At 38.4% G+C, this 122,171-nt stretch overlaps 6 protein-coding genes across 22 annotated transcripts; 1 reads left to right on the plus strand and 5 right to left on the minus strand.

Annotated features, from left to right (window-relative positions):
- Nucleotides 1-1,895: 1,895 nt before the first annotated feature.
- On the minus strand, nucleotides 1,896-16,439 carry postnb (periostin, osteoblast specific factor b). Of its 9 annotated transcripts, none has more exons than XM_026292173.2 (23): nucleotides 16,272-16,439; nucleotides 15,638-15,736; nucleotides 12,543-12,607; nucleotides 12,131-12,288; nucleotides 11,807-11,971; nucleotides 11,560-11,706; nucleotides 11,081-11,222; nucleotides 10,002-10,214; nucleotides 9,739-9,873; nucleotides 9,004-9,152; nucleotides 8,714-8,850; nucleotides 8,388-8,518; nucleotides 8,143-8,273; nucleotides 7,729-7,831; nucleotides 7,547-7,614; nucleotides 7,258-7,303; nucleotides 7,124-7,150; nucleotides 6,348-6,656; nucleotides 5,842-5,913; nucleotides 4,335-4,349; nucleotides 4,183-4,242; nucleotides 4,039-4,072; nucleotides 1,896-2,061 (listed from the first exon to the last, which is right to left on the minus strand). In XM_026292173.2, exons 1-22 carry the CDS (start codon nucleotides 16,388-16,390, stop codon nucleotides 4,059-4,061), a joined length of 2,505 nt encoding a protein of 834 aa, XP_026147958.1. In that variant the 5' UTR covers nucleotides 16,391-16,439; the 3' UTR covers nucleotides 1,896-2,061; nucleotides 4,039-4,058. The 9 variants fall into 9 exon arrangements, with proteins under 9 accessions (XP_026147958.1, XP_026147956.1, XP_026147949.1 ...); XM_026292171.2 differs by having other exon boundaries at nucleotides 4,183-4,245; XM_026292164.2 differs by having other exon boundaries at nucleotides 4,335-4,352.
- Nucleotides 16,440-19,876: 3,437 nt separating this feature from the next.
- On the minus strand, nucleotides 19,877-28,307 carry trpc4b (transient receptor potential cation channel, subfamily C, member 4b). 2 transcript variants are annotated; one of them, XM_026312795.1, is made up of 11 exons: nucleotides 28,014-28,307; nucleotides 27,357-27,736; nucleotides 25,773-26,291; nucleotides 23,188-23,524; nucleotides 22,848-22,987; nucleotides 22,295-22,608; nucleotides 21,989-22,184; nucleotides 21,695-21,889; nucleotides 21,412-21,453; nucleotides 21,186-21,275; nucleotides 19,877-21,085 (listed from the first exon to the last, which is right to left on the minus strand). In XM_026312795.1, exons 2-11 carry the CDS (start codon nucleotides 27,732-27,734, stop codon nucleotides 20,552-20,554), a joined length of 2,745 nt encoding a protein of 914 aa, XP_026168580.1. In that variant the 5' UTR covers nucleotides 27,735-27,736; nucleotides 28,014-28,307; the 3' UTR covers nucleotides 19,877-20,551. The 2 variants fall into 2 exon arrangements, with proteins under 2 accessions (XP_026168580.1, XP_026168571.1); XM_026312786.1 differs by having other exon boundaries at nucleotides 27,357-27,739.
- Nucleotides 28,308-37,446: 9,139 nt separating this feature from the next.
- Nucleotides 37,447-84,404, plus strand: frem2b (FRAS1 related extracellular matrix 2b). Its single transcript, XM_026332159.1, has 24 exons — nucleotides 37,447-42,454; nucleotides 43,461-43,550; nucleotides 59,301-59,447; nucleotides 62,077-62,307; nucleotides 64,156-64,281; nucleotides 65,275-65,526; nucleotides 72,271-72,420; nucleotides 73,257-73,466; nucleotides 73,582-73,779; nucleotides 73,893-74,057; nucleotides 74,280-74,462; nucleotides 74,558-74,688; nucleotides 74,817-74,972; nucleotides 75,222-75,525; nucleotides 75,735-75,866; nucleotides 76,084-76,415; nucleotides 79,268-79,460; nucleotides 79,578-79,682; nucleotides 79,849-79,976; nucleotides 80,067-80,201; nucleotides 80,960-81,086; nucleotides 81,600-81,787; nucleotides 81,876-82,022; nucleotides 82,225-84,404. Exons 1-24 carry the CDS (start codon nucleotides 37,447-37,449, stop codon nucleotides 82,729-82,731), a joined length of 9,345 nt encoding a protein of 3,114 aa, XP_026187944.1. The 3' UTR covers nucleotides 82,732-84,404.
- A 411-nt stretch (nucleotides 84,405-84,815) lies between these two features.
- Nucleotides 84,816-101,888, minus strand: LOC113125281 (tripartite motif-containing protein 3-like). 5 transcript variants are annotated; one of them, XM_026298635.1, is made up of 15 exons: nucleotides 101,841-101,888; nucleotides 101,572-101,690; nucleotides 100,295-100,421; nucleotides 91,482-91,651; nucleotides 90,605-90,845; nucleotides 90,278-90,429; nucleotides 89,968-90,148; nucleotides 89,132-89,861; nucleotides 88,810-88,913; nucleotides 88,555-88,722; nucleotides 88,299-88,467; nucleotides 87,710-87,769; nucleotides 87,405-87,475; nucleotides 86,958-87,098; nucleotides 84,816-86,856 (listed from the first exon to the last, which is right to left on the minus strand). In XM_026298635.1, exons 4-15 carry the CDS (start codon nucleotides 91,613-91,615, stop codon nucleotides 86,704-86,706), a joined length of 2,304 nt encoding a protein of 767 aa, XP_026154420.1. In that variant the 5' UTR covers nucleotides 91,616-91,651; nucleotides 100,295-100,421; nucleotides 101,572-101,690; nucleotides 101,841-101,888; the 3' UTR covers nucleotides 84,816-86,703. The 5 variants fall into 5 exon arrangements, with proteins under 5 accessions (XP_026154420.1, XP_026154418.1, XP_026154423.1 ...); XM_026298633.1 differs by having other exon boundaries at nucleotides 100,295-100,425; XM_026298638.1 differs by lacking the exon at nucleotides 87,710-87,769 and having other exon boundaries at nucleotides 100,295-100,425.
- Nucleotides 101,889-102,599: 711 nt separating this feature from the next.
- On the minus strand, nucleotides 102,600-109,745 carry fhdc4 (FH2 domain containing 4). Its single transcript, XM_026293248.1, has 12 exons — nucleotides 109,472-109,745; nucleotides 108,451-108,905; nucleotides 107,483-107,544; nucleotides 106,689-106,791; nucleotides 106,473-106,558; nucleotides 106,290-106,390; nucleotides 106,114-106,184; nucleotides 105,926-106,033; nucleotides 105,749-105,819; nucleotides 105,552-105,669; nucleotides 105,295-105,459; nucleotides 102,600-105,209 (listed from the first exon to the last, which is right to left on the minus strand). The coding sequence occupies exons 2-12, from the start codon at nucleotides 108,829-108,831 to the stop codon at nucleotides 103,950-103,952; spliced, it is 2,526 nt and encodes an 841-aa protein (XP_026149033.1). The 5' UTR covers nucleotides 108,832-108,905; nucleotides 109,472-109,745; the 3' UTR covers nucleotides 102,600-103,949.
- Nucleotides 109,746-111,021: 1,276 nt separating this feature from the next.
- LOC113133806 (arfaptin-2-like) lies at nucleotides 111,022-116,489 on the minus strand. 4 transcript variants are annotated; one of them, XM_026312720.1, is made up of 10 exons: nucleotides 116,300-116,489; nucleotides 116,024-116,132; nucleotides 115,292-115,400; nucleotides 114,853-114,915; nucleotides 114,219-114,305; nucleotides 113,983-114,080; nucleotides 113,521-113,742; nucleotides 113,284-113,441; nucleotides 112,997-113,171; nucleotides 111,022-112,386 (listed from the first exon to the last, which is right to left on the minus strand). In XM_026312720.1, exons 2-10 carry the CDS (start codon nucleotides 116,120-116,122, stop codon nucleotides 112,231-112,233), a joined length of 1,167 nt encoding a protein of 388 aa, XP_026168505.1. In that variant the 5' UTR covers nucleotides 116,123-116,132; nucleotides 116,300-116,489; the 3' UTR covers nucleotides 111,022-112,230. The 4 variants fall into 4 exon arrangements, with proteins under 4 accessions (XP_026168505.1, XP_026168514.1, XP_026168520.1 ...); XM_026312729.1 differs by lacking the exon at nucleotides 114,853-114,915; XM_026312735.1 differs by lacking the exon at nucleotides 114,219-114,305.
- Nucleotides 116,490-122,171: the final 5,682 nt, after the last annotated feature.

Here is a 122,171-nt window from a genome sequence, read left to right on the forward strand (position 1 = left end):
TGTGTCTAGTGAAAGGTAGTCTCATTGTCTTAATAACAGACGGGGAAATCACTGCTGAGTGCAGCATGGAAAAACCAGAAACCACATGAAAAAGCAACATGGTCCTCCAGCAGATGTGTTCTCATCTCACCAACAACATTTTAAATCAATACAATTTTTTTAACTAAATGAAATTTGACTTGACATGACATACTGGCATACAGTATCTATACAGATGAGAATTTTTGATCCTGACACTGAATTGAGGACAATTGTAAGATTAGCCTAATTACACAGGACAAAACACAAAATCACCCTGGATGAACATGAACTTGAGATATGATGCCTTTCTTTCTTTCTTTATGCTGAAACACTGTAAATAACTGTGCAACATTAGAGTTAAATTGTGTTAAAACTTTTCAAGACCTCAGAAACTTTGAGCATACAGATTTAAATATAGTGGCAGGATACCAAAGTGTGCCCCTTAATATACTGCATGTTGTCATGAGATACATGACATAGTAAACTCTGTCAGATCCACATCTTTTAATCAGAGTTGTGCAATGTGACCTCACTGATTTGGTGAAAGGCAAGAACTCTTCACAATTATTTTGTGCAACAAGGTGCCAGGTTTGGGTCTTGTGGGCTATTCTTTCATCATATATGCAGCATATCGGTTGGTTTTGCTGTATAGTAACTAATACAGCAACATATTTCTGTAGTAGTTATTTCATTGATTTTCCACAGGCCACTGACTGGATAAGCAGACAAAATGCTTAATTTAAGATGTCATTTGAACTATTACTCAATAAAAATGAAAACACAGTGACCATATACACAATGACTTCACCACTGCTTGCAGCTGGCTGGCTGAGTGACTGATGTTGTTGAAAAATGCAAATTATTTCTTGTGAAATAACAGAGAAGCAGAAAGTTGAATCTTGCATTTTGCCATGTTTTTGTTTTTGTCTAAGCACTTGCTTGGATTTTGACTCAAGGGGCACAAACTGCAATAAAGTATGTTGTAACCAGATTACCATGGAACTGGGCCTGACCCATTCATTGTTTTTCATGTCACTGCTTAATAATACTTACTATTTAAAAAAATTATAATTAGTTATGTTATGGAACATGCATTTTTGCTTTGTTTTTGTATATTTCACACACTGTTTTATAGGAAGACATCTCTTTTCCATAACAAATTAAGAAAGAGAGTTCTTTAGTCACAGTGAATGCAGTTTATTTTATATTGTACATAATGACTTCTTGGAAGTTTCCAAAAGTGGACTGCCAAGTTCCCCTTAAACATACAGACAAATCAGTGAGCCTTCACTGAAAAGAAACCTTACTCTAATTTAAATTCAAAATGCACACATAAACATCGGAGTTGTAATTTTTGATACTGTGACTACTTTAGAGCCTAACAAGAGCCTTAGAAATGACTGCAAACCACTATCTCTTCAGATGCCTTTTTCAAAGTGGCATATTTACACCAAAGAAACCACTTTATTGGAACATATTTGTAATATAGAAAAAAAAAACCTGCAGTTGGATACACAATTCCAAATAATATACAAGCATAGAGAAAATTATGAAATGTTAAACAACTTCCAGCCAAAAAGATTAAAATAACATAACAGTCTGAAACCACATCAACATTTTTTTTTTTTTTTGCCTTTATCATGCAGGGATTTAAAGGTTTTCCCAAGGAGATCATAAAATCTCCTTGCTTCAGTGTTCAGCCCAATGAGAAGTTGAGAAGTTTAAATATTTTTATTGCTACCCTAATGGGTTGGATTTAAAAGATTTTATTGCTACCCTTGCTCCTTGTTTTTTTAAAGTCATGCCAAAATGTTCACTGGAACATTGTTTACGTAGAAAGAAGTGAAAGACTCAGACATACATTCAAAGCACCATTAAACTGTTTATGAGAAGAGTTTTATTTTTGTCAGTCATACCTATTACAGTAAACTTGAAATCACTGACATTTTTAACTGTATTCTCTGCAGTGAAACATCAGTTTCACCCACTGGATTCGGCGTGTCTCGTTCGTTCATGCTCAGGTCCTTCTCCTGTCAGCAACTGGTAAAAAAGACAAAAGGATGAATACATGTCAGCAAACCAACTCACATGAAGCTGATTATTATACAAGCACAGAATATGTGCTGTGTTGAAATTTGGCATCTAGGCTCTGATTTCATCTCCCCACAAGGAAACAACAAGCTTGCAGCAGCAGGGATTGGGGAGTGATGATTATAACTTCCTTCCTCTGGGAAGTGTATAAACTCAGAGCCTACAGGTGGAAGCTGTGGGGGGGGTAGGTCTCATGATATGCTACATGAACAGCGGCAGTATTAGCAACAAGAGTCAGCATAGCCTTCAGGTGAGCGCTGTAGAAGCAAGCCTGGCAGCAAGAAAGTGAACAGCTCATAGTTAGCGTAAAGACATAGCTGGGCATTTAAAAAATAAAGGATTATTTACATTCTAGCTAAGGGTTGGATGAAAAGATTGCAGCCATTCCCATGCCTGAATGGTAAATATGTAAAGAATGGAAACAGGGGGAAACAACTAGCGTGACTCTGTCAAAAGATTACAAAATCCAACTATCACTGCCCCATATTTGGTTTAGTTAAATAAAAATAACTGGTTTTACTGGGAGTTATGTTATGTACATGGCTGATAGCTCATCACTGGCTAATTATTGTGCCTTGTAAGAAATTTCCCAGCACATAACCCTCACAAAACATTTTACCCCTTATTTTTTTGTGCACATTCAATAAACAAGATACAGTGTGTCAAAGGATAAGGCATAGGTTTTTCTTAATTTTGGCTATTTTACACAAATCCCCATACACAGACTAAAACCAAATAGAATTTCCTGTACATGCTGAGATGTCCATGAATATAAAACTCTGTTTAGCTTATCTGGCTGTGCTGTTGACCTCTGTTGTTGTCCAAGAACTCCTTAAAATGCACCAGTGAGTCACATGGCTGCACATCTGTACATCTTTTAAAAAAAAAAACAAAAAAACAATCTACTGGCCCGAAAACATGTAAGTGTGTGAAACATCTGAACATTTTTTATGGCCCTAACCTGCAAGCATAAAGATCTTTTTTTTCAGAATGTGCACCACTGAGCACCTTCAGAAGAACGAATTTGGTACCATATTGTGTGTTGTGATCTGATATCCAGGTCTCTTTAATACCATGCTAAGAATAGTCATGACTTTGCAATGTCTGAAGCACTGGATGGTGGCAATTCCTCTCACTCAAGTTTTCTGGTTTGTTTCCACACTGCTGATCCTGCCCATATGGTCCCTCTCGGTCCAATAGACTTTATATTGATATGACATTACAAAATAAAATTCTATGAAAATTTCACAAATGTAAACCCTCTGTGAATTAAAAATTCATTCATTCGTTCAATTTAAAGAGTTGTAACTGACAACAGATGTTCTTATGGTCTATAGAGAAAATGTTTTTGGACCTATGGGGATTTTTCAGTTACAGTACCATGAGCGGCCACTGGGTAAAACTGGCTGAAAGGGTTAGTATCAGGACCATATCTAGCTCTTATACTACATCCATGGTCTGACAGCCGAAACAGTCAACTACTATATCCAATTTGTAGCCTCTTGATAATACAGTTATTGTCATTTTTAGGATTTGGAGCTTTTTTTTGAGAAGAGACATACCCCATCTAACATGCTTACTTGTGTATGTTTCAAATTTTTTGGACAACAAAGGTTTACAACACAGACAAATATGCTAAACCAGGTTACGGTCATTACATTTAGCACAAAAAATGATTGAATCTTTGTTTGGGATATTTGGAAAGTAACCAAAAAATTGAAAATCACTGAAAGTAACCCTTACTCAATGAGCTTTACTGATAAGAGTAGGCCTTTACCTTTGGACAGAGCCAGCCTAGCTGTTTTTCTTCTTTCTACTCTCTGTGCTAAAGCTAACTGGCCCTAACATCATGTTACAGTACAGGCATGAGTGGATTCAGTCTTCTCATCTGACTCTTATCAAGAAAGAGAATAGTTACTGACTTACTCAAGTGCAATGGCCATGGTTTAAGGTTTATAGGCTGTATGACATGGAGACAAGATGTTATTTGAACATAGCAGCTGACACAAGCTGAGTGCCTGAAATAACTCAGTGTGGAATTTTTTAGACTTATACTTTTTTTCACCTAACCTCTTTTCGGAGCAGATGATCTTCTCGGAGCAGATGATCCTTTTGGAGCAGCTCCTCCAACTGCTAAAGGCAAACAAACATTTAAGTCACATGTTATTTTTACACACAATTTTTTGTCATTAATAATGATATACAAACTGAAAACAACTTACGCGGGCTTTCGCCACCTTCTGAAAGAAAACAACAGCCAAAAGTGAAATTGGAATATTTTGTACAGAGTTGCAGTTTATGTTGGTGTAAGCAACTTTGCCTTAAAGTATATCTGGATACATACGGATTGTTTTAGGCTTAATATACCAATCATTACATTCACATTTAATCCAACTGGGTGTTTAATGAGCTACATTTTCTTGAGATGTACATAATATTTTAAGTATTAGGTTTATCGTCTTTTAGTATCTAATATTTTATTTCTGTATATTCATTTCCTGTTTTTTCCATTATAATTTCCATAATGTCTTTTTTATTATTTTTTTTCTAATGCCACTGGTAGCTGTAGTCACACAAACTAGGACAATAACTGCCACTGCTTGAAATAATGCGCCGTGCTGTAGATCGCTGTTGTTGTCCAAGAACTCTTTAAAACATATCAATGAATCACATTGATGCACTGAGTGATATGTTTTTAATTCCTGAAATGGCTGGAGTACAAAAAGCTCATACTCTAAGGGCTCAAAAACATGGATGTGTGTGAAACATCTGAACATCTTTTTATCAGAAGAATGAATTTGGCACCATCTTGTGATCTGGTATGCAGTTTCCCTTAATACACATAAGGTAAGAATAGTCATAACTTTTTACAGTGTCTGAAGCATGGCTGAATTATAGGAGTGGAATACCAGATTAAAAGATGGCACCCTTCTCCCCCACACCATCCAGTATCAGTGCCGTATCCTGCTCTTATAATACATCCATAGTCTGACATCTCAGAGTAAACTGGGCCAACACACAGTCTCTGGTTACTTGAAAAGGCAGTTATGGCCACTCTTAGGATCTGGAGCTCTTTTTTAAGCAAAGACATACCCTGTGCAGTTTGTAAAGAAATAACATGCTCAATTGTGTGTTTTTAATAGTTTTTGGACAACAACAAAGGTTTACAATATAGACAAATATGATAAACCAGGTTTCAGTCATGATGTTCATCGTTCTGTTTATGTTGTGGTTTTATTGGCGTTATGTGCTTTTACTTGTGTAATTTTTCTTGTTTTTTGTTTTGTTTTTTTGGGGTTTTTTTGTTATAGGAAGGGCCAAGATAAGTGTTTGTGACTTTTGCCTTCTCCTTAACATTGATTTCTTTTGTGAATGTTTCTTTTATTTGTGTTGTTATGTGTAAATAAATAAAATAAAGAAATAAATGTTAAGTACAACAAATTCTTGGGCCTTTTTTCTAAAGCCAACTGGACATTATATCATTTTTCAGTAGAGGCATGAGTGAAACTAGTCTTCTCATCTGACTCTTATCAAGAAAGATAACAGTCTATGGTTATTACCCAAAATGTTGAATCACTCACTCAAGCACATTTCACCTAAGCTCGTCTGGGAGCAGCTCTTCCTTTGAGAGGTGTATTTCCATCTATGAAGATGGTGGCAAGTAGCATATTATTTTTTGCCTGTATTTCTCCATTCATAAAAATATAAAATAAAACTTAGAAAACTCACTCTGGATCTTTCTGGTAAGATCAAGACCAACACTAGACACCCCTTCAAGGGAAATTTCTGTCAGGTCACCTCCTGAAAGAAAAGAACATCTGTGAAGTGAAGTTGTAATATTTTGTAGCGGGTTACATTTCACTGTGCTGTAATAAACCTTGCCTTAAAGTGTAATTTAGTTGGATACTGGTCCTTTTAGCTTTAATATACCAATCATAACATTCACATTTTAACCCAACCATTTGTTGGTGCAGTGGCTTTAGGTGTAAATAATATTTGATATTTTAGGTTTGATTAATCCCATTAGCATCCAGTATTTTATGTTTGTATATTTTGTGTTATTGCTTAAAATATTGTGACTTATCCTTAAATTTCTGTGTTTAAATCTGAATTTGTTTCACTCTTCCCAGCTGATGTTAGAGCACTGATGGCCTGACAACATCAGCTGTTACGAGTTCCTAAAATGATAAATGATTTAAACAGTCCACCTATTGGTCAAAGTGAGAAATATATACCTGGGACAATCCTGGTGACTTTGGTGATAGCGGGCTCACCCTCGATGACCCTGGTGACTTTGGTGATAGCGGGCTCACCCTCGATGACCCTGGTGACTTTGGTGATAGTGGGCTCACCCTCGATGACCCTGGTGACTTTGGTGATAGTGGGCTCACCCTCGATGACCCTGGTGACTTTGGTGATAGTGGGCTCACCCTCGATGACCCTGGTGACTTTGGTGATAGTGGGGTCACCCTCGATGACCCTGGTAACCTTGGTGACAGAGGGTTCCCTTTGGATAACTCTTGTCACTTTGGCCAGTTGAGGACCTATAAAAGAAGGCAGCTTTCACTATAATGCTATTTCACCTAGCACAGCATTGCCCTTTGATACAGAGAATTTCCCATTTGTATGCAGATATCATAACAAATGGACCTTTCACTGGATCAGAAAGGTTACTATGAGAAAAATGTGATTCATAATCATGTCTTTGCACTTGCAGTTTAGATCTGCTTTGTTGACTTCTGGTACAAGATTTAGGCAGCAATAGAAGTGACTGTCTTTTCTTCTCTGTTCAATGCTACTCCTGCTGTCAAAGCCTGCATGTATGTGTATGCAACTACATTAGCATGAAATTGTACGAATTAATGAAATGTGATTGATCAGTGCATGCTTTAACCCATGTCCTCGCAATTTTATGCATGAATCTATTGCGTTAACTAAATATTTAAGTCTGTCAGACTTTACAGATTAGGAATCACATCTTGATGATACTTTGTAATCATCATTACTGTACCTTCCACAACACGAGTGATGATCCTCTCTAATAACAACAGAAGATATGAAGCCATTAATGACAGTGAAGAATGCCTCTTAGGGGATTAAAAAATAATATTATTAAAATAAAATAAACAAAATTTAGCTACTTACTTATAAATGTAAGGGGAATTTCCGGATATTTGAATCCTGGAATATGCTGTGAAAAAAGGTAAAAATCTGTTAACAGAACAAAATGGTTTACAGCATGCCACATAAGAAAACATGTAATTAAATATTAAATAAATTGTGAAAAATGTGTAATAACAGCAAACTAAACAAATCGCGGAGTCCAGTCAAATAATACCCGTACTCAAAAGCAAAACCTTAATCACTTACTATATTCTCCCCTTTAAAACTTTGCAACTTTAATACCAAGAAATCAGTTTTTGATATATGGCACCTTAATTTGCATGTAAGTGATGAGCCTCCTTAATAGCATGAGGAGATCCTGGCTTCCAACGGGTATATCTGGAAGAATGCACAGTGCATTAACTGTAATCAGGTTTTTACAATAGTTATAAACACCGTGCAGAGAGGAGCTCTTGATAGACTGGTAACAATGTTGACTGGGTAAATGTGTACCTCCAGGATATAAGACTTGGTTGACAACATGAACAACTCCATTTGTGGTCATGATATCAGATTCAGGGACTTGGACAGAATTCACTTGCACTGTGTTGTTTGCCTGAGGGAAACAATTAAAATAATTACAGACAAGAAAAACCGTAAATGAACAGCTTGAATGAACCTGTAATTTACAATATGTGGAATGAACTCTGTTCTACAGCGACTAATGTTTATTAATTCATTTGATGTTTCAAAATTAATTGAGAATGATATTTTATCCGATGACAACATTAATGATTGTGCAAATTAAATAATAGGGATCACACATACAGGAGTTAAACACATTTAAACTTAAAGATAACTATTAAGCTGGAATTGATTACTTAATTAAAATAAATTATGTTCAGTCTGGTTGAATTGAAGACTTACAAATATCACTTTGAGGTTACTGCCCTGGACAGACTTCAGCAGGTTTGTCACTCCAGCCTCCAAACCACCACCAATGAAGGTACCATTACTTATGTGAAACAGAAGGATGGTTCTGAGAGCATTTATGTCACCTAAGATACAGCAAACACATAAATCATTTTTTTAAAATTATTATTTTGAGATTTTTAAGTGGCCACATATATCTTAAACCACATTAAAAGATAAAGGGAGTCAGGGAGACCTACTCTTCAACAAAGCCAAATCGCTGTCGCTCAAACCAGTGAAAGCCTTATCGCTTGGAGCAAACAGAGTATAGTCTCCCTCCTGTTTCAACAGGTCGGTCAAGCCAGCAGTTTCCATCAGAGACAAAAATATCCTGCAGCACAGAGAAGAAAACAGTAACCTTGCTGTTACAGAACACACTGTCAGCTGACGTTTTGAAACAACAGCACTTTTTCATTCCCAATGTGACATGTGGACTTAATGGAAAGATACGAAAAGATGTGGTTTGAGTATTATTGGTGCATTTGAATACCACAGTCCATTTAGAGTGATATTGCTCTGTACTTACTTGAACCCACCATTTTCTGTCAGAATCTCAAACATAGATTTTTCCGCTGGTTTCAACAGAGTCCTCATTAAATGAAGGGCCCCATTGCTTCCTTCCTTACTGCCCCTTACCAGACAGGAATTCTCAATGCACACAGCCTGCAGAAATATTCAACAAGTTTAAGGCAAGTGGAATATTACATCTCAAAGATATGAGGATTAATGGTCAAATGACAACTGTAATTGATGTAGTGTGTGTTAAGTAGCAGCCAACCACAATTTTTAGGCATAACTTCAAAGAACCGGACGCACTGTGCGATAGATGAAGACTCTTAGAAGTCTTCCTCCAAGTGTCTCCAGCCGTTGGCCATTGTACAGCTGCCCCAAGATATACTTATTCTTCAAGATGTGGTTCTTCAAGATAATCCTGACCAACCTCTGATCCTGGGACAACACTTCATCTTTGGAAGAAAGAAATGGCTTCATGTTTCCAAAAATAACTTATCTTGTGCATTCACACCTAATTTACTGATTTTTGCAACAGAAGTGTTATATTGTTAATATTCTCACAGCACTTTCGTACAAATTCACAGTGCTAATTGTAAGAAAATCAAATCTGCTATTAGTGAGTTAATTTACTGGACAGTTCTGTAGAAACGTCACGTACAGTATTTCATGTGGTGTTACATCCAGCTGTTCTTGCCTGTGCATTACTTACACCCATTTAAACCGTACAGTTCCAAAGGTGCAAGTATTCTGCAATTAAATGCACATTCCTGTCACAGAAACAAAACATCTGGTTGGAGTTCAGGAATGCTCTCTGGAGTAGTTGGTATTTGGTGCGTGTTTAGTGGCATGAAGCTTTTTCAAATCTGTAATTTATATGGACATATTGTATCTATTCTCTTATGAGTAAGGACACAAGTGGAAATAAACATACTTTTCTTTATTTCGGACTGTGACAGACTTCATCCAGGGTTCATATACAGCCACTTGCACAAAGGCAGACGGGGATGTGCATATTGCATTAAGCAATATAAGACTCACCACTGAAGGCAGTGTTGAGGGGAGCCAACAAAGTGTACTCAGCCCCTGGTGTCATCTCTGCAGTAAGGCCCAGCTCAGATACCATGTCACCAAAGGTTGACTGGGAACCTCCCAAGAGTTCCATCACCTGCTTAGCTTAAAGGGCACAGGAAATCCCCACACCATTATAATGCATTACACAGAAACATCAAAAACCTAGCACAAATTTATTTAGCAAAACAGGTATACTCAAATAAGAGGAAAAGATAAGCTGGGATTCTAACCTGAGTCTGGCATGAGTACTTGGTCAATAAGGTGGATAACACCGTTGGTGGTGACAATGTCCTTCTTGCGCACCATCTTGATGCCATTAACTGTTAAACTTTCGCCATCACAGCCGATCTCAATGTTATTGCCCTCCTGGGTCACATAAGAGCTGCCGGCTATGATAGCCTCAGAGCACTGGACTGAGTCCAGGAGGTGGAAATTCAGAAGAGCTGAAAAAACAGGACAAAGTTTTAAATTAATGTGCGCTTTATTGTAGGTAACATACAGGTAGATGTTTAACTGAATGCTGGGTAGATCAATTGGCTGGATGGGCTGTTTTATATTATGAGTATATATTGCCCCGGGTACCTGAAGACCCTTTGGATCCCTCGGGTCCTTGAGTGAGACAACATGCGCTTTCTCTGCAGCTCTGTTTAGCTTTGTGTGAAATGGTCTAATTTCATATCGCAGGGCATACTCTGGGCTAATAAAAAATTTTGAGCTGTTGCCAATTTAACCAGCTTGCTCAATGAAGCAGCTGTTTCTTTCCTGTCAGAGTTGATGCAACAACTCATGATAAAAGGTTCGACACTTTTTTTTGCTGTTTTCTCAGCAACTCAGTCACAATAAATGTATATAACACTTTAACTTGCGTGTGCAGATCTTGCTAGTCAATGTTAATCCTGAGCAACATGTACAGTGTAACTCAAAACCTTACAAATCTTTCAAATGATGTGTTGCTTTGTTTTACTTTCCACCCACAATTTCATGCATTACTTGAAACTAAAGTCTTATTTTTATTACAACTCTGTTATGTGATATTTGCCAAATGTGTGTAAGCTCCAGCTCCACTGTGGCTTCATCTGTTTTGAATTGGAAGAAATTTAAAAAAAAAAAAAAAAAGACAAAATATTCTAGCAAACATGCCGCCAGGGAACCACTGCATTTATTTTTCTTTACCGCTATCATTAAATATAAATATGGTCCTAGTTTGCTAGAAGTACAAACCCTCAGTCTCTTCTGTGGTGGTACAAATAGCATTGAGTGATCTTTGAGCATTGGAAAACAGTGACAGATCTATAAAAGGATGGCTTACCTTTGAGAACCTCCTTGTCACTCTGAAGTCTCTCCAACACATCACTGCCCAGACTCTCAAAGGCTTTGTTAGTAGGGGCAAAGAAAGTGTAATGTCCTGGCTGACCCAACTTCTCTAAAAGTCCAGTGTTTTGCATCACATCCTAAAAAGTGATTTTGTCAGCAGGATTATGTTTAGTGATACAATACAGCACAGTACAGTAGGAACATTTTCAGAAGATAGTTATGATAAGCCTGTGAAAATTTTGTTTAAAAATAAAATTATAAATGTAAATGCTGTATTTACTCCAGTATTCCATATATCTCTGTAAATAGCATGTGGCCATTACTGTTGTTACTACAGATGAAAAATATCCTTTTTGGATGACTCTGGCACATTTACTTTCCCATTTACTAAGGTGCACTATCCCTGTTGAGCGAAAAAGTAAAGCAAACAAACTGTTTGTCTTGTCTACCCTGAGTCCCTGTGTGTGTACTCACACTCAGAGTTGTCAGGTCATCTTCAGTCTCAATGAAATCCTGCATGGTGCGTCCAACAGCGCTGATGACACGATCAATGACATGCACAACACCATTGGTGGCAACTTGGTTACCATAGATAATCCTGGCACAGTTCACAGTCACCACCTGCACACGACATACACATCAATTTTATACTACTGAACAGATTTTTAGGACACCTGCAAGGGGAACACCATAATAATACAATAATAATGATCATACTTACCCCATTGGGGTAATGGTTAATAAGGAGACCAAGGTCATTGTACATGGAGGTGACTGTCATTCCATTCCTTAAATCTTTGGTCAAGAGGCGTTTGTTGACCATGTGATAATGCAGAGCATTGTACAGTTCAATGTTGACGTTGCTGATCAATGCATTCCTAACTGTCTGTTAGGTGAAAAAAAAAAATCAGTTCAATTCCATTTTATTTGTATAGCACCAAATCACAATAAAAACATATCTCTAGGTAGTGTGCATTACAAAGTGAGAAGTCAAAACATCATAGACAGAGAGGTTCTGCAGCTTCTTGTTCTATTCTTGACGTACCTCATCCAAGTTCTCCCAGGCATCATTACTGGGTGCAAAGAAGGTGAAGGATCCAGATCCCTCAATCTCGGCTCTCAGTTTAGAAATGTCAGCATATCTTTGTGTTGAGGTGGCTTTCACCAAACCCAAGGTGCCATACACATGATCAATTGGGGCCACTAAGAATGAAATTAGCAATAAGCGTTATTAGATATCAGTCTGTCTTTCTAAAAATATAAATAAGAAATCTTTGAAACATTTTGGGAATTGGAAAAAAAAGAACCCACATGTCTACAATCTGCTACAGATCCTCGTCTAGTTTATTTGGTCTGATTTCAAATATAGCACACAGCTGCTCAACAGTTGGAGGATATGACCTAATCTAACCTTTACACACTGAGTATAGTACATGGTACCACTTAACACACTGTACCTGCAGGGCAACCACGCATTCCCTCCAACTTCATGTACCCTGGGCAGCATTCATAAAGCACAGTCCTGTAGGGAAAACACAAACGTCTCAAACATACAGTAGCACATCCTTTGAAATACTGTTAGAATCTTTTAACAGAAATGAAAAGAAATATCTTGTTGCCTGCTGTATTTTAAGCAGAATCATCTTTTGGTGTTGTGTTATGTAATTAGTTTTCCCAGATGTTACTCATTATCTCCTTTATTACCCAAAAAGCCCTTGTGGTCCAGCAGCTCATGCCAAAACCTAATGGAAACGGTGCCTCATGGGTTATGCTACCATTACAGTAGTAGATTTATATTACAAAGACCTCCTCTTTGAAGCTAAATGATTAGTTTAGGCTCTTTTGGCATTTGGTTAACCTCAGAAACATCAAGAATCTGGCCCTGAAAAACTGCAATATAAGCAGAAATGTGTTTTAGGAAATTTTAACAAATAGGAGCTTTCAAATGTTTTGATGGCCTGTATGGAATGATTGATATAATCTGAAAACATGATTTGATTGTCACTATTTTTTCCACAGCATTTTTACCAGACCTTTATAATCCAGAGAATAATCCTGTTTAGATAACTGTGATACAAATGAGAAATGCCTGCATACTGGTAGGCATAAACATGTCCCCTGTTTACTTAAATGGTGCTGGACATCATACCCCGAGGAGGCTAGTAAAAGAACAGCTGGTATAAACATTCCTATGCCCCTTCTCTCAGCAGGTTTCAACATGTTGGCACTTTTGTATTGTTTTCAGTTCATGGAAAACCACACATTCAGAGATGTACATTTTACCTCAAATACCTGGCAGGCATTTGACAATAAAAAGGCATAAAGAGCAATGTAGATTTACCCATGTAACTTGGCCAGGGGTTTCATGTATTGTTATCAAACTCTAAGTAGGGAAACTTTTTCTTCACCAATTTTTCAGCTATTCATGATAGCTGAAAACATAGAGAAGATGGATGTATCTTATCGGAGGTGTGTTTAAGATAGTGACTGCTACCATGATTAAGGGCAAATTGAATGATATGATAAAATAGTCTTAAATACAACAATTATAATATTTACGCTTTACACTTCTAACACTTTATCAAAGCTCATTTACTTTTTGATTGAGAAAAGAAACCTATTTGCACATGGATTTGCACACAAGCATTTGTGCACATAAATATGACTGTTCAGAAGTGAAGGTAATTAACATGATACAAAGATTGAAAAAATAAAAATCTTTTGAAGGTAGCTATCGATCATTAGCAGTTAATGACTTAACTACAACATATTGGGTAAAGTGACAATAGGTAAAATAAAAACTTGACTGTGGGGGGTTGTTCATAGTTTTTATGCACTGCTGGTGTCTCAGACAGTGTACAGACCAAGGCTTCTGGGTGAAGCCTATTTGACAGCTGTACTTGAACCAGAGTTGAATGTAGCTGAAGAGTTTGGGATGAGATCATGAAATTCCCATTGGGGCATAGTCAGCAAAAGCTTTCCCACACAGAGGGATTGTGTCTGGCCATGAAGTTGGAAACTTCTGGCATGTTAGCATCTCTATACAAGAACCATTCCTCCAAGGACCAGATATCTTTGTCAAACATTATACCCTGGCTTTATTTAAACTTTGCTAGTGTGGTTGTGCTAAATTTTCTGGAAGCAGAAAAATCCTGATTTGTTGAATTAATGTCAAGGGGTGAAGACTATTAAACTACATGACTCTAGTTCCATTTAAAATATACATAAGGTCTGCTATGTGCCAAATCTAAATCAGCTCCACTGAAAGTTATGCTCCCTGAAACAGTGATTATGAAAAGAAGAATATGTTTTATTACTATGCAGGGAAACATCTGACGCATTTGTGGAAGAACAATGGGAAGGTCATGTGTGGCTGCGAAAGATAATATCTCTGTCATGATAACTTACATATATTTAGTACATAATATTTATTTACATTTATTATCTGATGAAGAGTATACAGTATGTATACATATGTATACTTGCAGGTTTATATAGTTAAATTGTTCCTGATCTAAGTTAAATTGCCCTTTAATGTTTTGCCCACCCTCTAAATCTAAGAACATTTGAATTAATATTGAATTATAAATAAACAAACAAACTATTTATCTTTAAATTAATAAACTGATATAAAATTCTACCTCCAGTGCAGCTTTACTTTAAATAAATGTTTATGTAACTTCAACTGGATTCACTAGTTATAAATTGTGATGTTAGGACAGCTTTTATTAGTATATTATAGCAGGTGTAAATCAGTAAGACAGTTTTACTGTGTGAATTTTTGGCCCTGTCCATTTCCCTTTGAAACAGATAACATTCTTTTGGAGTTACTAACATTATCATTGGCCAAATTCAGTAAGAAAGGTATAGTCATATTGATTCTTGACTACCAAAGCCTATTTACAATGAAGGCATAATGAATACATACAGGGAAAACGGTGTTTGTGTGTGCGTGCGTATGTGTATGTCTGTGTGTGTGTGTGTGTGCATGCGCATGTATTTGTGTGAGTGTGTGAGAGAGAATGGGGCAAGAGACTGGCATGGCCTTGACCCATGCTTAAACTAAAAAAGTGCTGAGAGATTTGGAAGAATAAGAGAAAAAGAGGTTTTCTAGAGTGATTCAGCTGAATGTTTTTCCATTCATGAATACAGTCAAACTTCTTCAGCCACATCATATCCTGGAATCAGTGGTTCACCACTGTGGCATCCAACGACGACCAGGCTTCCTAAGTTATGAAAAATGTAACTTACAGTTTATGAGACAGAGTGGAACAATCTTTAGAGTTCAATCAAAGAGTTTAGGGCTGTGTCCATCAATGTGCTATTCATTTTAAGCAGTAGTTTGACTCAAAGTAAGATAACAGATGTGTGTCTCTATGGAAACACAAGTCCTAGGGAAATCCTAAAAGAAAAAGCCGTAAAAGATTTTGAAGCAGGGACTGAAGAGAAATGCTAGGTTTTCAAAAACTTTTGGTCACAGGATTTGCTTGAAAAGTTCATTTGTAAGGAAGAGAAACAGCATCTCCGCATGGAAACATGAAACAACACTTACGCTTTCTTTCCACAGATGGCCCCTTGGTACCAATTACGACAAGTGCTAAAGTACTTCTTTTTTGTCCCCACGACTTGCTGGAGTGCGCAGACATTAGGTCTGGTGAGAGTTAAGAGTGAAACAGGGAATAACTATCAATCAGCAGGTAAAACATGAGTAAGACTCTATAGAAACTGAAATTATTCACATGTAAATTATTATCTGACAGACAGGCCGGCTGGGAAAGACATGGACCTGCCAACTGTGAATAATTATTTGTGAAGTATCATACTGCCTCTGGGACCAGACAGTCAACTATAAATAATGACATCTGTACCTGCAAGGTATCAAATTGATGTTCCAGATTTCAATTTTAATTCAAAATCTATAACCATGCAGCTTTATACTATTCAGTATTATACTATTATAATACTATTCAACAACATTATATGACATATATCAGTATCTTTGAGACAATTGTGCCTACATGACAATATAGTGTATTTCATTTAAAATTGAAGACACAAATGTACAGAAATGAGAAAATCCACTCATGGTTATACTATTGCATGCAAAATGAAATAACAGAATTCCAGAAGAATGGAAAAACAAAATAGCAAAATAGTCATAATTAAAATAATATATATAAGCTTACCCTTCCTTTCTTGCTCGAATGCGACTGTGGGTGACTATTTTGTCATAAGCTGAAGAATCAGCCTTGTCAAATGTAGAGAGCACAAAGAGTGCAAAGCCAGCTACAAAAAGGAGCTTCATCCTTGATTTCTTAGCTAGCCCTTCCAGATCCAGAGTAATGGGAGAAGAGGCAGGGTGGGAGTTTATATACCACAAGTCTCACCCTCCACTAAAGGAGAATGCTAACATTACAAGCATGCGCCGGCCATTCAGAACTTCTCAAAAATCACATTTTCATTCACAGACACACTTGGATTTTATCACATCATTTTGGACATTTTGATATTTATTCTTTTATATGTTAAATAATTTATAGAGGGTCTTTTTTTAAAAAGTGGTACCTTCCTCTTTTATGCAAATGTAGAGGTAGACATACTGTATTCTGACACATTTCACACAAAAATGATTTGTTATTTTAAAGCACTTGAGGCTTGTTTTAGGATTTGTCTAAACAAGTATGGAGGTACAACCCTAGAAGGAAGTGTTATGTAATTAAAAATGATTAAAAAACTAGAATACAAAAGAAGAAGAAAAAATTGAAAGAAAAAGAAAAAGAATTATCTAGTCACAGTAGTAAACAGTAGTCTAAGGATTTTAAGATTCAGTGTTATGTTTTAAGTAAAGTAAAAGAAGTAAGTATTTTTTTCCATACACTGCTACAAAAAAGTCCGACCTGTTTTAGAGTCCTGAAACAGTGTCACAACAGAGACACATATACAAAGCAGATGGGATCCTTATAGGATGCAGCTGTATCTAGTCTATAAAAACTGTCATTTATTTGGACCATAAACAAAGAAACATTACATAATCTCTGCTGTAAACCATGGTCAGAGCCCTGACTGTTTAAAGCTTTCAGAATGCAGTTTATGCCACCTAGTGGTGGTAAGGAGTCATAATATCGCTATTCCAATATAAAACATTGTCATATAATAATATCTGTATTTAAGAGGGGATACATTTTAAGGTAAATCATTATCTGAAAAACATAAAACATTTTATCAAGCCAAGAAAAAAAAACCAACCAACCAAAATAACCCAAACTGTGTCATTTCTAAATCTGAGTTTTGGAAATTCTGGTGGCACTTCTGCTGCTAAATCAGAAAATGTGTATGGTTATCTCTACTAAATCAACTTGGATAACTGTCATCCTACTTTTAGAAGCTTGTGAAATGTATTCTCAGTGGAGCCACATCAGCTTTTTAAAGTCACAATACCTGATCCGTATGTCAAACTCTCAAACCGGCAGTTTTTGGAATACAAGAACTAAAACCAGACACAGACATTTGTACATTCATGTTAACAATTCTTGCTTGGATACAATTTAAGACATTGTTTTTGAAAAATAATTATCTGTGAAAAGTCTTCAGCATGCATGATGTGAAATCCCATAAATGTTTATGGCCAGTATTAAGACACTCATCTAACAGATACTAAATAATGTGTTATAAAATCTATTGTAATTTCTCTAAACAATATTTTACAAATCACTACACTGTTCTACTAGTAATAATAACTAGTTTATAACATTAAAACACAAAATCATTTGGTTATACAATTTAAACAAATTGACTTATGTTAGGTCAAGCTGTTGTTAAACTTTAACACTGGGTGTTCTTACTCATGGCATACTCAAGTGGCATCACTTACACCATTCATTTTGCCACATGTTCAACCTTGCAGCTATTCAGATGTTCCCAATATGAGCCTGAAAATAGACTCTTTCAGGCTAGTTCAGTCAAGGTACTGTAAAAAAGAGGAAATCACAGACCCCAATACTGCATCACTGATCTGGGGCTGAAAATAAGCAGTGAAGCTGAAAGTAGATCAGCTTAAACAGAAAATGAATCATTTGGCAAATCACACATCAAAAGGTGCCACTTTGAATGCTGCAAGCCTCTTATGAACTTAATTAATCAAGCCCTTAGAAAAGTGCTTATGCATAACATCTACATAAATCCTACCCAGGCTTTTCGTCTTTTCTAAAATCCCAAAGACTGGAATACATTAACTTTACAATCTCAACATTCCAGTAAGCAGCCAATTTTGAAAAGACTTTGTACTTGCGTGCATGAAGAAATGGCACCAAACTCACTATAGTGATAATTAAATGCAGTGTAGTTTTTACACTTTGAATCAGAACAATCTCTGTCTGAGTCAGTCATGTTCACACAGACAGACACACAGACACAAACACTGTATGTTTCACAAAGAATGTATAATGTAAGCTTTAATTTAAAGTACTTTTTTTTTCCTTTTTGCATCTTACTAGAAAATTGCTTTTAAGCAGAAAAAAACTGTCACTGAGTGACTTTTTCAGATACAGTACAAAGATCAAACAGTCTATTGACTGGCTTTCTAAAGCTAGTGTGAAATGCTCTCAGCTGCTTGGGTAATAGGAACCAAAAGACTTCATCCGGCACCTCAGACTGCTTGAAGAATCACCCTAAGACGTGAAGTTTAATCTATTCAAATAAAAAATATGAATGACGAAATTTCAATTTCACAATACTGTATTAATCGACATGATAACTGCCAACTACTATTACATAGAAAGCTTATAGCAGTACCTCAAATAAGCCCAGTCAGTATTAGTGATTTCAGGTTAAAAGCAGTGAAAAGGTAGGGCTGTATGTGGTTCATCACATTTTGCATTGGGCTAAAGGTTTTTCACGTAACAAAGTTAGGCACCCAACCAACACAGTTAATACACCACAACACTGCACTAATCTTACACATCACTAGATGGCGCTTGATGCTTTATAAGTAGAAAAACATGAGGTCCAGATGGAACAATAAACTGATAGTTCATACAGTACCAAAGACAGATGCAGTGTAGATTGGATGGAGAGGCATCCATCCATTCATTATCTACTGATTATCCTGGAAAATCCAGGGTCATGGGGACTAAAGCCAGTCCCAGTGGACATTGGGTGATCTTGCCAGTCTATCAAAGGGCGACACATAGAGACATACAAACACTCACATTCACACCTGCATGTTTTTGGACTGTAAGGGGAAGCCAGAGAACCAGGAGAAAACCCACACAGACAAGGGAGAGCATGCAAACCCCCCACACACAGGCCCCAGGCTCAAACACTATTGAAACCCTGAACCTTCTGTGAGATAACAGTGCTAACAGGATGGAGAACGTGAATAACCAAATGACTTATCATTCTGCAAATAAGGGAGTGTATCTAGTGCACCATGAAGGTAATAAACTATTTACTGAAATCTTGTCTCCAGTAAACAGAAATTTCAGCAGTAAAATCAACAGAAAAATAGTTAATGACAATTGTCAGTTGTTCCCTTGCCCACTTTCTGCCTCAGTGTAAATAAGGAATGAGAATGAAAACAGAAATGTATAGGGGAGAACTAAAGAATGAGTTGTAAATCATAACAAAAAAACCTTTTTAAATTACCATAGCATTCAATTTTATTTAACCAGAGTAAATTTAATACATATCACAATTTACTAAACTGCATATTGTCAGAGGGCCCTTATGTCTTTGGGTTGCAAGGTATATAGCTGATGCAAGAATACATGAGGAGGCTGAAGAATAACAACAAATTCAGTAGCAGCAGTAAAACATTTCTTCTCACCTTAAAAACAGACTAGGGAAGTAACAGGGATAGAAGACAAGCTGTTGCGAAAATCTCAATTAGCAAGCTGTCAAACTGCTTGTTAATCAACTGGATAATGTGTTTAAAGTACATATTAATTCAGCTCAAACATTATATCAATTATCTTTAAATGATTACACCTTCCTATATGAATACTATATGAGTACTTCTAGCAAAAATAACTGGATACTGTCAACATATGAGGAGTACTGTTTTTTCATATATACAGACATCACTATTTTTGCATATCACAGTAGGGGCACAGGTCAAGTTGGAAGAGTAGAGGATAGGCAACGGCATATCAAGGCTCCTTGGAATTGCTCAAGATAAAATATGAAATACTAATCTGTTTTACAGTGCCCTGAGTGTCAAGTCAGCACTCACTCACTACAGTCAGTCCTCACTGATTTTTTTTTTTCGTATTCATCGGTCTGAATTGTAATATAATATGACTGTAGCTTTATATATGTGATGAGTGCATATGTAATTTACCAAAACTATTGTTTATTGTAGGACAGTTGGTTAAAGAAACTACAAACTATTGTAAAACTGGAAGATAAAGAAATAAAAATTCAAAATTGAACCCAAAAACATCTAAAAATGATTAATGTATCTCACAGATTAATTTTTATATTGTTGTGGCCCATTTATCACTTCCGTGACTTCTCTGCAAGAATTTTCCATCTCTTGAATGTCCTTCTCCACTTTCCGTAAGACTTCCACAATTATGTTCTCAGTTTGGTTTTGTTCACCAGAGTCTAATGTATCATCCTCTGACAATGAATATGCTTCATCACATTTCTGAGAAAGGCATCTGCTCTGTCTCTGGAGGGACCCAGCATCAGAGAAATCCTCTGATAACTCATTCTGAGTCTTTCCTGTACTGGATGGAACAACTAAGTTTTTGGCCAGCCTTCTGGAGCAAACAGAACTGGTAGTGTTGCCAGCTCTGCTCTTTAGAGTGGTGGTGATCTCATCAAGCATGTTCGGGTTCTTTTGAGGTTCAACAGCAGGGCATTTGGGAGCATATTTGAATGAGTTACCTGGGTAAGCCAAGGTGGAGCTTGCAACATTACCCACTAGTCCACCATGCGATTTACCCTTCATCCTTCCCAGGACTTCATAGCGGAAGCTAGAGATATCCTGCTTAAGTTCCTATTGATTATTAGAAACCACAGATAATATATCAAAGAAAACACAGTATTGTACAAATCTTGGTTATTTAAGGTTTCAGTGTTGAATAACTGTATATTACCTTGAAATTCTCTTCTGTCAGTCCTTCCTTCGTCTTGGCATCTCTGATCATTGCAGCCACGTACCGCTTCACAAGGTTCCTCAAAACCTCCTAAAAACACACATACCTTTTAAGGTAAAACTACAATTTATTAAAAATCAAAGTCTATTTATTTATATATTTTATTTGAGAATAAAACAACATAACCTTAAAAGATTGGAGTATATTATGGTAAATAAATTACTACCTGATACTCATTTCTTAACCTTACATTTTCAGCTGCACGTCTCTGCAAGTAAAGAAAAAGAAAGTTCAATAAACAAAGCAACATGATATTTCTGTTTGCAATTGTGGCATAAATTGTTCCTCCTTTACTTGCCCTTTCTCAATACGAGGTTCCATGATATATAGTCAATTGGTGAAGGGAACAGGTAATCTAATTTGCTCCCAACCACTTTGAGGCTGTAATACCAGGCAGACATTGCACTTGTGACAACATACAACAGCACAAATCTGTCCAAACTTCTTACCCCCAAGGTTTCAAATGTCTCAAGCCTTTTTATGCTTCTTCTCTGAAACAAATGTCTCTTTATCCATCCTATTAGATAATAAACTGACTTTGGACTGGGTATTATATTGAACGGAGATGGCAAAGTCCCTCCTTCTTCAAAATAGCTCATCCACAACTTTGTTCTTGCAAATTTCCACTCTATATCTGCATGATCCTGAAAAGAATAAACAAATGGTGATTTATCAGAACCTTTTGCAAAGGAATAAAAGACAAATTGGTGCAGTAAAACTTTGAAATAAAATGCACAACTCACAGCAATATGCTGGTAGGAGTTATTCATCATTGCAATTAGCATATTCAGAAGCACTACCAGGGAGATTATATTGTAGGTGCCAAACATGGTGGTACCCACAAACTCAGTGAATTCATGTTTTGGTTTCACATTTGTCACATGGAGGGAAATCAGGCCAAATATAGACCAAAATAATGACTGTAGCGTCTCGAACATCCTGAAAAGCAAACAACCATACATCACTTTATGTGTTGCTGAAAAACAAACATATTAATTATTAACAGTGCAGATTTGTCAGGGACAATTTATTTAAGAACTTCTACTTACGTTGAGAAAGCATTGTTTTGCTCTTTACACCGAATACCCTTACAATCATTTTCTCCATTGGTTTCATAATAAAAGTAGAGCTGGTTGAGGCCATTGGCAAAGGCTAGTAACACCAGGCAGTAGATGAAGAGGAACTTGAGGATGTCCAAGAGCATGCGACCCAGTGAGATCTGTAAAGGGCCCAGATGTGAATTGGCAGTGAAAAGGGAGATGAGGCGCAAGGAGCTGAAGATGTTGGCAATGGCAAACAATGCCTCTGCCACCAAAGTTGGGTGCCACATTTCCCAGCTCTCTCTGGCTTTGCACCCACTGTACTGTAAAAAGAGAATAAGGAGGTCAATCAACATTTATTTTATATATATATATATATATATATATATAGATAGATAGATATAGATATTGATATAGATATAGATCACCTCTGAAAATAGAAAAATAGAAATAAATCAATTTCATCCCTTTATTTTTTTTACTCATAAATACATGAATGTACTTGTATGGCATGTTATGTTTTTATGCAGTCAAATACATTGCATTGCAAAATATATAGTACCTTTGCATAGGCAACAATTTTCAGAGAAATAGTTGCAAGATACAGGGAGTTCATTATGAAGTCCATTAAGTTCCACCAGTCATCTATGTAGTCTTTCAAACCACTGTCCCACATCTGTTTGATCTCAGTCCATATAAAGCCTTGGAGACATGAACAAACACTGGAGGTCAACAGAGGTCACCAAAACACTAGTGTGTAGATAGTTGCATATATGCAGTCATGGTCACATGACCTCTATTTCAATTTACTCAAATGTGTGGGAGTAAAGATCTGTAAAGATATAAAACAGTGCATTATAATATTATAATAGCTGTCTATTGGTGAGTGGGCTCATCGTTACCAAGCACCCAGGGCAGTATCATCCATTCCACAGTGGTAGGTGTTGGGCCCTGAAAGTTTGGGTCTGCAGAGACTACATGCTGTGAGGCCAAGAGAAGCAGGATGAGAAAAGTCAGGTAGGAAGCAGTGTGACAGATGAACTTGATGAAAGGCTTGCGAATGAATAAGCCAAAACAGCTCTTTGGAGAGATCAAGTAGAAGATGGATAACAGTGGAAAGAGGAGTCCAATGAAAATACATGTGATGAGCTTTCCTGCCCAGTGACGCTTTCTCCAGCCTGGGAACTCATCATACCAACGAGACGCCAGAAGCTGCTGACAGTTAGGCTGAGCAACAAACTAAGAGAATGAGAGAGATAAAGAAAGATTATTAAATGAATCTAGACTTTTTAATTAATTTTTGTCTTTAAAATCCATTACAAAAATGACAACATTTCTGAATGGATTTCAAAAAATGTGTCATACGTCATTTGAGTATCTTATTGTGCACTATGATACATAGAATCACCTCACTATCCCATACTGCTTTGTTCATTTGCCTAATATAGACTCAGAATTTCAAGTGAGTGCTAGAGCAGACAACTGGAAAATGCCTGGACAAGAAAACCTTCCTTTACACAAATGTAACACATCGTTTTTCTCTGCAATCTCACACTTGCCAGGTTAAAATGCATAAAAATGCCAAGCTGCCTCCTGCTGTTAACACACAGCGAGGGCAACATTTAGGAATGGATAAAACATGCTTTGCCATTCTTCACCCCATTGTACAGAAAGTAAGAAGCATGCAATAGTTTCAAGTGGTCAAACATTACAAAAGTGTTCTCTAATCCCATATTATGAGGTCACTGTCAAATCTGTTTCCCATAAACATTTTCTCTGCCTTGTGAGATTTGATATAATCATCTGCTGGACATCTGTGGATGGTGATAGAAGTTAATTTCATTTTAACCAAATTATGGCCAAATGGATCCCAGTTATGGTACTATATAGCATTAAGTTGTGGGTGACGCAGTCATCTATCAGTGCAGAATTTGACATCTTTAGGTTTCCTATCCTGGCCTTGTAAGATGTTGACCATGTATAAACTGACTTGAGGCAAATGATGACATCTGGTGTGAACAGATTTAATCTGAGGTCATTTTAGGAAGGTAAACATTGCCCCTACCACATTTCTCTCTCTTTCAAAAAGAAGTGTTAATTCTGTCCTTAGGCACATTCATAGTGATGATGTACTGTTAGCAAATGAATGAGATTTAATCTGATTATTTGAATATAAATATATCTAAAATGATTCCACAGACTTTAGGTTATATGCTACTGTGAGCAGCAATTTTAGATAGATAACATAAACATTTGTTTGCCAGTGCAGTGTAACTAGGAACAGAGCAACCAGTGCAGCGCACCAGAGGCTGTCAGGGGCCCAGGTGGTGGTTTGAATCCACAGCAGGGTGTTAGATCAGTGTTGATAAAATTGACACTTCGGCCACTATCCATGTTTACCATGTTTTTTGCATGTGTTTCTGTGTGTGTGTGTGTGTGTGTGTATGTGCACATAGGTGTGCACTTATATTCGGGGGGCAAAAAAATTTTGAAGCAGGGCCAACCACAACTACAGTATGTTATACTTCTGACTATACAGTATATAATTATATAACACATATATTATAAATTATATAATATTGTGGAATTATAGGCTCTGTGATGGACTGGTGACCTGTCCAGCGTGTACCCCTGCCTTTCACCCAAAGAGAGCTGGGATAGGCTCCAGCAGATCCCTGGGACCCTAAATAGGAATAAGCAGGTATAGATAATGGATGAATCAATTAACGTATTATAGTTAATTGTAAAAGTGTATATGTTGAATGTATATTGTATTTAGGTAACAAAAAAAAAAAAAAAAAAAAATCCCAGACTTAGAACTTTCTTGTTGTGTCATGTGACTGTGTTACACAAACATCAAGTGTATACATTTACAGATATAATCCATTATAAACTTTATGTGTAGCACATCATTTCCTTTGTGTGCTATGCTGTTACTGCCGTTGTGTAATTAATTTGTAATAGTTGTATTTCTCATAAAATGACAGAAAGCTGGCACTGTATCAAGAATATTGATGCTCCAAAGAACATGTTAAAAGACAGTAAAAGGTTCCCTCCCTAATTAAAATATTATGAGTTTGTATTTCAGGGAAATGGCCATCACTTATTCCATCATTATACCCAATTACCCAATCATCATGGGACTGTCTGAGAGGGCTACTGTAATGCATTGCTAAAAGCCAGCCTGTCAATTACGTTTTAAACTCCCAAAGGACAACTCCACCCATCTCAGACCATTTACAGCTCATCTTGGCACTGTTCTTGTTATCTAGTCCTTGATGTTGCTAACTTATATTTATAGTATTCCTTGCGTTCCTTGTTCCACTGCTGTAAATACTGTAAAATCCTTGTCAGGTCTCAGTATATGTATATCTGTAGATGTATGTGTGTTACCAGGACAAATTCCAGAAGTTTTTTATTAACGTTTACATTACTGTTGTACAAGGACTAATGTGAGAAAGAGGATATCAATCAGTAAACAGCCTACCTCTTTCTGGCAATATTTAATAGCCAGTTTCAGTCGTGCCAGGTCGTTAGTATTCTCATCCAGCAGAGGATTGATGTCATCACGGTAGTTGAGGATTATTTCCAACTCTTTAGAGCTTCGGGTCTGGTCCAAGAGGTCCTTTGCAAATTGTTTACACACGTGGGACAACTCCTCATATTCTGACTTAAACTCATTCTCCACTGTGCTGAGCTCCTTCAGCTCCCAGCTGAGTTGAAAAGCTGTGAGGAAGGGATCCTCGCTGGACAGGGCGATGAGAGATGGGCTGGAAAGGGCCTTATAGATGTTAAGACGTGAGCGCGAGTGGCGCAGGCCATCCACATCTGAACTGGACATACACTCCACACAGTTGCAACGTACAGCATGTGGCTGAGGTATGGAAACACCTCGGTGCAAAAGCAGTTTGATGATCTCATAGTTGTTGGTGTGAGCTGCAAGGATGATTGGGGTGATGTCTGGGGTGAAGTCTGAAAACTGTTTGTCCAGCAGGATTGGTGGGACCTTTTGGGAAACCAAGAGAGGAACACCCAGTTAAATATAGAGAAAAGCAAATGAATCTGTAGTACACCATTATTTTACCAGACAAAAGAACACTGCTTTTAAACCCATCACAGAAACTGAAACAACTGGTTTGCATAGCTCTAATTTCATCTCTTGGGTCTCTGACCATCTTGTCTAACAGCAAGCACACAGTCTAATGGCTTGTGGTTCAGCGGGCCTCAAAATATCTTCCTGGTTGGAAGCAACTGCATGCTTTTCTCTTTGTTCATCTCTTCACAGAACACACCAAGTCCATAACAGGGAGACCCAGCAGTGTTGAAAAACAAATGTACAAAGATGTCAGGAAGTTGAATTCGTCCATGGCCTTTTATCAAACTGCCTGATACGCAGGCTGTTATAAAAGCTGTGGCAAAAATACCCACAGCATCACATCAAAGAGTGTCAGTGCTGGACATTTTAAACAAGATTTCTAAAATCAACATCGCTGTATCTGAAACTAAGAGATGGAAGAAAGTGCCTAACTATTAAGTTTCTGTATTTGTATCAGATGTAAACTGAAGAACAAAACCTCTCACTGCTAAAGTAATTCACTGTGACATTACAGTCCCTGTGTAAAAGCGTTACCAGAATCCTACATCTATTTTCAAAATTGGACATGCTTTTCATGGTTTCTAGTGCTGCAGGACAGTCAAGCAGAGCACTGTAGATCTGTAAACAGGGCACCAGTCTATCCCAGGATCACTATCATATGAAAAGGAGAACTGAACCAAGGTTAGAACCAAGAGGCAGAAATGTGACTGTATGAGTAGGAGGTAGAAAACTATCCAATAAAGGAAACCACTTTATAAGCCTCGTTGGAATTTGTACCTGCCAAAAAGCTCAAACTCAGTCATGTTCAGTGAGAAATGCTCCTGAAAAGTCTACACAGTTCGTAATTGTGTGGGCAGTGTGGTTCATATCCTGCTAAGACACTCAGAAATGAGATCAGAATGCCAAGTTGAACAAAAAAACAAAAAACAAAAAAAACACTGAAGTCATAACACTGTGAGAGGAAGCTTCATGTACCTGTTTTTCCCCACGTGGCTTCTTGTGGTTGAGCAGCAGCTCCACAGCCCCCACGACTTCTTTGCGGATGGCATGTAGCAGGGCATCACCCACATGCACATTATAGCTCAGCAGCAGGTCAATGATCTCCAGGTTCTCATTTTCAATGGCAATAAGGAGTGCTGTGCGTCCCAAGGGGTCGATGCAGTTGATGTTTATCCGGAAATAGATCTCAGCCTCTACCAGGGCTTGTTTCACACTGGCATAGTCCCCCTTCTCAACAGCTCCCAGGTAGGCCCTCTCCAGGGCAGAAAGCTCAGATTCGGCCCGCACGATCCTCAAAGCGATGCGGTCCCGGTATGAGGAGCTGTCCGTTTTCTTGTAATACAACTGTGACATTGCTGCTACAGTGTCCCAGTGACACCCCAGAATAAACGAAAAAAGACAAAACATCAGAAAATATCTGTTTTGTTTTGGGTTTTTGACTAAATGATGTTTTTTCTCAATGGTTTTGAATCACATAGCCTAATACTGTTCAAATGGATATATACACCGATGAAGATTAACATAACCTCTAACATCCAACATCATTACAGCAAATCGAAGTAGATGAGTCAATATTCCGATTGAACTGGACGCCTGAAATAACCATGCTTAAAGGAAAAACATCAACTTTACCGTCCTCCTGTTGCTTCTCAGCTGCTTCCCATTCACTTATGAACTACTCCGACAACCAGGGGCTGCGTCCATCTGGGAGGAAAGTTGCGTGGTCGGATCATCTTATCACCAAAGCCTCCAACTTCACAGCGTGTCATGCGATCCCCTGGTCACTACTTACGCCCTCTCGTCTTCAGGGGCATTTTGAGGACATGTTATTGACTTGGACCTTTCTCTGCAAAATACACGCGCCGGTACCGGAACAGGTGGGCTCAAGAAAAGAAATATCCTCTGGCGCACAAAGTGCGCACAAACTGCTCGCTCAAAACTCATCAGAAAACTCATCTTCAGCATTTACCGCGCCCCTTTACTCTTGCCACAAAACGACAGCAAAGCCCATAGTGTAGACAAGCGCTAGAGTATTTTCCCATAAAGGAAACCAGTTAACCACAGCGTGCAAATGTAACAACCCTCACTTCTCCTTAGCCGGAGCAATCATTGTCAGATCAATCACGTTAAAGTGCGGTTCTTCTCAAGAACAATGTTGGATTTTGAGTAGCCTACACAGTATTGAAGGTTCAATATGATAAGTATTAATTCAGGCTATTTATTCATTTATTTTGAGTTTAAGCTCATATTACTGCCTGTTCAACACCACTTGAACATGATGAAATAGGCCTATGGGATACTGCAAAATATAAAATGTTTAAAAATCATTTAACTCGTTGCAAATTAAGGGCAGCATCACTGTTCTTATGTGATAGTGGATGTGAAAACACTGAGTGCATTTTTACAACTTCAGGAATAGATGCATGAAGAAGCCTAAAGCAATTTAATCTAAAAAATGATGCATCACGTGACTGTCATCTTGTGACAGCACAGGCGCAGCAGTACTCTATTTGGTTGTGTTTTCTCTTTTTGCAGCGCGTTTCTGTGTATGGTTTGTGTTTTCTTTTGAGAGAGCGCTACTGTATTTGGTTGTAATTTCTTTTTGGAAGGCTTTGCTGTATTTGGATGTGTTTTCTCATTTTGCAGAGCGTTGAGCTCTCGGGGGTCACAGTAGTAGACACAGTAATTAGCATGTATTGAAACGTGTGTGTCTTTGTGTGATTTGTGGTGATACAGAGTCCTTGTATGATGTGATAACTTTCCCTTCCTCTCAGTGAACAGACTTTCTCAGCTAGATGACTTGAGGTCATTATCATCACTGCACACTCATCGCAAGACATCTGTAAGACAGTCTGGTGTTTTGTGAATTTACCAACACAATTACTCCAGCTCATCCAGCAGTACAGAGAGTGAATACACAAACTGACATCAGCAGGCATTTTCCTAAGCAGGCATCTGACGAACAGGTTAAAGGCATAACCCAGGTGACCCATGTAGACAGTGGGAGATCATGGCCCCAGGATTGAACAGATTTCAAACCCTGAGCCTTCATGCTATGAGGTTTGCTGCCTTTGTGGTGTGTGGATTAGTTTTAAAAAGGTACCTAAAATTAAGACATCAGTTACAGCCAGTATTTTTTCTTCTGAGGAGTTTTTTATTGAAAAATATTTATTACATTCATTCATTCCCCTGTGTTTACTGTAATATTTCATTTATAAAAATGCAATTTTCTTTAACTAAGAAAGTATAATGCCAAAAGATGGAACTTGTCACATTATTTTGAATAGAAACAGAGGAAAATAAAACTGACAGAATGTGTATTATTGGCAATCTCATTCACTGAAGATGGAAACCTAAGAATTAGAAAAAATCTTAGTGTGTGTGTGTTTTTATGTAGCAAAATATCCATTTTCTTTGAAGAATATACAGCTGAGTTAAGAACGAAACCACATTGAAGCCAAACTATTAACATACTCTAAAAACCATTCAAATGAATAGGCTTATTTATTGTGATTCAGTTGCATACCGAAGACTGAAATGATCAAAATGTCCATGAGTAACATTTGAAAAGGTTGTTACAATATGAGCAGATGCTGAAGGTTTCCTTTTTGTCCTCTGTGTGTTAGTGTTGGAGAGCACAGCTGAGGCAGCTGTGGAGTCATTTTCATTCAGCAGAGCTTTTTTTCTATTCATTCCAACTGAAATGAGACAGCCCTGATGTGGCCACCTTTGAAATATTTCCTGTTTATTTTTAGAGGCAAGAGTTTGCTGCTTGAATTGCCTGCCAGAACACTGTCCTGTCAATTTAAATTAAGGTCACCCAGTATGATCTGCTTATGTACAGTATTTTTATTTATGATGCCTTTCTCAGAAGGGAGATTGTGAGAGTCAACAGCAGAGTGCAGAGTGTGACCTCCAAACTGACTGACAGGTTTTTTATTACATGTACTAAACCTAGGCTATTCATGTTTTCTGATGCTGACACCAGTAATTAGCTTTTTATAATAAGACTGTAGCTGACTACTAATGAATTACTGAATTCACTTACCACAAGAGGGCAGACAGATTTCTGTCTCTGCCAAAATCCTAGAGAGACTCCACTGGTATGACCTTTTCTGCCTGTCGAACTTTGCTTTGCCCACACATGGGACTTGTGTCGCCCCCATAAACTACTTCCCTGTTAGGAAAAACATTCCCCAATAGGATTCCCATTCAGTAAATTACAGAAAAGCTGTTTGAGAAGCATATAAACGTCCTACAAAGGTTTATGTTTAGTGAGGGTTAGAAAATCTGGGCCAAATGCTTGTTAATAATGTTTGCACTTGCCAAAGACTCCTCTGACCCAGTTCTTGGCATGTTGATTACTGTTTCCAGTTTTGCAATAACTCACTTTTTTGTGCCAGCGTTTGGTGTTTATGTCTTTAATCTGCTTTTAATAAATAATAAAAACTGTAGTGCACTTACAAAAAAATGAGCGATTTATCAGTGGTAAAGTTTATATAAGGTTTGTTGCACCACCTGCAAGCAGTTAATGGAAATATTTACAGGAATATTAATTTATATTATTTGTAGAATTTTTACTGTAAGACATGTAACATATAATAGTAAGCAATGCTATCACTAAGATCAATGATAATTTTGCCAATTGTAATAAAATATGTTGAAATTATTAAGCTAGGGAATAGACTTTTTGCCGTCAAACATTCGCCATCTAGCATGATGCTGCCTGTCCATATATTTTAAATGGCTTTGTTCATACACTTTGGCAGAATCCAGTTCATTTATCTGCAGTCTTAAATAAATCAGAAATAGCTTGCATGCTTACAGGTTTAAATGGGACATATTTAATGGTGAAATCAATACATTTTTTTTACATGGTCGTTTTGGCTTCACAGGAGTCAGCCTTTGCTGTGCATGCTGGTGTAGAACTTTTATGGCATTGCAGTCCATCCTTTTGTTCATTAGATATAACATATATTGGCTGGGTTTTGACCTCATTTCTAAAAATAAACACTGATGCAATGGCCAAGCTGGCAGCAGAAACTGAGAATCATTAAGGTCTTGAACTAATTAGGCTTACCAGTCAATGGTGAGACAGCACAGAGACAGTTGGAGCTCACCTGACAAGTTAAACTGAACTAAACAAAAAAGGAGATTTTCTATTAACAGGTATGACATTATTGTTTAATAATGGTGACTGTGAGTACAACCAGGACATTAATACAATGTCACATATATATAACCGATAACCTAAACTTCATAGTCTTGCATATACATATATAACTGTAATAAATGTGATACGTTTTAAATCAGACTTACAATGTCTATAACTCTTGATTTCAATTATCATCTGTTTTACACTAGTACAGTAGTAAAATGTTCCATTTTCTTAACCTAAAGCATCATATAAATGAATCACGCTTAACAGACATGACATTACATGTTCATGCCTAATTCACTGCATTAAAATCTAATTCACCACATTGTACTAGTTTTTATCATTATACCGCTAACTTCATCTGGCTGTCATAATATGATATATCCATGATGCAAAATGATGTAGTATGCATTCAATATGTGACATTGCCATCTCCTGGTAGTGGCAGTGAAGTATATAGTACGTGATATGCACAGCTATTACAATTTCTCGGGTCTTGTGTGGTACATACAGTATGTGAATCGCTTGTTTTCTGTAAAATACAAAAAAGATATTGAACTGTCTCATTATAAAAATATATGAGAATAGACATGATTAGGACTTTCTCCAAACACTGCAGGGGTTTGTTATCCGTGTTTGTTTCCTGTGGCGAGATGATGACACATGGAGGTTATAGGTTCTGTTTATGTCTGTCTGCAGGGTATGTACTAATTTGAGTGAGATCAGGAACACCCCATCACCTGGCAAAAATGAGCAAGAGTTTGTGTGCTGGTGCTTATTAGAGCTGTCAGCAGGGGGAGATGTGTGTATCTATGCATGTGTGGTACTCATGTATTTGTACTCATGTGTTTGTGTGCAGTGCTTGGGGTTAGGGGGTTAAAAATCACTCTTAAGTGTTATAGCTAAAACTGACATTTATCAGAAAGCATAAAAACACCTTGTTACAACAGTTAATTGTAGCAGATGATGGCTGACTTTGACAACTCTGGACTAATGGAAAGATTAAGTGAATTACTGCTTGGCAGGAGAACATTTGCAACATTCCCCAGAATACTGGAACAATAGGTCCCCACACTGCTGCTGTCACTCTGTGGTAGTCAGTGTCATTATGTCAGAGCAAATCCAACAGAAAGCACTCGGTTGTTTTCCTATAAAATAAATCTTAATAATAACATAACAATGATGACAACAAAACACAATCCAAGAGAAAGTATTACTGTCCCCACATGTGCAGTGTATGCAGTTTTTTCATGAGCACCTAGTGAATGCAATCTGTTTCATCTAGTTTACATTGTTGCTGACTGTCTCCAAGTTTAGATCAAACAGAGCAGAGAGAGGATGCATTACTCTCACCAAGAACTGGGAACCGAAAAGGGTTGAGGAGGATAACATACAGTAAACTAAGAGAGAAATGACCAAACCACTCAAATTAAAAACTTTGTGTTTAATCGAAACATTTGGCAATTGGTATTATCATTTTAATTGACTAGAATGGAATGGTATTTATTGTACTATTTTAGTTTGCTGCTGCCGACATGGGTTTTCTGAAGTAATTTTCTTTCAGTGCAGGTATATACTACAGAATTTGGACTTCATTTTATAATTACATCTGATCTCATAATCAGTTTTGCTGCTGCTGATGTGACAGTGTGCAGGTGCCATACAGTGGCTCCCACCAGGTAAATTCTCTTTTCTATTTTTTTTGCAATATAAATGAGTTCAGCCCACAGGGTGGCCATACATGTTAAGTACCTCTCAGTGTTTAAACTCATCAGGAGAAGGAAGCCCTGCGGGGTATCTGGCAGCAATCCGATTAAATAAGGTAACCTTTGGCCTAAAGGTGAATACACCTCCACAGGAAGTCTACAATTTTGAGTTTTTAATAACATATGAAAGTCCAAAGTCAAAGGCACAGTTTTCAGTGACGGATGAGTGGATAATGCCTGCTGGTGTCCTTAACTGCTACTATATCAGTCAGGTTATTTAGAATATAATGAAGGCAGTTCTGCTAGTGCCCTGGTGCCTTTGCACAACTGACTTGCAATTCTTTAGAATTAAGGTAGTGTGTTTTATCCTTTGGCAATATTTAGTTTCCTTGATGTCATACACCATCAAGACACAAACATTTTAATAATAATGATTTAATGATAATCGTTTATTGGTTTTGTTAAACATTATATTGTAAAAGTTTGCTGTGTTTCAAAATTTACATGAAAAGGGTTTATGAAACTGACATTTCATAGTTTGGTATTCCAGTTCACTTATAAACAGGCTTCGGAAGAATCACCTAGATGGACTCCTTTAACTGGATGTCAAGATAATATGACAATGTTTTTGTCTCTCTCTCTCTCACACACACATATTATGTGATTTGTACTATTGTAAGAACTTGTTCTTCCACTTCTTTTGATTATCCTTGAATTTCATCTACAGTGTGTTGTCTCCTTTGTTTTCTGCAAAACATTTTGCAATGAACATATTTGTTAAGAGCATGCTGTAAATAAACCTTACTTGATTTGTTTTGTGAGCAGTATGATTGCTCTGGCCGTATGTTATAGTCTTAATATGCAGGTCCACATACACCTGGGGAATTGCGTGCAAAAATAAAGAATATGATTAAATTTGAATGGTTCCACCGCCTTTTTAGTTCTGTAGTATCCCAAGAGTAACATAAACTGGAGAAGATGGATTTGGCTGCCGGTTGGCTGTGTATTGTATTTCTATAGGTTACACAATTTACTTTTATAAGGGAGGGCTTCAGAGTAGCTGCTGCTACAACTGTAGCTTCAACCATCTAAACATTTGTCTGCCAAATAACTAAAATAGCTTTAATAAGATCAGTGAGGACAGGGCTGTATTGTCTCTAGGGAGTAAGCCTCACCAAAATAGTCCTGTTAAGACCACACAATTGTTAGAATGGAATAACTTTAGCGACACTGACGCAAATAGTGTCTTTCTAGTGAAAGGGGGACACAGCTGTCATAATGTAGGCCTAAAGACTGAGTCATTAGTAATAATATTAAAATTGATCAGATTGATTTTGTGCAGCTTTGCATAATAGAGGAAATTGATTGGAATTGATTTCAAATACTGTAGAAAAACACATTTTATTCAGTTGTGTCTGATGATAACAGTCAGATCTATTGTTGTTATTGATTGGTTCGTTTAATATAGACAGTCTGTTAGTCTTTTAGGGCTGTTTTAGTCACCCTAAAATGATCCAAAATGCTGAAATGCTGCGATAAGCCAAACTATAAACCATTCTGTTTATGTTAGTAAAGACAGAATAGAAATATACAAATATTAGTTTTGCTGCAGATTTGGGGTCAGATTGAAAACACAGACGGTTCATCCTACAGCAGCTCATTATCCAGATATCAGCTCAACTTGATGATGCCAGTTCTCAGTGCGCAAGGCACCTTACATGAGGTGTAGCTCGGTTACAAAAGCAGGGGTGTCACACCAGGGAATGTAAGCCTTCCTGTGTTGGGCCTGTTGGTTTGTGTAGTGAGGACAACATAGGAATTCAGCTGAGAGAAATTAAAAGTTATCTCTGCTGTAAACAGCAAACAACAGCAAAAACTATATACACTATATTTTTCACATTATGGATGCATCTAATGTAAATGTGTTTTATTGTTTTCTTCTAGGCAATATTTGGATGTCACCAGTGATATACACTGAGTTACTTGGTGCTAACAGTAAAAGAAAAACTAGATTATCTCCTGAACAAATAAACTTTCTTTGTTCACATGCAACAGTGAGAAAACTTTAAATAACCCAAAATCACCTGTTATTATTCTGATTAACATTTACACATAATATTCAAAACTTGGCTGAACTGGAATATTTCACTCTAAACGTCATCTGCACCATATGTATCTTTGCCCTGCAGTAAATCATCTGCATGTCAGGATTGGGATCTTCCCTTCTTCCATAGATGGACAGTTCTATCTCCTTACTAGAATTGGTCATTTACAATACATTTCATATAAATGTGATATGACAGAACATCACCAACTTTCCTTTTGCCTCTGAAATAAGCCCAAAGGTTTTGGGTGTGATCCAATTCCCTCTCTGACATTGCTGCTGTCAGAAAGCTCTATTTATCTTCTTTTTCATTTTCACTTGTAACCAGGAGCTGTCAAGACCTGGGGGCCTTGCCTTGCAGTTTGCTTAGCTATATTTATAATTGGACCCTGTCAACAGTGTCCAGTGCAACTCAACTGCATGGTTTGTTATGGCAGCTACTGTGTACTGATTTCAACACATGTCAGCTGTGAGACACTTTGCATGCCATTAATGTGCAACTATAGGTAGACGCATACACAGTGGTTGCACACACAAGCCTGTGGATGGAATGAAAATCATTTTAATAGGAGGCTGAGCACAGTTAAAGTCAAATTCTTCCAGCCAAAATAAAACTCAACAGATGCTATACATGAACAGGGGAATATAGGTATGTGAGTACATCTTATATATACAAAGGTCATGGAATAAATTAAACATGCAGCATAATCGTGTTTATGTACAATTTTGTTCAAGAAATCAGATTTTCCTTCCACCTCCTTTTTCCTTCCCTTCATTTTAGGTGAATATAAAGACACTATAAACACCACACAGGAGCATGGTAATGAGGCAGTATCCCCCTTTGTTTGTCTTCATCTCCCAACATTATGTGTCCCATAGACACACATTGTAATATCCACTTCTTTTAAAATATCTGCAATTCTAATCTTGATGCGCAGCTGTGCTTTGTACCAAAACAAAAGTACTTTAAATATAATTTACTCATTTTGAAAGGCCCCGCTGTGCTTCACAATGTTTGTGTGTATGTCCTCTTCATCAACATTGGTTCTCCAGATGAGTAGTATAGCCGGGGGGGGGGGGGACAGATCATGACTGTGCTTGTCTGCAGTCAGAAGATCTATGTGATGACATGAGTGGCATAGCAGGAAACAGGACAGTGTCACTGCATGACTGAACATTTGACTCCAAAGACTTAAAAGTGGATTGTGCGCTACGGTGAAATGTATTGAGAGGGATTACTGTATTTTGACCGCAGGCTATACACATGGCTGCAACTGTCACAGTCACATTAAAAAAGCTGTTATAGTGACTTCGTTGTTTCCTTTGTCAAACAATTCACCGCATGGAATAGTGGCGCTGAACAAACAAGACCGTCATGAATTTGACGCATGGCTTTTTCATGAAGGAAAATTTGCATCGCACGCGGTGGGTGATTTTCAGTGGCAATGATGGGCGTGCGTGCAGTCTTCAGTCTCCTCAGCGGCACAAACCACGAGAGGGAGACAACGCTTTTCTCCAGTCAGATTGCCAGTCCCTGTGCCACTCTCATACAGTTACACCTGTAGGCTGATTGTCTTCAATGTCAGAAATATTTCCGATTCACTGAAATTCTCTGTACAACAGCATCTAACAGGCAGCCAGTCTGCATTGGTCATGTTAAATTAAATACTTTTAACGCAACTTCAATTCCTAGTAGTACTGCAGTGTGTCACCTCACGCCTCAGGTCCAAACATCACTTTCGTCACTTTATTCGCTTTCTTTACAACCTGATAATATCCAACCCACGTGGCGTCGATTAGTCTGCCCAGAATGACGCAGGCTGCGTCCGATTAAAACCCGACAAACGCATTCCAGCGGAGATATTAACCAATCGACTGAGAGGAGGGCGTAACTCTCCTTACTCCAGTAAAGCAGGAGTATGAAGTTTAGGTTATCAGTGTGCAGCTGCTCTGGGAGAATGGTGCACCTCAGTGCCCACAGGCGCGTTATATTACCCAGCTCTGATTTTAAATTCTTGCAACTTTAACCACCGCACTTAGTTTCTAAGGGTGTATGCACAAAGTTCAACGCATCTCCTCAGCGCTTCCCCACTACAAATGGCTTGGATTATTCCTCCGCATCTGCACGGGGCTGGCGCTGCTTTGGTTCTGCTTGCGGCCATTCTGACAGGTGATGCAGTTGCGCAGGTTTTTGACAGCTATGGACTGTCATATGCCTTGAGGACCGAACTGTCAGAGGACACGATATTGGTTGCCAATAATGGGATCCGCGTGCCTTTCGGAAGATCCGTTTTCATTGATCCTATCAACGATTTGGTAATCCAAGTTCAGCCCGGTGATCGATGCAGTATAACAGTTCTGGACAATGATCCCTTGTCTCAAAGGCCTGGACACCTGTCTCCGAAAAAGTTTCCATGTGAATTTGGCCCCAACGACGTGAAGTATTCGCACTTTGGCTCTAGGAGTCCTCCGAGGGACAGAGTGAGATTACAACTCAGGTATGACACCCAAACGGATACTATTATAATACCTTTTATGATGGAGGTAGAAGTCGTTTTCACACAGCTAGAAGTGTTAACCAAAAATATGCCACTCACTGTTGAGAAGCTGCTCGGCACAAGTAACCCCATCGACAGAAAAACGTTAGAATTCACCTATGATAGAAGTGTACAACAATGTAAAATAGCCTCTTTGTCCAGTGGCAGCATGTTGCCCAGGTATGGAAAGCTCGTGGATGAGGACAGCCTTGGAACAGTGGACTGTGATGAATTTATTAAAATGAACATCCGTTATCAGCACACTTTTGGTTTGAAGTCACCAAACAGAGATTACATTCCAATGCTTGTGGAGTTACACGATAAAGAAGGCAATTTGCTCAAGCAAGAGTTTTTCCAAATTCTGGTCAGGATTAAAGAGGGAGAGGAGAACACAGCTCCTAAACCCAGCTTTGTAGCTATGATGATGATGGAAGTAGACCAGTTTGTAATGACTGCAATAACCATGGACATGCTGGCTGCAGAGGATGCTGAGTCTAATCCTGAAGAATTAATTTTCAACATCACATCCCCCTTGTCCTTTGAGGAGGGTTACATAGTAAGCACAGATGATAGGAATTTACCAATAACCTCATTTTACCAAGGAGACCTTAAAGACTTGAAAATCGCCTACAAACCCCCTGCTGTGGATTCAGACACTGAGAGGATTTTCCAGATTGAGTTTGAGGTTGTAGACACAGAGGGGGCTGTGTCAGACCCTTTTGCTTTCATGATCGTTGTTAAGCCTATGAACACACTGGCCCCTGTGGTGACTAGGAATACTGGCCAGTTACTGTATGAGGGTCAGTCCAGGCCTCTGTCTAGTTCACAGAATCTGGAAATCAGTGATGAGGACAATTTAGACAAAGTAAAAATCACAGTTATTGATGGGCTGAGACATGGAGAATTAACTGTTCTGGGCTCAAGGAAGAAATTTTTCACCCCGGCTGACCTGGACGCTGGAGTGGTCATTTATCAGCATGATGGCAGTGACACATACAGTGATAATATTATTTTCAGAATGACAGATGGCACAAATGAAGTAGAGTTTCTGTTCCCCGTCACTGTTGTGCCAACAGATGATGAGCCTCCCATAATCAATGCCAACACTGGTTTGGTTTTATTCAAAAACCAAATGATGCCAATCTCTTCACTTATGCTCAGTGCAGCTGACATCGACTCAGAGGATTCTACAATAAAATTCATGATACAACCTCCCTTTTCAACTATTGGGCAGGTGTTACTGCGTCAATCTGAGGCCCCAGAGGACCCATCAACCTGGAAGTTTAATACAAAGGATGAAATGTATGAGAAGGTAGTGACAGAATGGATGCAACAGGATATTACTGATGGCAAACTGTTTTACAAGCACACTGGACCTCACAGCACCAGTACAGTTATGGATCAGTTTGTGTTTAGAGTTCAAGATGACAATGACCCTCCAAACCAATCAGGTGAGAGCTCATTTGTTATCAAAATAATCCCTGTTGATGACCTCCCACCTGAACTGTATCCTGGCACAACTCTGCAAATGACTGTGCATGAGTATCAGCTTACATACTTCCGAAAAAAATTCCTTCGTTACACTGACCTAGACTCAGAGGATCGAGATCTCAAATACATAATTATCCAGCCACCGACGGACACAGATGAGAATAGCCCTGTTGTATTGGGAACTCTGGTATTAACTGAAAATCCAAACACTGAAGTCACAACATTCACACAGGCACAAATTAACCACCACAAAATATCTTACAAACCACCTGATCTTGAGATCGGGATTACCACTCATGTTGTGCAGTTTAGGTACACTGTGGAGGATGTTTCTGGAAATAGTGTAGATGGAGTTTTCACTATATTTTTAAAGCCTGTGGACAACAAGCCACCTCAAATAACCAACTCTGGGTTTACTGTGCTTGAACGTGGCACACATATCATTACAAGTGCTGAGCTGAACACCACAGACACAGACACAGACAGCAAACAGATAACCTTCACTATTACTCAGCCACCGCTGCATGGACAGATTCAGTTTACATTCACTGACATGACCAAAGGAGACACTTTCCATCTAGAGGATATTGGAAAGGGCAGAATTTCATACATCCATAATGGGGATGAATCAGCAGTTGATTCAGTACAGATAGATGTGAGTGATGGGGTTCACATTGTCCCAATTACTATAAAAATTAATGTGAAGCCAATTGATGATGAGACTCCAACTCTCAGTCTCCCGCCAGGCACAATTGGCTCCTATATAGATGTACTGGAAAATGGAGCCACAGAAATCACAAGTAATGTCATTCAGGGCAGAGATGAGGACACAGATGACCTCCGTTTAACCTTCATTGTTGAGAATCCACCATCATTAGGTGACATCCTGGTGAAAGGTGTCCCATCTGGTACATTCACCCAAGCTGATATCATTAATGGATTTGTGGTTTATGCTCATACCAGTGGGGAGATAGGCGTGACCACAAAGGAAGACATTTTCAGTCTCACTCTGACGGACATGTCAGATGAGTGGACTGTGGGAGGAAATAAGATAACAGGTGTCAGAGTGCATGTTACTATTCTTCCCCTGGACAGCCAGGCTCCAGAGGTCTTTGTGGGACCACAGTTCACTGTTGTTGAGGGAGAGAAGAACCTCATTGAAATTCGTCATATTAGTGCTGATGATGTTGACACCCCCAGTGATGACCTCCTTTGTACAATCATTGTACAGCCAACTTCAGGCTATGTGGAAAATATCTCCCCAGCCACAGGCTCAGAGAAATCCAGGTCTGGAACAGCTATTAGTGCTTTTACCATCAAGGACATCAGACAGAATCACATTCACTATGTTCAAAGCATTCACAAAGAAGTTGAGCCAGTGGAGGACAGGTTTACGTTTAGATGCTCGGATGGCATCAATTTCTCTGAAAGGCACTTTTTCCCTATCTCCATAATCCCCTCTAATGATGAAAAGCCTGAAATTTACATGAGAGAGTTTGTAGTTATGGAGGGCATGAACATAGTCATTGACACTCCTATTCTGAATGGTGCTGATGCAGATCTCCCCACTGATCAGCTCACGTTCATTATCACCAAACCCCCTAAGCACGGATTTATTCTCAATCAGCTTACTACTGGCACCATCTCAGTGTCTAACTTCACCTTGGATCAGATCAGGGAGGCATCCAGCATTGTGTATGAGCATGATGACTCAGAGACCACAGAGGACAGCTTTAATATTGTTCTCACAGATGGAAAGTTCAGTGTGGAGAAAACAGTAATGGTTATGGTTATACCTGTGGACGATGAAACCCCAAGGATGTCAATCAATGATGGCCTTGAAGTTGAGATAGGTGATGTGAAGGTTATAAACAGTAATGTTTTAAAAGCTACCGATGTGGACTCTGATGATAGCATGCTAACTTTTATTATACGCTATGGGCCTGGTCAAGGGTATCTACAGAGAACAACATCTTCTGGGTCACTGCAAAACATCACAGTTGGAATGAACTTTACACAGAATGAAATAGATCAGGGTTTGATTGTGTACATCCATAATGGGCAAGAGGGGATTCGAGATCTCATCAAATTTGATGTGACAGATGGCATCAACCCTTTGATTGATAGATACTTCTATGTAACAGTGGGTGGAATTGATATGGTTTTCCCAGATGTGATCAGCAAAGGTGTATCTCTTAAAGAGGGTGGCAGGGTTACTCTGACAACAGACCTGCTCAGTACTAGTGACCTTAACAGCCCAGACGAACACTTGGTTTTTACAATAACCCGAGCTCCAATGAGAGGACACCTGGAATGCACAGACACACCTGGGATGCCCATCTCATCCTTCACACAGCTCCAGCTGGCTGGCAACAAAATTTATTACATCCACACTGCTGATGATGAAGTGAAAATGGATAGCTTTGAATTTGAAGTGACTGATGGCTACAACCCTGTGTTCCGCACTTTCCGCATCTCCATCACTGATGTAGACAACAAAAAGCCTGTGGTGACAGTACACGGGCTGGTGGTTACTGAAGGTGAGAACAAACTGATTACACCTTTTGAGCTAACTGTGGAGGACCGAGACACCGTTGACCGTCTCTTGAAGTTCACAGTCACACAAATCCCAGTTCATGGTCTCCTGCTTTTTAACAACACAAGACCTGTCACATCCTTTACAAAGCAGGACCTGAATGAGAACCTGATCAGCTACAAGCATGATGGCACAGAGTGTGTAGAGGACAGCATCTCCTTCACTGTCACTGATGGTACGCACACAGACTTCTATGTTTTTCCTGACACAGTATTTGAGACGCGAAAGCCCCAATTAATGAAGATTACTGTCCTCGCGGTGGATAATGGGATACCTCAAATTGTGGTGAACAAGGGTGCCCCAACGTTGCGGCTCCTGGAGACTGGTCACCTGGGGTTTGTAATCACAAGTAAGACCCTTAAAGCAGAGGACAGAGACAGCATTCAAAATTCTGTGACCTTTAGGATTACTGCTGCCCCAGAACATGGCTACCTCATCAATCTTGGCAAAGGAAATGACACTATCACCACCTTCACCCAAGGTAAGAGAGCTGCGTTACAAACTGTTGTTCCATTTAAATTAATAAATGCACAGTAGAGACTCACACTAAACTCCTTTGAATTCTCAAAGGTGGTTGAACCTTAATTTCATTTTATATTCACTCATTTTGCTAAATATACCTGAGAAATCCTAAATTTCAACATGGTTATCACTCAATAGTTTTCCTATTTACAGTGACAAAATATGCCAGTGCCTCAGGCTGACCAGTGCTCACTTAAACAGAGCAAACAACAGTGACAAACAGTCTTTCACTTTATGAAAACACTAATAGTGATTTGTATAAATAATACAGTCAGACATGAGATAACATAGTAGTCTGCCTTACAGAAAACCATACAGTAGAAATCAGAAGGGTGTCTAAGTAAATTGTAAATATCAGGGTAGCAACGTTGGTATACATTCAATATCTATTCCCTATTCCCTGCAATTATTTACTGAGCCACTGTGAGATGCTTTCCCCACGAGCCTTGTTCAATGTTTCAAGACCTCTCACAAGAGTCAACAGATAGTAAATAAAGTCACTATCTCATGGACATTTGAAAATTGCGGCTATGCATTTTTATGTATTGGCACCTTAGAAGGGAAATGCTTCAACATCAAACATTAAGTATAGCATGAATTGTAAACTTCACAATCTTCTAGATCCAGGACTATAAAGAACCATGTCTAGCATCATGCTATCATGATGGCAAACAAACCACTGTGGTGGAGCCCCAACAGTTCTAATATTTATGTTCTGTGTCACTCTGGTGTCTAATAAATATACAGCCCTTGTTACCAGGCAGTTTTCCCCACAACACTATGCAACATGCACATTTCAACAGCTTCTGCCTTTTTCCTAATGCAAGGCTCAGTCATTATCCAGTATGCCAAACAGTCTGCCAGGAACAAATTTCCAATTTTCTACCATGTAAGCAAAATTAACTCATGTAAACCTTCATGAGTATGGCATAATAGAAATGTATCTAAATATATCTGTTTTTCAGCCGAAATTGATGACATGAACATCTGCTACGTCCTGAGGGATGGTGACAAGGCTACAAATGATGTCTTCTATTTCACCATTGAAGACAGTGGTAGGTTATTTTTTATTCCTTCTTGAAGCTATCATGTGTGGTAGGCATACCATTAAGTGTGAAATAAGTTTTTGTCATGCTGAGTTTGGACCCTGAAATATTACTTTCAGTTAAACTTAAAGAGATGAAGAAACTCAGAGTTTTCTTAAAAGGAAGAGTAAAATCTTGCAATTCATGTCTAATTTAGCAGAAGTGTAAAGTAAAAAGTGTGTGTGCATATAGGAGAGATTTCTACAACCATAACTTTATTTAGCGTTATAGATTATTAATGAAAAAAGTCAGGCATGCAGTGAAGAAGTAAAGACAAATATGCCATTTATAGATAAGCATTTAACTCTTCCATCCACTGTAAGTGTGTAATCAGGCACAGGCTAGGTAAATGGTTGAGATGATCATGCCGGTGCTGCCGATTAGCAGAAGCAGCCTGCTGGTGTGTCCTTTCTGCTACCCTTCAGCAGTGATGAGTGAGCACAATGGACCTCTCTAATAGGGGCCCTTTTTTCCCACAAGCACCTCAGTGGGCCCCAGTACACATTTTCTCATTTCTCAACTGGGGACTATTCTGTGGTTTCTGTTGAATAATAGACAGGCTGACATCACTGCCAACAGCTGCTAATGAGTGATGACTAAAATATTGTACAGGAGACAGTTTAGATGATACTGAAAGGTATTTCTTTAACCTGTGCTGCTGGCAAGTGTCCCAGCAAAGCTTTTTGAAAGAGGTTTACTCAGTCCTTTGATTATTGTCTCAACTGGGTTATATATCATGAGTCTCTCTGGATAGCTCTCTCTCGCCCTCTCTCTTTCTTTCTTTGTTTTCTCTTTCTAAATTGCTTGATGCTTGGTGGCATATTAGTAGTCCTAACTGATAGTTCCACAACTAGCAGAGATTCACTTTTTTCATTACTTTTGCATTACTGTTAGATTTATTCCGATAGTTTAGAAGTTATTTTGTTTTCAGTTGTAGCTTTGCTCAAAGAAAACAAACATAAAATTGCGATGGCCGGAAACATTGCATACAACATGTATCTCTAAAGTGTCATACTTGGGACATGGGAATTGTGCTTTATAGTGTCACCTAAATGGTTTGACAAATTGATGAAGAGTCCTGCTGGATGAACCATCCATAAGGACTCGACATATACTGCACTGCAGCATGTGAGGCAGTCAGTGAACATTTTTTAATAAGATTTAAGCTGTGCTGGTGGCTGCCCTAAATCCCCAGACAGAGCCTACAGCTCTTTGAACAGTTGTGTTGGGGAGGAGCTCAATGGTGTTCACTGGCACACAGCTGAAATCTGTCATGTTCAGCAGTGGAAAACATTCTCCTCCTCACTACAGCTTCATTTGGAACTTTACCAATGGCACTTGGCAATTTTTTTAGGGTTAAAAGTTAATTTCAGGATTGTGAAAGTGCACACAGTTTTAGGGATAGTCATGTGCTTGCTGATTAATATGTACAACTGAGTTTGTGAACATATGTGTTTTAGGGTGGTGGTCATGGTTTTTACAGTAAATATACACAGTAGAACTTTTTAATTGACTAAACAATTATTTGACTAATAATTTTAACATTAGTCAAGGGGTATTATCTGTTGTTCCTGCTACCAAGTAAGTATACTGGATCAGTACATTACACAGCCGATTGTTATAGAATTTCTCCAGGCTCCAATGTCAATGCAAATATAAAGTGACTTACAACCGATATTCATTACAGGGAAGGGTGCTAAATTTCTCTTCCATGTTCTTTCACAAAGGGATAATGGATGGAAAGTGTCAAACATTTTATAATGCTCTATCTAAATATTTATGGGCAACATCTGACCATAAAGTTGATGTAGTAGTTGAACCTGAGTTTTGCTGATGGATGGACTGTCCTGGTACAGGGCACAGGTTTGAACTATGTGTGGCTGATTTCTTTTTTGACTTTAACCGTAAATGGTCTATTGATCTTAAAATTAGATCTGTTGCATTTGACCTACTTTAGTCGATTGTTTGGTACAGCTGCACATGAATATAGACTGCTTTAATGACTTTTGATGATTTTTTTTAATTAAAGGTTTTTTTTTTTAATAACTACTAAAAGGGATGATAAACAGAAAATTGTTTTGCATAGGTGGAGAAATTATGGTTATGTAATTTAGACTTGAAGACAAGTTGGTGTATCAGTTAACTTGGCTACATGACAACAACAGATGGGTTCTTGCCACAAATAACAACATAGCAATTAGGCCACATCCAAAAATGTTTAAAAGAAAGATTCTGTGTGTGACTAAAATACTGCTACTATAACTCTGCTGTGGAAGAACAGACAATGCTGATTCTACAGCACATTATTTGCATTAGTCAATAACTTTATAATTACAGGTAATGCTCTGTCTCCAGTTTGGTTTTGACATCTAAAAGCTTCTACCATATGCCTTTACAACTAGATTTAAGGGGGTTTTTTTTACCAAAAAAGAGATGACAAGGTTTATTTTATCAGACCTGCTTGTATGACTTGCGATTTGACACTTTTGTCAAAGCTTTGAATGAGACAATAACACAGAGGACTGGAATTACACATATTAATTTGTGGGTGTCTGCTTACTGTTTTGGAGAGTCATACCTGGATAACAAAGTCACAAACAGAGGCATGGGCCAGAAACCAGTTTAATTACTGAGAAAGTGTCTTGACTTAGGGCAATAGAGGTCTGGTGCTGTCATTCTTAGTCAGTTAATTGTTGTGTTTTGACTCCAGTCCTTCCCTTGTCTCCAGAGGATTTGGGAGCATTCAGGTGAGCTTACCTGAACATCCACAAGCCCCAGCATTCCCATGCAGTTGTTTGTGGAGCTGAATTCCTGTGTACCTCCAGCCAGTCAGCATCAGTGCTGTGTCTACTGACAGACACACTGCTGTGGCCTTTGTCTTTCATTTCAGGCACTCACTACCATCTATTTATTCTTTCACTAGCCCACTAAGAGGCATCGTTCAGATCGTTCAGTTCATAATGTGCTACTTCTGAAGGTTAAACTTCACATCTATATCAAAAAGTCTTTGTGTTTTCCATTTTACTAGCAATACAAATGAGTTTAAAATGTAAAGTACATAGAGTACGTAAATGAATAATTCAGATTTGTAGTGGAGTAGGACAGCATTGTAGAACACAAATTAAATTCCTGACTTACATGGCAGCCCCTGAGACAAGGGAATGTTTCTCCTCTCCAGTTTCCATTTCTGGTTTGTGTAACAAGATAAATTCAGGCCAGTGCGAGTACCTCATCCTAGTAAATCATACCATTTCAGCCTTTGGTAATGTCTGCATGTACATGCATGTACAGTGACATGCTTGTGTCACTGAATCCATCTCCATTCTCTCCCCTACTCCCTAATCCCAGGTTAGGAGGGATTATCTTTCCCCCATGGCATGCTAGAGCACAACAAATATAAGGGAGCACATGAACTCAGTTGCATTCATGAGGTTAGTATAGATGCTGTATGTCCTGTAATAGCCCCATCACAGCACAGGTGATGACTGCAGTTTTGCTGTTTCTATCCTGTTATTAATGAAATTGTCTCCAAACACTGTTCTTGAGGGGTATAACATTTCTCTGTCCTTGGGCCCTGTGGTATGAATTATATACATAATGTATGCTGGAAGCTTCAGCAAATTACAGTTAAGTTTTAAAGAGAGTTTATGGTGTTGCTGTAGGTTTTCCTCACATTCCATCTGTCCTGTAGCTAATAAATATTAGGTAGATATTTTATTGTTTTGTAATAAAACACCTGGGAGTTGATTAAAAAGCTATTCCTGGGTAACAGCTGCTTCACTTTGAAGAAGAAGAAGCACCGAATTACAACAAGGATTTAGGCAAATTGTTTTAAATGGCAAATTATTTGCCTGTTTCTCTGGTCTCTTATGTTTTTTTTTTTTCTTACCAGTTGTCAATGCAGTAATTTTTGCATTGTTTATGGTAAATGGATGTGGCTTCTATGTCCCAGTCACACCGATGTGTCCTTGTGATCCCTTTCAACAAAAGAAGGGAAACCCTGCTTGATGATTCCTTTTCTCTGTCTTAATGTGTGGAGCCAAGGCTAACAAAGCAGGTAAGGTAAAGGTTAATCCCAAAAATACAGAAACCCCAGGTCCAGGCTTGTTCCCTGGATGATGATGTCATCATACCTGCCTTAGGATGTCAGTCTGGCAGAACTGAGGAGTTTTTTAGAAAATTTCTCTTTTGTGGAGAATGCATACAGGCTGAAGTTTATGTTATCAGTTGTGAAGACAATCCGCCCCAGAAATCTGGTGAATACATACAGTAATTACACATAACATTCTAGCACTAGCAATTGTAGTAGACAGTATCTTAAAATGTAGAAGAAAGTATTTGTAAAATGGAATTAAAAGCTGAAATGTTCAGCAAAAAGCCTTTCTACATCTATAATGAGAGCAAAATTAAAATTTCAGTGTGTTGTCTTTTGCTTTATTTATGGCAATACAGTAAAACAATTTGATGAGGCTGTGTTTTGACAAATCTGACATTCCCAAAAAACAGCAGGAAGTCTGAGAGTCAGTGGTGCTACAGTTGCTACTGTGACATCTGTCTTTTCACAGTAGCAGAGCTTTTGTTCAGTTTTGCAAAAATCACTCTGGATAATGTGTTTTTGGCCCCTGAATCCCAGCAGTGGGCCAGAGCGTTTTCTTTCAGCCTTACTGCACGATAAGCCTCTGACAGCTGGGCTAAGGCTGTAGAGTTACCAGCTGAGCCTTGGTTTCAAGATTTGAGCCTGATGCAGGCTACACCTCCTTTGTACACATTTTTTATGCACAAACATTTTCACACAAAGCATCAACCATCTCTCCATCTTGTGGGCCAGCTGCCTGATCCCATAATTAGAGATGAAGCTGGCACTGCTAATGTTGCCTCACGATGCAGCTTAATCGCTAACTGCTTTGTCTTTGATTTCAAGCTGTTGTTTCTTTTGATTAGAGCACTGCGACGTAAGGCATCAACTTCTCTCATTTTGATATTGTCAGTATTGCAGTATACCGATAAAATGTACACACCAGAGAGGAATGGAAAATGTTGCACAGTTTGAAGCAACCACTCTTGAGAAGACTTTCTTGCAATACACTCCATACTATGAACTTGGTATGAGTGTGTCTTGAGAGTAACAGGGCTCTCAACTCATAAAAGGTGTTGATGAAACCATTTGGGGATTCTGTGCTCCCTCTCGCCATCACCCACACCACCTGCTTTCCTCAATAAGTGGAGCCTGATAGACAGGATATGTGAAGTCATCTTGCTGAGAAATGGGAGGGAAGTGCAGTCAGAGGAGATGAAAGCTAGAAGTGCTCTGTTGGTCCCAGTGTTGTGAGGGCCAAGGCATCAAGCTTCTTCCTGTCGCCTGTAGCGATGGGATGAATGTGCTGATGTGCAGTTCACTCTCTAAACACAGCCTGTGTTGACAAGTTGTGAGGACTCAAATGTTGTAGGTGAGCGCTGCAGGTATGCGCCCTCATCTTCATATTCATAAGAAATTCATTCAAGAAATTGTTCTGATGCTTGCTATTACCTTCATTAAGTAAAAACTGTGTTGGCTTGAAGGTGAAATATGCATCTCTTTTCTCAACATTTCTAAAAATATATGACATTCTCAAGCTGTGTGGTTATTTAAGACAGAGAACATTCTTGTCTTTTGCTTCATGTACCACTCAAGCAACTACTGTACTGTTTCAATAGGTCACTTTAACAAGGGGCTTAAAGAAATGGCTTCCAGTTTCAGAGCTGTTTTCAAGTATCTAGTAATGGAAGTGAAAGCAAGACGTAGACTGTGTTAAAATCTAGAGAGCACAATACAAGTCATAGTTACCAGGTCATATGTACATAGCTGAGGCAGCAAATATCTAACTAAAGCAGTTTTTAGGTGAACTTTGTGTGGAATTTTTAGCTGCCTGAAAATAACTACACCATATCTGGGCTTATCTTGGTTTTCCAGGAAATGAGCTTAGAATGAAGAGTTACATATTAGCAAGCAAAAAGAAAGAAGGAAACAATGAGAGGCCACAGAGTGTCAGTCCAGACAACTGGGCAATCTGATACAGCGGTTACATTTAGTTTCTTAAATCCCTAAGTAATTGGCTGAAGCCTTTACAATCGCTACTAACTTGGAAAATTTGAAATGTTATCTTTGGCCAACGAGTTATATATAAGAACATTTTCCCTGCACATTATGCTTCATTGCAGGGAAGGAACATTTAGTGCTTTGGGTGCATGGTGAAACCTTTAGGGTAGTCAGGTAACAAATTTAATTTGCTTTTAGCTTAGCTTCTAAAGAGAGTTGATAATTTTAAAGGGCACTCAGTGTGCATGAGTTAAATGTCACAGAGCTGTAGGCAGCAATGCAGCTTCTGCACGCTCTCATGTTTATCCCCTTTGACATTTAGCTTTTGTACTTTAGTTCTAATAGTTTTCAGTGTCTGTGAAATAGCTTGTCACATCATATTACTTTATTCTATTCCTCAGGGGGGCAGGTGTTGTGCTTCCTGCATCAGGTTGTGCATCTTTGTGTGTTACCTTTGAAGACTACAATCTCTTTTTGAAACTCATTAATTTTATTTTTTGTTGTGATATTCTGACATTTTTGATCCAGTGTCTGGTAATTTTACAGTGCTTGTTGTGGAAATACCCCACAGTAGTTATCTCTACCTGTCTTTATCAGCAAGACTCAACTTGTGAGCACTGCTGCTCTCTAATGAAGCCAGTGCTGCGTTTGACTTGTTTTGGATTTTTATTTATCAGATGCAGCAGCTTATTGCTGTAACAAGATAGAAGAGATTACACTGATAAATAGCCTACACTGTATTGGATTGTTAGACCTTATATTGTAGCCTGTGTGAGTGTTAAGCCACATGACCTGAATTGATCTCAGTCCTTCAGTCTTTGCAGTCATTAATGTTATTGTCCCCAGAGGGAGATTTGTTTAGCAGCCAGGTAACTCTAGTAGTCAATTATCCCAGGGAATCCATACGAGCTGGAAGTACATGTTACAACTACAAGACAGTAACTAAATAAAATATTAATTTAGCAGTCCACGACAAGTTATCACTTTATTAATCCTTGTGTAGCAAGTTAGGTGTTACTGAGGGTGAGTTTTCTATCAGAAACTTTACATTTTCCACAAAAACATCCAGATGTTGTTTTTGCAAGGTTTCAGAGAACATATTGAGTGTTTGAGTGTCTATTGGATATATTGCAAGCATCCTTAGAAGTAATGTTCTATTAACATACTGTATCTGTGCATATTTTTTAACCTAAGGTTGGTTCCCCTGTGCAGACTAATCTTCAATCCCATATTACAAGGGTGAAACAATAACAACACTAAATCCATTTTCTTCACTCCTTTTATGAATGCAGGCTGGCATGCTTATCTTTAACATTCAGGTTTCACAGTTCTACATGAAGGCTACTCTTCAGCAATACACAAAGCATGAGTCTTTTAACACTTCTATAGGACCTACCATTTCAGCTTTTTAGGGAGCATTTTCCCCTCAGTAAAAGCCTTTCTGCATGTGAGGGTTTACAAGTAACAACTGTGAAATGCAGCTTAAACATGTTATATACGAGAACAGCTTCGACAGACACCCAGCTCTATTAGTATGGAGCTCGAGTCCGTGGGACTGGGATGGGGTTTTATATTCTATGGCCTCACACTGCTGGTTTCAGCAAACAGTCCACCATTATTCGGTCTGACAAGAGAGCAAACACTGTGCATTCAAGGGTCAAGAAAAAGCACGTCCCCCTCTCTTTGTCAAGTCTCTTTATCCTGCATCCCTATGTTGCTTTTTCTCTCAAATGTTCACACTTCCCTTGTGTCTCCCTGTTATTTCAGTACCTCTGTTTCCATTCAGTCACCTGCAGCAGTGGAGAGCCGAGGTACATTTAATACATGCATTTGTAACAATGTGTGCCTTTCAGCTTCTGGCATGGAGTCAAATCTTTCTCTCCATGAGCTCATCCCTTAAGTCAGGAAGTGTCTGATATGACTTGAAAATTTTTGTTTGTTTTCCAAGATAACCTCTGAAGGAATGTAGGAATACTTCTACAACTTTAACATTCAGAAAGGTGTTTTAAGTTCATATATAATACTTGCGTGATTGTAGATCTTTTTCAGATTTTACTTTTTGCTTCCCACATTATCCTTTTTTAGTGGGTCACAGAAGATTTGCTAAAACTACTTCACTAACTTGTGGCTGTCAGGATATTCCTACTCTATATTATTGATTGATTAATGAGTTAGAAACTCATTTTAAATCTACAATGACCTTTACATGTGAATGCCAAAAAAAAAAAGCCCCACAGCTGCTAATTCACCCTTTTGTTGTTATTTCCTCAGCTATTTAGAGTTCAGGCTTTTGCTCTCTAAAACCATATGGCTGACACGCATTAAGACACTCAAGGTTTCCTCCTGTTTAATAGACAGGAATGCCATTCAAGGGCAATCAAGGAATAATTTGTCTGACCTCACCTACACAAGCAAAACAATCAAAGCTCTTAGCAGCCACTTTATACTGCTTTTAGATTAGTTCTGAAACTCGAGGGTGTTGATTTATTTATTTCTTGCCCAAACAGTTATGCACTTTTTCAGGTGCTGTACACATCATCCTTTCAAATAAGGCCAGATAACAAAATATCTTTTACAGTCTAAGATGAATAGATGAGATGAATATTTGTTCTAAATCTTTCCAAATATCAATTGTATAAATAATCATATTTTTGCAGCTTTAAGAAAAAGAAGGAAATATTTTAGAATACATTGAGCCCACCTAAGTTTGAACAGTCTGTTATCCAGCTCTAATGATGTAGCCATGATGAGGGATAGGGCCTGACCTTGTGCTGTGCCAGTGGTTAGAAAACAGCAGCTGCAGTGGAGCCGATCTGCTGCAGAGATGTGCTCACATTGACTTTGAGACATGAAATATAGATCCCAGCAAATGTCCAAAGAGCACTGTATTGAGTTATTTTTCTGAATGTTATTGCTGATACTTTTATACTTTTTTTTAAACTTTTTTTTTTACAAATTCTAGCAAATTAATTAATTTTCAATGTTCCTCAATACGTGTCAAAACATTAAATATGCCTAGCCAATGTGCTATCGTTTTTGTGTATGTTCTCTGTAGCATATGACAAATGGCATCATTTGTGGCACTGGACTGTGAAACAAACCTCCAGGACAGTCACACTGAGCAGTATTTCCTCTGCCACATTTCTGTCCTGGGCCACAAATAAAGGAGCCCCATCTGAAAGAAGAGCTTTGAGAATTCCTTTCTGCTTGTCCACACAGGCAGGGACTCTTATGTGACCCTACAAGAAAGTCATGGAAGAGTTTCCACAACAACCTTGTGCAGAAATTTGGAATTAGAAACAGAAAGTGTGGTGATGGAGGCACATCTCACAGACATCTCATTTACATAATAAATACAGGTTAGGTAAATCTGTGGATGTTGGTTAAATGAAGCCTTTTCAAATATATGTCCTTATTCTCATGAGCTGTTCACTTTCTGTGCTCATCCAATCATCATTATTATGTTTTGACTCTGAAGAGTTTATTGACCTTAGTGACAGGTTTTGTTTTTATATGACTGAATAAAAAGAAAAACAATTCATTAATGTGTTTTTTTTTTTTTTGGTGAAAATATACTTCCATATATAATATTACTTAATCACAGCCAAAGACACGAGTCATTCCAGCTGTTTCATTCCAGATTTTGAAAAAGTTAAATGACCTCCAGAGTTGTTCAGTTCTTAATCTCAAAGAACTTTTCCTGCTGAGAGCAAAGCCTTACTTGCTTTAAGCCTTGCATGGCTCTCTGACCCAGCACTTTTGTTCAGGAGTGCCTTTAGCTTTTCTTTCAGGCCCCTCAAATGTCACCTCAGAGAGATGGCTGTGTCACAGTGGATAGAGAGAGAATGGACCCGGCACAGTGGCCAAATTTATAGCACACCAGTTCCCTGTTCACTATGCTGGTAGAGAGTTTAGGACCTGCAAAATCATAACAGTTCTAAATCGTTCAAGCCAAGGCGAACTCCCCTAGTTACTGCTGATACAAGGTGAATAGAGCATATCACTTTCTTTCTCTGCTTTGCCATATGTTGTCTATCCTACAGGATTATCATAGCTCATTTCCCTTTCCCTTTTCCCATTGAAAGAGGGAAAAAATACAGTATGCTGGTATGGTCTGGAACATTATGGAACATAAAGACAATTCATTTTATAGTCCAAATATAAGCTGTGTTGATGGAATGTGTTCACTAATACCATTTCTCCATGTGATTATCACGAAGGCAATTGTGCTGCCATAATAGAAGTTAGGAATAAAAGAGTCACTGAACAACATAACAACACATAGATTTTGCAAGGTTAATCACAGAAAATAGTGATATATTGAGAATTTTGTATATCTTCAACTGTAACACTTTAAGTCTGTTATGAGGTTGCAGTGTAAAAATCTGATCAGTTGTAAATAACATCAGGCCTGAAAAGCCATGTAACATCTATTACTGATAAGTGGTTTCAGGGCATATTAGATTAACAGTGGACCAGTGTCTAGGTTTGCAGAAAGAGGTTGAATAATAATAACAGAGCCAGTAAGTAGCTGGAGTCAAAGGACAAGTGTGAATCAAATAAATACATTGAAGGTGGAAAATAAATAAAGAACATGTTAGCTGGTACTCCTATAACAGTAACTAGGTTAAGTAGATTATTCAGTCACAACAGCTATTAGACAGTAAGAACATGCAGCATAATAACACAAGTCTACAATGATTTTGTTGTCATTCAACATTGTTTTAGGTTGGCCTGGTTTGATGTCCTCTTGAGTCTAGTAGTCATCTGGGTGCATCCAGGCTAGAACAGTCCTACCACACTGGTGTATTATCCTACAACTGCTTGCCATCTCCTCCATCAAAGAGAGAGTTCATCTCCAGGAGTTTTCAGAGAATCATGAAACCTAGCCTGTAGAGAAAACAAATTCATGATTAGTTTTATTGCAGCCTGGTCAGTATTAGGTGTGCTACACTGCTCAGGATCCAAAAGTTGGCTAGACAAACTAAGAGACTAACCCTTTGTTGTTTGCTTAAGAAAAATAATGAATTAGGGATGTTGTGTGAATTGCATTTAAAAAAGTCCTTCTTCAAATCTCCTTCATAAAACCTTGTGGCTCCCAGTGCAGATACAAAAACTCCCCAACCAACATTTTGTTTTTCATATTATTAAATTTTTGAATGCATGAATAAATTACTGTAAGTATGGTAAAATTAAAAGTTCATTTACACAAAAGCAAATGAGCAGACTGAAGCATTGTTTCCACTTTATAAATGGGTACCCCAATATGAAGCTATTTTTTTTTTTTTTTTTGCTGTTTTATAATATAGTATGTAGATAATTTACTAAGTTAACTGTCACGTTATAAACAGATGTTTTTTTTTTTATATTTGTCTAACAATAAAGTTTTAAAAAATGTAGAGTTAAAAGTTTATGGAAAGTTTGCCCTATTTACCTGATGAACTCAAATTGCCACTACAAAACTATCCTAAAACTATCCTAAGTCATCCTAAAACTGCTAGGCCTCCAGTCACCATAAAGAGTAGTGCTTATGATAGAAGGAGGTTGTACGTTTAGCATGGTTTGTTCTAATGCATTGATTATTAAATGAAATCATGGCTAAATAAGAAGCTCCTGTGACTCTGTCTTTCAGTGTAGCCTGTTTTAATCACATCTGAATGAATTTCTTGTGAATCACACACCTAACCCTGAGCTATAATCTCTGGCTTGTGCACAGTCATTTATCTGTCTCATTAGTATATTATGTGATATTTTAATTCCACAGTATATTACAGTTTGGAAATGGTTGGCACACAATATGCAGCATATGATCATTAAGTATTTTTAGATGGATTGTGTCTATTGAATAGGGTTCACAGGCTAGTCCCAATTTATCCTGCCTAATCAGTGTGGTGCTGGTTCTGTGGGCAGAGGGCTGCCTGTCTGTCTGCCTGACTGAATGAACAGGCGAGGATCCGTGGGGTATTGTGGCCTCACGATGCTCAATGGTGACCAAATATGGACTGTCTTCAGCATGTATGCAGGGAGGAGGCAGGGGCACTAACTTGGCACAGTCGGCCTCTCACATTCTTTGGCCTCTCTCAAAAGGTTTCTGTCTCTCATCGCACATCCACCATGTGAGTGGACAGAACTATGTGCTGGTGCAGCTACATGAGTAATAGGCCTACAAGAGTTTTTGTGACAAGGTTCCTGGACAAAGCTGGTTATGGTTAAGTGGCTGAAATTGTAGAGGTTGACATTTTGTTGACACTTATTTAGAAGGACCTACACTGAGTGCTTAGATGTTTATTAGAAGCCAACATGACAGAGTGCAGACAGGCAGTCAATTCAGTGAATGAATTGAGATGACTAGCACTGAAGGCAGGTCTCCTGTTAAGATATTATTTTTAATGAGAATATAAATATTCTGTAAAAACACTGTATACTCTTATATAAAGTCAGTGTACCTGTCATGAGCTACCCAAATATAAGAGATACAGATATTGTTCACTAAAGTCTGTCTCAGTGCTGTGAGTGCTGGTTAAAGATTAACTCTAGTGTTTTCCTTGGGGCCTCTTTGAAGTGGACTTACTCTAACCCTTACTTATCTTAATTAGAAAGAAATCTGGAGGAGTGAAATGGTCCTGTGGAAACGAGCACCTCCACTCCCCAGTTCCCTGAAGGCCATAGTGCAGCTTTACCAGGACTTAGAGGGCGCCTAAACTTGATATTTGCTCAAGCATCGTGTGATTGTATGCACTGCAGCATGAACTGTGAACAAAAATATTTTTTGAAGGTTTGAAAATGCACCTTTGGGTGGAATCATCCTCAGACCTTGGTGAATATGAATAAATAAAAAAAAAACACACACATAGAGCTGCTGTTTGTGAATACTGCTGGAGGCAAAGAGGTGTTTAATTCATATTCATGATTCATATTGAAAAGGAAAGCATCCTCTTTGAGGCTTAACTTGACATGCAAGTTGTTTCGTTAATGTCATGTAAATAATTGTGCAAAATGCATCAGCACTTGATGGTGTTATTGAAATGTATGAGGTACTTGGGAGAAATCCTACCGATATATTATTATGGATTGTCTCTGCTTGAGTATTGGATTATACAGTAAAGATCGGAAGCACATAATATATTGTTTTCATTTTCCTTGGAATTGCGCTTGAGAACAGATGTATCAGCTGTGTTTTTTGTGGAAGTATGAAATCAGATAAATAGCCAAGACCTTCTCTGTTTCCATTACCTCAGTGGAGGACAAGCTCCTTCACGACTCAGAGATCACATATACAATGTTTACGGGTGGCATACTTAACGTGCTGCTGGCCTTAATCCAAATGGAGTAGGGAGGTCCTGTCATACACAGGTCACCAGTCTCCAGAAGACTGATGTGGAACACACAAGAAGCAAATAGCCTACACTGTGGTAGACCTCAAGAATGTGTGACTTAAGAATTTTTTCATTTAAGACGTTGTCATACAAAACACATTTTGCTCCATTAGCAGATAATGTAATACGATAGTGAGTCAGCCTTTACATTATTTGCTTCTTCTTGCCGTAACGGTTGTTATAAAATGTGTTTTCTTTGCACAAATCATTTTAGGGTTTTGATTGAACTGTTTTTCTTGTCACTGGCTTTCTGAAAAGTGCAACAGAAAAGTTGTTTGTGAGTTTATTCTAACACTTGATGCCACATTAACTTGCCAAACAGCTTTTTTCTGCTTAACTCGTGATTTATTCAGTGGGTTTGCACATAAGCAAAATATCTAACACATGAAGTACCACATCGAGTACATCAGTAGTAGCAGTTTAGTTGAACTAAACAGAAAAACTGGTTTATGGACAGTGACATGATGGCTGAGCACACACACAAATGACTATCAACAATACAAACTAAAGAAGTTCTAAGTACCATCACGGTACTAGAGTCCTTTTTGATTATTTATTCTTTAAACATTAAACATTAAAAGAAATATTGAGCCTAATTAATTTTATAGCATGAGTTGCCAAGGCAACAATTCTGAGTCCTAAAAAAATCAGGACCATAATAACATTGCTGTACAAAACTATAGTGAAGTGTTGCATCTGAAGCCAAAGAATGCCTATTTTAAAATTCCATGTTAATGAGAATTTCATGTATATGTATGTATACAACTAAATGATTCAATTATTTTACTAATAAAATGAAAAGGGAAATCAGAGCAGATTTGAGTCTTAGCCTTTTGTCTCAATTAAAGTTCATTGTTGACATCACCGACTGTGACTGAAGTCTGCTCTCATCTGGATCTGGAAGTTAAAAGAACATCGACAGCTGTCTTTTCTTGTCCTCCTCCTCTTCATTTTTCTTTAATCTCATTAAAGTTAGTAACCATGACTACAGTGATGAATTAGGGAAAGGAAAAGCACAGCATCTCAATACATTCTGAGTCATCACAACTTCAAGTCCTCTGTGTGAAATAAAACTTTAAAATACCTGAATGTCTTTATTTTAGAGTAATACATTTTATTGAAATAACTCATTCAAATTAGTTGGTTTTGTGTAAAGCTGGGAGAAGAAATATTTGTGCTGCCCATTGTTTTATGTTTTATTACACTGATCTTGTACTTTTTCCTAGCTATAGTGCAATATTTTCAGAAAGCATCAATGTCAGTAACATTAACAAACATTTTTACTTTGGTTTGGAATTGTATGCACTATTACAGCAAAGAAAAACGGTCTGCACAGGTGCACATTTCACATGTGCACACATGCACAGACATAAACACCCATAGCTGCACCCATAGCTGTATCTGCACTTTCACACATCATAAAACACCCAGGGTGAATGTAGGTCTCTTGTGACACAGTGGAGTGCTTGGCTAGATGTGACAGACTGACTGACCATAACAACCAGGGTGGGCTGGGGTAGAGACGCTCATTTATGCCTAGCACAACACTCTGAACAATGCCCCTTCACCATCTTGGCAATTTCAGTTTTATTCCACCACTTTACTGCAAGATGTTTAGAGGCTCAGACATCTGGAACTCACCATCCTCGATCAGTAGCATCAGGCAGCAGCTTTCACTGGTGGACGCATTCTGGTTTTGTAAAGTTTTATTTAGATTACTAAGTGCTACAGAAATTACGCCATAAAAGTGTAGTGTTGTTTAGGTGTAAGTCGAGTTGTGTTTTTTTGCCTCTGTTTTGTCTATATGTGTTTGTTGCCTGTGCATGTGTCTCTGCTTTCAGCCTTTTTGGTCAAAGGATAGCAGAGACGCCCTGCAGGACTGTTGTGTTGGCCTTTGAATGCAACTTCAAAAAGCAGGATAAAATAACCTAGTTCAGACAGGAAACAGACACCTTTTTATCTTAATTAGAAATTAAGCTGTTAGATGGCACAAATCTTATTCGTTTTGCATAAGGGTTCTGCACCTCTCATACCACACACTGAGTTCTTAGAGTTAAAAAATCAAGTGGTAAGGTATCCATGAAATCATTCTAACATGGGATATAGAAAGTACCTCAGAATAAAATTGGTATGTTAATTTTTCAGTTTTGGATTAGATTATGTCCCAGTTCTACTATTTTGACTTTTATTTTTTGCTGTATTACAAATTCGGGGACCATTTTAAGTGTATTTAACTTTATTAATTTTTTGTTTGTTTGTTTTTTTCAGGAGGCAACAAATTGAAAAACCAGCAGTTTCGTCTGAACTGGGCTTGGATCTCTTTAGAGAAGGAACACTATGTGGTAGATGAAGAGCTCAAATTCCTGGAGGTGGTGCTGAAACGTCGGGGTTACCTGGGGGAGACTTCATTTGTCAGTAAGCATACACTTATAATAATAATTCCACCCAAGGTTACTGGAAAGCACTGAGAGCATGCGGCATTGGATATACTGAAATCATTTTTCTAAAATGTTTAGCTTTATCTACATCCAGATCTGTACTCAAAATAACACATTACTAATTTCAATATATAATTAATAAAAAAATAAAATTAATTAGTAAAATTAATTGGATACCGCAAAATAATAAAAATGTGCCACGAGATACATGGATCAGATTATTTTCATTAAGATAAGAACAGTAGGTCTAGATCACAAGAACATTACTTATTTCTGGATCCCAATCCTAAACTACTCACTTATTATTTTACTCTTTGACCAAATTTTACTGATCTCCTGATTCTTTCATTTCAGTTGTGAAAGCAGAATGCCAGAGGCTAACATTACTTATAGGCAGGCCCTGCACACAGACACAACTACATATACTCACACTTCTTAATGTAGTTTAGGGCTAGCCCAGACGCCCTTTAGGGTCAGATAGATCATGGCCTTTCACCTCGCTCTCCAGGCCAGTGTTTATGTTCCAGTCACACAATAGCACTGAACAATCCCCCAGGGACTGCATGAGAAAGGTCACTTGAAGTTTTTGCCAATGGAAAGGCGCCAAGAAAGTTACTCAGGGCAGTTTACTGGCTGGACCTAAAGGAACAATAACTGTTAACAGTGTTTATGAGTGGAAGGAAATGTTGCTACTAGAATAAAAGGCCTTTTTTAATGCCGCCATTTATTCTGTCCTTAGATGAGATGCCGATTTAAATGCCCTGATGTTACAGGTCAAATCCTACGGTATAATTTACTTTATTATCATCTATATCTTTGCATGCATCAGAGCATTGAAAAAATAAAACATCTCTGGTGATTTGCATATTTTGCTGAGTTTTATAGCACTTCAGTGAAGTAAAAACTATATACATGTTAAGACAGAAAATTATGTACTGTACTTTTGCTGCAGGGAGATAGAGCTGATAATATTTCATGGTAAGGTGTAAATAACATGGACACTATCACATTTTGTTGTTCATAGCGATAAGGAGCAAGATCAAAAGAAACAAAAAATGTAAAACTGACTGAAATGCCTGTTTGGTGACCTCAGTGATATCTTTGTAAAGCAAAATAAAACAACATAATTTATTTTGCATAAGGAACTTGGGCAGGCAATCACATAAATGTCCCTTGTTTTGATTTTCTGGAGCTCTGCTGTTGTTTTATTAATGGTTACATTATAAATTAAAGAAACACTACACTGAACTTTGGATGCACTCATTGTTCAGTACCTAAAGAAATTGCACCCTACATTTTCATAACAAGCAAAATTACTGTTGGGTGCTTTCAAGACCAGACCACAGTTTTCCACAGTGCAGTTTTCTTATGACTGAGACAGCACAAAGGGGAATGATAGTAGATAAGGAAGTATCATGTACTTTTCCACGCCGGTGATGGAGAGCACACAAAAGAAGGTGTAATTTGATTTTCTTTTCAAGTTTTGACAATGCCCCCAAAGTACTAATAGCAATAAAGTTTCGCTTTTTAAATGCATAAGTAGCGAAACCTTTTATGTTCCCAGTATGGTAAGTGAGTACGTGTTTACATCCTCAGGCAGTAATTCTTTGATCATACACCACTCTGTTCTATTATATCAAATTGCCTTGGAAGCATTTCTTATTTAATTTATAGCCAACAAAAATATATGTAAACTAAATCTAAATATTGTTCTCTGTTACATCAGTGTCTATTGTGCAGTATACCTGCCAAACCTTTTTGCATTTTTCTGACATATTTAGGCTGTAAGGTGAATATACTTAAATTACCAGAAAAGAACACAACTGCATGATAGACATTAATAATTAACTTTGCTTTTAGTTGGACGTGTTACCAAAAAATAATTACTCTGGACAGACAAGCAAACATCACACCAGTGCTTTCATTTATACAGTAGCTTATTGTTTTTGGTTTTACATTTCGGACAGCCAGCAGGATTTCTTTGGAGGTATGCAGCCATGTTGTTTCTGTTTACTGCCAGAGTTGTGCCCTTGTTTTGTGGTCAGTTAGCAAAAACAATGGAGAGGCTGTGTGACATTTCACCGGCGTCAGTGCTCCTGCTCAACAGGAATCCTGCCATTATCACAGCTATGTGTAACCCCCATCGAACAGCTCACATGCTGAAGGTCAGACAATGCAGGACAGCCTCTAACCACTTCTCTTGAGACCAGGCTGACAAGAGGGATAATTGGCTTGATTCCCTCCATGGCCCTTCAACACTGGGTGTGGAGAAACTGCACCAAGAGAATGGAGAGATTTTATAGGGTTAGACCAACTAGGGCATGCTGTCTTCCAGATTTTACAAAAGAACAGTTGTTTAACTATATATATATATATATATATATATATATATATATATATTATTGACAATATCTGTGACCACTCATAGACACATTAGTCAAATTACCAAATTAAATAAATGCATTTATTTAAATGTATGCAAATTATAATATTAAAAAACTGATCAAGGTGAAAAATTATCTGATTTGCCTGATGTATGAGACCTACATAGGTTTAGCAGATGTTACCTAATTATACTTTCCATTTTTCTCAATGTCATTTCTTAGGTATTGGCACAAAAGATGGCACTGCAGAAAAGGACAAAGACTTCCGGGGAAAATCTCAAAAACAGGTGCAGTTTAACCCAGGCCAGACCACGGCCACCTGGAAAGTCCGGATCCTGTCAGATAGCAAGTATGAAGTGTCAGAGACCTTCCAGGTTGTTCTGTCTGAGCCAGTGATGGCAGCCCTTGAATTCCCAGAGGTCACTACTGTGGAGATCTTGGATCCTGATGATGGTCAGTGCTGATTTCAGTTTCAAGGATTTAATATTAATTCAGCTGTTTGCGTTTAACTAATCTTGTGTAAAACTGGGACTGTGCAAGTTTTATTAAGTTGAAGTCAGTTCCCTCTGAAAACCTATATGCAAAAACAAAAACTCACAATGTACCTTACATTTAACATTTCCAGGTGGTGTTGCTTAACCTTGCAATACACTCAGCAGCTACAAATGGAGGTACAATGGAATCTAACACTAGAGCATTTTACAGTTGTGTGAAATATCATAGAGTGGTTGATGTCACATGACCTGAATAAAAGGAGAACCCATAATTTTTCACAGATGTTCACAAACATGCAGAAAGTAATTTATTAGAGAACACACAGATGAACGTATCAGCCTAAGTGACCAGCACAAACAAAGTAGCTACCACTTTGATTTGAACAACAGCTAACAAAGTACATGCCATTTCACTGTGGGTTACATCATAAAACATGAGAAAAAGGGAGTGGAGGGAAGGCATTTTTAGAAAATGTAGATAACACCATAGGTAGTATAAGAGTAGTAGATAAAGGGTTTTAAAAGGATATGGAGATAACCATGTTTGCATTCCTTGGATGTGAAATACTCATAAATATGGAAGAATTAGCAGAACAGTGAAGAGTGTTGAGTGTGATGGAGCTGAGATGGAGAACTGCACGCCATAAATATGGATAGTGCTTCTGCTCATCCCATAGGGCTTTACTGACTAAAAGAAAGCATTTGCTGTCAACAAATTATCCCAGTTAACATGTTTAGTTGTTTTGTCTCAATACACTGGCCTCTGGAGGGCAATCAGTAAAAGTGGAAGCTTTCCTTTGTCAAGATTTTAAAGTCTGTTTTTGTTTTCTTATACCTTGAACAGACATCGCCTTCCTTCAGTCATTTGTCCATTATCATTATACTGCTTATATTTTCGTGTCTTTTGGCCTCTCAAGGTCAGATCAACTTTGAAGGTTTATAAAAATGTTTTTGTATTTCATGAGAGCCCAGAGGCTGCCAGCATGAAACTCAGAACAATAAATTATTTTAGACTGACAGTGTTAGCAACAAGGAGTGATAAGGAAGTAAAGAGTGGCCACATTATGCTTTGCAATAATGTAGTTTGTATGGGAAAAGTTCATTTGACTTCCAACACCTTGTAAAGGTGGGCAACCATTTGTTCACTGAGAACAAAGCTACATGGCCTCTCTCTGAGCTCTGTGGATTTCATGGCTGAAATGCTGAAAGCTTATTCCCTTTGAGCACCATATAAAGCTCGGAGAAAGACAGAGAGATGGAGGGCTGCCAGCAAAAACTAAAAAAAACACAAATCGTTTATCATGTGTCTGTTTGCACACTGAATGAACAGAGCTTTTTATTCTACTGACAACTAACAGCAGAACTGTTAAATAACACTTTCTAAAAGATTCCTATTTTTCTATCTTACAGAAAACATTTTCACTCAAAGTTTTAATAAGCAGCACAGTGTCTGTGTGTTATGATGTGTAAGCCAAATCTGGCTTGGAATATTTTAGTAGATGCTGGATTTTGATAAAACATGATGAAAACACCATAAGTAGAGCTGTAATGAGAGCTGCAACTTGTCTCAGTGTACAAGCTGCAAAAATGTGTTTTGATGATGTGAATGATATTACATATCAACTGATAAATGGAAATGTCCAATCCCTCCATTCCATGAAGTTCACTTCATATTCGATTTATCATGTTGAATTTGCCAGTGAACCAATCATACACAAATAGACAAACAGTCTGTTAGGATTTAACATATTCGACTCAAATAACATGAATGCACTGTGTCACGTTGTTGTTGTTTTCTCACTTACAGAGTCAACAGTGTTCATACCCTCAGCTGTGTACAATATAGAGGAAGACATTGGTGAGCTGCTTATCCCTGTACGCAGGAGTGGGGATGTTAGTCAGGAGCTTATGGTTATCTGCTACACCCAGCAAGGTAACACAAGATGTCTTCGAATTTCAAGTTGTATTCTGTGTGTATATTTGGGAATTGCAATGATCAAAGTGACAATGAGCAACGTTTCTTGAGAAATTGTTTGTTAGACTTGACCCTCTTCTCCCTCTGCAAATGTGTGCATCACAAAGACCTGAAGGTTTTATGGAGGGTGTTAAACAAAAGGAAAACACCTATTCACATGCAATATGGAAAATACTTGCCCAATTAGGACTTTCTAATGTAAAGCTTTTTGATGAAATGATACAGTACAAACAGTATTAAATGGCCAAATGTGTCTAGTGTAGATGCTTATTGTATGTCTTAAATGACAAAGACTTGCACACAAGACTACAGTACAATAAAAAGAATAAAGAAAACTTTCATAGAAAAGTTTCAACAGTTCAAAAGCACACTTGCAGAGTGCAGCAGAGTTTGAATTTGAAATCACCTTGGGTGAAAAAATACATTTCATGATGTGATGCCTTACTACTATACTACAAAACTATTAACAAAGTGTTAATAGCAGACTGTAGTGTTAACAAACAACAGAGGCACACAGCTCCAACATGTGTATCATCATATTGTATATTTTGTTATTCATTGTGTAATGGCTAATTAAAAGAATATATTTGTTTGACTACAAGTTGTGTTGTTTCAGGGAAAAATACTTTTGTTGTATGTTTTAATATTAGTGTAGTGTTGAATATTTTGTTAGCTGTGGTGATCTTCTGTTTGTGCCTGTGTTGTTTTGTGAACATGAGGTGGAAAAGTGTTTAAACAGAAAAAAATCTAAACAGAAAAAAGTGAATTAAGAAATTAATTTCTCAGGATGGGATCTTATGGTAGTATTTCAGTGATGCATATAAATATTATTCATGACAAAACAAATTCAGATAATGGGAAATTGTATTTATTGATTTTTGCAGTGTACTGTATTGTGGCAGCTTGGATCATTAACCTTGCTCTCTGTTAATCTTTTTTCTAACTGCTCAGTTTCGGCCACAGGCACCATCCCTACCACGGTGCTGTCATACTCTGATTACATCTCCAGGCCTGAGGATCATCGCAGCATCTTGCGTTTTGACAAAGGCGAGGAGGAGAAGTCGTGCCGGGTCATGATCATTGATGATTCCCTGTATGAAGATGAGGAAAGCTTCAACGTGACCCTCAGCATGGCTATGGGCGGCCGTCTTGGTTCAGAGTTCCACACAGCCAGAATCACAATCATTCCTGATATGGATGATGGTAAGATGACATTTCACTGATCCTAAATGTGCAATTAAATGCAATACACTGTCAAGTAGCCTGTGCAGGTACAAGATGTTAGAGACCTTTGGAGTGTGTAAGAGATAAGGACTTTCAGAATAGCAGAACAATAATATGAAACTTAAACTAAATGAAGCATTTCTGATAAATGTAAACAGGGACGGAAGGTCAGCAGACAGGCAACAAATGTGCATATGAAAAGTGTTTTTGAATTTTTTTCTGTGTGGTTGCGCTATTATTTTGGAAAGAAGATGTTTGAGCATGTTAGACTTCTTCCTTTAGGGAAAGCTTTTATCTCATATCTGCAGGCTCAGACTGGAGGGCTGAGGCTCCCATATTTTCTTGACGCCTCTTTGTTCCCCAACACCTGACGTCCATTATTCAGATCCCTATCACTCTATCTCCAGAAGCACTGCTGTGAAATCAAGACTCTGTGATCGCAGGCAACACTGGACCTGAAACATCCAGCTGATTGCTGAACCCTCTTTTTTTCCATGAATCAAAATACATTTGAAGGCAGATAATTAGGATAATGATGCAATATTAAAGATTCCATTATCAAATTTCTTGGCTTAATTAATCAGAACATTATGACCATTAGGACATTTGTAATTTTTACATGTAATTTAAATAAGCAGGCTTTATTGAGATTGATTTTAATGTTCTCCCATTGTTCAAATGGCTTGAAATTAGTCTTCCTGTTGCACAAGACCCCTCCCTTTCATTACACTGTTCATGCTGCTGAACTTGAATTAAATTCAAATTGAATTAAATCCAATTTCAGTTGTAAAAATATCATAATTTCAGAACAACATATTGCTAATTCAGCTAATTATTGTCTAACTTTAAATTAAATACATGGTATATGGTCTATGACAATAGTCCTTCTGTTCTCTCTAAATCTCTGAACAAGACAGCTTCTGAATTAATGCATGAATTAATGAGAACCTCCAGTGTTTTAGCAACAGATAAATGTTCACTGTTTTATTCCCACTTCCAAAATATGTATTTAGACAGCCAGTAACTTTTAAAATCATGGCCAAATTCAGGGATATGGATGTGAATCATCTTTCCATGCATCTGTGGAAAAGAGGGCTTGTTTTTAAGGCTCCTGCAGAAGCACTTTTCAGAATAACAGGTTATTTTCTCATTCTATACCCTTGGGTCCCAAGGCAGACACACTTCAAGTGGATTTGTTTGACCTGCTTGAGAAAGGAGGAGGGTACATGCCTGAATGTTTTCACACTGTAGCAGCATCCAGTGTAATCTAGCCTGTTGACCTCCACTGCCCAGGAGCAGTGGAGGTGCCCAGACTGCCAAAACAGCTGCTTAGACACAGGTTTTTAATAGGTTGTACAAAAGCTCTTACAGCCTGCTTCACCTGTTCTTACAGCCTGTTTTACCTTTGCAGCTGTTACATTTCCAAACAGTGTCACAGTCTCTAACAGTGTATATATTATTTATATCTTTGTCACACATATCAAGAGACAGACAACTCAGTGATTGGACATGTCATTAGTTAATCTTTTAGAAAATGCTTCTCATGTTTAAAATGAAGGTCAAGGATACATGAAAAACAGGGAGGTTGACAAAGAGGTATTAGGAAATACTACACAGGATGAGATAAGCCACATTGAAGTTTGCTGTGAAAGTCTTAGAAGGACAAAAACAAATGGTTAATGGTTTAAAGAATTACTCCTTTAGTAAGGATGTTTCCTGCTACTGACAAATAGCATGTTCATATCTGTGCATTACTGCCTGTTCATAGACAAGCTCTATTTTATGATTGCCCCTGCTTTATAGGGAGTCAGCTTATCTCAGCTGTTATAAACAATGACTTTCCTGAAATATTCAATTATCGCAGCTAGAAAAGTCAATTTATTATAACATATACTGAGAAATGTTTTTGTTCTGCAGCTCTGAAATTTCCTGGAAAGCTTTTGCCTACATTCGATGTCCTTCGTGTATTATCACACAGAAACAGGGGAAAAGATCAGATCATTATAAAATTAACTCAGCTCAGACTGACAACCAGCATTAACAGTGTGTACTAAGGTTTGTTCCTGCTCCTGTACTTTTTTTATTTGCTACTAATTTTGTCTGGGTGTCTGAATGAGAAACTCTTCTTATGCATATTAGTTGTCAGAAAACTCAAGGTTTGCTCTATATAACATGTTTGTATGGGCCAAAATATAGGCCATTTTTGTGAAAACATCCTTTGTGTATTTTATTTCTACTCCGAAAGCTGGTAAATCATTCGGTATAGCTTGGAGAGAAACAATGCCTGGAGCTACATGTATTGTCCAACAAGTTAGCTCCTTTATAATAAATGACAAGATTGCCTGACAGATCGACAGCATGTATACACATATAAACACAAAGACACACACACACACAATGTGTAAAGCTGGCACAGAAACACCTCCAGAGTATAATTTGGATTAGGTGTTTGTGTCCACTGAATAAATGGAACATGACGAGTAGTGAGAATAAGGTGGTGACAAATCTTCACATCCTCCTGAAAGGGGTGAAAATGAAATAGCTTGAGCACTGATGGTGAAGTAAATAGCTATGAGTAACAGAGAACAAGACCAATCTCCTGTCTGGAATATTAGAAAGGCCGCAGGAGATTCATTCCCACTTTCAATTTACTAATTTTGAAATATTACATTTAATATAACTCAGGCGCTTTTCTGATTGTAACACCAGCTTATATAGAAAGGAGAAAAAGATACATCAGTCTTTCTCATTTTACTCATAGGACACGCTGCCCAGAGAGTCTGTACATGGCAGAGGTCTATATGCTGGGGCTTCCCAAGAGCGCTGGGCTGTGGGCTCAGACAGTTCTTAGAAACACACACTAATGATATCAGCAAAAATGCATGTCAGCAAGATAGCTTCTTTCCAAGCCAGCAAACCAGAGTAGCAGAATACGATGAAATTAGAAGCCACAGGGCACCAGTGTATGCACTCCCTGTTCCATGCAAACCACCTAAGGAAACCACACAAGCGAAGAATGAAATGGAGTGTGGATTGTCTGCCATGGGTTTGATTTTAAGATAATTGAGTATGTAAATTTTTTTAATGCATGTTTTGGTCTACATGTCCTCTGTTTACCCAACACAATAATAAAGATAGTAGGTGATGTGGAAAAAAAACATTTTTTTTGTATTGCTTAAATTTCCTGGAATTTCCATTTGAGAAAGGATGAGTTTAAAATGATGAGTTTATGACTTAATTCAAGTGCATAAAAATAAGCACACAATCAAAAAGCAACTGCTCTGATGCAAATCCAATATTGCCAAGGCAGTTTTGTGCACTGCTGATTATAACATTACAAACAATAATGTAATATACATAAGCCAAAATATTAAAGATATAGTTAGTTTGGAGTAATGCTGCATTAGAAGCTTTTACAAATTACAAATGTTTATTATCTCATATGTACATGTTACATGTACATATACATGTTATTGTCTAACATGATGTAGTTGTTACATGATGCATACAAACTAAGACACAAGCTATTAACAACATGTCACTTGTGGGTGTCACGTTCTAAGTTACTATACAATATTTGCCCACAGTCACAGAGATTCATGCAGCATCACTTCCCAGCTGTTGTGCTTTGAGCTTGTCCAGACCCTCCAATGAGCACAACTGTCATTAGGTTGTTGGCAATCACTGTCTGCTTGCTAAACCTTTGCCAAGCTTACTGCTAATGGTGACAGTTTACAATTTGTTATATTAGGGAAATAAACTATGATTACCTGTGTCTGCGAAACCTAAATCTTCGCACAGCACAGTATTAAAGCTGACAAACTGCCCAGCTATTCCATAGTTAAAAGCATGGACTGCTGCTATCATTAGCATACCTGCTATTTTCCAATCAGCAGACCATCTGCACATAAATGGCCACAATCTCACAGTTTCACTCTGGCTTTTGCCTGTGATGGTTTTAAGAAACTTGTTGTTTCTTGCTGAGTTAATTACTGTTTGATATTGACTCTGCATCCGGGAAAATGTTTTGGTGGTTAGGGCTGTAAGACATGAGGATGCTTGTAAGCAGGACTTTGGTCTTTATTTATAGTCTTGTGTCAGTTGCCTGTAAATTCTGTTCTGTTGCTGAAGGTATGATTATGAGCTGTTTTAAAGTTGAGCAGGTCCCATGCATGTGCAATATATCCTGGATGTGGAAAATCAAGGGGAGGACCCACAAACCCTGCCATTATGTCTCACCTGGCTTTCCATTCATTCTGGTATAAACACATGTCCAAAGTGCATAATTAACAGAGAGGTGCTGACTTTAATCAATAGCCTTAGGATACTCAATCGAGAGTCTGGTTTAAAAATTCAGATGTTTCTCACAGTTATCAACAGTTAACTGTGTAGATTATTCTCTACTGAATATGGAGCTGCTTTTGTATGCTTCTGCTGCTAGTGAGAGATTTGTCAAGCACACAGTGGGCAGAAGAGCATTTGCTAGGGCTCAACTGAATCTTACCATTAGAGAAGCCACTTAACGCTGTGGGAATGTCATGCAAAGTTCAAGTGAAATCAAGCAGTCAGTGGGAGTGTAACACTCCCCTTAGGGACCCCAGTGTCTCTTCTTTTATTTTATGTACACACAACAGTAGAGATATTTCTTTGGCTTTGTTATTGGGGCATATTTCATTATAAATTGACCAGCATAATGGTTGTTTGTAAGTTGCTCTTTTTCCTGATTTGCTTTGTATTTTTCACTTCACGGAAGGAAACCTTGTGGTTATTGTTTAATATCAATACTTCTATTATTTTAAATTTCAATGTCTATCAAAACATCAATGTGTTTTCTTAAAATCGTATTTATTTTACATTTCTATAGATTTTAAAATTATAGTTAGAGTTTATGTTAGGACAATACTAATTAATCAAATAATTATAAAAAAGTAACCTTATAAAACTGTTAATTTCTTTTTTTGAAAAATAAGATTTATACAGCTTAAAGAATTTCCATAAAATATAGGTCTAAATCTGCATCACCTTAACTTGCATACAGGTAACATTATATGTGCATTTTTTCACAGGAGGCTGCTGCTGCTTGGCTGATGGAGCCTAGGAGCCAGTGGTTTACCTGTCAGTTAATGGGCCGTAGCGCTTTGAAGCTCACTGTTTGTCTGCTGCACAAACCTTATCTGATTACTGGACTAGTACAACAGGGCCTGAGTTCCTGGCTGCCAACCTCAGGCTAGGAGATCTGATTACCCTTTCTATTGGGATCCAGAGCAGGCAGCCAAAACCATCTTTGTTTGGTTTCTCTGTGGGGAGAAATTCTGGCAGCTGCACGCCTCTTGATGCAGCACTTATTGTACTAGCTGTGCTCTCAGGACAGATTAAAACATAAAAGTTTTCTGTCCTTGACTCGCACTTAGGAGTAATATCATATTAACCACAGAAATGGCTGTTCTGAGAACTTAAATCTCAGGGCTTTGCCTAAAAAGTCTATTTTCCTTTTAGAACATGTTGTATCTTGCTGATATAGAGCTGTTGCTGCCAAAGCAGACTGCATCTGAGACTCAGATTACTAGGAAGAATAATTATATAGAGTGTAATAATAAACATTTTTCCTGATCAGTAATTTTGCCTAGCAGTACTGCTGACTGACATTTAATCTCTTTTTTTCCTGCACTATTTTGGTTTTATTAGATAACATAATCATCAAACAGTTACAACTGTACACATTTTGTTTTCTTCAATGCATTTAATGTTCCACGTCCTCGTTCTCTTTTTTGTCTCATATTCTGTAATGACAAACAGTGAAACACACCATTTTGTAGGTTGCCATGGAAACCACAACTCTCCCCATGGCCACCACCATTCGTCTAATTTATTCATTATTTAGTCACAGTTGCTCTTTAAAGCACAAGGTTTTTACTGCTCAGCAGCAGCTTGTTCCCACTAGTCATTAGTCAATATTATATTTGAGCAGTGATGATAGTGTGAAGATTTTAAGTAAACCTGGCTTCTTTGGTTTGGTTCCTGGCTATTTTTGCTTTTCTGTATTTTGCACAATTGAAGTCCATACAGTAAATAGTTTGTAATGATAGTTGCACTGACTGTGTTCCAGTCCTTCCAAAGGGAGCAAACACAGAGGACTAAGCCCTTAAACAACCATTTCACAATCAGCGTGACATATAGTATATTGTTGAGGGGAAACAGTCTCTGAAAGAGTTAAATAGAATAACAGTGGGTGAGTTTGGCTGCAGTGGAATCTGAGCTCATAGAAATACTAATTGCAGTCAGGCAGGCCTGGGCTGGCACATCGAGCTCTACATCCCCCAGACCTCCTGTCAGGCCTCCTGTCTGCCTCTCAGACCCATCACTCTTAAAGTAAACTCCACCAGGAAATTCAGCTCTGCCTCCAGGTTGCTTTTTGCCTTTTAGTACTTGTTACAGATGTATAAATCTCCCCAAAACATCATTCCAGGAAGTTCGAAAGTGTTGCTTAAGGACTACAATTACAGTGTTGACTACCTGCTGGTGTTTTGATGAACACATTCCCGCAATTTCTCCTGTAATCAGAGGTAATCTTACAGTGTACCCTAGCTATTACAGATTTAACTCAGCAATTACATCAGGCATTCAAGTATCCTGCTGTGAAACAGCAAAAAGATGATTGTGGATTACAGTCTCCTCTGTGCTTTTCTGCATCTCTTTCACTACTTGCTCTGTTGTTTTTCCTAGCTCCTGTCTTCTACTTTGACAACATAGACTACCATGTGGATGAGAGTGATGGCTTCGTGGAGGTGCAGGTGTGGAGGACAGGGACTGATCTTTCCAAAGGAGGAACTGTCACAGTACGCTCCAGAAAGACAGATCCTGTTTCAGCTGAGGGTATGTGTCCCTGCAAGGTGCATTTCTCTGACAGCTTTAGCTTGCTATTACTTGGAGAAATATAAACCACAGAAAGCAGTAGAGTTAAGTCGTTACCCTGTCATTCTTTGTTTTCTGAGCTCAAAAGTCCAAGAAAATGTTAATACTGGCTATGTTAGGTGAATTTCCTGAGAAATGTACTGTAAATATTGTTTTAAGTTAGGGGGGGAGAACTCGGGGCTTCTCTGTCTGTCCCTTGACTTTTAAATATTAGACCTACACAGTTTTGTGAAGATAAGGATGGCCAGAGTGAGGACAGAAATTTAGGAATGCATATTGATTTTTCTGCCTGTTGGTAAGTGCTTTAGACTGATACTGGCTGCAGTCTCTTGAAGCCTTTCCTGTACCCTTCATTATCTTCTGCCCTAGGCAGTCTTCTCTACCTTTCAGAGGTTCTTCATCAACCTCTGACTGTAAAAATAACTAGTGTCAAATCATATGAATCATGGTAGAAATGTAAGCCCATACTTTCGCACATAACTGGGTCATGAAAAAAATGCCTGTGGGCAAAAGGTGAGCTCTCTATACCTGAATTCCTCAAAGAATGAATAACCTGTTTGTGCTCACAGACATCTCCAGTTTCAGTTTTCCTTCAAATTCCAACAAACTTCCTCTCTTCATGAATATCAACCATTCTGTCAGCATGCAGGATCTATCCTCCAAATGAATTTTAAAGAAACATGAGAACTGCCATCAAATGAAGTGCTATAGTCCATTTATGTTATACAGTTTCCACTATATTCTATCAGCAATCTGTACTTTGAAATGTGCCTGACCTATATTGTGTTGATGAGCAGCTGGTGTGGACTATGTGGGGATCAGCCGGAATCTGGACTTTGCTCCAGGGGTCACCATGCAGACATTTCGTGTGACTATCCTGGATGACCTGGGCCAGCCGGTGCTGGAAGGGCCAGAGAATTTTGAACTGGTAATACGGATGCCCATGAATGGGATCCTTGGGGAGCCAAGCAAGACTACGATTCTCATCAATGACTCTGTTTCTGACCGTGAGTGTAAATTTTGGTTGTAATTAAAATGTAGCAAAATGGTTACAATGAATGATTTATGGTGTTTGTACTGTATTTCTGCCGTTGATTTATGGGTTTAATTATGTTGTTCTAGTGCCAAAGGTGCAGTTCCGTGATGCTGTGTATATCGCCAGTGAGAACTCAGGGCAAATCTCAGCTACTGTGTACCGCAGTGGTGATATAAGCTACAAGTCCACAGTACGCTGTTACAGCAGGCAGGGGACGGCCCAGGTCATGATGGACTTCATTGAGAGGCCTAACACAGATATTTCCATCATCACCTTTTTACCAGGTGTTGTAGTGCAACCTAGCACATGTCCTTTTGTGCTGTTTACTTTACTTGTTAAAATGATTTACACATATATTGGTGTCTACTTAATATCTTTTCCCTATGTGTTTTTTTAGGAGAGGTTGAAAAGCATTGTGTACTGGTGATAGTTGATGACACAGAACATGAGGACGAAGAAGAGCTCCGTCTTGTGTTGGGAAGTGCCAAGAGTGAATCCCCATTTGGAGCATCTATTGGAACCCAGAATGAGACGCTCATCAAAATAAAAGATGATGCAGACAGTAAGAATGATTTGTTTTCTTGTTATATTTTGTCCTTACAATGTTTTTAAAGCCACCAATGCAGCATTTTTATATTATTGTAACATTGTTTATGATATTACTACTGGTGTAGCAAATTCTGTAAGTTGTTGACTCAGGGGTTTTTATATACAGTATACCACAATGATACAGTAACAGTACACACACATGATTAAAACTACAGTATATGCCATTCTTTCCCAGAGGCGATTATTAGGTTTGGAGAGACCAAGTTCAGTGTGAATGAGCCAAAGGAAAGTGGCCAAGTCTCAGTGGTAAAGATCCCAGTGCTGCGTGCTGGAGATGCCTCCAAGGTCTCTGTTGTCCGAGTTCACACCAAGGATGGATCAGCTACATCTGGAGAGGACTACCACCCTATATCTGAAGGTAACCAATACTGCCAGAAACTTTTGTTAGGACAGTAACATTCATCTGCCATGAAAAATACTAAAAATATTTGTGAATTCTTCTTTTTTTGACAGAAATTGTGTTTAAAGAGGGTGACAGACAGCACAGTGTGGAGGTTGAGATTTTATATGATGGCATCAGAGAAATGAGGGAGGCATTCACTGTGCATCTGAAGCCTGATGAAAACATGGTGGCAGAAACAAAGGTGAAAATGAAGTCATATTAGCATTTAATTTAACTGTCAAACTACCTGGATCTATATCACATTACAACATATTAGCAATTTATTCTCCATTAACACCCTCTTAATTTCCTTTGCTTGTCACTCAACAGATGAGCAAAGCCATTATCTACATTGAGGAGACCAACAGCATGGCAGATGTTACCTTCCCCTCAGTACCCAGGGTGGTTTCTCTGCTACATTACGATGACATAGACAGGACCAAAGATGCTTTCCCTGTGGCTGGATACCCTGTCATTTGCGTCACCGTACGTCCCCACTAATAGACCAATAAATACTAACTGATAAACTTTTAGTTATACACTTTCCTCATGATCAATTTAGTAATGCTTTTAGTTTCTTAAGTGTAGATTCAGACAGGTAAATACTGTTAATGTGGTAACATTTAGCATCTCTGCACACTTCACTCATCAGCTGTATACAAAACTAACTTTGGCTGTTAACAGCGGTTTTGGTGACATTTTACTTATAAGCACATTTTATTTGATCTTTCATAGGCCTGCAACCCAAAGTATCCGGACTATGACAAAACAGGCTCCATTTGCATAAGCGAGAACATCAACAATACCCTAACTCGTTATCGCTGGCTTGTTAGTGCTCCCACTGGCCGTGATGGTGTCACCAGCCCTATGAGGGAAGTTGACTTTGACACCTTCTTCACCTCTTCCAAACTCATTACTTTGGACTCAGTTTACTTCCACGCTGGCTCCAGGGTCCAGTGTGCCGCAAGGGCTGTGAACTCTAATGGCGATGAGGGTCTGGAGCTCACTAGCCCCATAGTGTCCATCAGCATGGACAAGGGTCAGTACAACTCACTCCCTGACTTCAAATGTATAATCTCTCTCATGAAAATGGCTCGACATGATAAGCAGCTGCTGGCAGAGTTTTGTTCTCCCACCACAGTACTTGCTGTCCTTGCTCTGACAGAAAACTGAAAGATGAAAGAACTTTCTGTGGAGGATTTTTAGGGAAACAAATTGTTTGATGTTTTGTTTACGGCCTGTTTGCAGGAATGTGCCAACCTCGTGTTGCAGGCACAGTGGGGGCCGAGCCATTCTCTGCTAAGCTTCGGTACACTGGACCAGAAGACACAGACCACCCAAACCTCATCAAACTAACTGTCACCATGCCTCACGCTGATGGTAAGAACAGCAGATTAAAAGTTTGGAAGGACTTTCATCAGTAAAAATATCACTTACAGGGAGGTTGTTGTTTTGAATATGTTTCAAATTGTGGTTTCATATGTCACTTCTCAACCAAATTCCTTTAAAAAACTACTTCAGTTAGTTTGATTTTAATTATAAATCTAGTATTCCTACACTTCCACTTTGTAGCTGCTTCATGTGTGTCCTTCTTCAGGTATGTTGCCTGTTGTGTCTACCCGGCCCCTGTCTAATTTTGAGCTCACGCTGAGCCCTGATGGTACCCGTGTTGGCCACCATCGCTGCTCCAATTTGTTGGACTACATTGAAGTCAAGACTCATTATGGCTTTCTTAGTGAAGCCACCAAAAATCCAGACGTGATTGGTGAGACTGCACCTTACCAATACAGCACTTCCCTCAGGGGATCCAGCACCCTACGATTCTACAGAAACCTCAACTTGGAGTCTTGTTTGTGGGAATTTACTAATTATTATGACATGTCTGAGCTTCTCAGTGACTGTGGAGGAACCATTGGGACTGATGGACAGGTAAGCAACCCCACATTTGAGCTTCAGCTCACCTTTCACCCCTTTTGTTGTCTTTTCACATTAGGTGCAAGAAGTCAGTTCAATAAAGTGGTGGACCTCCTTGAGGATGCAAATGTGGCCTCAGTAGTTACCGGTCTGTTATATCATATAAAAAGTCTGGCTTATTTTCATTCCAAATTCAACTTAGGTTTCCAGTCATAATTAATTATTTACTGATATATTAAAATCCAGCTTGCCCACCTAAAGTGAATGACCTATAGAGAGATCATCAATTATTGTCTGGAGACCTGTGTTAACCTCTTTAGTACTGACTAATCCTGCACCCTGGGTCCTTTAGTTCCTACAGCAGGTTAATAACCAGCAGCCTCATAAAAATTCCTGTTTGTGTGATTTGCTATGTGCACAATGTGCTCTTTGCTTCACAAACTGTTAAAAGTGGAGGCGGATATGTTAAAACCCTCTCTCTCCTCCTGACAAACATGCCTTGAAGCCTTCAACATTTGCATTCACCTTGGAAACCGCTGTTAGTTCACTTGCAGTTAATTAAGGTAGAGTGTTGATAAAGGTACCGGTAGAGTGCACGAGGCACATCATGGTGAAAACCTCCGCTACACTTCTTACCGCGGATTATTGATTAAAGCCCCACAGCACTGGAAAATATCTTTAATGCTGGTGGTATATAAGAGTGTATATTGGATAGTCGTTAAAATGGGAGTGTCTCATTTTACATGGCTTCAGGTTTATTTAATAACAAAGGCATCACCCAAGTGATACCACTCTTTCTCAACAATGCAGAACCGTGTTGCCTGTAGCCACATGATGCAAACGTGAGTATGGCAGTAACAAACACGTCTTGGCAAGTAAAGCAGGCTTCTGCCAGTGATCCAAACTTTACTTCAGTCAGTGGTAATATCAGAAATGAGTGCATCCATAATGCACATGTTTTGCAGTGAATGGTGAGCATGTTGACTACTACCTTTTTCACTGATTAGTGGCCACATTGATAAGAGAAAATAACATATAAAAGAAAACAGCTGTAAGTTATGAACAAGATTCATGGTTTTTAGCCTCAGACTACCACTACTTGTACAGCTCTGTATGTAGATTTTGATGCTATGGTTACTGTTGAACAGAGACCATTTGTAGATGCATAGACTGAGGCGTTGTGGGTTTAGTTTTCAGGATCCATAAGACAGGATCAATAGAAAAAGACACAACCTTGGGTGCCCTCTGACCCGAGTAATACTCGGATTGGGCTGGCAGGCTGAGCAGATACAGCTCTGTGCACGTCGAGGCCAGAGTCATGTCACAGTTTAGGGCTTAGTGTCCAGCTTAACAGGACCACAGGAATCTATTATGGCCCAGCAGGTTGTGTCAAAGGCCATTCTGCAAATCATTTGCCTGAGTTGTCAGCGCCCAGAGGTGTCGGCACGTCTCCACATGAACACAGAGCCAGTGTAGGCACGTACCTTTCCCAGGTCAGAGGAAAGTGCAGATACCAGTGAGCACTCCCTCTGCAGACTTTCACCACTTGGAATTCTTTGACTAGTTAAGGACAACTCTGCTGAAGAGGGAAAATCTGAAGTGATTCAAAATGACCAACAGTTGAATCTAGCACATCACAATTTGTTATTTGAGCTTTAGGTATGAACTAAAACAGCAACACAGTATGGTTTGGATGGATTTGGTTTGTAGTTGAAATGTTTGAAATAGATTTAGGTGTAGAGATGAAAAATTCAGGACTTGTAGAGTCCATGAACATTATAGAAAATACATTAAATCTCATTGTAGACCATCAAGCAAATTTAGCTATTTTTGTATTCCAGCATAGAATCTACCTTTTTCTGTGTGCATCTCTCCACCCAAGTCTCTAATGAGTCCAGCCTCATTCCAGTCACTGAACCAGCTTTTTGCACCAGTTTGGCCAGCCACCCTTGAATCATTCTGCCTTATGCTGCCTCCCCATCAGACTGCAGCATTAAACAGCACACTTGCTATCATAGCTTGCAGATGTCAAAGGATCTAAGGTGCCTTAGGAGGAGACATGTCTCTGCCCTTTCCTATATAATATGTCTGTGTTCAGTAAGTAATAAGTTCCAACTTATTGTCCAGCTGTAGGCCTAGATATTTGTCGGCTGGCACCACTTCAATGTCCACACCACAGATGTTGACTAAATAAGGAGGGGACTGAGCCCTTTGAAAATCCACTACCATCACCTTGGTTTTAGAGGTGTTGAATGTGGCAGCACTCAAAAATGTACATGAAGTCTGCTGTGGACAGTGTGTTCAGGAATTGAGCCAAAACAGTCCCCTGTGGAGCCCCTGGGCTGTTTAAAACTCTAAGAGGGATGCAGTTCCTCAGCCTGACAAACTGTTGTCATTCTGTCAGATAATCTGTGATCCACAAAACAAAGGATGGGTGCACCCCCATACCTTTGAGCTTGTCTCTGAGGATGATTGGTTGGATGGTATTGAATGCACTTGAAAAATCAAAAAATATAATCCTCACATAACCTGCAACTTGCAACTGCAGGAGATCTATTGCGGGTTTAACCTCAAATCTTAGTAGGAGCAGAATCATCCTCTCCAGGACCTTCATAATAATGGATGTGAGAGGTACTTTAGGTACTTTAGGAACAATACAAGTTGTTTTCCACAGAGCCAGGACCCTCCCCAACTGTAGAAGCAGTATTCAGAACAGAATGTGCTTATATCTGCCATAATGGCAGAATATAGTTCATGTGCTTTATTCAGGATATGGTAATTTTTTTCGTAATATTGCTAAAACAAAATTAATCTGTGAAGAATTTTTTTTTTTTCGCTGTGACACAGTATGTTGGTTTTCACTACAGGTGCTGAATCTGGTCCAGTCATACGTGACCCTACGAGTCCCACTCCATGTATCTTATGTCTTCCACTCCCCTGTGGGAGCAGGAGGATGGCAGCACTTTGACTTACAGTCAGAGCTGAGGCTCACATTTGTGTACGACACTGCCATCTTATGGAGGGATGGTATCGGTAGCCCACCAGAGTCAGAACTACAAGGCAAGACTTGAACAGCTGTTTGCAATATAGAATTAAGGATTAGTCACTAATTGACATTTGTAAATTAATTTAATCTCCATACTAAAGCTGTCTGTCTGTTTGTGACTGTCCTTGCAGGTGCCCTTTACCCAACTAGCATGCGTATAAACGGCCAGGGACGGCTAGTAGTCAACTTCCGCACTGAGGCTCGATTTAGAGGCCTGTTTGTGTTTGCTCACCCAGGTACAGAAGTGATGTAGAGTTTAGAGATTTGATGTGGTCTATGATTCTGTTATATAGCATGTCATCATATTTAGTGTAATTAAAGAAAACATGTTGTTCTATCTGTTTTTAAGTGACGACTGAGCTTGCTGCTTGTACTAATTAAGCTGATGTATTTTTCCATCAGCTTCACCTCTCATCTCCATGGTCATGTGCCCGGACCACCCTGGTTTGACCTTTAACCTCAGTCTTGTGAGGAATGAGCCAACTTACAACCAGCCCATCCAGCAGTGGACTTTCATCTCAGATTTTGCTGTGAGGAAGCAGTTTGTTTTCCAGAGGGAGTTTTTATTTGTTTTTCCCTTCTTACATTTAGTTTTCACTGATCATAATCTCTCCTCTTAGGTGCGTGACTACTCTGGCACATACATTGTGAAGCTAGTCCCCTGTACATCTCCTCCCAGCCTGGAGTACACCATTCCTCCTGTTTGCAATCCCAGAGAACCTCTCACCTTCGACCTGGATATTCGTTTTCAGCAGGTAACTTACCTTGTATAAAGTTTATGCATTCTGTAGCATGTGGAAATTTAGTCATTAAAACCAGGATTCAGCAAGAAACTGAGGATAAGTCTAGTATAACTAGTATAGGCTAAAATAAGCAATAATATGTTAAAAAATTAAAACCAGTGTAAAAACAGTATAGATATATCCTCTAACATCACAGGTAAAATACATAATATTTTTAAGTCATATATTTTACAAGGGGTCACATCTGCTTATCTAACTATGGATCATTATTGAAATTTTTTGAAATATTTGAAAAAAGTGCCTATAAATCTTTCTGAAAGTTTCAGATGACACACTTTTTTATTCTTTACTCCTTCTCCTTCATTCATTGCTTCCTGTACGCCACATCTCTTACTGGTATTCATACGTACGCATAAAGTTACAACAACAATTTATTTGAGAGGACCTAATCAAGATTCAGGCAAATTCCCATCTAAGCTCAAAGAGCTCAAAGAGATGCCTTGAAAATTTTGATTTTGTCTAACACATGCAATTCCCCTACGTACTAAAAAATATATGAAATGAGGAAAGGCAAGAAGATTCTTACATTTGTGGAGCCATAATCTTGCTTTTTACTGCTTTACAAATATGTTGTTCTCCATAGGCAGAATGTGAATGAGAGAAGTAGAGCTATTTGCAAATGCAAACAACAGTCTGAATTGAGAACTGACTCCTCTAACATCTTTCTGAATATAGTTGGTGTGTGTTTTCTATGTTCTGTATGTTTCCAGGTTAGTGATCCAGTGGCTGCCGAGTTTAGTCTGAACACACAGATGATCTTACTCTCTAAACGGACACTCTGGCTCTCCGACGGCTCTATAGGCTTTGAACAGGGGAGTGACATTGCCTTCTCACAGGGTAAGTTAGTAATAGGCAGTCACATAAAAATGCGAAATGCCCTAGTTTTTTGATTAAAAAATTAAAGGAATGGATGGTTGGGAATGCATTTTATTGCTTAGTTGTCTACAATCAAAAGGAAACCCATATGAGATAGGGGTTTCTGTTGATTTATCCGAACTGCTCTCCATTATTTACTGACTCATCAGGACACAAATGAAAAGAAAATGATTTGTCATTTTCATCACCTTCATGCAATTCTCCAAAACAAGCCAATTAGGACAGCCTGAATTTTATTACTCTTCAAGCAGTCTTGAAGCTGTTTTCCAAGTGAGTGTAAAAAGCTGCTGTTGCTGAGAGTAAAAGTGTCTTAGTTTAATGCTGACCTCAATACTGTAGTCTGGACAAAATGTCACTGCATTAGTGGACATCTCAGTAGAACTTTCAGTTAAATATTTTACCATCAAGTTTATGGACCTGTGTGTGGTGTACCTGTGTTTTGCAAGGATGAAAACTGTATTTCTCTTCCCTCAGGTGACACAGTTTATGGCCGAGTGATGGTGGATCCAGTGCAGAATCTGGGTGACTCCTTTATTTGTAATATAGAAAAAGTGTTCCTGTGTACTGGAGCTGATGGATATGTTCCTAAATACAACCCCAGCAACTTTGAGTTTGGCTGTCTGGCTGATGCCCCATCACTGCTCTACAGATTCAAGATCCTTGTGAGTGAACAAAAGTATATTCCTTATATGTTCGCTCTGAGTCCATTCAAAACTAAATATTCTTTGATGTGTCATCCTCAAAATCCAGGACAAGGCCCAGCCAGAGACCCAGGCCCGGTCATTTGGCAACGTAGCTTTCAATGCTTTCCTGGCATTGGACGATCCTGATGCTTTAGCTCTAGTGAGACAACCTGGGTCAGATGGTTTCAGGATGGACTCCTCAGCTCTCTTTCAGGTCAGTACACAGGTTGAGTTCAAGAAACATTCCTGATCAGTGGGTCTGTGCTTTTAGCTAGGTAAAAAGTAAAAGTTAGTCAACTCCATTAACTACAATAACTGCCCTCAAAATACTGTTTGATCTGACATCATATTGTTTATTATTTGTCCTATACTGTACACTAAAGGTATAATTGGTATAAAACTATTGTTCCCTCCAGGTGTCTACAGGGAGAGAGTGGTACATTCATACTATTTACACTGTCCGTTCTCGGGAGAACGCTAACCGCGGCATCGGGAAGAGGAGTCTGGAATATCATGTAATGAGCCAGCACACAAATTTGCTTCCGAAGGGTCAACATCGCACCGGAAGATCGGCTAATGATGCGCCAGACATAGTCGAGGAGATTGGTGTGAGTAACAACCGTGGCACTAATATCTTGCACATCATGCTGGACCGCAGCAGTGAGCAGAGGACAAGCCCAGAGAGGGAGATCTTCACCAAAGGGATCATCCCCCATGAGCTCAACCAGAGAGACAACAGTGATGACAGGCTGGTGCTAATCATTGGTGTCCTTGTTGGGCTGCTCCTCACAGTTCTTATCATCATTGTGGTGTTGTTACTGATCCGGTCTAAGCGAGAGAAGAAAGATGTACCTAAGAACTCCGGCAGCACAGAGCCCATGATGACGCAAAGTCTCAGTAACAGTGACAGCTCAGAGGTTTAACACACAGTCAGAGTTTTGGTTAGATTTTTGCTTTGCAAGTGCCTCATATTTAGATGAAAAATTGAAGATTGCTTGTGAAACAATACAAATTACAAGAGCTTTGATTCTGTTCAGAATATCTACTTGAAGTACCTCCATGGCCAGGTGGTCTGGAAACCAACTAGAAAACAGGCATTGTTACTAGGTATTTCAAGATTCTTGTCAAGTAGTCAGCACTCGCTTATTGATTTGCTTTTGATGACACTTGATCCAAAAGTATACATTTCCAAAGGTGCTACAGGACATGCCTCTCAACTCGAATGGCATTTGATGTTTTACTGACTAGGAAAAAAGAAGATGGATATTTTGCAAATTGTAGTAGTCGTTCACAACAGGCTTTATACTGATGTTTTATGTGCTGCATTACGACACTGTCATATTTTGCTTACACTGGGTAAAACTGTCTGTTCTTTTAGAGATGGATTTGCCCTTAAATTGTGTGTGTGCCTAAGACATCACAGGAGTTTGACTGATCACAGTGTTTTACATTTTTCCTGTGTGATAAGTGATTCTTTTTTTTTTTTCATTTGAGTTTCATAGGCTCATGTTTTTGCATGCAATTATTTTTGTATTTCAAGATTGTTTGAAATTGTAAAAAAAAAAAAAAAAAAAAGTAAATGCTCATTTAAAAAGAAATGTGATAACTTGAATCTTATATAGTTCTACAAGCTTGGATTTTACAGTATATCCCCTGAAAAATGGTATTTATCAGGAGCTCATTATTAAAGTTAATCTTCCCCTAATATTTAGTTGCATTGTAGGGCCTTATAACTGACACAAAGCACTAAATCAACAAACATCAAGTTAAACTATTAAGAGTGTAGAACTGAAGCAATTTTAAAGACAGCTGGTCTGCAGTGTATAGTGTGGATCCAGAGCCAATATTTACAACAGGAATTATTTTCACTCTTGGCTCTTGGTAAGTGCTGACTACTGTAGTTTAATAGTGATAGCTAAAGCCCTCTAACAACATAGAAATGCGTTGACTGAGCAGTTTGATTTTTTTTAAACCTTGAAATATCATCTATTATTTCACTCAAAGGGAATTACATATTTTACCCTCAATCAGCATCTTTATTGTTAGAAATTCTCTCCCTGATTCATTAGTTTTAAATGTATTTATTTATTTTTATTGCATTGACATTTAGTTACAGTCCAAATTATATAATATCATTTTCTATCCTTTTTCAATTTTGATTTTAACCTGTTTCACTGTATGAGTTTTTGTTCTTGTATGTGATTTAAAGACGCAATCGACAGTTTTGTGCAATGTTTGCTTTAAAACACTGTGCACAGTTTTGTTTTGTAGATACAGGCACTGGATTGCCATAAAATCTGATTACCTCATAATACTGTATATCATATACACTAACTTCATAGGCACTCTTTTAGAAATGGTTTATTTGTGATTTTATTTTGAAACTGAAAACGATTCTATGCAACCTGTTAGATTATACATTCATGAAATGTTTACCACAAGTTTTTCAGTGCACAGTTTGCTTGCTAAATTAGGTTTGAAATTGGTTCTTGTATTCCACTCTAATGCATTGTGTGTGCTTTTTATGCACATGTAGTTATGTATATACATATGTTTCTTTGAGTCGTTTTGGGAATGGCTATTGTTAAAATGTACACTCCATGTGCTGTAAGTATTTGTAACATAGACCAAAAGCACAATGTGGTCTACAAATAAATAATTTTTCAAGAAAATAGTATGAAATGTTTCTGTTTTTGCTGAAAAGTACACGTCAAGTTGTTATTTGGCAGTGTGACAGGTACTGGTCCACAAACTTTGTCCTTATATAGTGCTCTTGCTAAAAATGTTCAAAGTGAAACCACTATCATCTAGAAATCTATTAATATCTGAGGTCTTTTTGGTCTAAAAAGCTCTGAGGTTTTACATTTAACAGATCATTCATATTCAAGTTTAATGTCCAATTCACAAGTGCAACTGCAACTGAAGCACACTCATACATATATATAAATATATGTACACACACACACACACACACATAAATAAATATGTATAACAGCTCAGTAAACCATGTGCTTTTATTACCAGTGCATATTCATAGAGAAAACATTTGTTTTGTTTTGGTATGTCACAAACAGCATAGGATAAAATGCTTCAGACGTACCTTAAAATGACGAGCCTTTGACTCTTGTCCAAAAGTCTGGGCTCCTGTTTGGCAACAAATCAAACAGTTCAGGTGCATGAAAAACAACAGCTTCCTGGTTGACTTGTATATCATATCATATAGCTCAGAAAATCCCAAGGGCAAATGTTGGTTTTTGGGTGTTCAGCACAGTGCTGTAGATAATTATGTCATTCCAGGAAGCTGCCTTGTTCCTGCACCTGGTCTCTCTTCTGCTGTGGCACCAGGCTTTCTTATGACATTATACAAAATGAACACTAGAGGGAGAAAGAGCAGCAACAGCTCTACTGGTACATGTTTGTCCTTGGATCTAACAGCATTTTAACAGCATTATAGGCAAGTGTATTCTAAAACATGGATAAGTTTGCTGGCAACTGTCATCTAATAAATTACCATTTATTATTTTTCTAACCGTTTCCTATGTGAAAGAAAAAAATAATGCATCGTAAAACAGAATTCACATTCCATCCCAATAATTGATATGATATTAAAACCACACTATGTTTGTACAAATAAACAGTTTTCTCACAAAGCATCCAGTGATTCCCTCAAATACTATGGCATTATCAAAAACGTTAAAAATATTTAAAGTTGATATGGTGATAGAATTTGGATGAATTTCCTGAGATATGTGTCTTCTGGTTTCTTCTGGTTTGAAAATGTTAGCACTTCAATGAATAAAGCTCTTTAATTATTAAAGGCAAAACAAACTTACTATGAGCTCATATTATTAGATATTCATTCAGAACCTAAAACTTTACAAAGATGGGTTTATAGCTTTGGAAAAGAGCTGCTCATGTGCACAAACTCCAATCTAAATTTTCCAGATGTGGAAAGATATTGAATTCTGCTTTAGGTGAAAGCTCAAAATCAAAACACAACAAAATAACAAAAGCACATGAATGTTGAAACATAATTCGTAAATGATGCACTAGTGTATAAAATAAAATAAATTAGCAATTTGTTTTCCCTTTAAAACAACAGATATTAACAAAAAACATTATTGTGCTGCTTACATTAGCAATAAATATGACACATCTTCTTTTAAGCATGTGCTGGGTATGTTTCGAAAGCACACTTTTAAACAGCTGCCATACACAAGTTTAAAATCCTGGAATTTCGTGCTGCTTTCTGATTAGCCAAAAGGCTGTGTGTATTTCAAAGTCATATAACATTCATAGTGAGCTAATATACACAATATACATTTATGTATATACAGTACATACAGCAAATCAATGCACGGATGGTGGTGAAATTTTTATGAGAAGATGCCATTGAATGAGAAATTTTACATTTCATTGTTAGAGAAGCATAGCACTGTTCATTTCACTGTAAGCATTAGCTAGTTTGTGGGTAAAGCAACAGATCAGTACACTGTGTTGTGGCCTAGGCATTAAGATAAATAAAACTTCATGCATTTAGACAAGTTATGGCTCATTAAATACTTCAATCTAGCTCCTACCCGGTCTCACATAAAGTACTGTGTAATAATACCATCACCACTGTATAACACACTGCCTTTGAACATTCTTTAAAACCAGTCCACAGCTTTCTGTCCATTACTTGTCTTGAATATGCTACATCAACCAACTTTAAAAACCACCTTCAATACACATCATACAGAGAGTAAACTCAGGTTAAGACAGTTAATTATATCCAGGAGATCACCTGATGTGCACATCAAAAGGCTGTATTGGAAAGGTCATTGCACCGTGTGGAATACATTAGTTGTGGCATTGTCAGTGCTTGCAGTCGTGAAGATGACTGTCTCAGGTCTCTACTGCAGGTAACGGTAGACCTTGAAACAATGGTTTCCAGAGTCTGCCACCGCCACATGACCATCAGATGTGAGGGCCAGGCCCTGTGGGCCATAAAGGGGGTCTGCTGATGTATTGATGTAGGACAGGAAGGACCCTGAGCAGTCAAAAACCTGGTTGGTAACACAGCACAGAGGGGCAGGATGGGTGTGAGAGTGATATAACTTCAGATTTAATCACTGCATTACATGAGATGTAGTTTTCTCAAGCTAACCTGGATCCGACTGTTCCCCCAGTCCGCAACAATGATATTTCCATTGGCATCCACAGCTACGCCTGTTGGAGCGTTGAACTGCCCATTCCCCTCTCCATGAGAACCAAATTTAAACAGGAACTCCCCATCTGCATTGTATACCTGCAGGAGAGATTAAACAGGAACTTGGGTGAATGACACTGCATTCACATGTTAAAAATATGTTAAGAAAAAAAGAATACAAAGCATATTGCTAAAATTATTCAAAGACAGCTTTAACACCTGTTTTCAATTGTGTTATTGTTTTATATGCACCTCAGAAAGACTAGCAAAATCACTGGGGAAGAAAAGAATGGCAGACTCCCTGTGCTTCATAGAAATTAAATTAAAGTTGATTAATAAACCATTATTCACAATGCAATGCATTACATAGGTATTAAGAAAATATGCACACATTTACAACCATACCTTAACTGAGTGGTTATGGAAGTCTGTTACCACAATTTCATTTTTGTTATTTACAGCCACAAAGTGAGGACCTGGAAGCAGCAGAGGAGACAGAAGAATGAAAGAAAGTTGCAACATCCAATGCTTTACAACAAATGAGAGGAAGCTCCACGTTATTTTTGGACAGACGAGACAAGAAAGAAGACAGACAGTGGTCACAGAGAGACTCTGAAAGTTAACATGGAATTTTACTTGACTAATACATCAACACGGAAAACAACAAATATTTATTTTATTGGTTCACACTCAGTGACTTTATTACTTACTGAAAACAGGGCCAGATTTACTAAGCTTTTGCTCCAGTGCAATGTTTGCACCACTTTTTTCTAAAAGAAAAGAAAAGGTCCAAGTGAGAAAGAAAGAACAAGTGAGTTTAAAATAAAATACTGCTGCCTGCAGCCATATCAGGGAGGGACTTTTGTAAAACAAACAAATAGTACTAACAGTCATTTTTGTTCAGTCAAACTATGGGGGAGTGGTAATGACAGACACACAATCATCATCTTTTACATGCAAAAGCGTGCATTATAAACATTTGCCACTGTACCATGATGATGTGTGTGTTTTGCATTAAAATTATCAATGTAAAAAGAATAATTAACTGTGCACTGATCTCCATCATTAAACAGCAGTTTTACATGCATACAGTGCATTAGTTACACTCATGCTGATTACTAAATACATTTGTAGAAATGAACATTCCTGTAAAGTATGAAACATAATTCAAATTTGTAAATCTGGCCCATCCACATGCCCTGACACACAAAGCATCATTTGACATGTATCTTAAAGCCTTCCCACACAGTAAGAGATAAATAAAACGATGACCCTGATGCTTGTGGTATCAAGCAGTACCTGCAAAATGTCTGTCTGATGTTCCTCTGGCTCCGAATTTTGTCACCAGCTTCCCATTTGATTGGAAGATAAAGACGCAGCAGGCCTTATTATCAACAGTGATGATATGACCATTCTTATCCACAGCTACACCTTTGGGTCCCATCAATCTACCGGCACCTATTTTATTCTGCAACAGTCAGAGGGATAGTTTTAAGATCAGTTGGTGGAATATTTGAATTTGTATAATTTTGTTTTCCTGGCTGAGAACATTTACCTTGAATTTGCCATCCGAGGAGAAGATGCTAATCCACCTGTTGTCATAGTCAGCTACGATGATGTCACCATTCATGTCCACTGTCACCCCTGTGGGGCGCTGCAGCTGCCCTGGTGAACGACCTCTGACCCCAAACCTCATCTTAAACTGACCATCATTTGAAAATACCTAGAAAAAAAGAGAAAACTGAATTATTCTACATCTTAAAACATCAGACAATTCATCAAATATTTACTGCCAGAAAGAGACACCGACCTGTATACACTGGTTGTTACTGTCTGCCACAACGATGCGTCCATTACTGGAGGTTGAGATGCCTTGCAGATTGGTGAATTCTCCTTTATCTCGCCCTCTTGTTCCTGTGAAAATCAACAAGGCTTAATGTTGCATCAAAGGTATGATGGTTAAATTCTGTTATACATGCATCTTTTAAAATATCTCCTTAATATATTAGTGTTTGAACAGTGTGGAGATAGAGGAAGCAGAGGGAACTACTTAGTGGTCACAGGTACTCTGATTACCCAGAAGTATCAGTGTGTGTATAATTAACAGCAGAGCTAGCAAGTTATTTACCCACCTACTCTGTAGATCAACTCATCCTCTATTGGGTTTTCCTTTTTCTTGGTAGTGCTGTACATGCTGGAGGGCCTGCGCACAGCCTTCTGTCGAACATGACCTCCTCCTCCACTTGGGGACTTCACTCTTCTCTTCACATCCTCTGGCGACTGCAAGACATCTGATGGTTTGACAGCACGCAAACGGAATGGACTCCCCCTCACAGGCTGTTCATATAGCAGTAAAGCGAAGGTGTATTCTCCCTCTGAGCGGATGGTATATCCAACCTCATACGTGCCATTTTTGTTGTCCACCACCTCAGCTTCAGTGTGCATGCCATCTACAGAGACAATCTCTGCTCTTAGAGCAGCATTACCAGTCTTCACCAGTTCACCATCCTTATCCTTAGTTGTGACTGTGACGGTGGTGTGCTGACCGACCAGTGCATGTCGCAGGCCTTCACCAGTGGCAACACTAGTATGGCCTACTGCCCCTGTTGTGATCAGGACTCCCAGGTTTTGGATGGAGCGCCTTAGTCCATCTGTCTCTACCTGGCATTCCAGATGTCCATTTTCATGGGGATGCTCAGGAAAGCTGTGTCGCGCCAGAGCACTGACCCGCTCACCCATCTGCTTCTGGACCAATAGGACCTCAGTGGCACTGCCATGGCTCAGCGCCTGCTCCGTGAAGTTGCAGCTACTTTGAATATTTTCTTTACCCTGAAGCAAAGAGGTCAGCTGGGTTTGAAGCACCTAATATTCAAGGGAGACAGAATCAGACACTCAGTGGTGCTTGTACTAAGAACATTACAGAAAATTTTCACTGTGTAGAAGAAAAACTAACTGAAAGCACTCTGACCTTTTGCTTTGTGCTACAGATGTTTTCCACCTCAGTAACCAGAGCAGTCTTGCGCTGGTGTAAGGCCTTCTCCAGCTCATCAAATGTGTTACTGATTTCAGTTACTGCCTCATTTTTCCGCTCTGTAAGCTGCTTAGAGATCTCATTCACAAGTTCAATGGCAGCAGTAAGCTGAGGTAGTCTGCCAATAGAAAACAATGAAAATCAACATTAAAAAAAAAACTGAAACCAGAAGTCTTTTTAGTACTTCTTAGATCTTAATGGATATAACTCATTATGGATGTATGGATTAAAGCACTGAATATTGTACCTGTTGCGCACAGTGTCCAGCTGATTTTTGAGTGCTGACTTATGCTGTTCCAGCACATCTCGCAGAGGAACTGTCACATGCTCCCTATGTTCTCCTTCTGTACATTCCAGACACATGGCTGTTTCACATGACTCACAGTAAAACTCCATCACCTGCAGGTGGCGCAGAGTAGCACAAGACAGCTGAGCATCATATTTCTGTGGGTAAACCTGCCATTTAATTCACTACATATTTCATAGATTAACCTTCTAAGTATGGTCATGACCTTGGTGGTTAACCTCTGAAGTCTAACCTCCTATAACAGCCCTAGCTTTTGCTTTAACTTACCTTGCCCTCATGGTTGGGGCATGAGAGGGGTGGACAGGGCGTAGCTGCACTGGCTGACTCAAGAACATTACAGGCCTCAGGTCGACTGCACTCTGGGTCTCGCTGTAACACTTCCATTAGGTTTGTGATGAAGAAGTTGTTCTGCAGGGCTGCCACACCCTTCTCTGGCAAGATAGAGGTCTGTCTGCATACTGGACAGGACAACGTCAATGACTGGGGTGGGATGTAGTTCTGAAGACATCTACAGAGACAAGATATAAAAGAAATGAATTAGAGGTCTGAAGTGGCAATTGTGGTAAATTTATGTGAAAATACAAAACATTTTTTAGAGTTGATCCAAGAACAGTAAAGGTTCTGGTGTTTACAGTTTCTGGCAGCCATAACAGAAAAAAAACTTCTATCATTTCTATAAGGGAGCAGAAAAACTGTGGAAATCAGTGCTTGCAGTCAACGATGCTGCCCGATGTCAGAGCAGTTGGTGCCTGACATCAGGAGAGAATGGCTGGCAGAAGTGCTGTGATATTGAGCCATTTATTTATATTTATAGCACCCCTGTAATGCATCTAAGTTAAAGAAGTTACTGCAGGCAAAAGAAATTCAAAAACATTAGGCTCTAAACTATTTAATATGTGTCTTCTTATACTCTTGACTTCTGAATTGAGATAATAATATTCTAAAATAAAATTCTAATGGTTTCATTTTTGAATTTATGGCCCTAATTAGATGTTTGTTATAATGTTGATCTCTTTCACCACCCATGGTTTTACTATTTATCCTTCAAAGGTCATATTAATCTCATTAGTCATTTGTAAAGCACTTTGAACTGCACCATATTAAACTGTACAAATAAAGTTTGATTGATTGATTCAGAGCTTACTTCTCACAAAAAGTGTGCAGGCAGGGCAGAACCTTGGGGTTGTGATAACGGTCCAAACAGATGCTGCAGACCAGGAACTGCTTGTCAATCTGCCTGACCACAGGGCTGGTGCTGCCAGTCTCACGCTTAGCCATGATAACAGATGTTCAAAGGGAGAAAAGGGACTTAACCTGCACACATGGGATGAAAGAAACAGGAGAAAGGTTAAGAAAGCCTCTAGGAAACATTCAAACAGGAGGAGGGTGTATTCGCTTACCCTTTGCATGAGCACAGGGAAGGAATGAGTCATAATGCTGTTAACATTATAAAACCTCACCCAAGTCCTGTATCTGCTGGTAATTCATGGTTTTCCTTCCTTATTACACTATGTCAATAGGGTGAGCCACTTTTTTTCAAAAAAGACCAGCAAATTCAGAGGTTTGGTTTTTTAAGTTCAAATCCTAATCAAGGTAAGCAGTGGAGACAAAATGAATGCATCTGATTACCACCACAGGACAGAACTCTCACGCCAGACAAGGAGCCAACATGTCTATGTTTACAGTGGTGGTTGAAGTACAATATACAGTGGGTACGGAAAGTATTCAGACCCCTTTAAATTTTTCACTCTTTGTGTCATTGCAGCCATTTGCCAAAATCAAAAAAGTTCATTTTACTTCTCATTAATGTACACTCAGCACCCCATCTTGACAGAAAAAAACAGAAATGTAGAAATTTTTGCAAATGTATTAAAAAAGAAAAACTGAAATATCACATGGTCATAAGTATTCAGACCCTGTGCTCAGTATTGAGTAGAAACACCCTTTTGAGCTAGTACAGCCATGAGTCTTCTTGGGAATGATGCAATACGTTTTTCACACCTGGATTTGGGGATCCTCTGCCATTCTTCCTTGCAGATCCTCTCCAGTTCTGTCAGGTTGGATGGTGAACGTTGGTGGACAGCCATTTTCAGGTCTCTCCAGAGATGCTCAATTGGGTTTAGGTCAGGGCTCTGGCTGGGCCAGTCAAGAACGTACACAGAGTTGTTCCGAAGCCACTCCTTTGTTATTTTAGCTGTGTGCTTAGGGTCATTGTCCTGTTGAAAGGTGAACCTTCGGCCAAGTCTGAGGTCCTGAGCACTCTGGAAGAGGTTTTCTTCCAGGATATCTCTGTACTTGGCCGCATTCATCTTTCCTTCAATTGCAACCAGTCGTCCTGTCCCTGCAGCTGAAAAACACCCCCACAACATGATGCTCCCACCACCATGTTTCACTGTAGTGATTGTATTGGACAGGTGATGAGCAGTGCCTGGTTTTCTCCACACATACCGCTTAGAATTAATGCCACAAAGTTCAATCTTGGTCTCATCAGACTAGAGAATCTTATTTCTCATAGTCTGGGAGTCCTTCATGTGTTTTTTGGCAAACTCTATACGGGCTTTCATGTGTCTTGCACTGAGGAGAGGCTTCCATCGGGCCACTCTGCCATAAAGCCCCAACTGGTGGAGGTTGACTTTGTGGAACTTTCTCCCATCTCCCTACTGCATCTCTGGAGCTCAGCCACAGTGATCTTTGGGTTCTTCTTTACTTCTTTCACCAAGGCTCTTCTCCCACGATTGCTCAGTTTGGCTGGACGGCCAGGTCTAGGAAGAGTTCTGGTCGTCCCAAACTTTTTCCATTTGAGGATTATGGAGGCCACTGTGCTCTTAGGAACCTTGAGTGCTGCAGAAATTCTTTTGTAACCTTGGCCAGATCTGTGCCTTGCCACAATTCTGTCTCTGAGCTCCTTGGGCAGTTCCTTCGACCTCATGATTCTCATTTGCTCTGACATGCACTGTGAGCTGTAAGGTCTTATATAGACAGGTGTGTGCCTTTCCTAATCAAGTCCAATCAGTTTAATTAAACACAGCTGGACTCCAATGAAGGAGCAGAACCATCTCAAGGAGGATCAGAAGAAATGGACAGCATGTGAGTTAAATATGAGTGTCACTGCAAAGGGTCTGAATACTTATGACGATGTGATATTTCAGTTTTTCTTTTTTAATAAATTTGCAAAAATTTTCTGTCAAGATGGGGTGCTGAGTGTACATTAATGAGAAATAAAATGAACTTTTTTGATTTTGGCAAATGGCTGCAATGACACAAAGAGTGAAAAATTTAAAGGGGTCTGAATACTTTCCGTACCCACTGTATGTGTATATAGATAAAATGCTAACAAGTAGTGCTTAAATGCCCTTCCCAGCAATACTGCAGCACACACCGTCTCCTTTGTTACATTATTTAACATTTTTTGAATTTCAGATGAGTCTCTGTGACACAGAGTATCTTTGCACATAAATACATAAAGGATTACATGAGCACCAAAAACACATACTGCTTTAATGTGGACAGTAATCACTGCTTACAAAACAGCATCAATCTGTACAAAACCAGAAACTGTTAGGTCCTACACCTTTTTCAGTGTAGAGACCACAACAGTGTAAAGACCATGCCACTGGCTCCTTTTCACTTCATCTCAGATGTTGCGGTTGTCTTTAACTATGTCTGTAATGTCCCATCCAGTAACAAATTAGACATTTCATTGGGCATTTTGAATGAGACTTCATTACAAACTGAAGGAAAATACTGTATGAAAACAGAGATTGCTGGGAACATGTCAAAACTCATAATTATACAAACATGCAAAAAAAATTCATTGTTTCACACATAAATGAATAACTAATCCAAAGACAACACACAAACCTTTCCTTTGCAGCTATGCCAAGTCTCCAATCACCATGGTGCGTCATAGCATCACGACTGTACTATTCTTCATCTATGCCCTACTGTTCCACCAGCATGTTTTGTAATCCCTACTTTGAAGCTGCACATACACTGCTTTCTCAATCTGCTCTGACAAGGCAAATTATTATTAATTAAGTCTGTGTGCCACCAAGCACTAAGAGCTAAAGCTTCCCAGTCTGTCTTTTAGCTCTTAACACTGCCTAGAATAATAGAGCTAAGCCATTTCTTTGAGAGAAAGTAGAGAAGTGAAGAAGCTTTAAATGAACAATGAATTCCTTCCAGCCAGCTGGGAATCAAGGGACTCCCAGCTGGCTGGGTTCAGGCACCACCTGTCTGTCTGTATGTTGGGAGAAGGAGGGAAAATTCATGGTTGACTATGTGACATGAGCAAGTGGGCCTCAAAAGCAGCTGTCCTCCACAACATAGAGCAGTGAGCTTGAACAATGGCATTCCAGTTCTGCTCACAGCTTACTGCCCCACATTTCTTCCCTTCCTTTCATTTTTTCCTTCTATTGTCCTCTCCTGTTCTCATCTATCTCTCAAGCACATAAAGGCACTCATAGCATCAGTGGCCCTGATCACAGCATACAGGCATCTTACAGATGGGGATTTTCATAGGCATGCAGACCCCATTGTTGCTACTTGCCAAGTGATTACAAGGCCTACTGACTAAGGAGCTCTGCCGAGCCCTTTCACTGTCCACACAAACAAGCCTTCTTCAGCCCTCCCTGCCTCCCCACTTCCCTAGTCTTCCGTCAAAAACCCTCCCCTCCAGGGCTTCCTTCCCTTTACATAGACTTGAATTGCAGCAGCTGAACGGTGACATCAGGAGGGAAGCTTGAGTAGCCAAAGCCCTCAGTCTCCTCCCCTCTTGGCTGGGCTGCTGCTGCTTTCTGGGCTGCAAAACTCTTCCCCTCCTCCAACCACCACCTTCCCGTTCCTCTGCAGTCCTCCACGACCCAGTTCCTCCCACTTGCCTCACAACCGAAAGAGGATATTTCATTAAAAACAGTCTCTCCCTGACTATTTAGTAGTGTGGTTAGTGAAAAGAAGGGTAGTTTGAAAACACAGAACAAAAAAAACACAAAAAACCCATAAATGTAAACATTGCACGTGGTTTAAAAGCTCACAAACTCTTAAGAGTTCAGTTATTCCAAAATGTATATGCAACAAAACCTTCCTGAGACTGATAAATATAAAGATAACAGAAATCCTGAGGTTGAAATATTAAAAAATAGCTATGACAGAAATATCAGACATACAGTCACAATGACAGTATCGTACAGACTAAAGATCTAAACTGGCAGCATACTGTAATGTTTGAGGCAGCATGTGACCAGATATATTCTTGAAAGCTTCATCACAGGAGCTGCATCATCAGCACTTCCTGCAGATGAGGTCAGTTAACTAAGTCAGTGTGGAACAATGCTTTCTTTCTATGTACTGAATCTGTCATACTGGTGCATGATGCCTACAAAAAGCCCACAGAATGCAAATGTTTATTAGACTACAGAGCATCTCCTGCCACTCTCGCCCAGCATTACAGTTAAGTGGCTTAATGTCCTCCTGCAGGGTCAGGCCCTGTCTACCATGTAGATTACTGTGTCTGACATACTACCGGTACTCAAATGACATCATCATGCTCAATCAACTTGAATATGAGTTAAAGCAAACACCTCACATAAAGACACATACACCTGACCTGACATACAACTGCTACTACTGCCAATGAAGTAGTGACAGTGACTGCTTGGCCATAGACCAAACTATATGGGTGTATTCCATATTTGGGTTGAGTAGTTTGTGTCCTAAACACCTTTCTCCTAAAGACAAGGAGCTTATATTCAGAGAAAACACTGCTCTCAACTTAATCTGCTTGGAATTTGTCTGCAGCATGACGGCAGATGACGATATCCGCCTCTTCACCTCTTCCATAAATGCAGCTTGGTCTTGTAATTGTGAGTCGTGTACTTGGACTAGAGGACTGTCATGCTTTCTGCTTTTCTGATTACCACTGATTATATCAAATGTGACTTGCCTAATTTCAGTTGGTCTTCAGGAAATAATTGAATATGTATTTAAACGTATTTTCTTTCTGTTCATGACAGTAACTTTGACTGATCTTTTAATAGAAAGCAGTCTCTGAAGACAATGTTCAGCCATTTGAAAACTTAAACTGATGAAACAAAATATCTTTACATATCATGATATAGAACATGCAAAATAACTTCTAAAATCATTAAATACAAAGCAATAAACTGTTCCCTAGTATACATATGCTTAGTGCCATTCACTCTATTAATCATATCATTGTGATATGATTTACTGAAACTGATAAATAAAGGATAAATTGTAATCTGGCTCTTTAAGCAGGCTGTAATTTGTAGATTGTTAATATCATTTAGGAGCCATGACTCTTTAGGATTCCAGGATGTTTGCTTGAAGGGTCATAAAAAGTATTTTCCCTTTCTCTTCCTTTTCCCTTGTTAGAGTAAGAGGCAAAAACTTTCAACAGCATCCTGTATTTTAAGACTGTGTCTCAATATAATCTCTTTACTCTTGTCTGTACCTGTGTTAGGTTATATGCACCATTATTAAAAGTCCAGCAAAATCTGCTGTATCTGTCACCACTGGCTTCCGACTGGAAGACTTTACCCTAAAGAGTAAACAGCTTATTTCTACAGTTAACTGTGTGCTGGAACCGAAACACTGAGCAAAAGTTTTGATAACCTCAAGTATGAAGAATTGATTTCTGTGTTGACCTTTGATAGCATGCTGTACATATTATCCTGAAATATAAACTATAGTGCTCCTCAAACTACACTATACTCCATCAGATCAGTCTCTGCCAGAATAGTCATAATAAAAGAATGTCTGTAGATATAATGTGTAAAGCTTTTAAGAACAGACTCTAAAACTGTATGTTTAATTCATTTTGTAGTGGAATTTCTTTTATACATAACTGGGCTCAGTGTTTGGATTTATATTTTATTCTCACCTAACTAATTGAAAATAAATATATTTGCAAATATAACACAATATTTGACTAGAACTTTCTAAGTCCATACATTAGCAGCATTGAAAAAGGATAGAAACTGTAAAGAGCAATTGATTGCTGTACTTAAATTGACACTATAGTTAACATTCATCTTCTGGTCTGCAGACAATAGATTGATGAGATCTGACTATTGAGAAATGAGAGAAAATGACGGCATCACATCAAGTAAACAACATTTTAAATCAACACTTAACACAAAAATGGAATAAGGACACATCTGTGTCTCTCCCTGTAAGTCCAGTAGCACAGAATCTGGCAGAAGACTATGCGGCAGTATGTCTGCAGGCACAACATGCACTGCAGATTTTATAAAAATGTCAATTGCAGTAGCTCACAAGCTCAAGCTGTGACCCTCACCCACCTGCAGTGAGAGCTACGGTGACTAACTTGTTTAATATGGAGACTGATATTGTCACATAATATCTATACTTGTGACAATTACATTACCAATGGTCAATGTGGACTGTAAAGAATTAATGGTGGTGCGACTTGTAAAGAAAATAAATATTTTCACTACAAGCCAATGTTCAAAACGCATGATGAACTGGATATGATTTTAGCAAGCTGGTTGGTTGAGCAACACATGTTTTGTTCGATAAATGGTCTATGCTAAGCAAATCTGTCATAATAAAGTATATTAAACTTTTAAATAACGGATTTGCTGTTTTTACTTTTATTAGTCAAACGTGTTTTGTCTTTGCATTGTAACATGTTTGATAGGATTATATTAATCTTGTATTGCAAAGTCCTTAGAAACATTTAAACTATATAGTTCACCAAAATAAAAATGGCACTTTAAGTCCAGTTGCAAAAGATTTAAACAAATCATCATTCCTGTTCCCTTTGACATGTTAACATAATGATAATGCTTTATCTGCTGATTAATGGTGTAAAGCTTAGACTTCAAAATCATACAAGTCATAAAGTTTAATTTGATATATAATGTTTACAGCCTGATGTGACTACATCATTTCTTGTGAGGTTAGAATATATTGTCACATGTACAAACTTAAATCTTAACTCAAAAGATCTTAAAAGAAAATGCTCTGAATATTTGAAGGTCCTGGCTTTAAAGAAAACACAAACCCAAATAAGTGAAAAATCTATTTTAAAGGAAGGCAAATGTCAAAGTCTAATAATTAACGCAATCGTAAGTGCAATGTTTACATTTAAATGTAGTCCACACAATACAACATGCAGAATACAATCAATAGTAGTCACTATGAAAATGCAGTTCCTGATCTGTAAATGAGGCATGGGTAATCTCTATTGAGGTAATTTAAAATAGAAATAGCAAAAAATAAAGAACAGTGAAAACTTGCCCTTGTTCCAGAACATTTTGCCATGAGTACAAATTTACTGTAGATGTTTTTATTGTGTTTATGACCATTTCATACTTTCTTCTAATATCTAATCTATCTATTATCCAATATAAATAAGTAAATATTAGAAGCTATTATGATGAAAAGTAATAAATGTTACAACAAAGTACAATGAAGACACTGAGAAACAACTGAGAAAACAAATTTAGACTTCATAGAAGACACCAAGTGGATTATTTCAATTTATATTGAGTGCAGTCATACTGTATTTTTTGGTACCATTTGATGTCAGTGTACAGCTTTAATAGTTAATGGCCCTAATGAAATTTTCTGCCATGCACCTCATTTACATGTGGGTGATGACCAGAAATGAAATAAATGAATATGAAGGATCAGGATTACATGATCCTGATCAACCCATCTATACCTATTATCTATACCCTCTTATTCCTATTTAGGGTCAATAGGATTTGCTGGAGTCTATCCCAGCACTCTTTGGGTGATAGGCAGGGTGCACCCTGGACAGGTCACCAGTCCATCTTTATATTAAGTGATCTGCCTTTCTTCTCTTTTGTGTGGATGCAGAAAGAATTGATTTTGATAAGTAAAATAAGATAAAATAAGACAATATAAGATAAGATAAACTTTTTTAATCATCAAAGGAAACTCAGATGATAGAATGACGTGTTGAGGCCAGTCATGTGTTCTGGTAGCTGTTTGCTATAACTTGTTTTCTTCTATATGCTGCTGGGTTGGCCTACCTATAAAGAACACAGACATAACCTGAGACTCCAAGCTCATGTATACAAAATGAATGGAACCCTTAAGCCCAGACAAACATGTCACCGCTGCCCTAAGGGACAGTATCATAGATCATCTGCAACTTCCCTGTGACCCAGAGCAGACAACTAGCAGTGTATAACCAGCCAAACATTTCCATCAGCTGCCCTGTTCAAACATGTGACTTTTGAGATAGCTTTACACTAAGATAACCCATGTATCATACAAAATACCAATCAATAAGGAACTACTGAACCACCTCCTCACAGTCTAGGCCAGAAAATGATGCATTGGCTGCTGCTGTTGCTGCAGCATAACGCAACACCCTGGATGACATAAGCAAACAACATGCTGATTCACATGTGGCTCACATAGCTTCCAGCAGTAAACGCCATACATACTCAGATCAGAAAAGCAATGAAGGATCACTAATACTCAAAACAAAAGAGCATTGAATTCTTTATTACAGAGCCCAGCCCTCAGACTGCAGCAGAGATGCCCACCTGCTACAGATCCGATAGCCAGGGCCACCTAGGAGCTAAAATGGAGAAGTGTGTGGGTCGGCTGAGGAAGCAATAAAAAACCAGAGCAGTACAATGTTATAGTGCAACAGTTGCTCTAAAAAAGGCTGGAATAAAATGCCTGTACTTTAGCTTCCATGACTGATGAATAAAAATAAAATATATCACAACAGAGAAGACAACAGTGTTAAGAAGTGCAGCCCTCAGTGATTTACCAGCGCACATCTGCTGGTTGGGGTGGAGTAATCAATTATTCATCTGCTTCCATCTCAAATCATTGTGTTATTGAGGACTTCGGAAATAGGTGAAAAACACGATGAAAAAGCAGAAATATGATACCATAGAAAGAAATGAATGGCCGGATTGTACTTACATGAATTCTTAGCAGAAGGGAGTGGAGTGTCAGCATTGCAGGCCGTAGAGAAGGCTCCCCATTGTCAGTCTCCCAATCCTTTACAACAAGATCCACTGAGCAGGCGACAGAAAGGAAAGGGCAGGGTCTGTCTGGGAGAAGAAGGGGACAGTAAGGAAGAAGAGAAGGGAAAGGAGGAGATTATGGGAGTGGCTTACATGCAGCATTGGACAGATGGCTGATGGGAGGAGCTAAAAACCCCAATGGCACATGGAGGGGGCAGGGAATATGTAAAAGAGATGAAATCTCAGGAACTGATTGAGGGATATAGTCTGTCTGGTGCAAAGGGGTTTGGCTTTCTTAGATACCACCCAGATCCCTTAAAAGGACAAAGGATGTGGTTTACTGCCTCTAAGCTTTAAATTATAACAGCACTTATAAGAACACAATGAATTACTGGACTGTAAAGTCAAAAGGAATATATTACTGAACAAACCAATCAGACAAGTATGCCAAAATTGACCGTAGTTCAGTGGCCTAGTATTTTCATAGTATTATAATGATAAACTATATGCTTTGAAAATCTGTCTCAAGTTTCGTACATTTTTAAGTGTAAACATGGAAATAGCAAGATAGCACGTAATGTTTACAACGCCAGGGAAATGAAAGCTTTTGTGGAGAATGCAGAGGAATGGGTGTCTGTATTCAGACAGCCCCGCATTTTCTGGTAACACAGTTATTTGAGTACCAGTGCCATGTATGGGGGCAGGTTTAGAGTACCTGATGAGTCTAAATGAATGTGTAATAATAAAGACTGTATGTAGGAGGAAAATAATATCATTACAACTTAGAAATACCAAAGTGGTCATTTGAAGAGGAAATCTGTTACAACAACCTTAAGCCCAATGGCCCCAACATCAGTCACTCCAAAGGGTTTTAGTGGGTTAACTGGGGATGGCTCAGTACAGATGTTCTAAGTAAAACCTGGTGAGAGGAAGGATGATAGGATAAAAAAAGAAAAAGACGCCATTGTATTGTACTGGATGCACTATATGAGGCTGTTGTGGTGGTGCAGACGCAGGGCGCGTTTGTTGGGGGTGGGGTTTGGGATGAGGAGCACAGTCATCTCTGGCTTTTATGTGGAGTTGCTATGGAGACTGCTTCCACGTTATTTAGTCAAGATGGCTGCTGCAGTCAGAAGACTGACACATCCTGAATAGCCTATAATATAATCTGTAGGACAAAGCGTCATGATTTTTATAGTTGGTATAAAACAGTGTCGACAGGCTGATACGTACATGAGAATAGGACTTTCAGTAGTTGTAGTTTTTCCTACTCTCCGCAGCGACCCTGAAGCGTTTTAGCAGGAACGCGACTACGCCGTGAAAAATGAAAACCAGACTACCCAGCCCTCGCTCTGTGTAAACAAAAAAAATCACTCTTAAATTCGAAGATGAAAACAAAGCTTCAGCTATCCAACAAAACTAGTTAATAACAATGTTTGTCAAATTTCAGTCTATTTAAGCTAATTTTCCCTGTTTTAGTTCCCCGGACAGTAGTTCCTTACCGAGCTCCGGAGGAGAGATACGTTGTACAGCCGGTGCCGAAATATATGACTATGTGCCAGAAATTGATTACGGTACACGGGAGCGCGCACGGCCTGTTAAACGTGGCTGGCATAAAGCTTGTTTTTTTTACGGGATCAAACCGTAATAGTTAGAAAATAGACACTGCGCGTGTCCCCTTGGTACGAAGGTGCGGAGTCATGCAGAAATGGACTACGTTTGTTTCACTACGTGTACTGAGTAAAATGTGCATGAACAGTAAATTACTGAATATTACTTTGCATGAATTCTGAACATTAGCAGGTTAAAATTCCTCAGATTGGTCATACCCGAGTGTTAAATAAGGAAGGCGTGGAACGACTGTGGGGGAATGTTTGAATGCAACACTCTCATTTTACAAGTTGTTCATACGAAAAAACATTGAACTATATGGTTGAATGTTAATACCAGACTGACCTGAAACAGAGTCAAGAGTTTTAGCATGTGTTTGTTCCTATCACCTGAAAAAAAAAAAAAAAAAAACCTTTTTGAAGGAGTTTGGTGATCACACAAGTAAAAAGCACATACACAAGTGGTCAGAAATGATTAATAAAAATAATTAAACAGCAACAACCTAATTCTAAAGATGGACATTTAAAGCCAGTGGCAACTACACCAGAATCTGTAAGTTTTACAAAAACACGAGTTTTATTTTATATTATCTTTGTTCCCAAGGTTTTTTTTTTCTTTTAACAGAATAGTGCAATTGAGAATGACACAGTTCAGAGATCTCTTATACACAATGTTGAGGCACTAAAAACAAAGTAAAACAAAGATTGTTCACGTTTTAACCCTGAAGTCCAAGTCAAGTCTCAAGTCTTAACCACAACCTTCCTGTAAGTCAAATAGTGATGAGAGAATCAACTCAATAAAAGACCTCAAGACTTCAGAGAAAATAGAGGAACTCTAACTGTTTAATCAGATAAGATAGGGCCAGTTAGATGTGGACTCATTTGACCCAGTTACAATTAAATCTGGGTGTACATTTTTATTCTATGGCATTCTAATGTGTAAACTGAACCTGCAGAAACCCTAAGTTTCCTAATGACAGTTTCAATCAGCTCCTCTGACAAGATTGTTCTGATGCCAACAGCTGGTTGATTTTGGAAACAGCTCCACAGGTAACAGGTCACACTGTTTCAGTTTAAACTGAGAAACTATCCAGTGAATGATACTGTGTTACTTCACTATAATGAAGCTGCCAAATGCAGGTTAAGATGGTAAACATCCTGGATAACCATCCATCCATCCATTATCTATACCTGCTTATTCCTAACCAGGGTCACAGGGATCTGCTGGAGCCTATCCCAGCTCTCTTTGGGTGAAAGGCAGGGGTACACCCTGGACAGGTCACCAGTCCGTACTGAGGCCACACAAGACCAAAAAAGCTAATTATTTAACTCCAGTATCAGCTGCTAAGAAATGCCTGTAGTTGAACTTAAATTTTGAACTCTTTCTTTGTAATACTGACCCATTTCAGGCTGAAACAATAAATGAATGTTTAAGAAAAGCATCCATGACCTGCATTTTTAATGCAAAGACAAGACACAATTAGTCCATGTAAAACTGAAAATAATTATTTTCTATCCAAGTATACAGTGCAAGGACTCATTTTTCAAAGTATCAAAAATAACAATTTCGCTATGATTCATTTTCTTCAAATTCCCTTAAGTCCACATTCATTGTTCATTTTAACAGCATTAAATAATAAACCCAAATGGTGAGGGCAATAACTTATTGTCAAATGAATGTTATCATGCATGAATAAAAAGTTAAGACAAATGTTTTACAGCGAAGGTTCCCATTGTTCTTTTAGTAGACACTATACATATTGCCAGGAAACTGGAAACACCCCAATATGCTGAATGTTACATCTGTTACAGCTATATTCTGCCATCTAGTGATAGACATACAGAATGCACTTTCTTCAAGAACAAATTCTCCAAACAAAATTGGTCCCCTCTTTGTCTTTGTTAAATTACAAATATAACATTAATGAAAACACTGCATTGTCACTATCATAAGTTAATTACAACACTAAATTTCCCTGACTTCAACTTTTTAAAAAAAATTTAATAGCCAGAGTCAGTGCCCTTTTCAACACTTTCCTTATTCTGTTTGCTGAAATTTCCAATGCGTTTTAAAATGCTATAAAATAGTCCAGAGTTCTCAGTCTTACTCCACATATTCATTGGGGGAATATTTTCATTATTCCTCTGCAACTGGTTGTCTGTGGGTCCCATTGCTTTGCTTTCTTGGTTTTGATCCCCCAGGACGTCATCTGGAGCACTGGTTGAACAAACATCTGGCTTGCTTTTCTTAACTGCTGATGGATTATTTTGTTCATCTGTAGCAGTTTTTTTTAAAAAGTAAGATGTGTCAGTAAAATCAAACACTTGTTTTGAGGGACTGTGTTCAGCCACTTCTGCTGCTGGCGTTCCCTTTTCACTTGCAGCAGAATTAGGAGTTCTGACTAAAGGCAGAACCCACAGATTATCTTCCTCTTCCTCGGTTTTAGAGACCTTAGTAGGCAGAGTATGGCGACGGCCAAGGTTACGTTTTGAGGGCGACTCAGGATTGAGTAAATCTCTAGCCAGATCCTCATTCATCAGGTCTCCAAGATACCGCTCCGCAGCCAAATCAAAGGTTCGCTGACGAGGTAAGGTGGTTTTTGTACCAGGAGATTTCTGATTTTCCAGAGTAAATTCCCCTGATGAGACACTGCCACGGCTGTTTTGAAAGCGCAAAACTTTTTTAGATGCTTCACGTAGCTTTTGGGCTTCCTCCTCATTATTGTCCTGTAGATCATCTTCATCCTCATCAGTGGTGGCTAAGAAACTGACTGAGGAGGAAATTCCGGTTGCCACTTTGGGTAGATGTGTAAATTCTTTAGGGCCCTCTTTTCTGGACATTTTTATCTCTTCTCCATGAAAAATGCCACCTTTTGACTTGTCCTTGCCATTTGACTGGACTTTATTTTGTGAAGCATTCTCTGCAAGTTCCACTGCTGAAGTCCATTCTTTAATAGCCATCTCCTTACCATTAATCACGCCTCCTATCCTCTGATTTCCATTGGGGACGTTTGTAATTTCTGTTAGGCTTCCACTGTTGGGGTTGCCGCTCATGGGACTTATATGAGTAGACAGGGGCCTTCCAGATCTCCTCCGAGAGACAGAATTGATAAGGAAGTTCTGTAGTACGGATTCTAATGCAACGCCATCCATCTCCTTGTCTCTAGTAGAGCAGGTAGCTGTGGACCTGCGTTTGGCAGCACTCTGTAATCTCTCTATGTGCCTCCGTTTCACCTCTGATATCTCTCGAGCCTTGTTTTCCTGCAGGAAATCACATAGTTAATGGATCAAACAGGAGTATTTTTTTTAACTTGACTAGGGAAAACATGCTACTACATTTTCTTACCTGCATGGCCCGCATAAATTTTTCACAAAAGGAGTTGAATATGGAGCAACATTCTTCTAGTTTGAACTTGTTTGGGTCTTCACAAAAGTATTCTGCCACAGAGTCACTCATAGATTGCAATTCTTTAAGAGAAGCCTCTGTTTCTGCCAGGCAGACCTCAGCCTCCTAAATGGAGACCAAATCAAAACATTAGAACATGTAATTATGATCAAAATTCACAGTAACTGTGTAAAACTGCCCAAAGAAGTTTCCTTTACCTTTAAAAAATTCTCCATCTGTGCCTTTAGGTCCTCCTGTTTCAAGGTGTATCTTTTGGCATCTTGTACTTTCTTTACCTGTCTTTCGAACTCAGCTTCAATGTCATTTTTATTCAATCTGAAAGAATTTTACAAAGATTAATTCTGATAGTATCACTCACAAGTGAAGAGTTAAAATATGCAGAGTGTTTGTTTACCTTGCAGCAGGTTCGATGTGTTTGAGTTGTTCTGGAAAGCTAAGCAGGGCGACATCTGCCCTCTCAGCTTGCTGTGGTAAAAATGAAAGTTTGTATAAAAATCACATGTTAAATCATAAAAATAATCTTAAAATTCACAAAACGCACAATTACATCAAAGTACTAAAAGCTACTTGCCATCACAACATAATGCATAAGATTCATTCCAGGTTTGTTTGCTTTGGTATCCACTAACTTCAACAGAGAAGCCATTCGGAAGCCAATTGCACTGCCTGCATAGCCACCCTGTGATCAAATAATATATAATGACTGAATTGCACAAATGAACAACATTCAAACTCCACCATGACATATTATACACTCACAGCATTCATGTAATTCCCAGTTTTCAGGACCAGGCGAATGATAGAATGGAGATGCTCAGAGTTCAATAGCTCTAAAAGAAAACACACAAGACATATACTAAGTGTAAATGTGTTTACAACTCTGCATTTCTCTAAAGCTGTTATGAATCTTTAAATTCCAGGAAAACAAACAATACCCTTTCCTGCAGCTGTCAAAGTTTGAATGAATTCTTTCATTTCATCCATGAGGGGGGAAAATTCCTCCTTGAGCACTAAGCTGTGGAGACGGTCTTCATAACTAACACAAAATGTCCATCATTAGTAAATCGCCAGTAATATGTAACACCAGTAATTCATAGAATGACATTTAGGTACCTCACCTGGGAATCCTGACCAACATTAGCATAAACAGATCTGCTTCAGGGAGTGCAGAGTGACTACCTTTAAAACTGACTAGCTGCTTCACCTGCATTCAATGAAACCCCCCCAAAACCCAAATATCTTGTCAGCTAGGTTTATATGAGATAATATGTTACAACAATAAAGTAAAAATAAACATAACCCATTAGAAAAAATGAGCAGCTGATGTTAAGTACCTCCCCTTCATCTGGTAGCAGCTTGCACAGCTCCCTCAGTTTTCCAGACCCAAAACTAAGGGCATTTCCAGACTTAATTTCTTCAATCATGTCCTTTACAGGCCTGTAGAGGGAGGTAGAGAGACAAATGGGCTTCAGTTTAATGGCCAGTTATTGTAATGTTTTTCTTAAGAGTTGGGACATATCATGAACGGTTAATATCATGTTAATACCACATGTTTGCATCTTTAAAAGACCTGCACACAAACAAGCCTCCACCTGCTTAGGTAAATTTGTAAAATAGCAACACTATTATGTCAATCCTCATAAATACACTGTAAAGGGCATAAAAATAAAGAAAAGAATATATTTTGCCAAAAAACAGGTTTTGAAAACATTCACAAGCATTTTGTAAAATACATTAGGTGAAAATACTCAAGTGATTAATAGATCCCTAATGTATGTTCTGCTGCTGATGACATTCCTCTCTGTTTGAGGGCAAATATTTAAAAAAACATTGAAATTGTTGTCAGTCATTTCCTCTTAGATCTGTTACATATCCCAAACAGCCTTAGGCATTACATTTACAATAACACTGGTTAACTGGTTGCCTCAGGGAGGCAACCAGTTGGAGCTGTAGAACAGATCAGTGTAGATCAGACCTGCCAGGACATGTCACTTTGAAAGGCTGGTGAGCATGAGGCAGCCATTATGCAGACTAATCTGTCTGCCTCATCCTTGGTTGCTTTACGTTATAACTTTTAAAAAAATATTGTGTAAAACGAATCACACCTTTAAAATTAACACTGACTCACCGCTTGAATTGCTTTAGGAAAATTCCAATGTTCATACTCCTCTTGGAGCTGAGGATGGAAACCTGGGAATGAAGAGACACAGATCTGTGTACAATCAACTTGTCAGTTGTTAATTTCACTTTTGTCCTGAGTGGTGGCAGACAACTTAGCTTTCCAAACAGACAGTTGATTCCAAAGGTTAAGAATTTTCTGAGTTGAGGGTTATTGAACGATCAGGACAAAGATACCATTTTTTTTTAATCAATTTTAATTTTAGTAGCTGATTTTAAACCACTTTTTTAGACACGAGATCTACAAAAGGCATTACAATGAAGAACATAAATAGATCTGCTAACACACCACCCTCTCTTTCAGTGTAATTGTACTGACTTGCCTTGAGAATAATCCCAATAAATGTAGTTTATTATATGCAATATCATGAATACAAAGCACAAGACTAGACTAGTATACAGTATAGTACTGTATGTGGAAACAATTATACCTTCCTTTGGCAAACAGATATGAATAGTGAGACTAAAGGAATAGTGAGACTCCACCTTTGTGCTGAGTGATTCTAAATCAAAACATCATGATCCTGTGATAATGCAATGTACAAATAAATTGCTTATTTTTTCTACTTTCATAAGGCAATAGTTAAACAAGTGATGAAGTCATAAAAATGATTCATTCCCTAAAAAAAATCACATGTATTATTATTCATGATATATGCAGAATGAACTCAGTGGAGAAGATCCTGAACCACATGCACTATAGACTTAGCTGTAGGACTTGGCTAAGGGGAAAATTGCAAGAATGTTGCTTATCTCAGTTTCATGCCTAGAAGAGAAATCAATTCAGCTCCATACCTCAGCATTGCACAACAAAAAATACAAAAAGAAAAAAAAAAAATCAACCCATTACTACAATTCACTGGGGTTTAAAATCTGCTCTGAATCATCAAGGTGTGATGCCTGGTAGGTTGTACTCACCATTTCCCCTCCTGGAGCAGAACTTGGCAGGCCCCTCAGACTCTGACGGTTCAGGGCCTTGAGTTGCTGCTCCTGCTTGTGGCTGAACAGCTCCTCTATGTGATCGGTGTCCAGTTCATATTTCTCATCAGTTTTATCTGCTGTCCAGATATTGTGCTTTCCTATCACACTGTGTTTAGGAAGAGTTTCCCAGTTAAACTTGCGCATCTTGGAGAGTCTGTGCTCACCCCTAGTAGTGAAACCTGGGCCATGTAGGGGTGGAGGGAGGCCAGGGGCTGGGGGTGGAGGAGGAGGAGGTGGTGGTGGCAGTAGAGGTGGAGGAGGAGGGGGCGGTGGTGGCAGCAGAGGTGGAGGAGGTGGTGGTGGAGGTGGTGGTTGCATCTTTCGTCAGAGATCTCAGCAGGCTTGAGATGTAGTCATGGTCTCAGTCATGCATACAGGCAGGATTAGCGCCTCTGAAGAATTTGTAATAAAACATATGCTAGCTTGAATGATCGCTTTCATAAGAGAGTGGTGCAGTTGTGCTGGAGTGACTTGTTCAAAGTTGTCAGAATAATGTATTTAGACTGAATAGAACAGAACAGGGTGGAGACACAGCTGCAAATATTCCCTTGTACACTACAATTGCAACAGTATTCAATAAAGGCTAAGACATAACTCTCTCCAGTATCTAAAGGTATTTACTGTACTGATGTTTTATATTTTTAGATGGTTGTTAAAACTTATGAAAACGTTTCATTTAATACTTCAGAGTCATAATCCAGAGGCTGTTTCAGAGCTGTCATAAGACTCACTATAGATGATTAGATAAGCTACTCTAAAGAAATGACTCTTCCATGTGTTGAATTCCGTTTAGTCGGGTTGGTTACTCGAGTAAAAACTAAATAGGCCTAAAAAGGCCGAATCGTAGTGTTTACTCAAGTTAATCTAGTTAACTTTGCTCCACTTCATTTATACACGACTAAAATCACGTGTTAAAAAGTTTGTTAGGTACAAATCTGAAAGTAAAAAAGCAACTTACAACTTTATTGTTGATCCAGCAATGTCTCCATTACTCCGTTTTCTTTCCCTTTGCTGCCTTGTTCCCGAGTCCTGTTGCTGTAACTTCCTAAGTAGAGAGTGACATCAACCAAACAAGCAGAGTGTTGAAACCTGCATTTAAACGACACGCCCGACACCCATTCACCTCCATGGCAGTCCACACCTTCCCTGCAGGACAAACTCTGTGGTTTCTACCGAGGCCATTTAGATTGTCGACTGGAGTTTGTGGCCGCTGTGTTTGTTGTCCATTGTCATGAACTGGATATGTGAGCATTGCACTGGAGTCCTACAGCCTGATAACGTCCTGACTGATAGGAAAGAAAATCGATTTCCTAAAGGTGTTAGCAGCAGGCTGCGTCTTTACCATTGCACACCAGCTTTGTATACAATGCACTATTAATCATTTTGGAGCTAGTGTGTTGGATTGTCGGATTGTATTTTTGACAGCAAAATAAATAATTACACAAGCAAAAAAAAAGAAAAAAAAAAGAAAAAGAAAACAGACTACATACATCGGTTTAAGATATAAAGCCTCACGACTCACTTAAACTCTGTCTGGAATAACTTACATACTGTGGTAGACAAATTTGGTTATTATCAAATGCTGATGGAAATCTAGAGAAACAGTTTCAGACAGCTGCTCCTCATCTGTGGACACTACCCATACTGCAAATTCACACTAATTTCATTTTCTGGAAATAAAGAATCACACCAAATATTTGTGTGTCATTTAAAAATATGTTTAAAACTAAAGACATATTTATACTAATATACAGTCATTTTTGTGTTTTTGTATTGACCTGTTGTTTTTTTTTTGTTTTGTTTTGTTTTAACCTGAGAGTATTTTTAACCCCTTGTGTAGTTAACTGAGTGAGGAGTAGGGAAAAGGGATCATTATAAGATCAACTTTGTGAAGTAACTGTGCCATACATGCTAATTAAGTGCATAAACTACCTGAAACAAAGAGAAACATCAGTTAAAGACAGAAAATGCACATTTTAGGTTTTCTAAAGGGCTCATACAGTACACAAATTCACCAACAAGCCTTTTAATACAACTTAACTGTGTAAAAGCAACAGCAAAGCTTATATGTTTTTTTCAGATACTGTTAAAAGGTTTGTTAACTGCATTAGAAACACTGGAGGAAAGGGAGCATGATGATGATGATTCTACATTAGCCACTGTTCTAAATTATATACATATTATATTGGGTGAATTTTGTCATCACTTATATTACTATGATTTACTGTAATTATTATATGCCAAAAAGCAATTAAGTGTTTTCAACAGCGGCAAAATAATAATAATACTAAATGAAACAAACAAAAAAACAAAGTGAGATGTTGAGATAAAGTTTAGTAATCAGCTGAGCATTCAAATTTTGAACTAGATGATTATTATATAAGTCATGGAAAGCATGATAGAGATATATCAGACTGTGTTATCATGTACATATATGTTATATATATATGGCACATTTTCTGTACATACTCCAATACCAAACTGATAAAACATGTGTCAACTGCACTGTTGAGTGAAACAAAACATCCAGCAGACTTTATTGGAAATGCAGAACAAGATAAAAGACAATCAGTTGACTAAAACTTAAAGAATATTAAGTAACATACAACATTATGTTACAAGTAAATTGGTAAAATAAATAAATAATAAAAATGTACTTATACATTCTGTCCTTGAAGAGAAACCACAAACTGTATTGTTGTCCTAGAGTGCATGTGGTGCTGCATGTATCCAGGATTCCCATTCATTGTTTATGTTTAGACTTATACTTTAATTGTTGCATATTGGTGCCTCCTGAAACATACTCAAACATATGGCTGCCATGTGTCAAATTTTGATTTGAATTTTTATGATAGTTGAGAATGAATGCTGAATTAGTGTTTTTTGTCTGTTTTTGAGGCTTGTCTTTACGTGAGTAAAAAAGAGAAATTTGTAGCTATGCTGGATTTAGAAAGGACATATCTAAAAGTACCATACCCAAAATTTAGGGGGTCAGAATTATTATAGATTGTATATTAGGTTAGAGAAAATCCCCATATTCACTACATATTTTCCCTATCTATGTATGTAAATGGCAAACTGACCATTCAGGCAGGTATTCCACTAAGCAACATTAGAAAGAAAGTGGTTAACTTTTGAAAACTGTGTTATATTATGAAGACTTTAAAATCCTTTAAACAAAACTTCAATAATATGGTTCTGTCATGCAAACTCATGAAAATAAATATATTTTTTGAGGATTTTTGTTATGTTTAACATTATCCAGCTAACCTCCTAATGTGATTTGTGGAATTCCTCCCATATGATACTTTGAAATATTAAAGATAGTGCTTTAGACAACATAAAAAAAAAAAACAACAACAAAACAATGCATGTGCAAAACTGCCAAGGGATCCACAATAGTAGACTATAGTAGACTGTACATTAATAAAAGGTGATATACATGTAAATGATTGTGCTACCTAAAGAATATCAAAGTAAGAAAACATCTTATCGTGATTTAACAAAATAATTCTAAATACAACTGAATTTCTTCCATTTATGTTTGATGAGCGACACAGAAAAACATTACAAAAGTCATCTCTCATCTTTATCTGACAACTACTGATCCTACAGTATACTCCTTTATCCATTTGACTCTTGTCCATCTAACCACAATGTCATGTTCACCTACCAGGGTGTCACTGTACATGTTAAGAGCTGAACCCTGAGCACTCTTTACTGCTCCTCCAGCCAGGATGGCTTGTCTGATCCTGGGGGCTTTAGCTTGACATTGAACTGTATTAGAGTTTGTTCCAACTGCTGCTGGTTGCCAGCAAAGTAAGCTGAGATAGCATTATGGAAAAGAAGCAGCTGCTTGTGCATCACTTTCACCTAAAAAAAAAAGAAAAGTCTATGATTACAAAGACGGTGTTTACAGGAAAACACAAACCACAGACAAATATTATGATACATTTATTGGCTGTTCAGATGACTTTCTGTGCAATCAACTTAAAAACATCTTGCACATTCTTATAAGATATATTCCCAGTGCCAAGCAGGCCTTTTAAGATATTTCAGGCAAAAAGTCCTAAATACTGACCTAATTTTTATTTTTATCTTTCTTATTTTCCAAATAAAACAGATGCATAAAAAAAACTGAGGCATTCTTTCTTTGTACAATAACTATAGCATGAATATGCTTGCTTATGCGCATGCAAAAGTCTGAATGCTTCTTTAGTTGCACCTGGTCTGCCTAAATAGACGCATACTGGCAAAGAAAGATTTACATTCTGTCTCTGTGTGAATAATCAGCCCAAAATCACTTGGGCTGGTTGAAACTAAAACTTAGCTTCCCAACTCGTTTTGACTGCAAAAACAAGATTTCAAGGAGTGTTAAGTTACATTTTAAGGGTGGAAAGGTAAGACAAAGGACTGCACTTTGACTTTGGAGAGTGGATCATTATCTTATCAAAATAGTTAAAGAAAAATGTAAACTACAAACCTTGTTTTCTTCCAGAAATTTGAGCTTGATAGTGACATCGCTACGCAGCCGTTCATATTTATCTCTGTGGATCTGGTACTCATGTTGAGCCATCTCAATGCGGACCATGGCAGCAGCATCCCTAGGGCCCAAACTGAGCTCTTCCAGATCAGAACGGTAGGCATCAAACTCAAGTCTGTATACAACAACAGCTAAGGCTTAGTAAAAAGGCTTGCATATTCCCTACACACTACAGTGAGTTAGATCATATTAACTCTTTAGAAAGACAAATTATAATGTTTTCTCACCTTGCATTTTCATACTGTTTAATAGTCATCAGAGTATCCTCCATTGTTTTGTTGACCAGTGTGTTGACACTGGATACAAAGAAATTGATGGCACCAAGCAAAGCCTCACCGTTCTTACATAACAGCTTTTGTGTTTCTGCATTATACCCAAATTCATCCTGCAGAGAAACACAAAGGGTTTACATAATAACTCAATTTCAATATCACATCACACAGCGAGCTTAGTCAATACTGTACCTGCAACTCTGGGGACTTCTGACTAAGGTCAGTGAAGGTGTCTCCTAAAGCCTGTTGCGTCTCCACCATGCTTTGAAAATGATTGATAAGTGCAGTGGCCAGCCTTAGGATGTTTTCATACTTGTTCTTGGTCTCTCTTAACACATCAATCTGAGCCTCCAGTTCCAGGTCTACTGTTCGGGAACCTCGGCCAAACCTCTCTGAAAACATCTGTTTGGTACACTGTGCAGAGAATATGGACAGGCACCAGATTAAAACTGCCATACTGGAAAATGAATGTGTCGACAGGTTGATATTCTACTCAAGATGCAAAATTATCACATATTTGTTTAAATGTCTCTAAAATGTATCACACCATGATTGTGGAAACAATACAAACAGTGATGAAGTTAACTATTCCTAATTTTATCACGTTTTCAAAACTGTGTTAATAAATAAGTAGCAGCACACAGTTTACAGTACCTTGTATGTGTTTATGCCCCATTTCTTTACACTGTCCAATTTCTCCACTGCCACACCTCGAGAAAATTCTTCAGTCGAAGTGTTATGGTTTGATGATCCTAAAGTAGAAAAAAAGAACAATGCAGACTCTAGTACATGTTGTTTTTATTAAGTTTACAAAGTAGAGGTTTACAAAAAAAATCTATGAGGTGTGACAATGAGTTCGGATACTGTGGACATGATGAACCTGGTGATACCTGGATGCTGGTTTGTGTGTTGCGCAAGTCGATTGGCTGCAGACTGGCTGTTAGGCAAGTTAACACCCCTGGATTTCATGCGAATGTCTGAAATGAGTATGATGATGATAAGGTTATGAGGATGAGAAAAAGGTATGGCAGTGAAAAGTATGTTTCAGAGGAGTTTGGCAGTTGAACAGCAGCATGTGTAGACTGAAAAGAAAATGTTAGACCTCGATGGTAATGTATTCATAATTAGTTGATGTTAAAAAGTGTTTAAAACTATTCACCATGCAGGTTGCTCATGCAGAAAAAAATGTTTTACAGATAAAATGAAAATGGACTTTGTAGGATGGAAAGGTACATATCAAGCATGACAAAAAGTCATCCAAAGTGCATTTTACAATGCAAAATAGGATATCCTTATTAGACATCAACACAACATTGACATCAAGTGACAATCCTGTAACATCGGGTTAGTGCATTGCTAATTTTGAAAGCGGCCAAAACACTTCTTGTTGCTGAAGCTGAAGAGGTACAAGCATACAACTTCCTTGGTCAAGCAATACCAAACCCTTTGATAGGGGGCCAAAACAGACAAACACGTAAAGGTCATCTTGGAAAACAAAAAGGGTTCGTTAGAATACACAGCCACCTGATACTGGTGCAGGGGCTCGTCTTCTGTCCAGATACTCAGGATTGAAGCGAACTGCAGGCCCTATGGGATATGGATTTTTGTAACATGAACCTAGAAGTCAGTGGCTCTAAAGTGACTCATTAAAGTACAAGGAGTAAAAGCTCTCAGTATAGTTTCTTAAAGGGGCGTTAGGTATCAACCTCACTCAGTAAAAGATTCCAACATAGTGTCAAATCTCTGGCACAACTCATGACAGCCTGCAATCGACAATAGACAGTATGGAGGGAGCGGTTCAAAACAGAAACGCTAATTAGATTTATAAGAATAATTTCAGCCTATAGTAACTATTAATGCACCTATAAATGTGTGATCTTTGTAGAGCAAACTGTCTGTGTTGTAAAGAATAAACAATACATCAAAACCTGTAGAAGGTGGCAGTCAGATATGTTAGCAGTACCTTTGATGGTGCTGGTTGGAATGATGCCCCCTGCAGGTCCTCCATAACCTCCTGAGACAATGCTGGTTTCATTCAGATTGGGTCCAGATACCATCACCTGCTGCAAATCCTGATGGATTTAAAACAAATATTGGCAATATATAGGGTTTAGACAGCAAGAAACAGAAAAACACTTCTCATCATCTACATGAACAGTCCAGTGCAAATTTCAAAAAGCTAGGTGCTGTTATTCCTGAATTAATATCGGAGGATAGCATAAACAAGTATTTTTGATCAAAGCCAAGAATTTGATACAATTTTTCTGTCATGTTTTGTATCACGTGTTCACCAACATGTAGGACCACTGATACTGCAGCCTCCTCCTGATAAGCCTTACCAGAATGAGACATGATTTACTGCTCAGCAATTATGAATTTTATTGACAGCTTGTCATGCAAAAAAAATCTAATGACCAAAGCACCGTGTCCCAATTAATGTCAGAATTACTCCTACAAGCTCTTAAGGCATCATTCCCAGCTGCATCTAGTGATGGAAATAGTGTTATAAAGATCCTGTAAATAGCTGCAGGCCTGTGCATGATTAGGTAACAGTTGGCCTAAACAACCTTAGTTACTCCTGGACTGCTGTCTTGTGAAAAGAGCACAATGAGCCACAGACTGGACAAAAAAAAAAATCCAATACAGATGAAACAACATGGACAGTATCTGTGAGCTAACAGAAAATGTGACCGACCTGCTCCAGACTGTCATCCTCTGGCAAAGTCCCGGTGTCTCCATTGCTGTTAATGGGAATCTCCATGGTAGCAGCCTTGCTCATGATACTGTCTGCCATAATGAAATCACTGCAAGACAGCACCAAACACTGGCACATTCAGCAACCCGACGACAATGTAACGTTTCCAGTCCACATCGACACGAAAAAAAAACAAAAAAAAAAACAACGTGCTTACAGTAAGGCTAACGTGGCTGGCTAGTTAGTGGGCTACTGTTTGACAGCTAGCTTACTCACCACTGATATTACAGCCAGGTCCAGTCGTCCAAGAAGAACCAGGTCGTTGATTGTGCAGGCACCAGACTTGATGCCCAGTAATTTCCCCAGGAAAGAAGCTTTACTTGTCACTTAATGCTGCATCCATGATTATTTATCCTGCCTGCTTCCATACAATTCAGCCAGAAAATCCCTGCATCCAGCCAGCGAACAGCTTCAATAGTATCACTTCAAAATAAAAGTCTGGACCATACGCGTTCTATCGTAAACCACATGGATACGTTTTAAATGCAAATAGCAATCCAGTAAAACATATACTCTATGCTCTTTAACATGTTCTATTTCACAAATGAGTGGCAGTAAACATATACTGTGAGTTGATGCTCTTATTCTGAAGGATGAAACCTTTAACATGAGCCTCCTCCCCCGCTCCATCTTCCACGTCGTGCAGTGCTGACGTTGCTTTATCCTTAAATTGTAGTACTGTGATGCTCCCGAAGATGTCACTATAGCTTTCTAACTACGAGCAGAAAAGTAGGCATATCACTTATTCTCCATCAGTAACTCCACGAGGGCGCTGGCCACTCAGATGTTGAGAATATTAATCACTAGGGAGAAGGTTGCTGCTGTGACATTGATTACAGTATCTCTTGAAATCAAACTGTATAAATACAGTCGTTTGTTTTGAGATGAGAAGGCCTCAAGACAAACCTCACCCCAGTAAACTGACCACGCTTCCAATTATTTGCCTCATTTGTTTCAATCAGTGATGCAAGGGAAGTGCACATGGTCTCCAAATGTAGATGTTTCTCAGTAATTAGCCCACTCCAGCTCTGAGCACAGAACCAGCCCAACACACCCACTCGAAATGTATTTCTAGGGTAAAATAGTTAATTTTCCTTGATGTGCCCATTTCCTGCAAGTGATATATATTTTCCAAACATCAAAAACCTTTCCCCTTTCTTGCTTCTTCTTCTTCATCATCTTCCTCCCTCTTTTTGAGACTTCTGCACATGACTACTGCATCTCCAAGATCAAAGACAACAAAATGGCAAATAATGAAGCTGGGTAGTTCATATGTTCCCTTTAATAAACAAATCAACATGTTAAAAGTAATTTGACTGGCATAATATGTGTTTTGCTTTCGCTGCCAAGGCTGAATGATTTTTTTTTTTTTTTAATTTCAACTAGATGTGCTTCACCACAAAAAAAGTATATTGACACATTCATTCAATTCATGTATAAATATGCTATTACAAAAGTATGACAAGCACATCCACTTCAGAATCACAATCCAAATGAGAACTGGATTTATTGGGCAAGTATTTTGGACACACAGCTGAATATGACTCTGGTACAGCAACTATCAGTGTGCTTCATAGTCAAAAGAACAATGCAAAAGCACTGCAATTGGGCAGGTATACAGTAAGAATGATGTTTGATTGATGTTTTTCCACATGTTTGAGTATGGCCATCAGAACACACTAATATTCTAATATTCGATCACATTAGCTTTCCATTCAACAACATATAGTTTTGATGCAGTTTGCACTCTAGTAGCATGAAAATGAAGTAAATATGATGATGAAACATCCCACAATAATATTCTCGTCATCTCAAAACACATTACATCAGTGTTTCTGGTGGTCAACTTTGCAAATGTGCATGGTGAAAGTTAAGCAAAAATGAACTCTGACCTCCAAATTCAGCAGAACCAGCTGAAGTTCATAATGAAACAGGCAATGTATGCAACTCGTCCATTGTGCGGCTTCCATCTAGAATAATGGGAGACTGTAGATTTAACCTTAAAAGATCACTCATTGATGTCACATGTAGCCTAAGTTGTTGAGATCAGTGTTTACACCCCCATTTGTCTACATCATAGATGTCCATTGTACAATCTATGAAATTTGGTGATCTGATGTATACTAGCTGCAAATTAACAATGTCTACTATTTGAACAGTTTGATATTGCAAGTAGGCAGCATGGTGACTTGATGATTAGCACTGTTGCCTCACAACAAGAAGGGTCCTGGTTTAAACCTGGCAGGGGCCTTTCTGTGTGGAGTTTGCGGTTCTCCCCATGCTTATGTGGGTTTTCTTTGGCTTCTTTTTACTTCGGCTTCCTCGCACAGTCCAAAAAAATATATGTCAGGTTGATTGGTGACTCTAAATTGCCCATAGGAGTGAGTTTGAGTGTGTGTAGTTGTTCATCTAAATGTGGCCCTACATTGGACTGGTGACCTGTTGAGCATGTACCCCTGCCTTTCACCCAAAAAGATCTGGGATAGGCTCCAGCAGATCCCCATGAAACTAAATAGGCCTAATACCTTTTGACACCAGTCTGCTTGGTAAATCCCTTGTAACCTGGTAAAAAAAAATCAAAATTCTAACTTACTGTGGTGTACGAATATTTTCATTCAGTTAAACACAGCTACAATTGATAGTGACTAAATACAGTAGTACATCTTGGGTCATAATCTCTTCTCAAAAAATTACTACAGGCTTTTAATGTATTTTTACAAAAGACAGGAACTGAAGCCACAGAAATGTAATGAAGTAATGAGGCTGTTGCTGTTACAATCATCTCAAAGCTAAATGTTTCACTGGTTGGCCAGTTCCAGTCTGGTGAGAGAATAATTGAAAGAGTATGTTTTGACTTACCATATGAAAAGAGTGACTGACTCAATATCCTTTAGCTCTGGTACCTTTGACCTCCACATTATTCATGGGCCACAAACAGCCTGGTGTTGCTGAAGCTTCAATTTAAAAACCAGTTGTTTTGTTTTTTGGAGTGGATGTAAAGGAAATGATGTATAGCAGTTAGTAAGAACGTAAGATGTAATTAAGTACTTAAGGCTTTAATCACACATTCCACCATTTTTCAGCATGTCAATATAATAAACATCACTGTCAACAATGGGGGCAGGGAGGCGGCACTCTTACCCTTGCATAGAAATTGCATTAAATACAAACATTTCTTGTATGAGAGAATGTAGATTTAAAGTCAACTATAAATTTAGAACAAGGCCAAATTAAATCTTAAAGGAGTCAGGCGGGGCCTCCACTGAGACTGCACCGCATGTCACTAAACCCACGTTTGCATGTGAGCAGAGCGTGAGACCCAAACCACAATGTACCCCTCCCCCTGCCATTTTAGCAAATAGTTCATCTTATTTTTTTAATGATCATTAAGCTCACTTCCAGATGTTGGGAGGGAAATTCATCCTCACACAGTCTCTTGTGCTCTGCAGCAGCAAACAAGAGTACTAGAGTGAGACAGAGGAATCCAGAAAAACATAGCAAGTGCTGCCTGCATCCTTGCTCCATGGGAATTACAAACAGGGCTCAATTTTTTACATTATAGAGCATATGGAAGTAATTTTTATAGTGTCTTTAATGTGCTATTTCAAACAGTCTGTCAGCCTTCTTCTCAGTTGGTGGTTCAATCAATGCACTCTCAGAGAAGCAGTAATTCATCATTATAATGGATCCTTGGATGCTGTGAATAGCAATTCTAGGATGTTTCGAAAGAAAACACACTATCAAGAAGAATACATATTTATATGATTTGAATGCTGATTATAAATTGATCCTTCGAAAAGGTTTCAATTACAGAGAAAGTATAGGCCCAGGAATGTGTGAAATAATGCATGAGTGGTACATCGAATTTCTAACGACAAGAAACGTTATTTTGACTGACAGATGTGTTTTCCAATTCACATCTAGCTAGATAAAGACACCTATAGTTTTCCAGTTCTCTCACAACATTTGAAACATTTATAAATAACCATAGTGCTGTCAAGAGTTTCTCTATTTTTCACATTAAGTCCAAAATAGGTGAAGATGGTAATATCTCAATACATGATTCTTTGATTCTAGTCTTTGAAAACCGTCTCTGTGGTAGTGAACACAATGACCATGTGTATATGGCGTGAGAGCGATGGTCATAAAATACAGGGTTTACTATTGCTCTGATGTTTCTAATTAAATTCACCTGCATAATCACAGGCACGATAAGTCAGAGGCTGCAAATAAACTAAGGGGGCAATTTAAGAATCGTAAATCCCGTAAGGGTTTTTTGGCCTTTTCACTGAAGTGTTAAAGCAGTTTTCATGAATGCTACCTTTGGTTGGCCCACAGAGGCTGTGGTTAGGGTATGCACGAAAGAGCGTGTTTATTTTCTTTCTACTGTTTACTTACTTTGTCATGCAATTTTCTGTTTTGCAGGTCTCCAATTTTGCAAATGCATTTATTTTAGTTTCATGCTTGTTCTATAACCATAAATTATGAATGCTATATTAATTCCATGGTAAATAATATGTTTAGAATGTCTATACATTAGTATGTATATAAATGTAACTCAATCATAACATCTTAAATAAGAGACATTGCAATGATGCTAAATTGAAAAGTGTTGCTTGATGTCAAATGATTCAAACAAAATCCTTATGTTGAGCTATAAGGCACATCTTGACAGAAAGCACCTCAGCAAACTCGATTCGTCCATCCATACTGCTCGAGCCAATCCCACCTGACACTGGGTGAGAGGCAAATTTGTGAATTTAGAGTCACCAATTAGCCTCACCCCAACCTGCATGTCTTTGGACTGTGGGAGGAAATCAAAGCACTGGGAGAAACCCAACAGGGAGAACATGCTCCACACAGGAAGCCCCCGTGTTCAAATGGGATTACAGCCCAGAGTCTTCTTGCTGTAAGGCTAAAGCATTAAACACATCACCACTAAGCTCACCCTGAGCAAACTGATAGGCCTACTATTAATTATTAGCTAAACTACCAATGGCCATCAAATGTCCTCATTGTTTTATTCCAGTAGAAAATAATTGTATTGCCTGTGACTATTTTTGAGAAGCAACAAATATTTGAAACAGTCAGTTAAATGATAGCTAAAGAACCATGACTCATTCTGTGTTCTCAACACCTCCTTGATCTCTTGATGTCCTCACACTCATTTCCTTGACCTCAGTCACCTGACTGTTCACCTGCTCACCTGTTTACACTTCTTTCATTAAAATAACATTTTAGGCGATAAGACACCTAAAATCTAATTCATCTGGATTTGAAAGTTTTTCAGCTGCCATTGATCAAATGGGCAGTACATAAATTCTAATGCCTTAACTAATGCATTGAATTTCAATGAAGAAAGGTAAAATATGTCTAGTTTGTCTTCAGTGACTGATTTATACAGTTTGACCTTGGTGATCTTAATTAAGTTGGCCTAACCTCTGGTTTGTCACTATTATCTCAGACTTGTGTGTGACTTCAACCTGGAACTCTTTCCAAAGCCTTATACATCAAATACTAACGCTGTCATTTATCAAAGTCAAAGTTGGTTTACAGGTGTTGGTTAGAGGCTCAACTATAGACTCTATCTGTAGTACACAAACTGTTTAAGTTCAGGATTCTACATTTTTCATGACATACCATACCCCCAGACTGGTGTCTCGCAGTGTTCAAAGATATATAAAGCTGTTTGAAATTCGGAATACAAAGCTTGATACAAGCTTTAGCACAGATAAACATTTTAAAATGTCACTGGTAGTGGTACAATAACTACAGGGAGCTACTATATTTATTGCATTGTTTTACAGTTGCTTAACAAGAAGTTGAATTAAGAAACAATGGATAGATGAATCCACCCTCTGTGCTATGGTTCCCTGAAGTCACACCATAAATATTGTAACAGATATGTGAATGCTCCTTGTAGCCCAGCTTTCTACTCTTAAATTCTGAACTGCTGATGTGAAGTATGGCCAGTTGAATATGCCTTTACTTTTAGCAAGAGCAAAAAGAATGTCACACAAAAAATGCATTTCTTTTTCATGGCTTTCAACACTATCCCTTACTCTAAATTCACTCTGCTCCGATTATT

The sequence above is a fragment of the Mastacembelus armatus genome, chromosome 13 (genome assembly GCF_900324485.2).
Source record: "Mastacembelus armatus chromosome 13, fMasArm1.2, whole genome shotgun sequence".
NCBI classification, from domain to species: Eukaryota; Metazoa; Chordata; class Actinopteri; order Synbranchiformes; family Mastacembelidae; genus Mastacembelus; species Mastacembelus armatus.

Bases quoted from the DNA above. Each gene is read 5' to 3' on its own strand.
- postnb (XM_026292119.2), bottom strand. From the start codon at position 16,390: ATGAAGCTCCTTTTTGTAGCTGGCTTTGCACTCTTTGTGCTCTCTACA. The intron at 15,737-16,271 runs GTAAGCTTATAT...AACTCTCACCAG, and splicing joins ATTCGAGCAAGAAAGGAAGG to ACCTAATGTCTGCGCACTCC. The intron at 7,615-7,728 runs GTACACATTTAC...GCATTCTTCCAG, and splicing joins CCAAGTCTTATATCCTGGAG to ATATACCCGTTGGAAGCCAG.
- LOC113125281 (XM_026298635.1), bottom strand. From the start codon at position 91,615: ATGGCTAAGCGTGAGACTGGCAGCACCAGCCCTGTGGTCAGGCAGATT. The intron at 90,149-90,277 runs GTACAATATTCA...TTCTATTGGCAG, and splicing joins CTGGACACTGTGCGCAACAG to ACTACCTCAGCTTACTGCTG. The intron at 87,476-87,709 runs GTAAGTAATAAA...TGCTGCTTCCAG, and splicing joins TAAATCTGGCCCTGTTTTCA to GTCCTCACTTTGTGGCTGTA.
- fhdc4 (XM_026293248.1), bottom strand. From the start codon at position 108,831: ATGCAACCACCACCTCCACCACCACCTCCTCCACCTCTGCTGCCACCA. The intron at 106,559-106,688 runs GTACTTAACATC...CATTGAATGCAG, and splicing joins TGCTACCAGATGAAGGGGAG to GTGAAGCAGCTAGTCAGTTT. The intron at 106,034-106,113 runs GTGAGTGTATAA...ATTTGATCACAG, and splicing joins CTGGGAATTACATGAATGCT to GGTGGCTATGCAGGCAGTGC.
- LOC113133806 (XM_026312720.1), bottom strand. From the start codon at position 116,122: ATGGCAGACAGTATCATGAGCAAGGCTGCTACCATGGAGATTCCCATT. The intron at 114,306-114,852 runs GTGGCTGTGTAT...TACTCATTTCAG, and splicing joins AGCCCCTGCACCAGTATCAG to ACATTCGCATGAAATCCAGG. The intron at 113,743-113,982 runs GTACTGTAAACT...TTCTCTGCACAG, and splicing joins GGGGCATAAACACATACAAG to TGTACCAAACAGATGTTTTC.
- trpc4b (XM_026312795.1), bottom strand. From the start codon at position 27,734: ATGTCACAGTTGTATTACAAGAAAACGGACAGCTCCTCATACCGGGAC. The intron at 26,292-27,356 runs GTACATGAAGCT...GTTTCCCAAAAG, and splicing joins AGCCACGTGGGGAAAAACAG to GTCCCACCAATCCTGCTGGA. The intron at 22,185-22,294 runs GTAAGTAGAAGT...TTTGCTTTTCAG, and splicing joins CAAAACAATGCTTTCTCAAC to GATGTTCGAGACGCTACAGT.
- frem2b (XM_026332159.1), top strand. From the start codon at position 37,447: ATGGCTTGGATTATTCCTCCGCATCTGCACGGGGCTGGCGCTGCTTTG. The intron at 62,308-64,155 runs GTCAGTGCTGAT...TCTCACTTACAG, and splicing joins GATCTTGGATCCTGATGATG to AGTCAACAGTGTTCATACCC. The intron at 82,023-82,224 runs GTCAGTACACAG...TGTTCCCTCCAG, and splicing joins ACTCCTCAGCTCTCTTTCAG to GTGTCTACAGGGAGAGAGTG.